The sequence below is a fragment of the Lacerta agilis genome, chromosome 2 (assembly GCF_009819535.1).
Source record: "Lacerta agilis isolate rLacAgi1 chromosome 2, rLacAgi1.pri, whole genome shotgun sequence".
Classification (NCBI taxonomy): domain Eukaryota; kingdom Metazoa; phylum Chordata; class Lepidosauria; order Squamata; family Lacertidae; genus Lacerta; species Lacerta agilis.
Genome location: NC_046313.1, coordinates 59,644,252 through 59,766,362, shown reverse-complemented (window position 1 = coordinate 59,766,362; position 122,111 = coordinate 59,644,252). Strand labels below are relative to the sequence as shown.

Here is a 122,111-nt window from a genome sequence, read left to right as displayed (position 1 = left end):
GGCTCATTTACACATTCCTTACTACCGTGAATTATCACTCTTTCGTCTGCTCAAGTTCTTCCCCATGAGAATGAGTATCTTAAATGCCTTTATCACTCGTCTGTCCAATTTTGTAGTACATTAGCATCTTGGGCATACAAGCACTCAAATGTGCTTATACATTAATAATTAACATATTATTTCCAAGTGCTCAAATTGCTTATTTCAGTTATCCTTACATGATTGCTGTAAGGCACTTGGGTTAAGGATGAGAGATTATGTAATGCTTCCTAGTCAGTTTGTAACAAGTAATATTTGAACTAGGAATGGTATAGCTAGCTGCCGGCAGTGACTTGCCACTTGCTACTGACATTACTTAGTGATGGTTAAATTGCTATAAGACTGCCCCTTTTTACAGCCAGTGGTTGCTGCCATGTAATGTTTAAAATGACCCATACTGCAAGTACCTGTGCTTAAATTGCCACCTATCATAATTTAAAAAAAAATGCTATACAAAGAGCCAGTTGGAATCTTGGTTATTATCAGACTAATATTATTTGGGCACCACACCTAGAAATTATAACCTATAGTTGCCATTTTAGGAAAAGCATATTTCCTTGTAGACTCATGGAATGTCTTATGAGATGATGTCTGGTGTGAGATACAAATTCCTCCATCTGAAAACAATGCAAGAGCCACCTAGATTAGGCCAGTGGCCCTTCTAGTCGAGCAACCTGCTCTCAAAATGCCTGGGGAAAGCCTGCAAGCAGAATATGAGAACTCTGCCCATCTGCAGGTACGATTTTATAGTGGCTCCAGTACAGAGCAGTTGGGATGCCTCTAGGTTCTATCTTGTTCCCCTGTACTGCTTTAACACATAAAACTGTTGAGAGGACTCATCCGGAGGTTTGAGCTAAACTCTCATCAGTGTTGTTACAGATTCCTGGGAGCTTGGGTTAAAGTACTGATAGGCAGGCTAACCTTGTTTTTCGGACCAGGGCACCACCTAGGTAGGAGATAAGCTGTTAAGAGCTGGCTGATGATGGCCAGTCACCAACCTATCAATAGGGTAAAGCCTGTGTGAGAAAGGAGGGGAGGACTCTCATCCAACTGTCTGTGCCAGTGGGCAGAGAAAGAAAACGTTTGGGGTTTCAGCCTGGATGTAGACGGGAGGAAAGGTTTGAAAAGAAGGGGAGAAGGGAGAGCAGAACTCTTGGTGGGCTGACTGGGACAAGCTGGAAAAGAGACACAGATGGCTGTTTGGCTACCTTTGAATCCAATGCTGCAAGCTCCTCTTGAGATGTGAATGCTGGAGATCCCTCCACTGTATATATGTGTAAATGGAACACTTAATCATAAAGACACTACAGTCTCCGCTGTACCTCATGCCAAAGAAAAAAATCCCTGGGTAAGTGCCAAGACCTCTGGACTGGACTGCTCAGAGTTTGGGGTGACCTGTAATAGGATGCAGATGACTGGTCTGGAGGGTAGGATTTGAACCCATGGCTACAAGAAAGGAGATTCCGACTAATCAGGAAAAGCTTTCTGACAGTAAAACAGTGGAACTGTCTCCCTTGGGTGGACTCTCCTTCATTGGATGTTTTTAAGCAGATGTTGGATGGCCATGTGCCATAAATGCTTTAGTTGAGATTCCTGCATTGCAGGGGGTTGGACTAGATGACCCTTGGGGTCCCTTCCAACGCTACGATTCTATGACACAGCTGTACCTCACGTATCGCTTCTACTCACTGGCCTGTGAGGGGCTGTGAACTGAGCACTTTCCCGCTAGGCATTTCCTAAACACCACGGAGGGGGGTTGGACTAGATGACCCTCGTTGTTGTTGTTGTTGTTGTTCAGTCGTTCAGTCGTGTCCGACTCTTCGTGACCCCATGGACCAGAGCACGCCAGGCACGCCTATCCTTCACTGCCTCTCGCAGTTTGGCCAAACTCATGTTAGTAGCTTCAAGAACACTGTCCAACCATCTCATCCTCTGTCGTCCCCTTCTCCTTGTGCCCTCCATCTTTCCCAACATCAGGGTCTTTTCTAGGGATTCTTCTCTTCTCATGAGGTGGCCAAAGTACTGGAGCCTCAACTTCAGGATCTGTCCTTCTAGTGAGTACTCAGGGCTGATTTCTTTGAGAATGGATAGGTTTGATCTTCTTGCAGTCCACGGGACTCTCAAGAGTCTCCTCCAGCACCATAATTCAAAAGCATCAATTCTACGGCGATCAGCCTTCTTTATGGTCCAGCTCTCACTTCCGTACATTACTACTGGGAAAACCATAGCTTTAACTATACGGACTTTTGTCGGCAAGGTGATGTCTTTGCTTTTTAAGATGCTGTCTAGGTTTGTCATTGCTTTTCTCCCAAGAAGCAGGCGTCTTCTGATTTCGTGACTGCTGTCACCATCTGCAGTGATCATGGAACCCAAGAAAGTGAAATCTCTCACTGCCTCCATTTCTTCCCCTTCTATTTGCCAGGAGGTGATGGGACCAGTGGCCATGATCTTAGTTTTTTTGATGTTGAGCTTCAGACCATATTTTGCGCTCTCTTCTTTCACCCTCATTAAAAGGTTCTTCAATTCTTCCTCACTTTCTGCCATCAAGGTAGTATCATCAGCATATCTGAGGTTGTTGATATTTTTTCCGGCAATCTTAATTCCGGTTGGGGATTCATCCAGTCCAGCCTTTCGCATGATGTATTCTGCATATAAGTTAAATAAGCAGGGAGACAATATACAGCCTTGTCGTACTCCTTTCCCAATTTTGAACCAATCAGTTGTTCCATATCCAGTTCTAACTGTAGCTTCTTGTCCCACATAGAGATTTCTCAGGAGGCAAATGAGGTGATCCGGCACTCCCATTTCTTTAAGAACTTGCCATAGTTTGCTGTGGTCGACACAGTCAAATGCTTTTGCATAATCAATGAAGCAGAAGTAGATGTTTTTCTGGAACTCTCTGGCTTTCTCCATAATCCAGCGCATGTTTGCAATTTGGTCTCTGGTTCCTCTGCCCCTTCGAAATCCAGCTTGCACTTCTGGGAGTTCTCGGTCCACATACTGCTTAAGCCTGCCTTGTAGAATTTTAAGCATAACCTTGCTAGCGTGTGAAATGAGTGCAATTGTGCGGTAGTTGGAGCATTCTTTGGCACTGCCCTCGTGGTCCTCGTGACCCTCGTGGTCTCTTCCAACTCCACGATTTTATCACCTATGGCTTCCAGGCAGGCTGCAATCCTGCGAGAACAGGAGCAGGATACCTGTAACCTCCCAATACAGCTGAACTCCCTGGACACCGGCCATGCTGCCTTGGGTTGATGGGAGCAAGAGGTCCCCCCCCCCCAAAAAAAAGTCACCTTCCCCGGTCTGGAGGGCCGCCGGTTCCCCATTGCAGAGGTGGGGCGGGAGGCGCAGCCACTCTACCCGTCTCTATCTCTATGGCGAGGTTACTTGAGGAGCGCTTCCGGCGTGCCGACAGTCTACTTCCGGGCGCCCCTGTTCGGCGTGCCAAGATGGCGACGTCTCTGGGATCCAACACGTATAATCGGCAGAACTGGGAGGATGCGGTAAATACCCCCCGGGGCCGGGTGGTTTCCTCGGGTACCGGGGCGGGGCGGAGAGGGGTGAGGGGGTGAGCTACTCGGGGCTCTTCAGTCTCCTTCGGGCCAGGGATCCGCTGCCGCCCGCTAGCCCGCCCAGTGAGGCGGCTGGGTTCCTGCTTCCTGCCGGGTCAAGGGAGTTCTGGAAGTGGGTAGCGTGTGGAAACGGGCAGGAGCGCCAGAGATCGAGAAGCCTCGTGCTAACCACCGAAGTCGATCCGATTTCCCACCTTGCAAAAGAGACGCTTTTTGGGGGGGGGATCTAGCTTAGCGAAGCTATTGAGGTGTTAACTGTCGCTGCACAACTGGGCGTGTGGGCTGTTCGCCTAATATGCCGAAGTGCAGTTCGTAGGATGTATTTAACTGCATGCTTTAAACGTGAGAGTTCACTGCTGTGTTTTGTGCGTGCATGTTCTTTCTCTCACGGGCTGTAGAAACCAGGAGATTTGAGTTGCACTCAGTTTTTTGCTATTGTGACACAGCACTTAAAAATAAAGCTGACACGGTACACATAAGTAGCATCCAGCCCCAGAAGTGCCCTTGACACTGAATGCTTTACATGAGATCCATTTACTGATATTAGGAATGTCTGAGGTGTTCGTTCTCACATTCAGTTTGAAACATCCTGTTTATAGACTTGTGTTCAGGGTTGGTGAAATGTGCTTTCAGTGAAATTATTTTCTTTTCTTCTGTGTAGGATTTCCCCATTTTGTGCCAGACATGTCTTGGAGAAAACCCCTATATTCGAATGGTATGTGTTTATTGTAGGCTATTACTAAAGATCAGCAGAATGAAACAAAGATAAGAGGATATTAACTTGCAGGGAACTTCCAATTCTGACTTCATTGTTATAAAGTATGTACTCTTTATGTGATGGATTTTGCTTCTAAGAAAATATGTTTTAGATTAAGGTATTGATCTTGTGTATTCACTTGCAAGAACAAGCAGTGTGTTATAGTTTCCTTGGTAGAAGGTTATACAAAATATATTGAGATGAATATCTTAGTAGGTATTTAGATCACTTGTTTGTGATTGGAAATTAAGCATTTGTAAATCCTTTTAAAATCAGTTTGACTGAACATAGTGATGTGCCTCCATTTGTGTTTGCAGGCTCTCCATAAGAATTGTTTTTCTCTGAAGTTATTCTTCACTAATGCTCAAATTTACACTCTGGTGTACATACACAGCTGCTATGTAACCAGCCATTCCCACAAAGATTCAATGGAAGAAACATTTCACTTTTGTGTATTAAAAACTACTTCTTACATTGAATCCCTGGCAGGCAGTATCCTTTATGCTTGGAAGGGAGATCAAGATAACATTTCTTATAGAAATATGATTTTCAATCTCTTTAGAAAGAGATGTGAGGTCAGAGGTTTTTGCATATTCTTATCAGAGTGTGAATTCTCTTATGTTCCCTAGGACAGTCTGAGCAGATAAAGTAATGTTCAGTACAGTTAACATATATTGTGGAGATAATTTGTAGGAGTTGACAAGGTATACTGGATTTCAAAAGGTATATAATCTTGGGATACAGTTATTTTTTCTAACATGTATTTTCCTTTATTTTAGACCAAAGAGAAATATGGAAAAGAATGCAAGGTATGTTTGTCATTCAAAAGAGAGCATGTTACGTGACATAATTTTAAAGGGTGGTTGTATTACTGGTAGAAATATTTCCTGACAATTTAGTGTCACAGCAATAAAGGATAAGCATTAAATCTTACTCATGCAACTTAGTTTAGTTCAATTCACTTCAGTGGTGTCAATATGACATGTATACAACAGTGTTGCTAGATCTACACAGCAAAAGATCTCATTCATTTCCATAATGGAATAATGGAGAACAGCAAAGATAGCATTGCCTAAAAAGGACTAAACACACTGCAATCAGTTCCCATCCTTGTTGAGTCTTCCAATAATTACTTCCCTTGTTTTGAGTTTATGTAGTGTTGATAACTGAAAGTGCACCAGTCATGTGTTCTTCTATAGTTAGATAGGCTGGTACACATTAATGCAATCTTGTCTCAGATCTGTGCTAGGCCATTCACAGTATTTCGTTGGTGCCCGGGTGTACGGATGCGCTTTAAGAAGACAGAAGTGTGCCAAACATGCAGCAAGCTGAAAAATGTTTGTCAGACCTGCCTTCTTGACCTGGAATATGGTGTGTATCATTTTACTGTACTGTGCAAATACAAAATTAACACATTGTTGCCAAGTATAGAATGTTGTTGTTGTTAAAATTTTATATCCCATCCTTCATTTCAAAGGATCCTAGAATGGTGAGTGATACAAAATTTAAACATCTAAAATCAGTTTCAGTACAGATACAGATTGTATATGGATTCCTCTTCCACATTTGGGCCTGCATGCATTAGGTGATGAATGGCACATACTGGTGCTATTCCCTCTGCTTGGAGAGTCTGAATTTAGCATCATCTTTCCACAGCTAGGCAATCATTGCTGACATTTTTAATAGTGGAGATGAAGTTTAAATTGTCTCCTGCAGTACGTGCTCAGCCTGCTTCTCTTAAGGAAAATAACTGGACAGGGGTCCATGGTTTTAGTCCACGATCTACTTTCAAATTTTCTCAAACTATTTGCTTAAATACTTTGCTTATAATGTTTGTGGTAATTATTGTTTTGCTTTTATATTAATTTTCTGTTTCCCCATTAAATATTAGGTTTGCCTATTCAGGTTCGAGATGCTGGACTCTCACTTAAAGATGATATGCCCAAGTCGGATGTTAACAAAGAGTATTACACCCAAAATATGGAAAGAGAGGTGAAGTAATGTTTCTTGTGTAATTAGTGCTGTTAAAGTAAATTAACCAGATCACTAAGACATGTATTTTCCACCTGGTTTTATTGTGTACATCCCTGTTTCTGTGCTTTTGTAGATCATGAACTCTGATGGCACCCGACCTGTTGGTGCTTTAGGAAAGGCAACATCCACCAGTGACATGTTGCTCAAACTGGCTCGGACCACACCTTACTATAAACGCAACCGTCCACATATCTGTTCATTCTGGGTGAAAGGAGAGTGTAAAAGAGGAGAGGAATGTCCCTACAGGTATAATTGTGGTGAAAAAGTAAACTTTATTGAGAAAGCAGATGCCTGAGTAATTAAAAGATTAGAGGAGACAGGCGAAATTGGCACTTAACAACAAATGTCATGAGATACTGTTCTTGAATCCTTAGACATGAGAAACCTACAGATCCAGATGATCCCCTTGCTGATCAGAATATCAAAGATCGTTACTATGGAATTAATGATCCTGTGGCTGACAAGCTCCTCAAACGAGCTTCCACAATGCCTCGTTTGGACCCACCTGATGACAAGACAATTACAACGCTGTATGTAGGTGGACTGGGTGACACCATCACTGAGACTGACCTTAGGTAAGTGCATTTTTTAATCTACTTCATAAGGTATGGCTTGGCAGTGTTGATTTCGTGTCTTTTGGTATGTCTGCACAATAAGCTTTGAGGTTGTGGAGTGTATTAGATTTTAAACACCTTAGGCTTCTGAATGTGAAACAGCATTTCTTTATTGGAATATGTTTCCTCCTCAGGAATCACTTCTATCAGTTTGGTGAGATCCGGACAATAACTGTTGTGCAGAGGCAACAGTGTGCATTTATCCAGTTTGCTACACGACAAGCTGCAGAAGTGGCAGCAGAGAAGTCCTTCAACAAGCTCATTGTCAATGGCCGCAGGCTTAATGTGAAATGGGGCAGGTGAGTGATAAGGAAACCAAGTGATGGCGACATGTATTTTTCTTTCAGGGATTCTTCCTTGACAGAGTTTCTGCAGTTAGCTGAGAGAACCATCTTGCTTATTCTCCAAGCTGAACTTGTGCAGCTTCTCATAGAGCTATGGCCATTCTAAGAGAGCCACCCGGTTCTCTTCCTATCTATATTGGGGAGCATTACCAAGTATATTTTGAAAATGGGTTGATATATGCAGCTATTGAAGTATGGCACTGGCTGTGCTTTTTAAAAAAATAAAATAAAACATTTTTAAAAATTTGTTTTTGTTAATATAGTCTTACAATTTTTAAAATCTTGAAGTCCAGCACACTTGACCATAGTTCAAATGCTTTGATTGGGTTTCAGGTCTCAAGCAGCCAGAGGAAAAGAAAAGGAAAGAGAAGGAATCACAGAATCTGGTATAAAACTGGAGCCAGTGCCAGGATTACCTGGAGGTAAGGAAAGTGCTCCTTGTTCAGAAACATGGGTTTTCTGGCATTCTAGACAAGGTGAATTGCAGAAAAATTTCTTTTCTTGTTCTATTTATTTGGAAAACAGGTGCAATAAACATTTTTTATTCTGAGAGGTTAAGGAGGTCTCATTTTGAAGTTGGCATAGCTAGGCACTGTCTGATTTAGGACTAGAGAAGGAAACAATGCTTACAAGAGAGTCTGTGAATATGTTTATTAGTATCAGAAGGGAGGGAGGTAAAAGGTAAAGGTAAAGGACCCCTAGACAGAAGGGAGTTGTACTTTAAGGCAGAAATGAGGAACCTGTGGTCTTCCAAATGTTGTTGGGCTCTAGCACCCATCAGCCCCAGCCATCACAGCTAGTGGGGCAAGGATGATGGGAGTTGTAGTCCAAGAACATTTAGTGCCTTGCAGATTTCGCCTTTCTGCTTTAAAGGTTGGGTGGTTAAGCTTATTTGAAACCTAATAATACAGGCCTTGGCAGGATGAGGCATTTGATTTAGAGTCAGGTGACTGAATCTATACAAACAATAATAGACATTGAGAAAATGGACAGCAGTAGTGCTCCATGGACTTGGGTTGCTCTCGTCTGCTGAAAAAGGTTTACCTCAAGGCTTTTGTGTCCCCACAGCTCTTCCACCTCCTCCTGCAGCAGAAGAGGAGGCAGCCTCTGCAAACTACTTCAATCTACCTCCCAGTGGCCCTCCAGCTGTGGTGAACATTGCCCTGCCACCCCCGCCTGGCATTGCTCCACCACCACCCCCAGGTAATTTTCCTTTGTTTTCTGGGGGAAATATGTAGCAGAATGTCTTGTCTTTGCATCTATGGGTCTACTTTCTATTGGTTAGTTAATCTCTAGGATGATGAACATATTTTATTGGCATTCGCTTTTAAGGGAAGGCTAGTTGAGTGTGTTTGCTTCTTTAATCATCCCGCTCAACTTTATCAAGGCATTTAGCAGCAGAGAAGCGATTGCTTGTGAAGCAACATTGTGCGAAATGTAATTATGGGGTCAGACTATTTTTCTATGGAAGATTTGCAGCCCAGTCTTGTGCTTGATTGCTAGAAAACAGCCCACAAAGTGCCATGTGGCTTACCCAAGCAAGAGGGATAAAAAAATGATAACTTGCTTTAAAAAATAAAAAAGAAAGAAAAGAAAGAAATTGTGTTAAAGACAACAAAATCAAGGTATCTGACATTAAATAAAGGCGTATGTCAGGTGCTGGTCACAAATTCAGAGAATTTTCTCTTACCTATAAAAGCTTTGATCAAGTGTCAGAAGATTGTCTGTCCTCTTTTCTGCAGGTTTTGGGCCACATATGTTTCATGCGATGGGTCCGCCACCTCCTTTCATGAGAGCTCCGGGTCCTATCCATTATCCTTCTCAAGATCCACAGAGAATGGGTGCCCATGCCGGGAAGCACAACAGCCCCTAACATCGCAAGATCATTCTCATTGTTTATATTTTTTTTCTTCTTCGTTGTTTTTTTACAGAACTTTGCGTTGGTAGCATACCACATTCAGTTACAATGTGCAGGAAACAAAATATCTCTCCTTCATAGTCACACGGTCCTGGTTCAGTCCAGCTGTGTTACACATACAAAAAACCAGATCACTTGTATAACCAAAGAACTTGATACAAGTATTTTGAGGAAACAGTGGCTTTTTTTAATGACCTAGAGGAATTTTAATTATAGTAGAACTATAAATCCCATCAGCGTTTTCAATTTTGGATACTTTCAAATAAACTAGTCCTTTGGCAACGAAACAAGACACCCTCCTTTAAGACAGTTTGGTAATCCCCAGTGTATTTGGTAATACAGTGGAAACTACCCAACATTGTTCAGAATGGCCTGGAAAGCCCTTCAGCAGTAATCTGTTTGAATGTCAAATTACTGTGTTGCCATTAAAACTAGATTCAAGTTTCTCCTGGCGCTGAGCTGGAATGGAAAGATACAGGGCGGCCATAGACTATAATGAGGGGCATACGGATGCTGTGCCACTTCCTATTCAACGCCGTTTCTCGTCATTCATGATTCTGTCTGTGATGCATGCTACCAAAATGTTGAGGCAGCAGCATTGCATGCTTGTTAAACCTCTGTTAAAGGGGTGGTAACTCTTTTGAGTTGTGACTTATGTGGCCTTCATGTCCCATTTGCTACTGAAACTAGTCTGGTTTATTTCCTAACGCAACACTTGATTACTGATGGCTCTTTTAGATATGTGTTTTCAGTATTTACCCTGTACCATCTGTTTTTCTGCATCAAGTCTGTCATGTGTCCTAGTAAAGAGAATCATATTTTTACCTATGTCCAAGTCTTATTACATTGTGTGCATTTTTTTTTTTTAAAAAAAGAAAATACAGCACTCTGCAGGTTCACTCAGTGATATCTGGAATTTGCTTCCAGAGGCAGTTGTGTAAAAGAAATGGATTTGACATTGCTTAGTGTTTGCCCCATTTACTAAAAAGATGGAATATCAAAGTGACTGATGAACACTTGCACAAATGCATTTTGATTTTTAAGGCCCCCACACTGCTGTGAAACTGCAGGTGGTATGCTATTTATCGAAAGTGCCCAAGTCCTTATTGAAGCAATTTGAAGGCTTTAACAAATTCTAAAATGACATCAGAGATTAATCTCAAATATTTAAGTGTTTTACCAAATAACCAAGCAACAAGCTTTTTAAAATATAGTTCATTTTATTTCCCCACATATTTCCAAATGTAAACATCACTTCCAGTTCAATTAATTTAGAACTATTCCTTCACTGACAAGGATTTTGTAACAAATAATAGTCTTATATTTCTACCTGTTTAACTGCCCATATGTTGTGTTATGGGAGCTGGAATGGAAAGTCTACCCTTGATGTTCGGAATAGCTGTTGAAGTGCCCCCTATGGTAGGAATTAGCTTTTAAGTTCCCTTTTAAAGAGTCCCTCTGACAGCTAATGTTCTTAATATTACACTTATTTTACATGTTGTAGCCTCCCAATCACTAACAAAAATCTAAGAAAAACTGCCTAGTTTAATAGCCACATAAATACCAATAATTTAATATAGCCATAAAAATTACACAGGAGTTCCACAAAGCTGAATACACAAAATAATAATAATAATAATAATAATAATAATAATAATAATAAATAATTGCAGCAGTTATAAATTAATGAAAGTAGGTATTTAAATGAAAACTCTCCTATTACTGCTGGTATGTTCTTGTCTATTCCAAGATCTGGAATATGTAGATCTGCTTTATAAAATGCCTGTAACAATACAAGCAGAGTAGAAAACCCAGGACAGTGTGATCAGACCAATGGCGCCCACTCGCGGTCCGTTTTGGGAACTGTATTAGTAACAAACAGGTCAGTTAAGTGGCAATCCTTTTTCCTGTTTTAATTTCAGTCCCTTTTTCCTGTTTTATTTCTAGTTTGTGGGTAAGGAGATCTTAAGTTGCAATCCCAGAATGCTGTTTACATGCGATTTCCATTGAAATGGCAAGCATGAATTTACTGCCCTGCTTCTCCCCCTCCTCGAGTCCATTTCCCACTAATTTCTCTAATCCTTAAGTTCAAATTTAAATATTTTATATTAATGGGCTTCTTAGGCTTCATATATCCTGCTACATATTTAATGAGGCTAAATAGTGAGAACAAAACTGTGTTGCTTTCCGCATGAGCTAATGGAAAGAGCTCTTCCCATCAGATGGCAGAGTTGCTCTCTCAGCACGGCTTACTAGTTCATTAGCACCATGGTGATATTGTATTTAGGTTCCATAGCTAATGGCCTTAATATGACTCATCCCTCCCTGTTCTAAAGCTAGACGTTGGGTCTTGTCTCAAATGCAAAAAACAACAACACCAAACCTATCCACAAATAGCTTCTAGGACAAGAGAAAAATGAAGTTAGAAGACAGCTTTCAAATCTTTATTGCTATTTTGTTGTTGTTCAGTCGTTCAGTCGTGTCCGACTCTTCGTGACCCCATGGACCAGAGCACGCCAGGCACGCCTATCCTTCACTGCCTCTCGCAGTTTGGCCAAACTCATGTTAGTAGCTTCGAGAACACTGTCCAACCATCTCATCCTCTGTCGTCCCCTTCTCCTTGTGCCCTCCATCTTATTGCTATTACCTAGATATTAATGTGATTTTTATTGTTACAGCATCATACTTTGATGGCATCCTGTAGAAAATTTTGGGGTGGTATTTGACAAAAACTTGGTACCCAGAATTGTTTTTCTCTTTAGACCAAAGGAAATATAACTTATCTGAACTTGAATGTAGCTTCATGCTTCTCAGAAGGAAATAGGTTCACTTTCCTGAACAAACTAGGTTCCTTTTGAGAGTTAAGCAGCAACCTGACATCTTGGCTTTTGCAGTTCTGGGCTTGGTAGAAGGCCTCACTTCACTGCAGGATCCTTTCAAAAACATAAGAAATCCCAATATGAAGTGGGTTGCAGGCTGTGCTTGTACAGTCAAATTGTACAGTAAAAGCCCTAGGCAGGAGCTTGTGAAGGATGCATGTAATAGTAACAAGCATAACCTACTATTCCAACTTTGCCTTGTGTGCGAGTAGGGTATCCTATGCTAGAGAGGCTCCCTTTTAGCAGGTGTGTACAGTCATGGAAAAGACAAAGTGCACCCCCTTTGAATTATGGGGTTTTACATATCAGGACATAATAGCAATCATTTGTCCCTTAACTGGTCTTAAAATTACCGGTAGGAAAATGCAACCTCAGATGCACAACAACACATGACATATCGTGCCATGATTTATTTAACAGAAATAAAGTCAAGATGGAGAAATCGTGTGGAAAAAAACTAAGTCCACCCTTACTGCTTCCATAAGAATTAAGAAGCTAAGTAGCAGACAGGGGCTGCTAATCAAATGTCATTGCTTAATTGATCATCAGCATGTGTGCCCACCTCTATAAAAGCTGAATTTTTAGCAGTTTGCTGGTCTGGAACATTCAGGTGTGTTTTAACACAATGTCAAGGAGGAAAGAGCGATCCTCAATGAACTGAAGCAGTGTTGTAAAGAAGAATGGGCCAAAATTCCTCCACAATGATGTGAGAAAGATAAAGTCCTACAGAAAACAATTGCTTCGTGTTATTGCTGCTAAAGGCACTTCTACGAGCTACTGAAGCACAAGGTGTACTTAGTTTTTAACATGGCTTTTCCATTTTGGCTTTATTTCTGTTAAATAAATCATGACATAGTGCAATATGTCACGTGGTGTTGTTCGTCTGAGGTTGTATTTACCAAGTTTTAAGACCTCCTAAGGAACAGATGATTGTTGTTATGTCTTCATGTGTAAAACCACAGAATTCAAAGAGGGTGCTTGCTTGCTTGCTTTTTCCCATGACTGCATTAGTAAACTAGGAGGCTAGCGTGCATTGGCATTGGAAGAAGTCAGGCAGCAGCGTTATAGCAAGTTACAGATCTTCAGATTCTGGCATCGCCTGTATCCATCCCCGAGGTGCTCTGTTGAAGCTGGGCCTGTTTAACATGAGTTCCAAGCTGCTCATGTCTGTCTGGGCTTCATTCATCTCATACCCAAGGATCACATCATTCAGTAATGGTCCGCCAAATGGGGTTGGGGTCCTGCAGGTACAAAAAGAGAAGGCTGTAGTGTGTTTGCAAACCAAGCACACATTCAGTCTCAAGTGGGGAAGAGATTGGTCCACCGTGGTCATGTATTAAATTTATTCTCCACCCTTTGCCAGCAGGTCCCAGGGTGGGTTAACAGCCATTTAAAATCCAGAAATTAAAAACAAGTTAAAGCAAATTACATTCTGAAGAATAGTGTGGGTCCTGACGATCTGTAGTGGTCATTGCGACAGTCTATTTTAAAAGTGGGTTGAAAATAGACGTTTCCCATTATCTGCTGCACTAGTCTGCTCTCAGCAGTTTCAGCTACATTGTTGTTGCTAATTGAATTTATATACTGCCCTATACCCGGAGGTCTCAAGGCGCTTCACAGAACACAATCAAGATATAAAACCACAAAATATATAATCGAAATAAAAACAACAATCCAATAACCCCCACAAAAAACCTCACATTTTAAAAGGGTGTAGGATGTCAGTCAAATCAACCAAAGGCCTGGTTAAAATGAACATTTTTGTCTGGCGCCTAAAGGTGTATAATGAAGGCGCTAGCCGAACCTCTCTGGGGGGAGCATTCCACAGACAGGGAGCCACTGCAGAAAAGGCCCATTCTTGTGTTGCCACCCTCCGAACCTCTTGAGGAGGAGGCACACGAAGAAGGGCCTCAGAAAATGATTTTTAATTATGTTTTATGATGTTTTTACTTGCACCTACAGAATTCACCGCTGGCATGCTTCATTCAGGTTTTCCCTTGATGTTCTTCTAGTGCACACACAATTCCTATAAATATTTGAGTTGCCTCACACTTGTGAAATGTATGCATGTATTTATTTTACAATGTGTATTTTGTGGGGGGTGGACTGCAAATGGCTTCAGTTCTCTGCTGCTTTGCACAGCTGGTCAGTGTCCGTTTACAAAATAGTAATAGTGTTGTTGCTCTGCAGAACTTTGGTCCTATGGTGAAAATCTAATTGCGCTTGAAAGTAGCTATGTCTGTTCTTGGTGTAGCAAGAAGCATGTAACATGGAATTATATCTCAAAAGCAGCACCTGGAAGGCAGATGTGCTGGGGGGTTTCATGTAGAATTTTAAGATGTTAAAGACTAGCATTTTTTCAAGTGTATTATGCAAACAAAAAAGTTGTGTAAAACTCGGAGCCAGTTTATTTATTTTCACTTGCAACAGGGCAGTAAAAACTGAAAATGTGGGTGTATCTGAGAAAATAAATCAGTGTTGTTGGCACTGAAATGAAAGTAATTTTCAAGTCAAAAGGTTCTAACTTGGAATGCTAAAGAGAAGCTTAACCAGAAGAAAATATTTTCCCCAGTATATATTTTTTTTCCAAAGACCCATCTTGGCACCTGGGCTGCTTTTGAAGACAGCCTTGACATAGTACCCTATGGTGCACTGCCCACTACGCTGATCCCAATTGCAGCCTTCACTTCATTTACCTATCAATAGGCAGTCATTTTTATTTCCCATAATACTTCCTGATGTAGCATTCCTCCAGCGCAATGTGGGAAATTAAAACGAGTGCAGGCTGCTCCTGCCAGTAGAGAAGCCTACATACCAAATGCTGAAGCTATGTCTTCTTGGTCCCCTAATGGCCATGGTGGTTTTTGTTTTACAATACATAATTATTTTCTTTTAAAATAAAATTTATTTCCTTTCAGTCAGGTTATTTGCCTTGAAACATTTTTCCCCTTTGAATTGTGTTGTGGCAAGTCACAATCGCTGAAACATTAAAATGAAGGCGTGGTAAGCATTGAATTAAATTGGAATACAGTGCTACTAAGTGTTCATTTAAAACATCAGAGAGAGGAAGAAACCAGGCAGCTATGTCTGTTTAGCATATATGAATGTATTACTGCTACAGGGCCTGAAATAAACGGAAACATGAGCAGTAACCAAAACTAAAAGGGTAAGTCTTTGGAACAGTTCCCCAGTCCAACATATGTTAAAGATATTGAGATGCAGGAAGATTCTGTTTTTAAAAAAAGACGTTGCAAGACAGTAATGGGAGCAGGGCTGGCCCGAGACATTTTGGCACCTGAAGGCGAAGCACAGAATGGTGCCTCCCTCCCTGCCAGGGTAGAAGGGGTACGTGAAGATCTACATCAGGAACTAGAGGAGGAATAAATATCTACACCTGTCAGGAGTGCGTGCAGGAGCCAGGCCCTGTGACTGGTAGGGCCTCGCAGGACTGGGGCCTTCCTGAGTTTGGTCTGGAAGGGCAAGGTGGGGCCGCACAGGTGAGGCTTGACAGAAGACTCGTAGCACCTGGTGGCAAGGGCCGGGAGGGGTATATAAGACCACCATTTCCCTCTGGCTCTTTGCCACAGCAACACGCTACCCACCTAGCTGTGCTTTGGCTTCCTGACTCCTGGTTTCCTGACCCTCAGACTCTTGGCTTCCTGACTCTTAGTTTCCTGATTCGTGGACTCTTGGCTTCCTGACCCCTGGACTGCTGATTCCTGCTGATTCCGACCGCTCCCTTGGTCCTGGCGTACCAAGCCGGGACTCCGACTGCCTGTAACCTGGACTGTGACATCACCTTGCCTCTGGGGTGGGCCGGCCCTCAATGGGAGTGACTAGTTGGGCATGGTTTCGGCAATAATTTTTTAGATGTGAAGAGGCTATGAATTACGTATGCTTTAGCAACATACACTGCAGATGGAGTTTTGAAAGTTGTCATTTAGCAGCTGATGAAGGCAAAAATATGACTGGATCGTATGGATCTCTGAGATTAAAGCTGGTGACTGTTTTCATTTGCAAAGCTGTGCTGCTGAGGGTGGTGGGTGGAATAGGATGCGGCAGAGGTTTCTTGGTTTATGCCAGGGGCAAGGTCATCAGGGGGAGCTGTTGACAAGGTGACAGCAGCAGTATTTCTAGTGCTGGTAGCCAGGGTAAGGGTCTGGATGGGACAGATTGTGGTCAGGGAAGGAATGAAGTAGGTCAGCCAAAGATCCGCTGGGCTAGCAGCTGAAGGAGGAGCCCAGTGTCACCTACTCTGTTGCACTAGCTTGGAGCTAGCACAAGAAATATAAAGACAAATACCCCCTCTTTTCTGCCCTGGCTTACAGGTGGGGAGCCTACGCCAATCCATTCCTGTCCAACGAATCCTTGGTCAGGAATTAGGATTGCTTTATAGAATCAAGTTGGCTGCACTGTTAAAAACCGGGAAGTCTAACTTGCAAATTAATGCCTTATGAGTTGTGGAAAATTTTCTGCCATGAACGTGATAGGTTTCCTTTAATTTCTGTTGCCAATGTGGCTACCATATTAAGGTGAATGGGTTAAAACTGTGCTATCAAATCAGAGTATTTCCCCTTGACCTAACTGCATTGCCCTCTTAAATCTTTTCTTATAATATATACCCCTGTAAGTGAAAGACTGCAGTCAGCTAGTGCAGCTTTATAAAGAAAAGTGCCACTGTTCAAGTACGCGTGGAAGCTACACTTTCAGTGCCAGGAGTTAGGGGTGGTTGAAGCATTAAATCTTTATTAATTCATACATGAAATAAGAAGAAGAAGAGAAGAGTTTGGATTTGATATCCTGCTTTATCACTACCCGAAGGAGTTTCAAAGCGGCTAACATTCTCCTTTCGCTTCCTCCCCCACAACAAACACTCTGAGGTGAGTGGGGCTGAGAGACTTCAGAGAAGTGTGACTAGCCCAAGGTCACCTAGCAGCTGCATGTGGAAAAGTGGAGACGCAAACCCAGTTCACCAGATTACAAGTCTACCACTCTTAACCACTACACCACACTGGCTCATAAACTTTTAGATAATGATGTACGGGTTGAAATTGAGCTCCACAACAGATTTCACACCTCTCCAAATGCCAGAACACAGTTCTCGGCAATTTAAGCATATCAAAATATAGATGTACATATGCACTTTGAGAAAGAAATACATATTTAGATACATAATTAAAATAACCTTTTCAGGGTTGTCATTTTATCATTTGCAGATTAATGCAGAAAGGAAACAGAACTCTTGGTTAGAAGCATGTGAGAGTGGCATGGGGTGTAAACAGAATTCTCACTTGATTCCTCTTCTCCAGTTCCAGTGACACAATGATGTAGGAGATTTACAATTTCAAGGTTCTGTTACTAGCAGTTGGGAACAAATTCATAAATGGGCCCCAAGTCCTAAAGCATTATTTTTTTTAATACTTACTATGTATCCCTGCAGAATGGGACTTCTGGAAAAAAACACTTGCAAGAAGAAGGATGCAAATGCGTTAATAGCTCCACCCACATACCCTCCAGCTAAGTCCTGGAAGTGATACCAGACTCCAGAGCAAAGGCCTACCTAGGGCAAGGTGAGGGAATCTAGCCCTCCAGAGGATGCTGGACTACAACTCCTATCATTCCTAACCGTCGGACATGCTGGCTGGGGCTGACAGGATGTGAAGTTCAGCAACATCTGGAGGGCCACAGGTTCCCCATCCCTAGTTGATGGGAATGGGGGCAGGGTCATGCACTTTTCTTAAAAGCTGGTTTATGATTATCTGAAGTGTGTGCTAGATTTTCTGGGGCCATCTCCTAACATTTTCATACCATAAGCCAGGAGGAACTGAAAGTATTAACTTGTGGAAATTTCCCACAAGGTAATGAATGGCAAAGCAGTGGCTCATGCAAGCATGTCTTCTACGCAATTGCTGTTACTTTAACAGTCCTATATTAACTACTGCTAGCAAGCCAAGAGGCTGGAATGGTTGCCTGCCTAACAGAAGAACATCTTGAGATGCCAGCAGTGCTGCAGCTAGGGATGCAATTTGAGGCCAAAGCCTGTGGCCCTGGAGCACTCCTAAATAACCCCCAGAGAGTGGCAGCAACAAAAGATCTTGCATCAGCCTCTTGGCTGGAACAGGCATGCCTCCAGTCACCACAGCATCCTTTATTTTGTTTTTAATTCTAGTCAGCAGGAGGCAGGAATGTTCATGGCTGCAGGTGCTCGTTTTATTATTTTAAACTTAAAAAATATATTATCCCTTTTCTCCCACAAGGAAACGGTGCTTATTCCCAAATGAATGGGAGGAATTCAATCTTGTGCTAAGGGAATTGTTCCACCAGGGCAAGCATTTTGGCTTGACAGACAGAACAATCACCCCTCTATTCCCCCTGCACACAGTTCTACAGGTTCTTCTGACACACACTCCCGAACTAATTTCAGGGGTTGTTTGTTGTGGGGCAGGGGAAGCCCCATTGCACAGCCAGCCGTGAATGCTGATTAAAGTATATGCCGAACATCCCAGCTCAAAATTCCACACGGAAATTGAATGAGGCCTTACCTATTGAAGCTCCTGACGTCAAAACTATTCACTTTTCTGGGAGGTTCAGGCAAACGAGTCTCATGGTCTAACTGGTAGTCCTCACTGCTAAGGAACTCCCGCCAGGGGGACTGGTAGCCTTTGGGGATGGCTGTCCTGTTGAACTTCTCTGGTGGTACGCCACTTAAAGGTCCAGAATAGCCTGTGGTTCAGAATGTCACATTCAGTGAAAACATCTTAAGTACGATGGCAGAGAAACCTAAGTATCTGATTTCACAGTTCTTGTTCCTAGCAGAAACTAGAACAGATGATGTGAAAGAGCATGGCTGTTTCCAGATTTTGGAGGCATTCAACAATATGGCCCTCCTGTCCTTAGTAGAGGATCTGCATGGCATCTAGAAGGCTCCATGATCAATCACAGCATCTTCAAGTAGAGCTAGGAGAAACCTCTGCGGGAAACCCTGGAGAGCTGCTGCCACTCAGTGTACAGAGCTAGCACTGGCTCAGTAGAAGGCAGCTTCTTCTCCGTGCTTTGGCATGTCCTGTCCTGCTTTTTGCAGATGTGCAGTCCACACACACACACACACACACACACACACACACACAAGCAGCACTGGCTCCCTCCCCAATCATTTTGACAAACTGGGTGGCTGCATCAAAGGCCAGTTGCCATCCTTAACAAAGAAGCTCCCTCTTCCTTCCCCTGCCTTTCTGTATTTAATGAAGGACACCAGCTAGTCTCTGATGCAGCTGTCCTCTGCATCAGTGTGCTTAGAGGGAATGGGAATTGAGATGTCTCGTCAGACGTCTCAAGGAACGTTGCTGGTGAAGTGAAGTTCCCAAAAATACAACTAACCTGGAAGTTGTAAACTAAATCTTGACTCCCCCTGCGGTCGGGTACAAATGGCACCTGCTGATGCTAAGGGAGATTAACAACAAAACAAAACTATAGCTAGTGTCAAGGGCTCCAGGGAATGTTTGAGATAGCACTCGAGTGGGGCTTAACCTGACAGCAACTAGGATCCTTCCAACGACTGCTGTTACCATTATTTGGACATTTATTGACATTAATTAAATTTAGGAAGCTGCCATGGTCCACCTAGCTCAGTATTGTCCCCACAGTCTCTCCAAGGTTTCATACAGGGATTTCTTCCATCCCGTTTCCAAATTCTGGGATTGAACCTGGGACCTCAAAGCAGGCGCTCCACCAGCCCCCCGTTGAACTGCCCACTTGCACTCTTGCTTTTGTGCTGAATAAGTCGTTCTGGTCCCAGTGGTGCTGTGCCTGGATCATACCTGGAGCGATGGCATTGGGATTCAGGGCTTTGCTCATCCGCAAGACTTTGTTTGTTTTCTTCGGTACTTTGGGAGGTGACGCCTTTCCTGAGGCGGCTTCGTGAAGTCCAGCCTGGTAGTTCTCCTTCCCTTCGGCATTATGGATAGACTAGCAGACAAAGGGAAACAGGCATAGGCTGCAAGATGTTTTCTGTCGTCAGAAAGGTCTCCTCAGCATGCTGTCAAGACTTAGGTGGGCCTGGAACTTCAGGCAGAAGCAGAATGATAAAAGGGGAGTGAAGAAGGCCAGCCAGGCCCTTGGTTGGATGAGCTTTTTTAAATTCACCATTGAGGAAAATAATTTTGACTTTGCTTGAAGCAAATCGAACACATCTTCCAGCTGCTTCTGTGATTGGACCGCAGTCCAAAACTACAGCTTTATATTGGTTTCAGAGTACAGAGCTTCCCCCAAAGACTCTTGGTGGGCTGAGGCTTCTTTGTTAGAAAGCCCTATCCTACCCCTCACAGAACTCAGTTCTCAGAATTCCTTGGGAAGAGGCAATGATAATTATACCAGTTGGTCCGTAGTGTAGGTTCCCTCTCTCAGAAGAAAGGTACCAATGAATTTCACTTTTCAAGCTGAGCAAGATATTGAAACCCGATCAGCAAGCTCTGAGAGCTAAGCTTCCATCACATGCTACATTTTACCTTCACTTGCAGGACAAATTACAGAAGCTTAAATGACAGGACATGCAGATCAGGTACGTATTTGGGTGCATGCATGAAGACAGTTACACTGCCCCCACTGAAATATTAACTTGGAATGGTCAGTGAGTCTGCTCCCTATCAAGGAAATGGGTCACTATGAGAAAGAAGTCCAATGACATACCTTCAGGGTGAATCTGCCTCAGTGTGTCACTTTTTGGCTTCTCCAGGTCTCACGATGGACCCTAAACTCTAGCCTAAGCAAGTGCGACCCTCCCCATGCAGCAGTCATGCAGACTACCTGTCCTGACATGCCAACTCCATTGTAATCTGCGTGTGAGCCTCCTCCTCCTCCAGAAGCATTTGAGATCTTGCAAAGAGAGAAAGGAAAAGAATATCAATACATGACATGGGCAAGGGCCATGGAGAAGCCATAAGGCTGAGAGAATGCAGACACTAGTAGATTAAAGCTAAATATGACCTCCTGTTGGAATTGGCAGTCCTGAAGCTTATTCTGCAATGGTTCATAATTTTGCCTTTGCATTGTATGCCCATTCCCATAGCAAATATGGCGGCCTCAACTGTGAACCTAAGAAGATGGGGGGGGGGGAGAAGTGGTTTGTCAAATGCATACTATATGAAAGAGGAATTAATAATCATGAGCCAGGTGATTTAACTTAAAAAGACTGCCAGAGAATATATGTATGGACTCCAGTTAAATACTGGGATGACCAGATTTGCTCCAGCTACTCACAGACAGAGGTGTTAACAGTTAAATTGCTTTAGGAATGGGTTGAAGAAAAGCTGTCAAAGTAATTTTCTGTCAGATGTAGTTATTTGGCCTTAAGGTAGTAGCAGCTATATAAATGAAGAAGATCACAGGCCCACCACCCAACTGATGGTGCCTGTATAATTGGAAAATGGGGACTTTTTCCAATGTGAATGCATTCAGCTCTAAGTCTCTGATACTGACTTTTGGTGAGCAAAAGAGACTGCAAAGCATGGCACCGACTCCTCAAGCAGGGGTGGATAAGTGCCAGTTCAGGGGCCTGATCTCTTAAACACTCAGTTTGGGCTGTGGCAGCAGCAGCAGCAAAATGAGGGGGGGTGAAAGGGAGAGAAATACACAACGCTGTTGTGGGCAGTGCCCCATGATCTAGCAGGGATGTAATTTGTCCCCTCCCTGGACATCAGATCCATCATTTGGTGAGCAGGCAGGGAGCAATAAAGCCCCACTCCTCAACTGATCCACAACTGAGAAAGCGAGGAGGGAACTGTGTGTCTGCCTGCCTCTATTATATGTATGTGCTGTGTGTGTGCATGTGAGAGAACGACATGCCAGGACATGTGACCCTTGGAGGACTGACCAAGAGTGACTGTGGCCCAAATAAGTCAGGCACCCTCGTTCTGGAAGATTCATGTCACAGCACAACAGCTGGTTGTATCCAATGCTGGTCCTACTCAGAGTGAACCCACTGACGTCAATAGATATGACTATCTTGGGTTCATTAATTCTAATGGAACTGCTGTGAGCAGCACGCAGCTGCATACAGCCCATTGATTCATTTTATTAGCCCTTTGAATAGCATCTGAACAGAGATGTCGGTAATTGTTTAGACCAGGAGTGGCATTGCTGACCAAGGAGAGGGCCAGAGGTGCCTGCCTGCCTGCCAGATGATCTTGTCCATGCATTGAGTGCATGACCACCATGCCAAATCTTGCATGCCTTGTGAAGCTCAAAGGACAGACGATGATCTGAGAGCAGAAGCGGCTTGACATCTTGTTCTGTCTGTCACCAGGAGGAGCAGACATGCCTTGGCATCTTTTCTCAAGGCACCTTCTAATAGCTCCTAGGTGTTTAGTTGTTAAAGCCTTTCCTCCTAAACGGTTTAGGATAAGGCTTTTTGGAAGACCGCCTTCTCCCACGCTGCACCTCCACTGAGACTTTGCTTCATGTCGTGTTGCTGCAACCCTTACTGGCATTTTTGGCACATGTTTTGTTTCCTCTTATCCTTGGTTTGGTTTCTCTCCCCTCCTTTTGTGGCTTTATGATCTGGCTGCCAATGCTTAGTCCTTGCTTGTTTTTACACTATTATTGGCTGTTGCTTTTAATCAGCAGTAGACAACCTCTGGTCCATGGGCCTCATTAAGCCTGGCAGGGGTTCCAGTTTGGCCCATGAGGCTGTTTCCCCCAAGCTACGCCCACCTGCCCCAAACACTGTCAAGTATAATCTCAGGGTGGGGAAGGTGACGGCTCTGATTGGCAGCCCCTAAAAGCCTCTTGCAAGCAGCTGATGAGTGGTGCCTGCAAAACTTTGTGCCTGGGCCAGAGCAAGCCGTTATCTGATTGGCGGTGCTTGCAGAGGCCCAGGCCCACCTGATATTGCCACGCCAACACGTGAAGTGCTTTTCCTGTGTATGGGTGCTTGCAAAGCCCTGTTCCTCTGCCGATGCCGTTTGATTTCAAACTGTGTGGGCAAAGGAAAATGCTTCTCAGAGCTGATGGCTGGATCCAGCTCCCTGACCTTGCTTTTAATTGATGTTCCATGGACTATCTTGGGAAATGCTAGTGGGGCAGAAAAGTAGTGTGCAGATATTTCAATGAATAAAAATAAACAGGTGGGAAATAGAAGGGAGGATGGCATGGAGGCCGTGGATGAAGATGGAGCATAGCACATCCACTACACTTGAAGCCAAGCAACAGGATTAAAGAGGCCTGCCATTCCCCTACCCATCTCAGCAACCTAACTGGGAAGGATTCGCTTTCTCATTCTTAGGCAGTCGGGGATCCATGGTTGAGAAACAAGAGTCCATTTGGTCAGCACTGCTGCCTCCCTTGCTGCACCTGTTGCTGTGGACCGACAGGCTGTTCTCACAGAGCTTCCTGCCTCTTCCCTCAGGACGGAAACACAACTCACAATTCTGTAGCCCGAAGGATGCTCCAGCACAAAGTTCTGCACTCTCCTCTGCCTCTTCTGGTACAGCCTGGAGCCCTTGTTGATTGGCAGGGAGAGCTCCTCCACCATCAGATCCTGAGGGATGCTCACCTTCTTTCCTAAATCGAGCTCCACCAGAGCTGAGAAAAACAGGCATACGTCACATGGAGGCAGCGGAAATGAAAGCCTTTAATTTACGAAACGCTGGTTGTAAATTAATTAAAGGTGCCCTAATGTGAGGCGGGGAAGTGAGGGAGCTCATGCTGGAGGGGAGAGGGGGAAGGAGGTGTTGGGGGGCAAATCTGCACCTGCCCTGCCCACTCCCCTCACCTGCCCCCAACAGCTTGCTCCCCTCAGGTGTGATGGAGAGCACTTGTCCTATCGCCAGTATTGAAGTCTGGTCAGCTTCAGTCTATGGAATGGGGGTACCATTTTGTCCTTCACCTCAGATGAGAAGAGCCATCTAAGCCCCACTTAGGGGAGGCTATGGGGGGGGGGAGTTGGACTGAGTGGAGGCATCTCCAGCTGAGCTAGCCTCCCACTGCCCATGGAAGGACACAAGAACTAAAAAAAAAACCTCCCGGCAACTGGACATGCTGACAGGAAGGAAGCCTCTTGGTGGTATCCCTACTGACAAAAAAGCACTTAAACTGGTTGTTCTTTGGGTGGGTGAGAGGTATGAACCGGCCTGGGATCTGCTGGAGCCATAGCCAGTCTCATTGCCCTTTGTGTGACATTGGGCTTAACCTGGAAAAAATCATGGAGCCAGCCTGGAGCGGATGGAGTGATCCAGCCCTATTGTCCTGTTCCTGCCGCTACAGCCACCATGAGCTGCTGGCTATCAATGCAGTGGTGGATCCACCTCTCCTTAAGGCCCCACTGGCAAGGGGGCAGGGGGCAGTCTGCTTGGGACTGCAGCCTTTGCCTTTGTGAGCTTGAGGCTGTAAAGGTCAGAAACCTTTGAAGACGATGGCAATGGAGGACGGCTTACCTTCTCCATCTGTGAGCTCCCCCATAATGGTATGGACCCGTGTCTTCGGCTCTCTGCTGTGATCTGAATGAATGAGGGGGAACATTTTCTCAACTGCAAAGGAAAGCAAGAGTTTATCAGTCTCCACACAAGCTTCATGAACATTTAGAGGGGGATCTGAAATTTCGGTGTCACACGTTAATGAAGCTCTTCACACACATCTCTTGTGTGTGTTGTTGTTTCTACATAGTATTGCCTAACAACTGGCCCTACTTGGGATGTTTGTCTTTGTAAATTTGCTCTTTGCTCTGAATTTGAAAATGCTGGAAATATTGCCACTGTCCTGGACATGAGGCCAAATATATTTGTGCGATAACAACAAATGTGCTAGTGGATGAGACTAAACTGGCTTTCTAGGTTATAGAAATGAGCAGCTAGTCATTTGGAGGACTAAACAATTTAAGTTCTTTCTGCCATTCTAAGCTGTTGCGACAGTGGAATGGGCTTGCCTTAGAAGGTGGTAGACGCTCCTCCATTGGAAGTTTTAAAACAGAGTTTGGATGGTCATCTGTCATGGATGCTTTAGCTGTGATTCCTGCATTGGAGGGGGTTAGACTTGATGACCCTTGGGGGTTCCTTCCAACTCTACGATTTTATGATTCTATTATATTTCATCCCTTTTTAGAAACAGCCCATTCATTTGGCTTGCTCTCTCCATACTTTGAATCTTAATCCAGTTATGAAGCATTCAAAGCCACAGAAACAACTGAACTTTGCTCTTGGAGGTGGGGACCTAGTTGTCTGCAGGGGACTTGTCCCCCTTCCTTTCTCTTGTATCCATTGAAGAAGGGCTGTGGCTCAGTGTTAGAGCATCTGCTTTGCATGCAGAAGGTCCCAGGTTCAACCCCTGGCATTGCCAGGTAGGGCTGGCCATGTCCCCTGTCTGTAATCCTGGGGAGCCAGGGCCAGCCAGTGTGGACTATATGGAGCTAAATAGATCAATGACCTGGCTCAGGAGCATAGGAATCTGTGTTCTGCTATCTCCTTTGTGACCCAAACAGATCTCGTCTCTCTAACAGTTTGGGGACAGGTTGGGGTACATTTGTAACAATGTGAATGCTAAAATAAGCTCGGTACACAAGGTCCTCTTCTGAAACCTCTCGGTTCCAGAACCAAACAGTAATTAATGGTTATATTCATTTGGTCTGTATCGTTATGCAGAATTATTCTCACTTAGACAATAAAAGGAGCCTTGCTTTTAATGCCCTTGGGTTGTAAACAAATGAACTTGAGGATAATAATAATAATAATAATAATAATAATAATAATAATAAAGCTTGAGCTCAAGCTGTTTGAATGGAACACATTGCAGTGAGCAAAGTTCAGCTTCTCTTCACTACATAGTTCATGTAGGGCTGTGTGTTCCTCCTCCGTGCCGCTAAAGAGACTTCCCTATATCAGCAGCAACTATTTTAAGTTACTGACCTGGGAGGATTGGGAGATGTAACCCTGATCCTTGGCCCATGAAGGATGGAAGCAGGCAGGCAGGCATGGATTTCTGACATGATGATCTCATGGGAGTTGGAGGTGGACGAAAGTACTTAGCCCTGAGATTTCAAGGGGCCTAATAGTGCTAGGGGTTAAGCCGTGCATGTACACAACCATCAGGTCTCCAACATCATAAACAACCTTGGTTTTATGGGCAATGGGGTGTCAATCCTAAACCCACTTACCTGGGTATAAGCCCCATGGAATTCAATGCAACTTACTATTGACAAAGTTAGGACTGTGTTGCTTAAGGCACCGTCCATAATACACCCACTTCAGCTGGCATCATTTTGCAAGCATGCCACTGGCATAAACGGATATGCTCTGGAGGGTGGGGGGTGGCATTCCTGTCATTGCAGCATGGCTGAAAAAAATTGCTTGTAGATTATCTCCAAACCTGGCCTCTCGGATACTGAGTTTGTGCCATGTGTATTCACTAGGCAATGAGTCAGAATTCAGGATGGAAATGCAATTGCCATCACTGCCGGTTGCAGAATCATGCTCTCATTTCCTTATTACTGCTTCCCGAAATCCTTCCACCATTAGCTCTCTTATCCTTCAATCCATCTAGCAGGTCTGAAATGTTAACATGACTCACACATCTACTATGTATTTTTTTTTTTAAATTCTCCATCTATTTTCTATGCGTTTGGTCACCTCTTACAATATTATAACCATACTTCACCTGATGGAGGCTGAGATCAAGGAGGAGTGTTTTTTTTTTTTTTTGTCTACGTTTTGACACAATTGGATCCCATCTTGATCAAGATGGTGGAATTAGCCTTTCAAAACCGCACAGATTTTTTTCAGTTTCTTAGAATTCTCAAGCAGCGCCAGATATGAGGCGACTAGTCTGATATAAGCAACCTGGACTTTGGGAAGTTGGCAGGATAGAAATGTAAGAAAACACAGACATACTCCTGCCTTTTCTACTGTCCTTCTCAATTTATCTCCTCCTACTCTTTACCTTTCATGAGCCTTGGAGTCAACCCAAACAGAAGAGTTTGTTAATTAATCAAGCAACATTGCAATCCTGAACATGTCTGTTCACATAACAAAGTCCTACTGAATGCTATGGGGCCAACTCCCTGGTAAGCAACCATAGGATTACAGCCTACAATGCCAGCAAGGTGTTCAGACTACCGTAATTTTGCATTGACCTGCCACCCAGCTATCACTTAGACACATTGGCCATTTCTTCAGTCTTGAACGTGGCCTGTATCTAAAAACGTGATGTGGAATCCATAAACGATGGTAGTAGGAAATTGAACTTTGTGGTCACACCCTCCCTTATTTGAGAAATGCTTAGACAATGTTGGCTGGGTGAGAGAACTTACTCCCCCCCCCTTGCTAGTTCTAAGCTTTGGCATATATAATATCCCTCTTTCTTGTCCTGTTTCAGGCCAAGCCTCTGGCTGCAGGCTGGAGCAAGTCACATTACGTCCCATAATTCAAGAACCGGAATTGTTTGGCAAATTTAAATGGCTTTACCTCCCAATAGGAAGCCTTTTAACCATCCTATGTTACTTACTGCCACAGGACAGTCCAAAGAGAGAGACACCGTGACATCTGCAGAGAGCATTAGAAACTGGAAAGCTAATTATCGCTTAGCCAACAGAGCTAATGTTACAGAGGCAAGGGCTATGTATTGCATGGTCTGACAAGATTGCCAGCTTGGATTGAGAGCACATTTCCCTGCTTTTGCTCTGTGGGGGCATTCAGCATTCTTCCATTGCAATTTTGTGTTGGACAGGGTCTCATAGAGCAAATGGTTAGTCCTGATCATAGTCTTATGATTTCCTGTGCCAGAAGCCATTTTCCTTTATGGACTGAGCAAACACCCATCAACTCATGTTCTGGGGCTAAGTGCTAATATTTGCCCTATGGACATTAAGCTGGGCTGCCTAGCCGTTGCAAAGAGTGTTTCCTATATGGTTACACTGAACAGCCACCAAGTCTCTATTTCCCCTTCTTCTGCCCTCCTGTCTAAGTGACCTCGCAGTAATGATGCCATATCTAGCATGCTCCCTAGCATGGGTTATCAGCCACCCATTTTGTGCCCCAGTTGTATCAGAGAAACATCACATGGCACTATAAAACAGATATAACAGATATTTCATGCAGTAGGGATGGATTTGCCATCATGTACATGCTCTCTGCTGCTTTCCCACATCAACAGCTGCTGGAACATCTCCTGCTTATCAAAGCTCCAAGTTTGCATTTTAAAAGGGGGGAGGGGAATGTCCCAAGTTTCAACTCTAATAAGGATCTTTCTGTGTGTAGTCTTGATCCTCAATAATATACGTATTATGCAAGCCACTAGAAGACATTGTCCAGATTACCAACATTTTTCCTCTGATTTTTCCTCACAGCAGCCTCTCCCTTCTATCCAACTACCCCTTGAGTCCAGAGAAGATATTCCCCCATACCTGCTTGAGCCCTTCCTCAGACCGTAAAGCCCTGTGGTGAAGTCCTGAGATGGCAGACACTTCCCAGGTGAGGATTAGAGCCCAGTTTGAGTTTCCTCGACCCCTTTTCTCGCCCAAGAGCTTTACAGCTGTCCCAGGTCTTGCCCCCTTGTGTCTTTTTCGATCTCCTTGCTGCCGAGATGCCAAGACCCTAATCCTTGTTACATCAGACATTTATTTCTGGCTGAGAAGAGGGGCGTGGTCTGAGCAGAGTCTTGGCGAGCTGAGCTGGTGGCAAATGTTGAAAGCTAGGAGTTCTTTCTTTCTGTTTTCCAATGTATTTCTTACCGATTAAAAAAATAATTGTGTGGCGTGAGCAAGCTTTTATTCTGAAAGTATGGCACAGAGATAAAAGTTTGAGAACCGCTGATTAAAATACTCCCCCCCCCCTTGCTATTTAGGATGACTTGAAACATAATGAGCTGTAAGTTGAAAAATACAATAGTAGAACAATTTAGGGACTAGCTTATAACCATGCATCCTATGTTTGTTTAGTGGTTCTCAGCCTCTCTCCCCACTCCCAGGTGAACCAAATGAAAATTGCTGGTGTTCTTGTAAAATAAATCGAGAGCAGGGTCAGTGCAGATGATCTCAACTGTAAAGGTAAAGGACCCCTGGACGGTTAAATCCAGTCAAAGGCGACTATGGGGTTGCGGTGCTCATCTCGCTTCAGGCCGAGGGAGCTGGCGTTTGTCCACAGACAGCTCTCCGGGTCATGTGGCCAGCATGGCTAAACTGCTTCTGGCACAACAGAACACCGTGATGGAAACCAGAGTGCATGGAAACACCGTTTACCTTCCCACTGTAGCGGTTCCTATTTATCTACTTGCACTGGTGTGCTTTCGAATGGCTAGGTTGGCAGGAGCTGGGACAGAGCAATAGGAAATCATCCCATAACACGGATTTGAACCACTGGCCTTCCGATCAGCAGACTCAAGAGGCTCAGTGGTTTAGACCACAGTGCCACCCGTGTCCCTCTCAACTGTACAGCACCGTGTCCACCTGAATGGAGCTCGCAGACCACCAGAGCACCAGCGCTCTACAGACTATCCTTTGAGAAATTCTGCACACATATAACAGTGCTCCAGAACACTTAAAAAGAAAAACACAAAGGATTTCTGAAGGGGGAATTTAGACCAGATTGTATCCCCAAGCTGTTTTCATCCTGTAGGGCTCTGGGTGTGTTTTTACTTATTAAAAAATGATGTTGGTGCACAGTTACATGCCTTAGATGTGTTATTAGGCCCATAATCATAATCAAGGTAGGATTTATTTATAAAATTATTGATAGGCTGCCTTTTTCAGCACAGCCCATCTGTGGGTTGCTTACCTCATGTAAAAAAAACCCCAACAAGAATCCAAAAACTATTTCAATAGCAACGGTGCAAGAAATTTAACACAGGCCATTTAGAATAAATAAAGCAGCAAAAGAGGAAAGGAGAGAGTGTCTCTCTCTCTCTGCTCTGCGTCCCAAGATAATCAGCCAGGTTTTTCAGACAACCACTTGGCACACCCTTTGTAAATGATTTGAGTTTGTTTAGTACACAATAGACCCATTGAACATTCTGCTATCAAACACAATTTAATACATGTTCCAGAAAGAAGTCTACTTCTGTCCTGAACATGTGTATTAAATTGTATTTAATATCAGAGCACTCAGTGGGGCTATTGTGTTATAAATGAGATGGCAAACAAATATGACACAGGGTGTGCCAAATGCTTGTCCTAAATGCCAGCTTGACACCCCACCTCGTGGGGTGAGAAGAATGCAAAATACAGGGCACCTCCCTGGATAACAAGAATGGAAAGTTGGTGTGAACTTTCGGGACAACAGCCTATGTTCAAATGTGAAAGCCCTGCTGGAGTCCCTTGTTTCCAAGTGGCCCAGCAAATATGTAAAAAAACAAATAAAAATGCAGTACAATATTTCCCTTGAGCACTGTGATACTGGAGTGAAAGCTGGTGGACAGCATTTTACATATCTCATGTTCAAACCCAACTTTAACCACTGAACCCATTTTGAAGAGGGGAAGGATATAAGCAAAACCCGCGTGTTGTTGCCATCTTGTGGTCCTTCTTCACCACTGCATTCTCAGAAGCTTCCAATTGCATCCTTTAATTGGTATACTTAAACGTTAAATCGTTTTCTCACACAGCTTAGTCTGAAATGAAAAGGGTTCCGCTCCTTAAATGTCATCCCCTGCCCCCTCCCATTACTGAATTACTGGGGGAAGAAGCAGAGGATGCAGTATCACAGCCCCCCCCCCCTTAGTAATTGTTTTAAATGGCTCAGATTATGGGTTTGGGAATTTCATCCTTCCATCGCCACCACATACACACAATAATTTTCACACTGTAATGATGACTCAGGACTGCGATGGGGTGTGCAAGGTGGAAATTGTTTCATTTATCTATTCATTTTCATCTTAAAGCCGCAATTTCTTTCATTTTCACTTAGTTGAAAATTAATCCACCCACTTTGGTTTTCAGCCTCTTTCTTTTTAAATCTTTCATTCATTTCATTTTTTCTTTGCATTGCACTTGCCTCATTTTTCATTCATTATTGGCTCATTCATTTTCAGCTTCCATATATATGCACCAAATCAAAGGGAAATCCACATAGCTATACTCCGAAAGTAACCTCAGTGTTTTCTATCCAATGATATGGAGCTTTCAGGTGTTCTGCTATTCACTCAAGGCATCAGACCCTTCAAACTTGTGTCTATCTTTTATTTTATTCTGTGAGCCACCCTGAGATCTTATGATGAGGGGCAGGACATATAAATTTAATTAATAATAATAAGAACTTCATACAGATTGATAAAAAGGGCTCCCCATTGAAGAGTCCATTGATCTTTCCATTGTTTTGGGAGGCAGATCCAGCTGTATTTCTCCTGCTTTTAATGTCTGTGTTTTACAGCATATTTGCATGATATTTTCAAGTATTCTACTACTCCTCTAAAGCATCAGACCTCTCAAGTTCCAGATAGATAGAACAATGAATCCCCATTTCATAGACAGGAAGCCAGAGTGTCATGGGCTAAGTAGCCAGACCAGGTTCTTGGCTTGGAACCTGATGTTGAACCTGAGGCTGGCAGACAGGCAGGAGTCCACCGAACCAGGTTTCACAGTATCAGGGTTGCAGAGCTGGAGCCAAGACCTTCATAGAAGTGTGCCTTGTTTAGTACCTCACCAGTCCCGAAGCACAGGGAGCATGCCAGGCAGGAGGTCATGGAATGCAGGAAAGGAGCCTGTCAGAGGGCTGGCCCTTTAAGAAATTCTTCTGCAAAAGGGGGCGGAGCCTATGAGAGGCAAACAGGGGAGGCTGAGGCACAAAGGGTTTCAGTTCACATCCAGCTCTCCTCAGAGCAAGTTGCTGACCCGCCTTGCTCAGAGTAAGCCACCATCACTCGAAGAGGTGCCCTGAGGCTGGGGCAGTGCATGTAGCAGCAATACCGCCTCATATTCCTACTCCACAATTTCAGAAAACCCTTTGACCATCGATCTCTCTCTCCTTTGCAGGATGAAATTAGGCTTTGCTTGCTAGAGGGCAAAACAACAACAACAAAACAACAAAAACAACAACAACAACAACAACAACAACAGGCAGAGCAGCTTGTGTTCAATGTAGTGATAAGGCGAATGTTATGTCAACACACAGATTTCTCTTTGTGCAGCAGCAGGTTCTCTCCCTATGTGAACTCACAATCTGTTCTTGGGGTTCCCCAATCACCCTGGAAAAGATTTTGGGGTGAAACGAGTGTGAGGCAGGGAGGAGGGTGCAAATCATGTCCTGTTAGTGCTAATCCTCACACCAGTGCAAGAATTTATGCCGCCCAGTCTCCATATCCTACTGAGAATGAAGTGTAGCAATTCAAGGATGTGTTTCTCAGCCTCAGAATTCAAACTCTGGTTTTAACCTGAACAGAGACTGCCCACCCCCATGTGTCTCAGTGGATGCTTTGATGCCTGCTGTTGGCGAAACGATCTCTGCATCAGGTTCAGAAGTAAGGGCACAAAGAGAAGTGGTTTTTTGGTGACCGCTTCTTTCCGCTCAGCTGACTTGCCAAAGTTTGAGCCTGAACGCCTTTCGGAAAGGTTACTGCAGCAGAGGTTACTGTTTGCACCGGGACTTTAAATCAGAAAAGGGTGCGGCAGTTTCATTGATATTTTAACACAAGGCTTATTTTGCCTTGCCAGGGGGAGCAGGAGCAATTGCTTTTGTTACCTTTGGGATGGAAAGGACCATGAAGCTAAATAAACACATTGGATTAAGAAGAAACACAAACACTCTTATTTCAACAGAGTCTCTCCCCCACCCCGGCCCCAATGACTGACCTCAGCAAGCTATGTTCCTACTGTTTCCCAGCACTATTATTTTTTATTTCCAGCAGCCATTTTTGTTGTCAGGTGATTGTCACCAGAGGCATTAAGATCATTCCCCTAGGGCAGTATGCAGCTAAACAGATACAGTGTGCTTTGAGCAATGACTTTTAGCTGTGCAGTGAAACGGCTCTGCCCTCTCCTCTCCCTGCGCACCACCTAAACCTGTTCTGGAGGGTTGCGGGGGAACCTGGAGCATATTGGGGGGGCATGGGGGAGGAGAAGGGGACTTCAGTGGAACTTCAGTTGGATACTGCCCCTTCCCAGTAAAAGATTATTTCTGAGATTCTAAGGCCCTTTTCCGTGTGCCCCCTCCTCGAGAGGTTCGGAGGGTGGCAACATGAGAATGGGCCTTTTCTGCAGTGGCTCCCCATCTGTGGAATGCTCCCCCCAGGGAGGTTCGTTATACACCTTTAGGTGTCAGGCAAAAACGTTCCTTTTTAACCAGGCCTTTGGTTGATCTGATTTACATCCTAGGCCCTTTTAAAATGGGGTTGTTGGTTTTTTGGGAGGGGGCTATTGGGTTGTTGTTATTTTTATTTCGTATTTTGTGGTTTTATATCTTGATTTTATTCTGTGAACTGCCCTGAGACCCCCGGGGATAGGGCAGTATATAAATTTTAACAAGAACAACTACTACTACTACTACTACTTTCATTTATCACTACATTTATGACTACAACTGTATCCCACCTTTCCTCCGAGTTTGAGATGGAGCTTGAAGGGGGCACACACAGTCCTCCCCCCCCTTTCCATTTTATCATCACAACCCAGAAAAGTAGGTTACGGTAGGATGAGAGATAGTAACTCACCCGAGGTCACTCCGTGAGCTTCATGGCAGAGTGAATATTTGAACCCTGGTCTTCCGGGTCCTAGCTGAATAACCCCTACACCATGTTAAGTGTCTATGGAAGTGAACCCATGGAGACTGCATGTAAGCATGACACACACACACACACACACACACACACACACAGAGAGAGAGAGAGAGAGAGAGAGAGAGAGAGAGAGAGGCCTCTTTTCTTGTGGCTAATAGTTTGGTTCCCAAATAACACGAGATGACCAGGCCGCGTGGGCTAATGTATTTATTTTGGAGTCGTGTTATACAGAGGCATGATGCAGTGCTAATGCAAAGAGCATCTGGTGAAGAGACAGCAAGCCCAGTGTGTTCTTGGTTATAGAATTTCAGAACAAAGACGTCCCACAAGCCCAAAAGTCATGAGTCGCCCAAGAGTCCCCCTAAGTGAGACACTTGCAATATTTAATTAACAACATCTTTTCTCCTTCAGCAATTCCTCTGTGTTCCTCTTGAATTGAGCTGCCAGCTCCAACCATGGCAGTGCGTTGCAGTTGGGATAGTAACACATCCTTCCTCTTGCTCTTTGTTTTCTGGGAAAGATGCCCAGGGAAACAGCAATACTAATAGAAACTACACATCTGCTTTGCATGCAAAAGCTCTTGTGAGCTGGGAATCAATTTTGCTCATAAGACCTTTGGCATATATCCCTATCTGGGACCTTTCAAGGACAGGGAGGTCAAGGCTTCTGCTGTGAATCTGAGTCCAGGTGTTTGCAAGGAGACCTGACCGCTGATTTATAAGCATGGGATTTAAATTTAGGCTCGATGCTTAACTGCCCCATTGAGTTCAATGGGGCTTACTTCTGAGCAGCTGTGCAAAGGTTTGTGCTGTTCAACGTTGTGCATATTGTCCCTGATTCATCTTGCTTTGCAACTTACATGAGGGCAGGTTTATGTGAAACAGTGCATGCTTGGTTACTGATCCCTAATGGAAAATAAACATAGAGAAATTGTTTTTTATATATAACAGATCATCAAAACCGTTTCTTTGCATTGAGTGAGCAAGTAGGAAATGGTTAGCTGTGCACATTCTCTTGCAGAGTGGATATCATACATTGTTCCAGAAGTCATTGCTACTATTTACATGCAGTATCTGTATACATTGGTGTGTCGGGGGGGGGGCGGAATTCATTGTCACTATTTTGGAAACAAAAAACTTTTTACAAGGCTTTTAAAAAGCCCATTAGGAAAAATGGTATCCCTTCGTCGATTAATCATTGTGGTTTGGTTTGCAAAAGCAGGGTACAAATTATCATTTCTCTTCAAAGGAAATCAATCTTCAGATTGATTTAGTAGGATTATCTTAATTCTAAGAAGAAGAATGCTACTGAATTTGAGTCCCTGAAGCTTGATAATACAACTTAAGACTTCATAGTTTATTATCACACTCAAGGGAGGTTGGATCAATGCAGTCACACTAGATGAGACACCTCCAAATTTGCACCCATGAGGGCTACCTGCAGACATCCAGCCCGCAAACATAACAACACAGGGCCTCCTCAGCAACGAGAAGCATCTCACACACATGGTAAAGGGGGAGAAGGCAGAGCCTGTGAAACCAGGGACAAGAGGGACAAGCAGATACTTTTAAACCTCCTCCTCTACCCTAGTAGAGCTTTAGTTTTTCTTAAACTCCCTCAGTTTTTCTTTAAATGCAACATCACTAAGCAGTTCTTCAAAAATTGCTTGGAAGAGGGCTTAGACTGGAGATGGAGTTTTAAAAGTCTGTACCAGGAACCAAGGATAGAATAAGTTTATTCTTTCAAATATAACTTTGCTTTCTTTTCCTTTTCCTTTTTTAAAAAACCCCTCTCTTGGGGAAAGCAAGAGGTTTCTTGTCCTCTCAGGAAGTTCAGGGATATGCTATTACTGATACATTCTGCATCTCATGTTTTCAATTTTCCTTATCTTAGCAGTGTGTTCTAGAGGCTGCCCGCATGGCTCAGGGAACAACAAGGAGCCCTTTAGAGATTCATGACATCTTTCAGCACCTTCTCCTACATCAGTGCCTCCCTCCCACACACTCAACGACATGCAACGCTTCCACCTGCTAACTAACCAAGACCTTCTTCCCGGAAGATCCGAGGCTGAGCTTTCTCTCTGCCACAGTGGTCTCTTTGTCAAAAGCTCAATCAACCGGTGTTGCTTTTACACTCAACTTTCCCTTAGACACATTTTCTCTCTCTCTACCATGCTCCCGGGATGAGTGAAAAATCTCATAGTTGATCCCACAGGCCTGTAGAGGGCACCAGCAACCTTTCCTTGTCCCCCCCAGTCCCTGCCCTCACTTTGCTGCTGCTTTTGCAAAGGACAAGTTGACTGCCTAGGAGAGAGAGGAGAGAGGAGAGAGAGAGAGAGAGAGCTAGCTAGCTATCTGAGAACGGTACCTGATGTACCCATGAGTTCCCTGCTTGTGGACTGAAATTTATCGCTTAGGCCTGTCAGTCACAACAGAGGGCCTCAGTGTGGGAGCCTATGTGTGATATGCTCTTTTCCCTTGCCATTCCTCCGGTGAAACCGGAGCAGCAGCAGCAGCAAGTATCTGCTTGACCTCCAAGCCTGAGGGGCCAAGCAGCTGCAGGGAAGAAGCAAACATTTTGTAGCACTGGGTGTTCTTACACCTCTCCATGCTGAGTCAGGGAGGCAGAAACTCAGGTCCTCGTGGCAGCAGAATCTCTGTTTTTGGCTTCCCTGAGCCCCTGCTGTTGCTGACTACAGCAAGCAGTGGCATAAGGGCTCCAATGTTGGGTTGACAAGTTGCTTGAAATAAGTGTCGGGGGCAATGGAGAGAAATGGGTTAAGGCAGATATGTCCAGGTCCTCTTCCCTGAAAACAATCAGATTCCATTGGTGGATCCCCTTATAATAAGTCTGGGAACACTATGTAAGAGCATTAGAAGAGCTCTGCTGAGTCTGGCCAGTGGCCCATCTACTCCAGCTTCCAACAGTGGAGGTAGAACAAAACTATTGTGGCCAGTAGCTACTGATAGCCCTTGGTGGATGGAAGCAGTCCAATAATTCTTCGTGGCCATATATACACAGGGCTTGCGATCTCCACATGCCTCCAATGGTGCCTGCTTGAATCACCTGATGGTCTACCCTACCTGCTTCTCCTTGTCCCCACAAATGGGAACCTTTGACTGCCATGAGTCTGCGCTGCCAGAGCAGCAGAATGGCGACAGTACGTCCATGCCACGTGACAAAGCTGGGCTGGCTTGCTCAGCCACATTTCCAAGCAACCCACCGCTTGAAGTGTCCCCTGCCTGCTCTCCCCCATCACGAGCCATGCATGATCAGAAGAAACAAAGACTAGCTTAATCGTTCTGGCACCCTTTGAATTAACACCTAAGGCATGCTCCTGTCTTTAAAGGTTACTGGGATAAAAATAGAGGATGTCTGCAGAATCAAGGGCAAGTGGGGCAAACATCTGATACGGCCCTGCCCATGCCAGTCAGAGTATCGCCTACATGGCAGCGTGTTACACAGGGAAATGGGCTGGACATGGGTGGCCAGATTTGAAAGGGAGCTTCTCTGGGTAGCAAAAAATAGAAAAGTCCGTTTATCAGGTCCTTGATGGTGGTGGCCAGTGGAAAGGACGCAGCAAAGAAGCAAAGTCCAGTCAGCAATTCTAGTCCCAAGCAACCTCCTTTTGACCTTTCCATCACCCAGGAGGCACTCCTGACTTGGGCCAACAAGGCCCACTCGCCATTTATTTATGGTTATTCAGGTAATAAGCCGTGCCACCTTATGGCAAGTGGTTTGGGAACACGAGCCCATTGGCAAGGCCCACTTCTGCTGTATCCAGCCTCTTTTCTAGGGGAGCCTAACTGAAGGAGTCTCTTTCTCTTGAGTCGTCATCCTTGCACAGTCTATGCAGTCTTTAAAATGGGCCTCAACTTACTGATATTGCTGTCATGAGAAATATAACTGATTTGGGAGTCAGTTGGCTGTCCGTCTTGCAAGTCCTAGGTCAGCCCTGCCTCTCTTCCAACCCCTTCAGGAGATCTGCAGTCTTACCGGAGTCATACTTTGCACTACTCAGAGTGTCTCAGGCCTCCCACAGGAAATACCCTCCAGGCACACAGATCCTCATCAGAACAACCTTTATAGCAAATGCTTAGGGCCCCCGCCCCCCAACAAAGAGGGTGTATGCCAGGGGACCAACTTAGGGCGCATTAACCTTGATATAGTATTGCTGAAGAAAAGTGGTCTTCATCATGCTCTCTTGTAACGCTTGGCTAATAATTATTTTTCTGTAGGAAATGTTCCAGCCATTTATAGATTTTGGGACCTAGATAACTTTCTGGACATTGGCTGCAGGGATGTCATTTTTACGTTGAGTGTTTCGCCTCTGGCTTCTGGACCTGAGCAGCCACTCCACCTGTGTTGTGGTGGAATATCTACACCTCCACCCCAGGATACAGGATTGCTTGGGTCATATCCCCAGTGTGGATTTCCAGCACCCTAGAGAGAAGAACTCTACGAGGCTAACTTCTTTGGATACACAGGGCTTGTGTAAGCCAGGCCTTCTCTTGGAGCTAAAGCTACATTGCACAGATCAGCCACCAGGGGTAACTGCTGGGTGGGATTCTTGGCCATGCCTCACCTTCATGTTCAGCCCCCTGGTGTGAGGGCAGACTAGCGGACACCGTCAGAATAGAGGGGGAAAGCCAATAACAGCTATCATATGGAAGCAAACAAAGCTGTTGGCAGGCCTCTCCTGTTCTCTCGTGTTGACAGTCTGCCGGGGATTATGCTGCAGGCTGTGTGTGTACAATTGTCCTCATCCCACAGGATGTTACTGTGTGACAACAAAAGCAGCCAAAGCCTCATTAGACTCCCCTGAGCGAGGAAGTCACTAGTGGCTCCAGTCTAGCAGAGACAGATGAATGCCAAAAAAGCAGGCAAATGCTGTGAGGATGGAGCCCATGGAGATCTAGATTGTTGGTGTTTCCCTCGGTTGAGAGCACCTCTGATCTGAAAGGTCTTCCCCACAAACAAATGGGCTCTGATCCATTCTTCTAAACCCCCAGAAAGGAGCAGGCTTGTTAGGAAGGGGTTACATCTGTGCAGGCCCAGCTCCTTCCTCCTGATGCTTAATGAGATGGGTAGGATTAAGTGGCTGTAGTAGGACTGCATAATATTTTGGCAACAGGCAACTTTGCAAGTCGTTTCTCCTTCTCATCTGCTATCCTAGGTTTAGGAGGTACAGGGGGCTTCTTGCAGGGAGGCTTCCCCGCTTCAGCCTCAGGCTTCCATTCCAGCCCCGGGGACAAATGTTGAAGCTGCGGATGCTGGGCGACTTGATCCCAGAGTCTTCCGAGTCGAGGGATATGTCTGAGTTGGTGGGTGACAGGGAGGTGAAGCGCTTCAGCGGAGAACGGACTCCCTACCATGGGAGACTGCAAAGGGCTTTTGATGGTGGGTGAGCAGGTGCCCACATTCTTAGGGCTGGGACAAGATGATTTCCTGGTTTGTGCTTCCGGGGGTGTGAAGATCCTGTGACTCTCCACGATGGAGGGTTTCGGAGACTGGGCCACAGAATGGGTGCCCTGCTGTTCTCATGCCATTGTTGGATGCTGCTGCGTGGCAGAGGGATGCCCCAGTGCTGGCAGGCATGGTGAAATACTTGTTCCCATTCATCCGCACTGCTTTGGGAGACTGCAGTGGGCTCTTGTAGGTCGGAGACTGGCTGCCTAGCAACCTGGGACTGTTGTTTGAAGACGCACTGGCATGCGGCGGTGCAGTGGAGACAGGGAGAGAGACACGCCTGTATCCGTCCGCCCTCGTTGGCCTGGGAGATGGCAGTGGGCTTGGGGAATGGTTGCCCACACTCTTAGGACTTCCACCTGAGGGAGTGGCAGGAGGAGTGAAGGGCCTGAAGCTCTCTATGGCCACAGCTTTGGGAGAAGAGCTCTTCCTCTTGGCAGCGTTGATGATGTTTCTGGCCAGCAGCACCTGCATTTGCCGGCTGGACTTGGGGTCGGCCTCCTGCCGAAATGGGGACACAGATCTTTCGCTCCAGGATGGAGACATGGGTGGAGGAGGCGGGGTCATGACACTGGCTACTCGAAAGGCCTCTATAAGCCCTTCCTCAGGCTCTGGAGTTTGGGCTGGGCTCACCCAGCCGTCTAAACTGCTAGGTGGTCTGCGAAGCAGCCGGGGAGTCCAAGTCGGGGAAGCAGGGAGGGACATCTTTCTTTCCTGTAAGGGGACAAGAGATGAGGTCAGTGTCCTGCCCCTTGACATCCTTCAAGCTAAAGTTTATCAATGGAAGGCTGGTCTGAAAGATGAAGTATGGGTCCAGAGAGCAGGACCTCTGAAATTCCTTTCCCAGCTGTATTATTTTCTCAATGGGTGACCTTGGACAAGGCACATGATCTCACGGAATTACCGTTTCTCAATTAGTTCAGTGAATAGAAATATAATGCTGGACATCACTGTAAGAGGGACGGGTTCATATGTGAGAACTAATCAGAAAAACCTTGAAAAACGGAAGGGGATAGAGAGAGAGAGAAATTCCAATGAGAAAATGGACACACAGCTTTCAGCCAGACACAGGCAAGTTCCTAGTACCAAACACTGTGGCTTCTAGAACCAATGACAGTGGCACACCCTGTATGGCTTTTCACTTGGTACTATCTCCCACCCAAGCATTTATACTGCTAGCATAGGTTTGGGGAGGGGAATGGCAAGAAAGAAAGCAAGGCATGGGTCTGCAGCGGAATGCAACTTCAAACCTTTCTTTGCTATCTGATGGCTTAACTAGTGGAATATGTGCTTGTTTTCAAATTCATCATTTCCCTTTAAGCTGGGGTCTTAGGTGGCTAACACACAAACGACATAGGCACACTCAATTTTCTCTATCACATGGACAACAACTTGGAGTGTTCACGCTTGGAGAGCCAGTGTGGTGTAGTGGTTAAGAGCGGTAGACTCACTAATCTGATGAACTGGGTTGCCTCTCCACTCCTCCACATGCAGCTGCTGGGTGATCAAAAAACTGGAAGTGAGTGTTTCTGGTTTTCGAACGTTCTTCTGGAAGCCGAACGTCCTGATGGAGCTTCTGCGGCATCTGATTGGCTGCAGGAGTTTCCTGAAGCCAATCAAAAGGCATGCTTTGGTTTTCTCTAATGTTTCGGAAGTCGAAACAGACTTCCAGAATGGATTCTGTTCAACTTCAAGGTATGACTGTTTTACTGTATTAAGCAATGGTTTTGCCAGAACCCATTTAAATAAATAAAACAAATCTGTACTATTTGTGGTTGAGCCAACCATTTCTGCTACAGGCATTTGCACCAAAAGTGGGGACGCCGCCAGACTTAGACCTTACCAAGAATCTGGATGTTATGAGACAACTCAAGTTTCCCAAAACAAGCACAGGCAGGGATATCTCAGATCCCTTCTCTCCCAGCTGTCCCAGTAAAGAGGTAGGGAACTGCAAGAAGGGTTTGGTGAATGGGCAGATGTGGCTGGAACCTACCTGGAACAAAAGTCCCACACTCTAGAGAAGAAGCAATGCAGAAGCATCCATGCTCTGACATGCAGGCCAGGGTTGCAGCCCTCAGTTACAAGGAGCAGCAATTACTTTTTCATAAAAGACCCAGGTATCCTCTGTTTCTGACATCTCAGCAGAATTGAGCTGTGCATTTTTGGACACTTGAAGAATGCATCTCTCTCTCTCCCCGTCCCAGAATGCAAGCTCTAAGAGCTGGTAATGCATGCTATTTCTGTCACGTGTGTCTCCACACTGCCTTTCTGATTTGCACTCAGGTCTCTATGTTGGATCAGGCACCTAGATGGTTTAAATGAAGTAGTTCCTCTACACTGAGGGCATAACATGTTGCATGACCCCTCACCACTTAGATCACTGCATGTGGCAAATCTCCATTCAACTGCTGGTGCACAGCAGGCAGATAAGCCACCCAGCAAGTTGTACTACGTGCTGTGTTCAAAGCATGAAGAAGCTGCCACATAGAATCTCTTTAAGCCAGTGTACCATGTAGACTGATTCTCTGGTAGCGATGGATGGATTTGTCCACCTGGGTTCTCCGCTTCATGTTTTTCCAATCTTAAGTTCAGTTCTCCAAATAAACATTTGAAAATTTGTCAGAATTTTGTGTGAATTTTTTCTAATAAACATGTTTGTTTGTAGATTTGATGGGATGCGGTTGGCGCTGTGGGTTAAACCACAGAGCCTAGGGCTTGCTGATCAGAAGGTTGGCGGTTTAAATCCCCGCGACGGAGTTCGAAAGCACCTCAAAGTGCAAGTAGATAAATAGGTACTGCTCCAGTGGGAATGTAAACAGCGTTTCTGTGTGCTGCTCTGGTTCACCAGAAGTGGCTTAGTCATGCTGGCCACATGACCCGGAAGCTGTACGCCGGCTCTCTTGGCCAGTAACACGAGATGAGCGCCGCAACCCCAGAGTCAGACACGACTGGACCTAATGGTCAGGGGTCCCTTTACCTTTACCTTTACAGATTTGGCCCACGTACCTATTTTTTGCAAGCAATCTTCCTCAATATTATCCATGCTGTTTTCACCGATATATGCACTTCTATGCACACTTTCCCTTAATAAATGCAATTTTGTAAACATGGGTTGGAATAGTGTGAATTTTGAAGGGTAGCTTTGCTACGGTTCTCATATTGCTTTGGAAAATGAGAAGTAGGTAGGTTCATCTTTAAATGTGAACTGAATCAAATTTCTCTCATCCCAACTCTCTTATCCCATTAGAACCATGTGAGAAATGGCTTCCCACATGGTTCTAATGCATCATGCTGAGCAAGAGTGGGCATATTTCACACTTGCAGAATGTACTTTGCTTTTCCCTAGAACAGGGATGTCCAACTCCCAATAGACTGCAATCTACTCACAGTATTAAAAAAAAAACAACTGGCAGTGATCTACCCATTGTCGTTGGACGGGCCAAAGTTGTTGAGCTTTTTTTTGGGAAATGCAAAGAGGAAGGAGATTGCTGAGAGGGCAGAGATCTACCAGGATCTAGCAGGAACACCCCACGATCTACCAGTAGATCGTGATCTACCTGTTGGACATGCTTGCCCTAGAATACGGAGGTCCTCAAACCAGAGCCAGGTACAAAATTGTGAATTGAGGGTGGAGCAAAATAAAAAATTCCAGCTTGTGGGCAATGAGCAATGAGCCATACACTGAGGCAACCTTCAGACACTAGTATAGCCTGCCCAGATATGCCGCCTTCCAGGAGTTTTTGGACTACAAGTCCCATCAAACCCCTGTCAGCATGGCTGTGCTTGCTGGGGCTGATGAGAGTTGTAGTCCCAAACAGAGACTGTGGCAGAGACTGTGTTAGGACAAACCTGCATCTGAGTTACTACGATTTAGGAATTCTAGCAGAAAACTTTGCAGCTGGTCAACAGAGCTGCATAAAGATCTGATCAAAGACAGCGAGTGAATGCTCATATTTTATAAGTGAGGAACACTGAGAGATAAGCGACTGGCAGGAGGCCAATCAAGGCAGAATTGCTGTTGTTCCTTTTGCCTAGGTTCAAACTCATGTGCTACATGTTATAAAAAGAAAGGCTGGGATGTTAAGCATGGGTTTTGAGGGTCCTCTGTTCACTACTGTACAATCTGACCTGCTGGCAAGCTGGTCAGGAGTAGCCATTGAACTCAGAGCATAATTGCTCCAGATACTGCTAGGGGTACTAGTGCTGCTGACCCAGCTTAGCGTATGAACCCAGATCGGGAGAAGTGAAATTCATTAACGAGTCTGTTGTTCCTCTCATTAATGCAGAAGAATGGCAAGTGGTTCTTTGTTGTTGCTTTTAAAAAAGAAACTAACACAAAAACCAAGGTGCTGGTACTCAGATCTTGATAAAAGTTCTGTGGGTACCAGCACAAAATGGTTGCCATGGGCAGCAAAAGGTGGGAGTACTTTGTACCAATGAGTACTGTCACAAAACAAGCACTGCAAACAGCACTTGCTGTTTTTGGGCAACTAGCTATAGAATAAGCAGTATAAGGCCATGGTGGATCTGAAGTGGGGTGGTGCTGAGTCCGACACCAGTTGTGTGATCCCTTCAATGACTGATGTCATGGTTATTGAGACATTATACTGGGTCAGATCACTGATCCAAATGGCTCATATTGTCTACATTGACTGCCAAAGGCTTTCTAGGGTTCCAGACAGAGGTCCTTCCCAGCCCTGCTTAGAGTGGCAAGGGATTCAATCTGTGAACTTCTGCATTCAAAGCATGTGTCCTAGCTACTGATCTATGACCCTGCCAGCCTATAGAAACACTCCAAACTATAAGAAAGGTGCTTCAGGTGTTTATGTGATTTTCCAAGTCATATCAGCAGTTGGGCAACAAGCATTACAAAGAAAAGTAGAATCTCCCTCTCCCTCTCTTTCTCTCTCCCTTTCTTTGTTCTTCCTATCCAGCTGTAGGATTCCACTGCATGAACCTCTTTCATTTCCTCAGTGTGTTCCCCGTGCTACCAACCATTTCACTGTCTGCCGCTAGCGGAAATGCTGACACATGAAAATAAGCGGTTTGCTTACATTTCTGTGCCAAGGATTACAGAGGTTTAGTTCATGCTCTGCATCCCACCCATAACTAAATCACAGCAGAAACTATTGGAAAGAGTGCTTAAATTTCCTTTGCTTCCAGTACCCTATTGTCTATGGAGGCTCTGTTCCCTCTCCACTGTCGCTATGATGTTTCAGCAAAGGGAAGGGGCTCTAGACGCGGCCAAACAGAGGAAGTTTAGACATGAAGCATCTGCCAAACCAAAAGCATTTCGCAAACACCTCCCACTGTGCAAGAAGACCCGTAACAGTGGCCCAAGGGGTCACAAAGATGGCACCCATGAACAACCATGTCCTTTAAAGGTATAGCATGTATACAGCCTCATTTTCACATATTTCCAAATCTTACAATTCAGTTCTCCAGGTTTCCATGTCAGTTTTGCGATTTAAAAAAAATCCTCATGTAAATTCATCAAGAGTATTTCTCCCAGTATATTAAAAAAGGGGTTGTTTTTTTGCCAGAGTACAGATTTTGGCAAAACCATTTCCCCCAATGTAATACTTTTAAATGTTATCATTACTAATAATATAAAAGGTAAGGGGAAAAGGACCGCTGGACGTTTAAGTCCATGTATTTTTATGCACACTTTAATCTAGCAGTCACATTTTTTGGAGGGGGGGTTACACATTACGGTACTTGGCTGAAAAACCCCATTACAAAATTTGGAGGAACGGCAGATTTTGAAGATTGGTTGTATTTCGGTACCGTTTTGAAAAGTTGTGGAAAGAAGATAGGCTCACCTCTCAATGGGAACTGAATCAACCCCACCCCCACCCCATATCCCTAATCTAGGCAACAAGTAGCCCTTGTCAATACCATTCAAGGCCACACTCCAGCTGGGCAAAAACCCTGGAGGGGAGTGTGGAGCAGGACTGTGACTTGGGAGGAGGCATGGCATGGGGCTGTACCCAAGAGTGTAGGGAGTGCTTACGAAGCTGCATTTGCTTCCTGGACCTCAGGTTCCCCACTTCTGACCTAGTTAGTTCTCCCTAATACTACCATTGCCATCACTGCCACTGCTTTGGGGGAAAGCAGGTGGAGGAGAGGAAAAGCTTTTGATCATTCACTTTGTGTGGTGATGGCAAAAGTGGTAGCAGTGCTGAACAGGACTCTTTTGTTGCGTTTGTTTACCTTGGAGGCCGGGCACTGTGTGGTTTCAGTACAGAAACTTCATCCAGCCATATTTATTTTTAATGGGAGTGCTGAATCTCAGCAGGGCTACTCCCATTTCTCTGCAGCGACACCCTGCCATCTTGCAAACCCTCTGTCTTTTGTTTTGGTTTTGTAATCCGTTCTTTTTGACGTTGTGCATTCCCTCTTACCTGTGCTGGAATGCACAGACAAACTTTCTTTTTTTAAAAAAAGGGGGGCCAACAGGGGGCAAGTCTATCCTGCCCCATCTGCTCTATTATGTGCAGCTGGGATGTCAGGCCTTTGTGGTTGTAGGTGTACACCAGGCAAAGGCTAAAATGCGGTTGGAACACAATACTTCAGAAGAAAAGGCTCGGTGCAATGCGAGCTTATGCATTTTTTTTAATGCTATGTAAAAATGTAGAGTGGTTTTCGGTAAAAATAAAACCCACTTCCCTAAGTAGATGTGTTAGCCTAGTGAAACAGAAACCTGCTCCTAGTTTTTGCTCTAGCCTAACTCAGGCATCTTGCAATCTTATCCTAGAAGTTTCCATTACACTTTAAAAACGCAACTGCTCAGCAGCAAAGGGAAGGCACTGCACTGAGGAATGTTTCCTTACTGCTTTGTTTCAACAGGGCGTTGCCTTCGATGGCCTTTTGTTACAAGGCAGACTTTGGTCACTCTCCCATCCCTTCCTCAGGAAGAGACTGTGAAGAACCCCTCCAGATTTATGCTGCTGGAATCTCACCCAGGTGCCCCAGTAGCAAGAAGCTCAGGTTCTGAGCTTCCTGTCATTGCTGCACTGGCCAGCAACTTTGGAGGCAATATAACTGCAAATTACATATTTCCCCAGGGCTACATGACAGAAGAAGATCCTATAAGCATGACCTATTTATATGGCCACCTCTAGCACTGTAATAAAGAACTGTTAACCACCCACTGGCATCATGAATGAAGGCAGCCCTGTGGTGGGTGGGTATGGATGAATCTATTTTGATTCCTCTCAGTTTCCAATTTTAAGTTCACTTCTCCACAATTATAAGCTCAGTTCTGCATTAATAAAATTTTTAAAAGTCCTCATGAAAACCCACCAGCATTTTAAGCATCCATTTCTCCTAATATAGGAATTTATGAATGCAGGTTTGTCTTAATATAATGCATTTTTGTATGTTACCCTCACTAACACATGCATTTTTATTCACGCTTTCCCATAATGCTTGCACATGTTGTTGTAACTGCATTGCAAAATTCAAGAAGTGCAAACTCGGAAGCATATTTTGATTCTCGTGTTGTTCTGGGATGTGCAAATTAGGTGCGTTTGCATAAAATTGTGAACCAGACCAAAATTCCCCCTCACCTTCTCTAATGATGGGTAACATCCTGTGGTGAATTTAGCATTGCTCCTGCAAATGTCTGGCTTTCTCCAGACTTGACCAGAAAGTAAAAGAAAACAACAACAACCAAAAACTCCTGTGCTGTATGGAACCATTTAAAATGCCTTTACAGGGAATATTGTTTGTGTCACACACTGCAGTCTTTTATTTCTTCATTGCTAGACTATGAGAAATCTAAAATGTGCACACCTGAACACCTGCAAATGGGAAGTGCCAAGTTTTGTTTTCCTCTTCTGAAGAGGCTGCAACACTTAAAAGACAGCAGAGCTTAGCAATGGTTTGGTCTCCTCTGACAGGGCATGTGTTTTCATTTTATTGAAATGCAGTCGGGATGGAGATGAAGAGGGCCTTACTTGCCCCTCATCAGATCAATACAACTTCCATGCAATTTCATTTAATGGTGTTTTATGGTTTATCATTGAACACCTCCCTGGAATTTTATGATGTGGCAGTGCAGAAATACTTTTCTAAATAAACTCAATTGTCAACATTGGTGGAACCGGCTAGAGATTTGCACAAGTATGTGTGAAGGCTTCCATCTTAACTAACTTCCCAAGGATTTTGTCAGACATTTCTGAAGGAAATGGTAAAAAAGACTGCTATACCTCTTCTACACTGCATATATCTGTGGCCATAAACAGCAGCAGCCTAAGCTTGCACTCTATGTTGGACATGTAACTTCAGAGTTGATGGCAGAAGCCTTTGCTCTATAAATACCCAGCTATCCCATAGCACTTATCCTGTAATTTTCCTGCCATCCCTGTAACTATCCCATCTTTTCCATCCTATGTATACTGCTCCTCCGCAGGCATTTGCCCTATAAATTCACTAGAATTACAGAGCTTCTCCACATGTTCTCCTACTAGGGACATGGCCTACAATTGCCAGCTAGTGAGCTCTGCTGGAATGTAGCCTACAGCAAGTGGCACACTCGTCTCTAGGGCTGAATCCAGATTTTAGTCCTGCTTCGAGGAGACCCCTTGAAATCAATGGACTTAAAAAATTAGCTACTGATTTCAATGGGCCCACTCTTAGCATGACTGAGTCTGGAGCCAAACCCAGGTATCAAGCTTGTAATGTTCTGTTGATAGGAATTTTCACTTGTACGAAGCTTTGATGCACGGTACTAATTTTGGCCAGGGGTGAAGATGTGGAACTGAACGAACACGGTCATGTGGAATTTGCATTTAGCGCTACCAACCAACGGAGGTTGTTGGCTCATGAGTCTTGATTGGTAATTCTACCTGGAAATGCTTAATTTTTTAACTCCCTTCAGTTATGTCCTCACAGAAGGATTTGTCTGGCAGCCTTGTGAGATCACAAAGAAAAGACAGAGATGTAGAGAGAGACAGAGAGAGACAGAGAGAGAACTAGATTGTGTCCTTTCGTGGCAATGGGTTGAGTAAACACACTGCATCTACCTTTTTAATTTATTTGAGCTGGTTGATCCAAACTGTCATGGGATTGAGGAGAGACTGACTATAAAGTACTACACACTAGATTTAATGGAGGTTTGATTGCTCAACATGAGCACCTGGTTTTATGGAGCTTGTCTATTCCCAAAGGGCAGTCTGTAGTCAGCTTCCTTCAAGAGACACTTCTTAATGCCCAAAATTAATGAACGAATGAAATCCACTTGTACGTTCTGTATGCAGGACTTTACCGGCCTCCCAGTTTTGCAACTAATGCATGGCTCCTCGTGGTCTTAATGCCACCCCAGGTTGTCAACTGTATTATGCAGTGCTTGGTGTGTCTCTTTTGAAAGAAAATGACAGGTGCTTGATTACTCTGCGCAATACCAGACCATAGACCCCCCTAGACGATGCTATGCTGGAAGACCTGCATAGCTAACTTCAAAGTCTGCGTGGAAGTACAACACTGCAGGCCACTAGCCTTTGAGGGGGGTTTCCTACTATCCAAATCCCAGGAGAAATAAACCACCTGGAGAACTTCAGTTATTGGGAAGTACAGAAATGCAGTAAGTACCCAAACTTCTTTTTGACCAGTGTGTCGGTGGTGTTGTCAGCCCCAAATACTCAGTACTCTTAATCAGATCCATGGGAGGTAATGAAAGAGCAGTAAAATTAAAAGAGATACTTTTGAGGTTTGCTTTATTTGCCTTCTGGTCTTTTCAGAGCACATTCTATGCTTCCTCTGCCCTCGTCCAACAGCCACGAGGGCCAGAAACATATTTGTTAACAGAAGATACTGCATCATGGGATCATCTCCCTTACACCCCTGATTTCTGTTAGTATTTGCTAGTGTGGGCAATCTTGCCTCTGCTGTGGGGCAACTACAGAGTCACTTTGAGAAATGCTACTGATATTCAATCTTCACAATCATCCTATCATCTGTTGTACAAAACTTCACTATGATATTCACCCAGGGCTAAACAGTAGCACTGAGCTATATGTTATCCCTGTGCCACAGTTGCTTAGAAGCCTGCTTTTGCCAACTTTAATAAGAACATTATCCTAAATATGTCTGGGTACAGATTTCTTTGTGTAACATAATAGCAGCACACCTGCAGAAACCTATTCGGCCACCAAAGGAACAATTTCAAGTGTGTCTTTAGCCTAGACCCTTCATGATGGGTGGGGTGGGGTGGCAATTGTGTGGCTTTCCAGATCAGCAAAACAGGGTACTGTAAGTTCATCAGCATTACTGTGCATTGCAAATGGGGTGCTTAGAGGCTATTTGCATCTTCACTTCACCCTGAAGTGATTCGCAGTGTTGTTGTCTAAAGGAGACAATGAAAGAAAAGTAGAGAGTGGGGAAATATACAAAGCAGAAAACATATCGGAGGCAGAAACAGTATCAGTGGAAGTGTCATTGTCCGAAATCAAAGACGTTCGAGTGGGGAAAAGGGGCACATGCCTTTTGGCGTCAGCAGAGAGCAGAGGTTGCAAGCAGGTCATGCTAAGTCTCCGGATGCATAGAGAACAGAGAAACAAAAGTCTTGCAGAGCAAGGAAGAAATTCAGAAGGCAAGGCGGAGAGATGAAGCCAGAGATTTGATGCTCCATAAAGTTTCTGGGCAGCAGAAGAAAGAAGGCACCAGACGCTCCTCCTGTTTCAGTCAAGCTTCTGCTAACAATCTTCTAGGACTCCTATCCTTGGACTACTTTTATGCTCCTACTGTGCACTGCATTCACACACTCTTTAGCTCCCTTTGGAACTTAAATCTGCACAAATGTATGGTTCCAATTGCACAAGTTCTGCTAGGACAGCCAAGGCATCCCAGGATTATGTTAGACTAGGCTTCCACCACAGACCTTGGCCGCAGAAATGCCTGAGGGGAGCACCTGTCTGCTCACTTGAGCTCAGTTTCCTTAGTGTAAACGTTGTCTGGCCCATTGGAGTTTGAGATATGGCTATATTGTATGCAAATCCTATTGGATTTGTAACCTGCAAGCTGTCTTCGTTTTGCTTTTTTGCCCCCCCCCCTCTTTTTTTTTGCACACCACCAATCAGCAGCTAACGATGACACTGGCCATTTTCCCAAACCCATGTACAGATACCATTACTTGTAGTAAAAAGGTCTCCACACCTGAGGCTCAATTCCAGCATTCTTGGTGGAATAAGAAGGCCTTGGAGCTTGGAAGACTCCTTTTGCTCTCGGTGACAAAATTCTCGAAGGGTATTCAAAAGGTGGCTCCTGCGATGCTTCCATGCTTGTTTGGACATTCTGAGGGGCAAGCGCAGTCCCGGGTGATGGGGCGAAAGGAGCAGGATATGGTCTGCCCTGGCTGAACTGGGCAAGTGGATGAAAAACAGGAGAAGGAGGCAAGGGAGATGTTGGGCAAGAGGCCTGTCTCATATACATGGACTCAGCAACCACAGGCTTGGGCGGCGGTGCCCCTTTTGGTAAGGACCTCACGGGGTCTTTGGCTGGGGAAAGGATGAACAAGGACGACTGAAGCTGGTAAGGCTGCTGCTTGGAGATCTCCAGCTCCTTTTTGGAATCTCACTCTCCGACATGTTGCTGTTGTACAAAGGCAGAGGAGGAGCTTTGGGAGATCTGGCTGGACTTTTGGGAGGGGCCTGGAATGTGACTGGGGAGAGATGAGTTCTGAAGCGTATTTCCAGGAGGGAGGGAGGGACATGGTAGGGGAAGGTGACCTGCCTATGTCTGGGTGCGGTGGAGACTCAATGACATACTTCTGCATCCTCGACTGCCTTCTGGCAAATAGTTCTGCCCCCTTTCCTCTCGCCTCAGATAGGCTTTGGTTGGATTTGATCATCGGCTTGGGTTGTATTCTTGGTGACCTTAAACACGAAGACCACTCTGGGGCTTATCTGCAGGAGCCTGGGCTGGTCCTTCTATTGATCTGTTTTCGGGCAGAAAGTTAGAGGCCTCCGCGCCCAGAGCAAATGGCTCCTCTTCCAGACTGGATGCTCCTCCTTGTCCTCTCCCCTTTTTCCTGTTATCTGCTCTCTGGACTAAATTCAAGAGATCTGGATTAGGAGCCACTTTGGGCTTCTCAACAAAGGTGAACATGGACTTCTTTGTTGCTCTGCGGGCTACAGACTCCTCCAGAAGGCCTGTTTTGGTTGCTGGTGACTCCCTATCCTCTCCTCCAGGAAGAGGTCCTGGTCTGCTGTTTACATAAGTAGCCTCATGGGGAACAGGAGCTTTCTGTTCTTCAGTAGGATACAGCGCTGAGTAGGCCGGAGGTGACCTGACCCTAGTTACTGGCGGAGGGCTGGAAACCGTCTCTGCATAAGTGGGTGGAGGAGGAAACTCAGCCACAGGACTCTTCTCTGTTGGCGCCTGAGCTGCAGCCAGCAGTCGAGTCCCAAATGGTCTTGCAGTTCGGTTCTTCACAGGCAACGGTTTAGACAAAGTCAGGCGTACTTCACAGTACTGCTATTAGTGTGTGTCACGGTCTCGCTGGGCTGCGTGTCGGTAGCTAGCATGGGTTTCTCTTCCTCAGCAGCAGGCAAACCATCCTGTCCTCAATGATTGGTACATCCGGCTCCTTGCTGAGAATCTCTCCGTTCTCCTTCCTGTCAATCACTGGTTCACTCATTGCTTGTCAAGAAAAATATGTTTTCCTGATCAACAACAGGTGCATAAGGTGCCTTGTCAGGGATGTTGTTGTTGTTATTCTTGCTGTCAATATTTGGCAAATTATGGTTCTTTATCGAGAACATGTTTTCCCTGTCTGCATGCAGTATGCATGGCACCTGTTCAAGATGGTGCTGTTATTCTCCCTGTCAGCGGACAGCATCAAAAACAGGCAGTATTTTTTTCCATATTGTCAACAACTGGCACTTGCTCAGTAACTAGTGCCTTTTCAAACTCGTTGGCGATAAGTTCATGCATTCCATTGGTGGAGGCTGTCCCCGTAGTTTCCTTCAGGTACACGCTGAGAGGGATTTGCTCAAAGTCTTCAGCCGGGGATTTCCTCAGAGGACAACGTGGTGTGGATTGTGGAAATGGCCTCCTCACTTCTTATTTTATGCCTTTGAGAGCCCTGTGTGTTATCTAGAGTCTGCTCCAGAGCCAGGCTTTTTTCGTATTTTTCCATGCTGCCTTTTTGCCCCCGCAACTCAGAGTTCTTGGCGCAGGATAATCCTTCCGATGCTCCGATGTCTATTGAGGCCTGCTTCAAATGAGACTCTTTCCCCATATCTTGGGCTGCTTTGGTGCTTATGAGTAGCTCTGGGGATGCGTTCGGCCCCTGCTTGCTTCGCGCTTGTTGTCTTGGGGGCTTCTAAGGTAAAAGCATTCACCCGCTGCTTGCGCCGGTGAAACAGAAGGACCCCTTTGGAGTTGGAGCTGGGTGGGGTTGTCAGCTGAGCAGCAATTCTCTGGCTCCTGGCTTTCGCTTCCTTCAGCTCTTCTTCAGAAAGGCTGGCACTTCTCAAAACGTCTGAGGAAGAGAAAGAATACAGAGGACAGTGTTAACTTCAAGAATCAAAAAGTCCCAGAAAACACACACACACTACACATCTACCCAACTGGAAATATGATTAATTTAAACTAAAACTTGTTGGTCATAACTCAGAAAAAACACCTGTACCTGCATGTAAAGCATATACTGAAGCAGTAACTCAAAGCCAAACAAAATCACAAGCCCACAGAGGTAAATAGTTGTCAAGGCTTTTTAAAAAAGATGCTAATGTATTTCAGCAGACACACTGCCATTGATACTAAGTTGTAATCATAACATAGAATTAAAAAGTGACCTACTAGTCACAGTTGGCCGAAAAGAATATGGTTGTCATTGTTTTAAATGCCAGTAATAGCTGCATAATTATTGATATTATTAATAAATAATAATAATAATAATAATATAATAATAATAAAATAAATTTATTTATACCCCGCCCTTCCCAGCCAAAAACCGGGCTCAGGGCAGCTAACACTAATTAAAATCACAACAAAAACATAAAAACAATCAATTTAAAATACAGATTAAAATACAAATTCAAAATTCAAAATTAAAACTGCAGTCTCATTTTCAAATAGCCCACCAATAAAAGAATGAAGCATAAGTATCAAACAGAAACCAACCCAAAGGCCAGGTGGAACAGCTCCGTCTTGCAGGCCCTGCGGAAAGATGCCAAATCCCGCAGGGCCCTGGTCTCTTGTGATAGACTGTTCCACCAAGTCGGGGCCAATACTGAGAAAGCCCTGGCCCTAGTTGAGGCCAACCTAGCATCTTTGTTGCTCGGGACCTCCAAAAGATTATTATTTGAGGACCTTAAGTTCCTACACGGGACATACCAGGAGAGGCGGTCCCTTAGGTACGAGGGTCCTAAGCCTCATAGGGCTTTAAAGGTCAAAACCAGCACCTTAAACCTGACTCTGTACTCCACCGGGAGCCAGTGCAGCTGGTAGAGCACTGGATGAATGTGGTCCCACGGCAAAGACCCGGTAAGGAGCCTCGCCGCGGCATTCTGCACCCGCTAGAGTTTCTGGGTCAGCTTCAGGGGCAGCCCCGCGTAGAGCGAGTTACAATAATCAAGTCTGGAGGTGACCGTCGCATGGATCACTGTGGCCAGATCACAGCAAGAGAGGTAGGGGACAGCAGTACTCTGTTGTACGCTCTGAATACCAGTTGCTGGGGGACAACAGCAAGATTCGTTGCACTAGGGCAATAGAGTGCTTATAACTCACTTTAATTGCTCTAGCCTAAATTTCTGGTATGCACTTGAATCCCATAAAATACTGGCAGCCTGGAGGCAGCCTTTTTCATTCCTGAAGAACGATTGCTAGTTATGCTGCAGGGGGCAAAAAATAAAATAAAAAATGTTCAGAATACAGAAGCCCTGTCCCCTATCCATGAATGCAGAAATACTGGGTTTTGATTATGCTGTTCAGAATACTGTAGACTTCACCAAGACCCACTGTGTCAAAGGGCAGGAAATGCTGGGGTGTTTTTCAAGTGCATTTCAGATCACACTGTATCATTGTTTAGAAATTTTGGGGACTGGGTTTCTAAATGGGTTAGAGAAGGAATAATGAAAGCAACAAGCAGCAGCAGCAGCAAGAGCAACAATAACAGTCCACATTGTTTTTCTTCCACTTTTCAGAAGAAAATTCAGCTTAAGCACTTTGTGAATGTTTTATTTATTCCTACTATACATCATGTGCCCAGCCTTATACATTGTATAAGCATAAAAAAAAACTGTCTTATAAATATATCAGATATAGAGCAAGGGTCCACAGGACAGGATACATATGATTTTCAGGTAAATGCCAACCAAAGTAAATTGAAGCTATTCTGCCCTTTCCTATCAATGCGGTTTAATGTAATTAAAGCAGACATACAACAGAGTGGGCAGTCATCACATTATTTGTTAGGGCTTGGAAGTTAATCATTGATTGCAAGAATTGGGAACTATCTCCCCATCCCAACCTTGCATACAATTTTTTCACTCTCCTTAGTGAATGATGTGGACCTTCCCTCACACCTCAAGTTTCCTACTCACAGGACCATTGCATATGTGTATAACTGCCTGCCAGCAAAGACATTCTAATGTTTTTCTTTTCTTTTCTTTTCTTTTTCAACAGAAAAACCCCAGGCATTCTACTCTCTTTATTTTCAAGATCAATTTTTGCAAGAAAACGCAAGGAAAAAAGTCACTGGGTGATTGCGTCCCTGTTTTGTACGCAGCTTTGCTTTGTGATTGTAAATGACTGCATGCAGAAGGAATTTATTGAAAGACTTCAAATGGTTTCAGGTTGCAGTTCATTTGGTTTCAAACACCCTGTACAAACATGCTCCAAGCAGGAAGCTGGCCAGCTCGAAACTGTCTCACAGATCTCCCCTTTTCTACAGTGGCTTGGCTAAGCACAAGCTAAGCGCCTGGTTATCAAAAAAATTAGAAAAATAAACAATTGTCTCTGAACACTGCTGGAGGCTCACCTCTTGCACAGCAGATGCACAGTGCCGGCCTAATAATTTTGTTTGAACCTAAACACAAGATGGCAGCGTCCGATAATAAATTTGCATCATTTGGGGCCTTTCATATGACTCCTAACAAATCAGGGATTCAAGCTAATTAGCCAATGGCTTCCTAGAATACAGCCCACTTAGCATCTCATAAAAGCGTGAAATATAGGCCACTTGGGTTCCTCCTAACTCACCTTAACTGTCATGGGGAGGTGGGGAGCTGCCAGCTTTTAAAAACTGTCTGGCCATGGGTCACGGCAAAAGTGGCTATTAGCAACGTTCCAGAAAGGATGTGGAAGGACACAGAATGCATTTTCTCTGGGTGAGCCATTTCCTATGAGCAACTTTTCTGAAACTCCCATGATTTCATACATCTGGCAAGAGGAAACATCAGAGACAAAGGGCAGTTATAAAAAGTTTACAGGCCAACTGCTGACATTCCTTCTGAGGACGGTGGCACGAGGGAGAAGCAGGATGGCTTGCCCAGGCAAATGATTCTCCCAGTTCCCCTTTAGGCTTTCTGGATCACAGCTGGGGTCAGAATCATGCTACTTGTTGGCGACTTTGCTGTTTCTAGTGAGGGTCCTGTGAGGTTTCTTTGAACAGAAGATGACATATTCAATTATTTCCTATTAGATTTGACACTATATGAGGGAATCGATGTTAAAACCTGCCTTCCACAAATAGGCTGCATAAACACCGTACCTTTCAAGCACATTTAAAGGACACAGATCACAGAGTTGGAAGGGACCACAAGGATCATCTAATCCAAGAAGGGACCACGAGGATGATCTAGTTGGGAATCTTTTGCCCAACATGGGGCTTGAACCCACGACCCTGAGATTAAGAGTTTCATGCTCAACTTCCCCCAGAGAATCCTGGGGACTGTAGTTGGTTAAGGGTGCTGAAAACTGTCGGTCTGTGAGGGGGAAACTACAGTTTCCAGGATTCTTTGGGGGGAAGTCATATCCTTTAACTTTATGGTGTGTATGCACCCTATATCAGATTATCCTGACTGCAGCAAGTGTTGCTCATGGAGAAGTAACACTTTTGTTACTAGGGACACCAGCTCCTTGCTTCATAAGGAATATGATGAGAACGGGGGACCCTAGCACAGACACAGGACAGAGAGTGACTTACACACACAAACATATACCGTATATACGTGAGTATAAGCCGACGCAAATATAAGCCGAGGCACCTAATTTGACCACAAAAAACTGGGAAAACTTATTGACTTAAGTATAAGCCGAGGGTGGGAAATGCAGCAGCTACTGGTAAATTTCAAAAATAAAAATAAATACCAATAAAAGGCTTGGAAAGAAAGGGTCTCTTACAGGGAGGGCTCAGGGGGTAAGGGGGCATATTGTGGGTACATTTCAGGGGGCAAGGGGAATATTCTGGAATGGATTAAGGGGGAAGGGGGCAGATTCTGGGAAGGTTTCAGGGTGGGTGGGGCATATTTAGGGAGGGCATGAGAGGCAAGGGGGCATATTCTGGGAAAGTTTCAGGGTGGGCAGTTTCTAGGGTGGGCAGAGCTGGGATGGGCAGGGGTTAAGAGGGAAGGCTTGGAAAGAAAGGGTCTCTTTACAGGGAGGGCTCAGGGGGAGGGGGCATATTCAGGGAGGAATTAAGGGGGGAGATTCTGGAATGGATTAAGGGGGAAGGGGGCTGATTCTGGGAAGGTTTCAGGGTGGGTGGGGCATATTTAGGGAGGGCATGAGAGGCAAGGGGGCATATTCTGGGAAAGTTTCAGGGTGGGCAGTTTCTAGGGTGGGCAGAGCTGGGATGGGGGCAGTTTCTAGGGTGGGCAGAGCTGGGATGGGCAGGGGTTAAGAGGGAAGGCTTGGAAAGAAAGGGTCTCTTTACAGGGAGGGCTCAGGGGAGGGGGCATATTCAGGGAGGAATTAAGGGAGCAGATTTGGGAAGGTTTCAGGGGTGGGTAGTTTCAGGGTGGGCAGTTTCTATGGCGGACTGAGCTGGGATGGGATGGGGGCAAAAGCAACAGGCTCTCTGGGGCTGAGCCGGCTGGCACGCCTGCTCGATACTTGTCCTGCTCCCGCTGCCCCCGTCGCTACCTCTGTTCCCCTTCGGGGAGAAGGGACGGGAGGAGGAGGAGGAGGCGATCCTCGCACAGAGCAGGCACAGGACGAGGGATCAGAGAGCAGGCACAGATGGGGGATCGGCAGGGCAGGGGAGACAAGCAGCAAGAAAGGATCCCTTTCTTGCCGCTTGTCCCTTTGCAGCCGCCCGCTTCACCTGAGTATAAGCCGAGGGCGGCTTTTTCAGCCCAAAAAATGGGCTGAAAAAGTCGGCTTATACTCACGTATATGCGGTACCCTAAAAAATGAAAGGAGGGAGAAGAGGGGGAAGGGTGAATATAGAGGATAGGAAGCAGAGGATAGGAAAGAAGACTCAAAGGACCACTGAAGGAAAGAAAAAGAAGAAAGAAAGCCAGGGCATTGTGTCTCTCTTTCAGGTGCCCCAAGGGTCACATAATATCTTGGAACTTGCATCTCAAAGTCTTGGGTTCTGTGACTGATGTCTACCCTCAAAGTTCATAGCTGGAGGTGAGCAAAGTCAGTGCCTGGCAATGGTTGCTGCCCAATTTTACTATATCCTGAATCATTGATTGCAGGGTGAGAATGATGATTAATTTCACTTATGAATTGCTTTCTATGAAGCATCTCAGAGTGATTTCACAATACAATAAAAGCACATATAAACAACTGTATCTATTTAAAAAGCTATTTTGTATATACACCAGCCCCCTCAAACCAAGCAAAACGTTGGCAAATAGAAATGTGAAACTGTGATAGGAGAGTGGAATTTTTGTGCTCTCATAAAAGGCTGACATTTTCTCTCATTATTTAGCATTCTCATAATACAAATAAGGCTTAAATGCGTTCTTTGGGAAACCCAGCCAGATGGGCGGGGTATAAATTATTATTATTATTATTATTATTATTATTATTATTATATTATTTCCAAAGAGAGGAAAAAACTTCCATGCAACAATTCATGCAGACTTCGCAGATCCCAAAAGATTCAACTATTGTTGTTAAGTTCAGGGGTTTAAGCAGGAGAGGATTAATAATGGGGTAACAAGAGCCACTTCAGTTGGACAAAACTTCTGGGCAGGTCTGCCTATACCAGGGGTTGGCAAGGCTTACCGGGCATGGGCCGGATCACTCCCGCGGAGATCCTCCGTGGGCCGGACTGGCACAGCGCTGGAAATCACATCTGAGCATGTCCGCGGTGCTGAAAATCGCTTCTGCGCATGCCCAGACGCCGGAAATTGCACCTGTGCAGAAACGATTTTCGAGGTCTGGGCATGTGCAGAAGCGATTTCTGGAGCCGCAGAAGAGAGTCGCCGCGCCGTGTTGCGCTGGTTTAGTGCAGCGCACAGGGACTTGCTGAGCAGGCAGCTCAGTTCAGGGTGGCTCATGGGCCAGTTAAGTGACCCTCATGGGCCGCTTCCGGCCCATGGGCCTTAGGTTGCCAACCTCTGGTCTATACCTTCCTTTTGTTGAGGAGATTTCTAACTAAGTGGCCAGGAGATGATCTCTCTCAGTTCCTAAGGAGACGTTCCTAAGCTGGACGTTTCTGGATGTTTAGTGCCATGCCTTGCACGCTTCCCATTTAAGGATGATGCCAGGAAGATATGAGTGAAAAGAAACAAAACAAGCTGCAGTTTTAGCACCATACTAGATGTGACACTAAAGATGTAATTAGAAAGCCTGTCATTGTCAGGTTTTTTAAAAAGTTAATAGCATATGTAGGGAGAGGGGGAGGGATTTTCATATGGACTGAGGGGGTTAAATCATTTCATTTGCTACCTCTTTCCCAGAGCAGTAAGCTGTAAACCATGTGTGTAGTGGTTAGAGTGTTAGACTAACACCTGGGAGACCAGGGTTCAAATCCCCACTTAGCCATGAAGATCATTGGCTCACCGTGGGCTAATCCCCACAGAATTATTATGGCCACTTTGAGCTCCTTTGAGGGAAAGTGGAATATAAATATAAATAAACAAACCACAAGAGTGGGTTTGACCACCCCCACTCTCACTTGCAAACCCTTGTGTGTGCGCACACACCCTGAGGGAATCACAGCATGATGTGTTTGTTTTATTTATTTTCTCTTTTTGACACCACCGCCAAAATTGTTGGGATTACGGAGGGGGAAAGTTTACTTGGAAGCTGGATCAGGCCCTTGGACTGAGGGTTAGCCACCCCTGTTCTGTGGAAACGAAACTCAGATAAGCATTGCCCCTGGAACTTCCACAACCATACGCCTTTAACACAAACCTTCAAGCAGTCTTTATATATAAGGGCATAAGGGCAGATCTACACCATATATTTAAAAAACACCCGCTTCCCCCAGAGAATCATGGGAACTATAGTTTCTCCCCCTCAGGGAGCTACAATTCCCAGCATCCTTAACAAACTACTGCTCCCAGGATTCTTTGGGGTAAGTCAGGTGCACTGGGTGTGCTTTAAATGTGTGGTGTGGATCTGCCCTAATGACAACTTTAAGCATGGGAAGCTTACTGCATGGATAGCATTTGTGTACAGGAAAAGTGAGTGCACGGCAGACATGGTGTGGTCATGTGTTTAGGTTTCCAAAAGAATATGGAAAACATATTCCTTCCTGACCCCTCTCCTTATTGCTCCCATAGGAGATGCTCACATTAAACACTGGCTGGTTTAGAACCAACCAACAGGAAATCCCACTTCATGCAGCAGAAAGAGACACAATCACAGGAAACAATTGACTCCTGACAGCAAGGCAGAACTAATACAAAATGTATTGATTGGTTTATATGTTTGTAGTCCACCCTTCCATCTAATAGATCCCCATGGTGGCTAACACCAACTGCAAATCAAATAGAACCTCTTAGAAAACAGAATTAACAAATGACAAAAAGAAATAGCAGGCAACCGACACCAATAGTGGAATATTGATCCTGCATCTTGCAAACTAAATAGAAATGTTAGCAAGAGCAGTGGTCCTCATCTCTCCCGTTCTCTTCTAGCCAATCTAGTAATATTAAGCAGGTGCTCTGAAACTTTTCAGGTCTGACTGCTTCAAGATCTGTCCAAGGAGATTGCTTGGGAAGGAAGCTTGCTATGCCACACATCTCAAGAGAAAAGCACGGGAGAGAAGGAGTCTGAGTAAGTCAACGGTGGGCAAGGCAAAACCAGGCAGCTCAACTACCCCAGATACTGGTCAGACCCCATCCTTGGCCAGGTCATAGAACAGGGGTAGTCAACATGGCGCCTTTCAGATGTTGTTGGACTACAACTCTCATCAGCCCTACCCAACATGGCCAATGGTCAGGGATGATGGGAGTTGTAGTCCAGCAATGTTGACTACCCCCAACACACCCTGAACTTCTCACTGCAAAAAAATTTCTGATAGGATGAAAGGTACCAGGAATAAAGAGAATTCTTCTGTCCCATTATCCGTACCCAGTAGGTTTTCCCACCACAGAAGGCTCGAGCCAAGTTGGGGTTCCAAGAGAACTCTGTTCACTTCTATGAGAAAGCACTCCCTCCAATGTGAATGTTACATGCTAATTTCACTGGCATCTATCTGTGACCTCATAGTCTTTTATAATTTCAGCCTCTGGTATAATAATAATAATAATAATAATAATAATATAATAATAATAATATAATTTATTTATTTATTTATACCCCGCCCATCTGGCCGGGTTTCCCCAGCCACTCTGGGCGGCTTCCAACAGAATGTTAAAATACAATAAGGGAACCACTGGGGATTTGATAATATTACAGTGCCAAGATCATTCAGGATTTTTTTTTACAGAAAACTATGATCAGAACTGGGTCTTCTAGCCTATGGAACCATTTCCCTATCACCTTACCACTGGCATAGCTGGGCTGTGTCAACAGGCACCAGCTCCATTTTCATTTGCCCAGGCATGAAGTTAGAAATTGCTCTACACAATACAAAACAGGGAGGTGGTGGGGAGAAGCCAGGCTAAGCTATGTTGAAGTGCAAGTTAACAAACTGTTAGTTACTACTAGGGAGAAAATAATACACAGATTAGATAATGTTGTAGGCTGAACATGGCTTTTTCTTTTCTCCTCTTGACAAGATAAAGCTGTATAGATTCACAGATATTTTGGGATCTGCAGCGATAAAAGAACTGCAGGTGTGTCTACAAAGGAAGACTAAAGCAGCTATACCTCTTGCTTGCACCATGCACATGCTGTTTCTTAGCCGTTCCCTGAAGCCAGAGGTCTGACAACTCTTAATTTTACACAAGTCATTTGAGAACAAAGCCCGGCTTCTCCATTGTCCATCTAGCTGTCACCATTGCTACATGTACTCACAGATTATGCATTGGGAAAGATAATAACCCACAGCCTTTGATGCTTGCGCGATGAGAGATATTCTTGGGAATTTAAAATATTTCCATCTCCTTCCCTTTTCTTTTGACCTGCAGTTTGCCAAATCCATTCATGACAGGTTTTAACAGCATTTGCCTCCAACAAGTGAGTTTATTCAAAAGTAAAACCTCAAAGGAGGAGGAGAAAATTGCCAAAAGGTGGCCAGGGAGGCTGTGGGGGACCATTAGTAAATAACCAAGAGTTCCACAGAACTATACGCTGTAAGGGCACTTACTAAATTTAGAGGGTGAGAAAGGGGTGTCATAAAAAGACATTCTTTTCAAAAGGAAGGTTCACAGGCACGAATAAATAGAACAAAAATTTGCATAAATTGGGCATGCCTCCTATGAGGTGGCTTGATACCCAAAGACATGAAGGAGATCATTCAAAAGACTAAATCATATGCAGGTTTCACCAACAGGAGATTACAAAGATCTTGTGGTAGTAGTAGGCCTTGGCAGCTGCCCAATGATTCCTTCTCCTGACACACCCTTGAAAAGTAATGTGAAAGTTTACCTTTCCTGCCTTGCCAGAGCACCATGGCTAAATCAAGGAGAGAACAGGATGGTTGTGGATTAAGAGAAATAAAGGCTTGAAATGAGCAAGTCAGGAAAGAATGATAGCGAGACCTGATGAAGCCCAGTAAAGGTAAAGGTACCCCTGACCGTAAGGTCCAGTCATGGAGGACTCTGGAGTTGCGTGCTCATCTCACTCTATAGGCTGAGGGAGCCGGCGTTTGTCCACAGACAGCTTCCGGGTCATGTGGTCAGCATATCTAAGCCGCTTCTGGCGAACCAGAGCAGCGCACAGAAACGCCGTTTACCTTCCCGCTGGAGTGGTACCTATTTATCTACTTGCATTTTGACGTGCTTTCGAACTGCTAGGTGGGCAGGAGCAGGGACTGAACAACGGGAGCTCACCCCATCGCGGCGATTCGAACCGCCAACCTTCCAATCGGCAAGCCCAAGAGTTTCTGTGGTTTGGACCACAGCACCACCTGCATTCCTTTTCCCTGGTGGGAAACCACAAATCTGAAGGGTGGGAGGAATGTGGCCCCCCAGGTCTCTCTATACAGCCCTTGGGACTCTGACCCAGGCCCCCTGGCCACCTAAGCTACACCTTTCACAAGATTACTGCATGTCCTCCTCAAGCACTTTTGTCTGGCTAGAATTTGTCCTTGAACTATGGCAATGCCTCTTGCTTGCCAGGATGGAAAGATGCATTTCTTCCTGGATAGCTCAGTTGGTAGAGCATGAGACTCTTAATCTCGGGGTCATGGGTTCGAGCCACACGCTGGGCAAAAGATTCTTGCATGGCAGTGGGTGGACTAGAGGAGACCCCCTGGTCCCTTCCAACTCTACCATTCTGATTCTATGTGTGTGAGTGTATGTGGCAATGTGTCTCTCAGACTGAGAAACATTCCCCATCCCAATCCATGTTGGGGTCATGCTATTTAAATTAGCTCTTGTGATAGGTAGGTATCTGGAGATGAAAACTGGAGACCAGGAGAGTAGATTGTTTTTGTTTTGTCCTGGGAAGGGGAAGTTAGTTGCTGGAGGAATTTGTACACATCCTCTGCAACTCCACCTCCTTGCATCAGTATTTGAGGACTCAGGACAATCTCAATTAAGTTAGCATTGTTTAAATTATGTGTTGTTGCTTAAAAATGTCATGGTGGTAGGGATGGGGAGGTGGGGGAAGGAAGGAAGGAAGGAAGGAAGGGTAGGACATTCTACAAAGCTGCCAGGTATGCTGTGGGTTGTTACTGCCACCGATTCCACCCACTCGGAGCTTGTCTAACTTTTATTCATTTAATATGTTTTTCATTTTCTTGCCTTCTGTGCTGCTTGGAATCTTTCCAGGGTATTTTAAGCAGTGGTTCAACCCCTTCAATGTACCAGCAGCAGAGATATGGAATTACTAATTCAAAGCTCTTCAGTGAGATGGAGGTAAGGGGAAGAAAGAAAGATTTATTTAAGGGAAAGCCTATATTGAGCTGTAAATTTCCTCCCAGACATTCTTTCTCTTCCAGGACACCCTCCAGCAGAATATAAAGTCACCAACACATCACAAAAAGTTTCACAGGAGGTTCCAGTGCGAAGCCACAGAGTTGCAGCAAATTTGACAGTGTGAAACTTGGGCTCAGCACAAGCGGAGAAGACTAGCTGTCTAACTGAGAGGCAGAGAGTCCTCTAGTCCAATTCCCTGCCCGTGCTGGCAACTTGCCACTACAGCATCCCTGACAGGCTCCTGCTGAGGTGGAGTGCGCATGATGTGACACTAGTAAAAAGTGATCAGAGATCCATAACTGCTTCCTGGGGCCGGTATTTCTCAAACATCACCTTGGAAAAATAATCTCACTATTGTTTTTTAAAAAAGTCATTGCTGTGGTGATGTCTTGGTGGTTTTGAGGGAGGGAAAGAGGGAAGAAGAGGTGGTGGCATAGAAACTGGTGACATCGTCCCAATGGTTTGCAGTTGCTGAGAATATTGAGAATGAAAGTAAGATGAAATGGTCAACAATGGCATTTCAGGCCACATCAGAGAGATGGATCATCATAGCACTCTGGGGACCTCTGCTCTGAGTCCGACCCAAACCTTTATTAAATTAGCTATTAGATTCATGACATACCCACCAGCAATCCTGGATGGCAACTGACCTTCACTGCCATGCCTCCTGCTTTCTAGCACCATGCTCTGAGCTGCAGGGGGGACAGGACACGGACCAGCTGTGAAGCTTCCTCCCTTGGGATTTCTATGTAAATCTCATCTATGGCTCCTTTCCAAAGACTCTTTCCTGTTTGATCAGTCATTCCACCGTCATAGACTTCCTCTTGTCCTCACTTACACGCAGTGCAGATAAGGGGATGACGACAATGTAGCTGGGAGACCCAGTTCCATGTTAAGAACAGCAAATGTGCTATTCACCCGCACTGAGAACAGTGAAGGTGCTTCTGGGTATTAAGAAGAAGAAGAATCTGAAGTCAGTTTGATGAACCATCATGATACCAGCCTGCAGTTCAAAATCCCACATTGCAATGATGATGGTAATAGCATTGATGTTACTGTTTCAGAGCGCTAAACCTGGCTGGTTCCAGAATGTTGCAATTTTGTGAGTGCAATTCAGTCACACACTGGCAGATTCGGGTTGTGCAATTAAAGTGGATTTGGTGTTCTTGTGCAACAAACCTACTATTAAATAAACAAACAAATTGGACCTTCTGTGGTAGGGAAAGTAATGGAAGATGCACTGGAAAGTGTGGGATCAACGTAGCTGGGCGCAATGTCAAACAAATCAGAGCAAAAGCTCAGAGAATAGCAGGCATCATACAAGTTTCCCACAAAATTTGTGCAGGGAGCCTGACACTTCCTTGCAAGAAGCCACTCCATCAGAAGAAGTTGTCCTCATTGGACAGCAACTGTAGTGTGTGTCTCATTTGCACACTTCTTATGGGAACATGGCTCCATACCCACCATACATTCAAGAACTGACTTCCCCCATCATGGAAACTGTAGTTTGTCCCTCAAAGAACTTTGTGAAGGGTGCTGTGAAGGAGCAAACTACAGTTCCCAGGGTTCTTTGCGGGGGAAGCCAGGTGCTTTTAAATTCATGGTAGGTTCATTCATCCAGCCACAATGAACTGCAGGCAAGTCTTAGCCTTGATGTTTTCCCACCTGAAGCAAAAACTCAAAATGGCTCCCTCCTGTTCTTTTTAAGCGACACACAGAAAGGAAGGCCAGAGGCAAGAAAATAGAAGCACCCCCTGTGGAATACGCTGCCTGAAGCAACAGCTTCTTGGGACTGTCATTTTGTGGTAGAGCTGTCTGAGCTGGAGTTACATATTTCATGCCTTGTGAAGTTATTCAAATAAGTACATTAAGTGAATCAGGTCACCCAAGAGGGTTTACACCATCTGTATCATTAAGACGACCCAGTTCACAATTTTCAAGCTACTTGTCAGCATTCCAGGAGATTGTTATAGTGTTCCTCACCTTGCCATTGTAATGTTTCAGTATAGCATTTCATAGCTCTGTAGTGTTACCTTTTCAAAAAACAACAAAAACACAACACAACACCCTGAATTCTTTTTCTATTATCTTCTCTTTTCACAGATGCATTGTGACATGTAATGCAACTTTAATACTATCACCGCAGTGTCCGTTATGTTACTTTAAGACCCTTTATACAACTCAGTCAGTTTTTAAGTGGCAATTTGCATATCTCTTTCTCATGGCATATTGTCTTGATGAACCTGAAGGGCGACAAACTGTATACTCTTAAAGTAGTCATCTTACTTTGTCCTGATGCTTCCAGTGACCACAGGAAGCATCAGGGCAAAGTAAGATGACTAACTTCACAGAGAGAGGATCAGTGAATGCCAGAAGCCAGACCTATGTCAGCAAGGCCCAGAAATGGCTGTGCCTGGGCAAACTGGGAGCATGCTGGGGAGGACCAGGGAACAGCTTGCATCTCCTTTATTTCCCTCGCATGTAAGGATGGGTGAATCTACGCAATTTCAGTTCCTTTCACTTTCTCATTTTTTCCAGTCTTCAATTTGGACTTCCACATCAGTTTGCATATTTATTTCTTTATTTAAAAAAGAAGTCCTCATGAAAATTCACCAGGGAATGTCTTCGAATATATGACGTTTGTAAGTGAGTTTGCCTAATACATTCATTTTTGCAAAGGCCACTCCTCCTAATATAGCACATTTTGGTATGTTATTGTCACAAATGCATACATTTTATGCACTTTCCCCTAGCTTATGCATTTTTGTACATATCCCTTGGCTGTAGACCTGCATTGCAAAATCTGGAAAAGTGCAAATTTTGAAGGGTGGCTGTATTTCGGTGTGTGCATTCTTTCGGAACGTGAGAATCAGGTCGGCTCACCTTTAAATGCGAACATAATTGAATTTATCCCATATCCCTTCCCTCATTGTTGCCAATGGGAGAGAACATTATACAGTATATGGGCATTCTGCAAGCCTTTGTTTCTCCCTCACCCTCCACCTCCAACCCAGTTTTAGGACTGCAGCCTCAGTCTGCAGTATTCTAAAACAGTTACCTTCAGCTTGATAATAATTTTGTACATGAAATTGTGGGTGTTAAAACACAGCTATATTTAGCTTCTATGTGCTTATAAACTTGCTTGTAGTACATTATTATTTTGCCATCACATTTTCAAATTAGGAATTTCAGCATCCACAAAGACCAAAAATATATAAGAGACAGAGAGCTGGCAGGGGTAGCTGGCAGCGGGACAGCAGGAACCCCAGGTTTTGAATTAGATTGAAAACAAAAAATAAAACAAATAAATAATGACCTGTATTTCCTTTATGTCCCGCCGCCCACCCCAAGGGTTTTCTTCTTAGATAAAGTAATTGTGGGTCGGCAGGAGAGGAACTGTTATACCCTTTCATTTAAGGAATTTATCCGATCAAAAGCACCCCTCCCCTAAGCTGCTTTTCTCTCTAATAGATGATGATGATGATGATTACAGAGAGTTCTTGGGATAACTTGGGTCAGAGTGATGAGAGGACAAACAGCTGAGAATGAAAAGGTTAAACAACCCTTCCTGCCCCCTCTTGCTGCTTCTTTGCTTAACCTGAAGCCACACAGATACAGTTTATAGTCCTTGGGAACAACTATCACCCAACACAGACCAGGTTGTGCCTTAAAATCAAAGGCTGAGCATGCAGCCCATTCCTATTGAAATATATAAACTTGTCGGGCAATGTATCACAAATGCGGGGGGAGGAATATGTCAAGTCAATAGTGGAGTATTCCAGGTACTATTACATATTGGTGACCATTCATACTGCATGTTTATACCAAGCCAGTGCATGATAACTGCATGAACAACAATGAGAGAAGGGAAGTGCCGCCTCAACCCACCATATCTTCTTGAAGGAGGAGCGAAAAGAGGGAGAGGAGCAAAGGAAAGGAAGTCAAGGTAAGAGCACGGCACTCACAGGACAGGAATGTGTTAAGTGTGCTTCCTGCGAACCATTCGTATCCTATGTGCTTTTGTCACAAGCCATTTTTATGCAAGGAGGAAACCCCCCCCACACACACACACCTGAACTCTAGCATAAAGGGCAGCTTCTTTCAGAGACAGACTTCAGTTTTTCCATGGCAAAAGGGAAATCGGTGGAAACAAATAATGGAAATATACCGGTACATGTAGCAATGAACTTGACTTAGAATGTGTTGTCTTCCCCACCGCCACATCACCACATTGTGTCATAGGATGCCAGCATCACCAGAGACTGAACTTTTGCATTGGTGTCAACAGACTGGCTCTCTATATGTTCACCTTCACAGACATTAAGCTGCCACAGGATACATTAAAATTAATTGTTTTTTTTATAACCCACCTTTTTTAAAAAGAAAAAAAGAAAATATCCCCCCCCCAAGGCAGCTAAGAAATATTGTTTGAATAGCAGAGCAATCCAAATCCACCTCCTTTACTTGAGGGGGATTAGATTAGGCAGAGTCAGCCTGCAGTCTGGCTCTCTTGGCTCAGCTGATCTCCCACTGTCCGCCAATGATGGAACAACATGAGCACCACTCTGTTGGTGCCAACCTCCCTCTTCCCAGCACTGAATGGGCAGACAGACAAGAGGCCCACCGGTGGGATCCCTGCTGTGGAAAGCCAGAGGGTAGCCCTGACATAGGGTATTCGAAGGGCAGAGCTGAGATAGCTTGGGATCTGCTGGATCTCGAGTTGATCCCACTGCCTTTGTGGGAGCTGTCTCAGTGATTGGTCCCAGACAGTGTGGATCTTGCTGACCTGCACTTTGTACTATGGCTACAGGGCAGGAGGGAGTTTCGATTGCACCCTAAAACATTTACTATATATAATATTTCAAAATATATAATAAAAATGCCTGTACAGAAGAATCGTGCAGAAACAGCAGGGCTTTCATACAGGGTTCCGTACCACGTCAAACACTCAGTGGAAGAAGTCATGTATTTGCGGTGTAGGAGGTGGTCAGCAATGATAGGGTCAGGTGGATCCAGGTCATTTCAGATATCCTGCCATGACTGGAAAAACCTATGTTGTGTATTCGTCTGCCATACATCACATGGACCTTTGAAGATTATTTAAGTATTCAGGTAGGTATATATAGATGGTCTCAGATTTTTTAAGGTTTTAAAGATCAAGACCAGCAGATTGAATTGGGCCAGAAAGCAAACTGGTAACCAGTGAACCAAATAATGGCTGTAGCTTCCATCTAGTCCTGCTGTTACATAAATAAATAGAAATAGGATGCATTTGTTGGATACTAGAAGATAGCCAGTGTAGTTGCTGCCTATGACTTCTGAAATACAGAGTTTCCCCATCTATGAATAAGAACAGACCAGGGCTAGCTTTTTTTTGCTTAACCCTGCATGCACACATTGCTGCACATCCTATGGATCATTAAACCAAATATGAATGTGCCCACACAATACAGTCAACACTACAATTTATAGCATTTTGCTGTAAACGCTTTCTCGTCTTTCGCCAGAGAATCTTTCCACCATGTCCCGTCTTAGAGACAGTTGCCTCCTCAGAAAGCAACATTTTTTTATCTCCTAGATTACTGAAGTCTTAAGAGCTTGCTTACTTAAGTTTCTCAGTGCTTACTTCCCAGTAAGTATGTTTAGGGTTAACAATTTAGGAGAACAGCGTCTTATACCAAAGAAAATCCCTCCAAGGAAGCCCTGTGTCTGAGCATAAGCCACCGCTATATTGTAGATGCAGGTGCATTGCACACCCTACACCATATACTGCCTCCAGAAGCACTCACTCACACAGCATTCCACATTTTCTGTTGATTTTACATGTTTATTTGAACTTTTGTGGCTTTTCAAAAATGTCAAGCTGGCTATGTAGCAACTGAAAGTTCCTTTCCTTTTACTACTAAGTGAATATGTATCGTTTTGGGGGGATTAAAATGCTCTTTATCACGGGAAGGTCTATTTATTTCAATTTACTATTTCCTGCAACACAGACAAATGAACAAAATTGTATTCCAATAATAATAATAATAATAATAATAATTGCTTTTTAAAAAATTAAATGGATATCTCTGAAATTTTGCAGAAGTGATGGCAAAGAGCCACTCCATTGGTTTACTGGACCAGGAATGCTCCTTGCTTAGGAGCATTCCTTCACCTTCTGACTGCAATGGTAAATTATGACTTAGCTGTAGCCTAGTAATCTGGTCCCTTTTAGAAGCAGTCAACAGAGACTCAGCAGTGCCTGCCTGTGCATTCTTAAGGCGGTGGTGTCATGCCGGCACGTGGACAGGCACTGCTTTTATTTTGCTTCTTCGGACATTTGCATTCCACCTTCATTTTCTGATAAAATGTCTGATGTGGCTTTCACAAAAATTGCCATCGTCATCCTCATTAATGATTTATAGATTTATACAGTGCTTTTTCCCAAGAAAAATAGGTGCCGGTACTTGCCATGAAGTTGTTACAGTAAGGGCCACACTTTTAACAACAGAAAAGAGGTGCCAGTATTATGTACCTTTGCGTACCCCGGGGAGGCACTGGATTTATATATCCAAATAAATAAATTGGACGCGGGTGGCGTTGTGGTCTAAACCACAGAGACTTGGGCTTGCCAATCAGAAGGTTGGCAGTTCGAATCGCCGTGACAGGGTGAGCTCCCATTTTTTGGTCTCAGCTCCTGCCCACTTAGCAGTTCGGAAGCTCATCAAAGTGCAAGTAGATAAATAGGTACTGCTCCAGCGGGAAGGTAAACAGCATTTCTGTGCACTGCTCTGGTTCGCCAGAAGCAGCTTAGCCATGCTGGCCACATGACCCGGAAGCTGTACGCCGGCTCCCTTGGCCAATAAAGCGAGATGAGCGCCGCAACCCCAGAGTTGTCCGCAACTGGACCTAACGGTCAGGGGTCCCTTTACCCTTTACCTTTAAATTTTACATAGAGACTTATATAGAGACAAAATAGACTTTAATATTATTCAAAGCAAACAAAATGAACACAATGTCAGAACAAGGAAGACAAGATAGATAAACATCAGACAGCCATGGATAATAAAATCAAGGTGAAAAGCCTGGCAAAACAGCCTTTTTTGTCTCTGGGCAGTGACATATATAATCAAGATGAGTGCTGAACAGATTGTGTGTGCATGTGTGTGAAAGGTGTGTGTGTGTGTGTGCATGTGTGTATGTGGTCTTTGCACAGCAACAGACTCACAGCATTTCTATCAAGAACAGTACTTCAGATAGTGGCCAAGAAGTAGAAAAGGTATCTGAGTGGATGGAGAGGCTCGTCAGGGAAGATGGGAAGTCCTAAGCCAATGAAGATGGTATAAAAGATGATTAACATGCTCCAAACCCTCATTTCTGGTCAAAAGTAACTTTAGCCAAAACTTTTGTACCAGCTTTTCAAAGGCAGTCCTATGTAGAGCATCTTGCAGCAATCCAGCCATTATGTAACCAACAGCGGGCATGTTTGTAAAACCATCAAGCTTGTCTTGCCTACTTTAAATGCTTTAGTTATAAGCCCTTTAAATGTGTTTTGGGTGAGGTGGAGATGGTTAGGACCTGGCATAGTCTGCTATGATTTAGGGAGCATGTGCAAAACATGGTCACACTCTGCTCATGTTCCTGTCCCCCCAATGTCTGTCCACCAAGTTCCATTTGGATAATGCATTGTCCACCACAAACATTTCATTTCGTCCACAGCGCAATGGGAACTTTTGGGCAGCATGCAACAACACACCACTCATTCACATTAAACCATCATTTGTTTTAAACAATGGTTTAATGTGATGTGCGAACCAAGCCTACGAGTCCCAAAAAATGTTGTATTACCAACAAATGTTAGAAACCAGGGCATAGGTTCAAAATTTTAAACTGTTTCATCAAGAATGTGGGGGATATTTGTAACATGGACAAAATCTTCTTGCCCCCCTCCCCCCGAAGGTGCTTTTCGTGAGGAAAAAGCAGCCACCAATGCTTCTTTGCATTTAAAATGACTTATCTGTTGCCACATTAGGGAAGAATCTGTTAAAGAAGCTAAGATCAGGTGTCAAAAGTGTGGGTTGCTGGCTACAGAGGGATATAAGAGTGTGAATGCTCATATGTAAAACAACAGGTCTAGACCCAACACAGCAAAGAGAATCAAGTACTGTACAAAATATTCTGTTCTTTTCAATCTTAAGTAACATTGCAGTTCTCTTTTCCTTGGCAACAGCACAGAGAGAAAAGTTTCCTCAGTTGGCCAGAGAGACTGACCCCGCCTGGAGAAGAGCCAGAGCAGGCCTGAGTTTCATCCTCCAGTGGGTCACCCTTTCAAGTGTTTATCTTCCTAGAATGTGGAAGAAATATGGCTGCAGGATGCTGGTGGGACTATTAAAAAACAAACCGCAGGGGCCAGATGATTATGAATTTCAGGCTTAGAAGCTGAAACACTCTGGACACACATCCAATATTTTCCCCCTGTAGTGTTGAAGGCTGCTTGGGGAAGAAAAACGAAGCTCTTGCACGAACTGTTTCTGAATACTATTATTTATGCTTCTATAATATCTTTTCTGTGTATAGAGTGCCTCATAATTCTTCTTATAACCATCCGTGAGGCAGGTTAGGCTGTGACCTATCCAAGGCCACCCTGTGAGCTTCATGGATAAGTCAGGAATTAAACCCAGCACTCTCAGGCCACTGCACCACGATGTCCCAAGAGGGCCCTTCAGAGTGGGTTTGAAGGACACCACTATTAAATACAGAATTATAGCTTGGTCAGGTCATTTGCCAACCTCAGAAATCTACCTGGCTCCATTTCGGCTGATCCTACATTGAACACATACCTGTTGAAACACATCCAGGACACAAGCATTGTCATTTTTATCAGCGTTATACAGAAACATTCCCCAAACCATGTACCTAATAGAACACCCTGCCACTAGAGATTCAGCGGGTGTCCTTTGTGCCAACTTTTAAACTCCCGCTGAAAACTTTTCTGTTCCATCAAACCTATGCCAGCTGTTAAGAGGTTGCATTTGTTGGATACTAGAGGATAACCAGTGTGGTCACTGCCTATGGCTTCTGAAATACAGAGTTTCCCCATCTATGAATAAGAACAGACTAGGGCTAGCTTTTTTGCTTAAGCCTGAATGTGACACACATTGCTGCACATCCTATGGATCATTAAACCAAATATGAATGTGCCCACACAATACAGTCAACACTACAGTTTATAGCACTTTGCTGTAAACCTTTTCTCTTCTTTCACCAGAGAGTCTTTCCACCATGTCCCATCTTAGAGACAGCTGCCTCCTCAGAAAGCAACATTTCTGATCTCCTAAATTACTGAAGTCTAAGAGCTTTGCAGCTCATTCTGAAATATGCTCACTTAATTTCATCAGCGCTTACTTCCCAGTAAGTACAGTACCTTTAGGGTTAACAATTTAGGAGAACAGCGCCTTATATCCAAGAAAATCCCTCCAAGGTCTAATTTCTTTTTGCCTTTAACTTGTTGTAATACTATTGTTTGGTTTTGTGGTTTTATATTGTCACATACTTCTTTACTACCCTACACATCTCTGCTCTAGCATCAGGCTCTTATTTTTCAAGAACTTGTGTCCTGTCAACAGCCAAGCTCAACGAAGTGCTCTTCGCCTGCTCATCCACTTTGCCCTTTTCTCATACCTCAGAGTCTAAAATTGGAATGTGGCATTTTAACTTGTCTTAACATTCCTATCCCAGAGGAGAGGGGTTCCCCGCCTCACAGACCCCACTTCCCCTCAGGAGACGCTAACTGGTCTTCTGCCTGCTACAGGCAGAGCGCTCCAAATGACCCCAATGTAATTTTATTCTTCATTGTTACGCTTCATTAAGGTCTCTTTTGCCCCAGTGACCTGTCTTGCAGGATTCTCCCATCTGCTTTTCACATCCTACTTACTCCATTTGCCTGACTTACTGTCCCAGCGAATGAGCTCTTAATCCCTCGCTTGCTATCTCTGACAGGTTGGGAGCATCTTGGAGGCTTTAGGTTTCTCTCACCTTCTCTCACCTCTTCAGGCTTAGCCCAGAATCAAGGAAGTGTAAAATAAATAAATAAAAATCCAGGTGTTCAGAAACAGAGAGGGAAAAGGAATGGTGTGTGAGCCCCATTCACTTCTGGATTTTTGTTTGTTTGTTTGTTTTAATGCATATATTTCTGATTAAAAAAGAAAAGGGGCTCACACGCATCACAGCCACAATCCAACATATAATCAGTTGACAGGCTTCTAAGAAGTAGCTTGGATCCTCAGAGTTTGGCTTATTCAGTCTGCGCCACAAATAAAGAAACCCAAATTATTTCCAAAGAGTACCTGCATTGTACAAATATAAGTACAACCTTCCGTAAAAGCATTAGTAAATGCTAAAACATCCCTTCAAAAACAAAAAAAAAACAACCCAGACTTTTTCAAATTCCTACAGGTGAAATATAACTTCTAATGCCAGTGGGCAAGAGCAGGAAGAGTCTCGTTTACAGGAAAATTACTTCTGGTTCCCAAGTGTGCTTCAATATGCAAGACAAAGCTAACTGAGATGGTATTATAAGTCTGCTCACCCTTTCTGGTGAGGCGGCATTGCGGGGCGGCAGAGGCTTCTCTGTGGCCCCAACGAGGGAATCGTTTCATTGGAGTCCCATTTGGATAGGAGGCGTGAGCCACCTAAGCCCATGCCTCCTATCAGAAGCCGGATCCTGGCCAGCATCCTGGATTGGCAAATGGGGATGCAGGCTAGGACATGGGCTGGGCTGGGGGGCGGAGTCGACAGAGCAGGAAGGCTTCCCTCAGGTCCACTCCCTGGCCATTTAAGCAGCCTTCACCTGGGGCCCTACCTGCTTTTCCCTCGTTGGGTTCCCTATTTGATATAAGTCTTAGGAACCCCCCACCTGCATTGACCTACGCGTCACTTCCGGTGGGCAAGCCAGAAGTATTTTGATTGCCCCATGCCCATGCCAAACTTCTCTTTCATCTGTATTCAATAAGGTTATGGCCTGTTTCAATTCAACCCAGCCTATGTGGTGCTTTATTTGTCTGCGGCTTGTGGACTACGGAGCATAATGTCTGGACCCGCAACTCCACTGGCCCAGGGAAAGAATTATTATAACGTTATTTGGGTCTTTTTCTTTGCAGCAGTGGCCTGGCTAGAGGAACAGTGCTGCCTTCCGGGCATTCACTGAGACAAAGACGAAGCGGAGTAGGTGGTGGCAAGGCCACCCCTGCCAACTCTGACCTCACCACTGCCTCATTCCACTCCGTCTAGGAATAGCAGAGAAAATTGATTCAGTTCCAAGGGAAAGGTGAACCTACCAAATCCACCCTTTCTGAAACATAGCCATCTTTTGAAATTTGCACTTCTCCAAATTTTGTAGTGCGGCTCTCCAGCCAAGTAATGTACACAAAAGTGCATATAGTAGGAGAAAGTGTGCCTAAAAATGCATATACATGTATTTTTTTGGAACACACACACACACATACCTGCATACGCATTTTTATGTGCACTTTCTCCTACAGTATATATTCTTCTACTGTGTACACACACACACACACACACACACACACACACAGCATTACATATGGGGAAGTTGTTTTGCCAAAATGTGTATATAAAGAAAAATTCTATACAAAAATGTATATATTAGGAGAAATTTGCACTAAACTGCTAAGGAATTTTCAGGTGGTTGTTGTTGTTTTTTTTAAAGCAGATTGATGTGGAAATTTAGAGAGATGAACTGGGGAATGGAAAAATGAAAAACTAGAAGAAACCAAAATTGGCAGATTCACCCATTTCTGTCCCAAGACATCCAGGAGAGCACCACTGCTGCTCAGACAACCTCTCCAATCACACACTGCTGCTGTTACTTGTGCTGTAGGACTCTCTGGTACAAGACTCTCACAGGGTGTATTCTTTATCTTCAGCTCTGCATTCTGTTATCGAATCTTAAGGCCAGATAAGCTAAGAAAATACAGCTGATGGGCCTCCTACCCGGCCTCAAACCCACTCCGTCCCTTTTATGCCCTCGAACCTCCTCCCTCGTGTCAATAGCATCACGGCCTTTGGCAGAGCACTCATCTTATTATGAACCTCAGGTATTCATTGAAAGAGCTGGAGCACAGGTTATGCTTGCCTCTGGGCAGAGTGTGGAAATTCGTAATATGGTGGTGCCCAGCCCATGCAGCAGACATTTCCAAATGCAAGGAGGGATTGGGGGGGGGGGGTTCCACAGCTCCGGTAAACAGGTGAAGGGCTCAACAACAGTGTGAACAGATGCCTTGCTAGAATTCTCCTATTTGCAGATAATTCCCAAGCATGAGTCCATCGAGTGCGAATGAGCAGCTTAGGTGCAGGGGAGGTGCTTGCTAAAGTGTCTGCGGCAGGGAAGAGTTCTTTGGCTGAAAGGTGCATAGTAAAATGAGAGATCTGCCTGTGTTCACGTAGGAGAGGAGAAAACAACAGAACCTTTGCCTGCTGCTCTTAGGTCTCATCAGTGTTTTTTACTCGGGTACGCAGTCCTGGTAACTCTCTCTCTCTCTCAGTTAAAAAGTGTGGCAATTACTATAACAACTTCATGGTGAGTACGAGCACCTATTTTTCTAGGGGGGAAACCACTAGGTCTCGTGATGTGGCACTCAGGTCCCATAGCCGTTTGGTGGGCTGCTGTGAGAACAGGATACTGGGCTAGAAAGGCAATTGGCCTTATGCAACAGGCTCTCTTTATGTTTTCTGTTTCAGCTTATATGGATGCAAATCAGGGGGTGGAGCTGCTACTATTGGCCCTTCATCCCTTTTCCAGTTCTGAATACAACTCTCATTAAAAAAGAGAGTTGTCAACAGAAGCCTAAGGTGTCATTTAATCCACTCTCACGCTGAGCTGGACTTGCCAGCAGGGTTGTCAGCTGTCCTGATTGTCACTCCATTATTCTGAATTTTTAAAAATATCATCCCTCTTCAGGGCAGTGGAGTCTCTTGTGCAGATTATTACCGAAAATATACTCAATTTTGTGAGAGCATGCTGCTTGCTATACAATACGCTTGAGCTACTAACACGGACCAGCTGGCACATTCTTTCCCCTGGGATAGATAGGGATGCTGCTTACATCACATTTTAAATTGTGCTGATATCATCAGGCATGGAAGCAGCTACAAATTCTCCAGTCTACTGAGTTCCTAACCACAGTCCCCATCACTCGAACTGCCCCTCTCCCTGCTTCCATTGGGACTGGAAGTGAATTCCAGAGGGCAAAGAAGAGGACAGGCAGAAGCAGGGTGAGAACATGAAGAGGCTCCTTGGCTCTGCGCACTCAGGTGCAGAAAGATGTAGCAGCTAGAATTTCCTGTATCAAGTTCAACAGAACTGCTTTTCAAGGGACGAAATCCAGCTCTGGATCTGAATCTGATTTCATATTCCAGGGACAGAGCCTGTGATAAAGAGAAGTGCCTAAGCAATAAGTCATTTGATTTCTACAAATCTATGAAATGCTGGCAAATCTGAAGGGCGCAAGAGAAGAAAAGAGGATAGGAAAGGCAATCTGTTCCAACAAGGATGTGAGAAAGATATTGCTTGTTGTTGGTTTCTTTAGTTTTTAAAAAGTGAGTCTCATTTGACCACCACCTGTTGGCCTTGTGAAGCAGTTCAATGCTATATTGTACAGTGGGGAATACACCTATCATTTCGGACTGAGGGAAGCAAAATAAAGGCTCATTTTGCATCAACTATTCATAAATGCTTGTGTCCCCTTAAAAATAAGCCTATATTGTATGAAGGCTAAACCTCCACACATGATGTAAAATACAATGCAGAAATGACAGGCATTTACGGCGAAATTGCTATAGTGATTTGGACTGCTGATATTATGTTTACGTGTGCCGCCTATTATGTGAAACCTCTTAATGGAGAAGCAAGTTATGTTTTCCCACAGTGAATAATGCCACACACACACACACACACTATTGTTAAGTTTCTTATTGAGGGTGAAGAGGAGTGACACAGATTTTCAATAAGGCTACTTTGAAGGTAATCCATGCAGTGAGGTGGGGAAATGGCTCTGCTCTGTTGCCACTGAAGGTAGAAAATAAGGCGAAGGATTTCAGACCTAGACAGAATATTTGTAAGCTTCATTGGAGGCATCACAAACATTGCCAGAGTCTGTAGAATATGGCTGCAATGAACCCAAAAGTGTTTGTGACCTTCCACCTTGGCTTTCTTAGAGCTGTGGGCACTTGTGAAAGAAAAGTTTCAGGGGCAATGAGCATCCCAGAGATTGCCCTTTATCAGTAGCAACTCTGAGGGTAGAGGTATACTGCAATTTAACAGCCATGACATAGACTAAAGCAGAGGGGGCCAAGTGGGTGTGACCAGAGTGGAAAATTAATACCGTCTAAATTCATTTTTAATTAAATGCTGAATACACAGAATATGTTAACTCTCTCCCTTCACCCCCTTCCCAACATTCATCGCATTAACGATCCCTTCCCTTCATTAATCCCAAACTCATGTTAAATTCTTTCCACCCAAAGCCAGTCCATTCCCTTCCTTAATCCTCCCAAACTCATTCTATTTGCTTTTGCTTTTTAAAACTTATTTTATTTAATGTATTTATGATGATGATGATGATGCTATCTATCCCAAGTGATAGCCATTCCTTTCCCTATTTCCTACCAGTTATTTTATTTTACTTTTTTATAATAAAAAATGATACTGTATTTAGTTTAACTGATTTTCCTAATTAATATTATTTTTTTCAAAGTTCCTCCTCCCTCATCCTAAATTCCCCTAAATGGAAAGGTGGTGAGTGGTTTGGTTTTTATGAATGCATGCATGTATGCACCAATCAATCAATCAATCAATCAATATTTAACTTGTCACAGAAACGTGGGTGGGGGACACACCCAAAACCTCTTGGAGGGCTATATATGACCCATGGGCTAAGGGTTAGCAACTCCTCCTCTGAAAGAATCCTTGGAATCATAGTTTATCAACAGTGTTGAGGGTTTTCTCTATCCTCTTAAACAGATTTTCCCTATCCTCTTTTGCACCTACAGTTCCCAGGTTGCCTGTGGGAGGGGATAACTGCTAGATCCGTTTAAGGCTGCAATCCTGTCCATATTTACTCACTGGAGCACTGCAACTGAGCACAACAGAAATAACTTCAGAGGAAAAAAACGCATAGGATCAAGGCAGATGCAGGAATGTTTTGGTCACTAAAATTTAGTGCACTCTAGAGCTTTATGGCAAGAGTAGAGTCAACCTGTTTCTAAAAGGAGAGCCCTACAGCCCTAACCATGTCAACTCAGCTATAAATTCTACTGAATTGAAGGAGGCTTACTTCCAGGTTATTGGGGTTAGGATTGGAGCCTTAGTTATCAAGTCAGTGATAGGGCATGGAAAGAAGGAGCACCCTGAGAGTTCGCCATAGGATTATTTAGCAGCCAGGGTTACGCAGAGTCAGGAAAGTACTGCCTCTCAGTACCCTGAAAAAAGAAATTATGGTGACTAAGTGGCTAAGCATAAAATCAACAAAAGAAAGTAAAAGAGAGAATGAAAGAGATAAGGGGAATAATGGAACAGACCTTCTGAACAATTGCCAGGATTGGGAGGGGAAGATGTTGACATCACAGCGTATTTGTCCACACTAACCGCAAAAAGGTTAGTACCTTCTGAATAATGTACCAAGAGACCTGAAAGCGGGGCAATAATCAGCGCCAGTAAACAGACTGTGGCAGAACCCTCAAGGTCTTCATGCTATTTCTATTGGTAAATCATGCCAAAACAAGCTGCTGCAGACTTACCCAGAGTGCTTTGCTGCTGTTTACTTTTCTACTGTGGTGGCCAAATCCACACAAACAACCCAATCTCATCCCCCCCCTCCAAACTTTAATTCTCCCTTCCCTGCCCCAGTCTATGCGCTATGCTTGAACAGAGAATTGGAACATAATGGCAGAGGGGGACACACACATTGCTTCCAATGTCTGTGTGCTTTCTGCCCCCCGTGCCCCTCCAATGGATCGAAAGTTGTAATGGCTGAAGATGGCGGGCCTCACTTCTAAGTAAATATCCTTAGGGTTGCACTGTCAGTGATTTAATATGCATCCATACCGAGTGAGTCTGAAACCATCCACTCAACAAACTGGTCACAAGTGTGTCGAGCCACTCTATCAAATCCACCTGATACTTTTAAATATATAAGCCAATGCAACCCATTGTGGATTAAAAAGTGTTAAGTTGAAAAACAAGCAGAAAATTAGTTGCCTGCACAGCCTCTCTGGTGGTACATCGAGAGAGCGTTCAGTAAAAATGCTGACAGGCCCAGAGCTGTTTGAGAGCCACTGGAATTTATTCCTGCGCATTTGTCACTTGACAAGCTCCCTGGGTTTCTAAATGTCATGGTCATGACTTCTAGTAACATCCCTGAAACTCAAAGCTTCACACTTTCTTTCCACGCTGTCAAAGTCAAACCGTTACATGGCAAGGACTTCCACTCCTTTCTTCAGAAGCTGAGTGCCAAAGATAAGGGAGAGTGTTGGTGTAAATAAATAAAAAAATTCTAGGATGGGGAGGAATGTAAAAAAAAAAAATCATTACACTTGACCTCCTGAATTAAGAATGTAAGAAGTGACTTGCTTGACCAAACTGAAGGCCTGTCTAGTCCAGCATCCTCTTCTCAAAGTGCCAATAGGAAGCAAGCGAACAGGACCTGACTGCAACAACACTTAGGTTGGACTAGTATCAGGGGCTGGACTGAGGAGGAATGGTGGGGGGTGCCCCCCTTCTCCTGAACCTTCCTGAGAACAGGAGGATAGTATAGATTTAGAACAGTGGTTTGCAGAAGGGCATAGTTCAGAGGCTGCAGAGGGCAGAAGCTGGGAAATATTGGGAGAGGAACAGCAGGAAGAAGCAGCAGCACCAGGGGAGGGACAGCTGACAGACTTAGTGTCCTTGGAAAGTGTGGTGTAGTGGTTAAGAGCAGTAGACTCGTAATCTGGTGAACCGGGTTCTTGTCTCCGCTCCTCCACATGCAGCTGCTGGGTGACCTTGGGCTAATCACACTTCTCTGAAGTCTCTCAGCCCCACTCACCTCACAGAGTGTTTGTTGTGGGCAGAGCCGTCTTAAGGGGATCTGCCGCCCTGGCGCGGCTATCCCTCCGGCGCCCCCGCCATGCCGCCTCTCCGCCGCCTCCCTCCCGCGCTTGCCGCCCCTTGGGAGGGGGGTGGGCGAGCGGGGGATGAGGGGCGTGGCGCTGGAGCGGCGCGGGGCTCTGCGCGCCCTTCCAGCGCTTCCGGGACGGGAGGCGAGGTCGGCCGGCTCGCGCTCCCGCGCACATCCGGATGGCGCAGCGCAGCCGGACGGCGTGGCTGGGCAGCTTGTGCTCCATCGGGTGGGCGGCCGGCTGCGCGCGGAGCGCGAGCTGCCCGGCTGTGCCGCGCCACCCGGCTGCGCGCGGGAGCGCGAGCCGGCCGCCCTCGCCTCCCGTCCCGGAAGCGCTGGAAGGGCGCGCAGAGCTGTGCTCCTGTGCTCTGCTGGGCAGCCAGAGGGCGTGGCGTGGCCGGCCAGCTCCCTTGCCGGGAGTCAGAGGGCGCTGCCGGCAGGCGCTGCCAGCGGGGCTGGAGGACGGAGGCGCCCTCCAGGCCATTGCGCCCTGGCGCGCCGCGCCACCAGCCCCAATGGATGAGACGGCTCTGGTTGTGGGGGAGGAAGGGAAAGGAGAATGTTAGCCGCTCTGAGACTCCTTCGGGTAGTGAAAAGCGGGATATCAAATCCAAACTCCTCCTCCTCCTCCTCCTCTTCTTCTTCTTCCTGACCCCCCATCCCCTCCCAGAACCAGGCAGGCATTGGGGGGTATTAGAACAGAAAGTTCAGAAGCAGAAAGCTCAGATTAGCTGGCGCAGGAGTGACATCTAATAGGGGAGACGTAGGGGCTGGGACTTTACTTGCAGCAACACCATGATAGAGAGAGAGACCACATTCCTTTGTCTCTCATTGTAATTATTGAATAAACTAATTGGTAAGAACTCTTCTTCTTTTTTATCTGCTTCTTTGCTGCCACCATAGGGTGATCCGATTCCCCGAAGGTTGATAACTAGATGACCCTCAGGGTCAGTTCCAACTCTGTAATTATATGATACTATGATTCTGGTTCCCTGTAACTCGTATATAAAGGAGTACTGCCTCTGACAGTGCAGGCAGAACAGCAAAGATACAGCACATCTGAACTCAGAGCTGATTATCCTATATTATCTAGTGCGCCCACCAAAAACAACTAATGGACTTGGCCAGCTGCAGCAATGCCCTAGTGCCAGCCTGACATATTTTTGTATTCAAAAGGGGGAAGTCCACCTCTCTGGGTTGGTATTTATCCCTTTAATGCTACTGGAAGGGGTTGCTCAAAGTATTTGCATAAGGCCCTTGATCAGAAATTGAGTCCAGGGTGATTCACAGTAATACAATGATTACACATACAGAGTTAGGAGTGGTAAAATGCCCCATCTGGAATTTGCTGCCTTTGGAAGGTCTACTTCATACTACTTCATGCATCATTCAAGTTTTGTTTTGGGAGTTCTCCTCTGATTTGTACAGCCAATAACTTTTTTTCCCGGGAACAACTGATTCCGTTAGTGCTATGTTATTCCTATAATACTCCTATAACGGCAATGTGATTGCTGCATGAATGTGAGAAGAATTGCAGTGAGTGTGCGTATAGTGAGGGTTTTTCAAACAAAGGAAACCAACCATGGGTTAGATCCAATTGTGGGAGCCTGCTTGCACAATAGAAATCTGCTTCTGCAAAGGACTTCTGCATTACCTTCTCCCCCGACTCCCCAGAACCAGCTACAGAATGTCTCCCAAACATCCACAGCAGATTTGGGGTATGTGCAGGGGTCATGGAATCATAGACTCATAGAGCTAGAAGGGACCCCAAGAGTCATCTAGTCCAAGCCCCTGCAATGCAGGTTTGGGGTAGGGCAGGAAGGAGAAGCACTGTTGCATGAGCAGACACCCACTCACACTACACTGAATCTCACACTCTGGCAGGGGCATAGCAAGGGGGGGCATAGGGGGTGGGTTGCCCCATGTTCCACAATGGAGGGCGTGACAAATTATCAAGGAACAATTACTGCCCTACTAGGGAGGTTCATTAAAAACTTTTTTTAAAATGCCTGCTCCAAAGGTCTTATCTTACTATACTAGGGATTATATAGCTATATATGAAATTTCATGCATATCGGTTAATATCTTGACCCTCCTCCACCAAAATAGCTGTTCACTTGGCTGTTTTCCTATGTCACGAAGGCTGAAATTTCAGTTCAGTGGCGCACTTACTGTTCCCAACCCTAACCCTGTGGAAAGCCATCTAATTAGACTTTAATTTGATTTTGAGATGTTTTTAGGAGGTATTTTAATTATTGTTTGATTTTATACCAGTGTTATATATCTGATGTTAGCCACCCTGAGCCCGACTTTGGCCGGGGAGGGTGGGATATAAATAAACATTTTTTATTATTATTACTTGTTAATATTACTTTGTAAGAAAATACGAAATAACGTAAAACCATTTTTGCAGCAGGGGGAAATCAATGGGGGGGGGGGTTGACAAGAAATTTTCCGCACCCCGTACCACCTGACCTTCCTACGCCTCTGCCCTCTGGAGTAAAATGATTTAGGGAGGCTGAACGGCTGCATATTGGGCTAACACTTGCACAGCCTGATCCTAAAGATGCTAACTTGGAAATGGGGATTTGCATCCATGGAAGCATAGGACTCCAGCCTTGAATGACCAACAGGAGCATGAAAATGGTTGGTAATTAGATCTCTCTCTGTCACTTATTTCCTCACCTGGTAAAATATCTAAAACTGCATCCTTGAAAAACCATGTACCACTAAGGTCACTGACCCAGCTCCTAAAAAACTAAAGGCAATTAGAATTTCACCCAGTTATTGGATACATTACTGCACCATCATTAATCCCAAAGACAATTGTTAAACAGTCACAGGGTTTATTTTTAAAAGAAGTCCTTCAGCTTTAATGTTTATCAGCTAACTCAAAAACAAAATATTGGCTGCAGTTTTTATCTGCTTTGTTGCTATAAGTGTTTTATTTGTTCTTTTTTATTCTTTGAGGGATTTTAATAGCTAGCTAGAAACAGACAATGAGAGGTACCAGATAGTTCATAGTGGTTGGCTATACTGTACATTTCTCATCAAAGCTTTTTACCCTCCTTCACATAGTATGAGAAAGAACTGCTCAGGTGCCCAGAGGATCTACAGACCTCCAAATAACCCATGAGCTACATGGAATCAAAATGAAGCATATCATTTCAAAAAATGCTTTTCGAAAATCCTGTTTTAAGCTCCCCAGCTACTCTCAGAAATCAGAGATTAAAGAATGCAGAGGCACTGTCTGATGGACTCAAGGAAATTTAGCACCATCCAGATGTATCCACATGTTCAGAAGGAGGAGAGAGGCACATTCTCACTTAATATACTGGGCCCATCATCAAGCAAAGAGCTGAAGTCCATAGGTCTAAGCGCACTTATTCTTCCTGTTGGATTCTGGCCCCCTTGTTTTCATTCCAGGATATTGTGAGGGTTAAAAGAAAATGAGGTGGAGCTGGCAGGGTTATTGTCTCCCCCTCATTCTAACAATGTTTTCTACTAAGCCTTTGGTAAAAGGTACTCACCACCAGACAATGCCAGGCAAGATTATTGTCTGGATTCCATTCCGGTAGCAACATGACTGTATCTGGTGTGAGTTACAGCTTTGTTCAGGCTAGGTCTATTATGTTAGGAATGTTATCCAGTGTGGCTGAACGAGCTTATGGTAGGGGTGGATTGAGTCAGCTGAGCAATCCCTTTGCAGGTGAGACTTTCTTCCTTTCTTTGCTTCATGGGCAGTGGCATGCCTACAAGCAATGACCCCAAGACCTACAGTGTGTGTGTGTGTGTGTGTGTGTGTGTGCGCGTGTGTGCGCACACACACACACACACACACACGTGCGTGCATGTGCACAAACAAACACACATATATTCATCCCATGTAGTGATTTAAGATAAATAATTTAAATACATAATGTAGCATCCTATATATAACCAGAGAAGGAAAACACTGCATTTTCCTTCAAATGCTTCAAGTTTTGGACAATAAAGAAATAAAGACAGGTTTCTTGGCAAGACAACTGACTGGCTCTTTGCCTTAGCAACAGCTGTGTGGGATATCCCCCCCCCAATTCCCCATGTAAGGCAACATACGCATTTGCTTGTCCGCCTATGAAATTTCAGACTTTTGCTCCCACACATCAAAGCTCTGCATAACACAGGGCTTGCAGATCCATCTGGTCCAAGTGAAACAGGAACCCTGATTCCTCTGAGGATGTTGCACACTCATTGACCCTGGTGGGAAGACTTTTCCCTTGATGTGCATTGACTTGTGATGGAGGAGGTATTCAGAGAACTTGTATCATTGTGTAAAGCTCCCAAAAAGTAGCCCTTGCATTGCAATGCTCCTCCTGTGAGGGTGTGGGAGACAGAACGGTGGGGGCAAAGAACTGCTTCTTTTACATAGCAGGTGAGCCTTAGCAGGTATAAGCACTGCCACACCTGCCAGCAGCTCAGCAATGACCCAAGGCCTACACACACAAACATAAATGGCCCAAGGTAGAAATAAATAGTGCCCTGTAAGGCCAGGAAAGGAAAATGCTGCCCTTCCTTCCTTCCTCTCTCTCACTCTCACTCTCTCTGTGCAACATCTGCATGTAGCTGATATATGAGAGCTACTAAGCAGCAATCTAGAGAACCCACAGTTACTTTTATCAATTGCAATGTTAATAGAGTGGAAGTAATTGCTACCCCTGCCCTTTCCGCTTTGCTACTTCTTGGTGGCATCCCTTCCCATACTGTCCCGTCTGCTCAAATGAGTAGCACTCAACTTTATCCTAGAGCAGTTAGCAGCATAACAGCTGCAATGTCTACTGCTGCATCTGCTGGAAAACATACCTTTATCAACAGTGAAAGGTAGGTTCACCAGCTTGCAGCCTGGCAACACTGGCTGATGTACAGATGAAATATAGTGCCTCACTCTTATAACTAGTACAGAAGAACCTCAAAAACGAATGGTCTCTAAATATTGCCGGTAGGTATCACATTCCAAGTAAATGATGGCGGCTGCCGAAAACTGGGGCAGATCCTTTTGGAAATTATTCGAAATATATATTGTAAGCATATTAAAAAGTTAACAGTAACAGAGCAACACAATGGATGTGAACTTCTGCAGATTACACTAAAACACAAGTGATGTCCTAAGGTTTTTCAACCTCCCAGCACTAGGAAATACCACCACAACCTGTGATTTTGAACCTATTTTTTAATGGCATGCAGTGAACAGTAAACAACGAAAGTCAGAGAAGCCTTTGCCAACCCCAGCAGCTGTAATCCAACAATGACTGGAGGGCACCAGGTTGGTGAAGCCTGGGTTAGAGGGCAGTTATTTTAGGGTGCTTCTGCTTGGGACCTGCTGCCATCTTATTGTTCTCAAAGCACAACCCTGCAGCCAGCACATCTCACAGCATCACAGGTCCAGGTAACAAAGCCTAGTCTGAATTCCTTTCAAATTGAAGAAGTGTGACTTGCTCTCATCTGTTCATTCTTAAAGGAGTAGAACGGACGTCTCCACTAGACCATGAGATCAGAAGATGGTATCGTCGGTTGGAAACAGCCTGGTGATACAGATACCTATCTGGCAAAGGTTGAACTTAAGTTTGTCATTTCCTAAGAATCTGCAAAAACCACAAAAAACTTCCTCCCAGAGCATTCTGTTCCAAATAAAGAGTTCCAAGGAAGTCATAAACTTCCATAGCTTCTCTCATCAAAAAGCTACTGTTATTCAGATAAATGTTCTTACGAAATGTTGCTCTGCTTGAAAGCTCTTTAAAGACAGTTGCCTTATCCCTTGTGGAATATCCAAGAAGCAATGGAACCTGTGGAGCTATTATCTCTGAAAGCAAATTTTCCCCAACACACCATATTGGAGGCTGGGGCAGGACTCAACTAAACAGTTGTGCTAGTGGGAGCCAGCACAATGAATCCTGCTTCTCCCTCTCCTTATCCAAATCAGCTGGGGGGAGGGGTGTCAGGAGAATCCCCAGAACAGTGCATGGAGGGGCAGATGAAGAGAATGGAGATTGTTCCATCTGGCAATCAGGAATGTTTGCTTTGGAAGGATCATAATAGTGCAACACTGAATTCTTCCTGGGGAATGGTTTGTACCATCTCCACCACTGAAAAAGCAGCACATGGATAAAAACCATTCACAGACCCTGTCAGCCAGGACTTTTTACTTGTGATGAAAATACACACTCGAGTGAAGCCATAACTGCAATAAAATTTGCCAGTGGATTGTGCCTGGCCTGACACCTAGTGAGAGGATCAACAAAAAGAGTCCATTTGACATACAGCAACACAAACCATAGATGATGAGCAAAGAATCTGAAAGGGTATAGATAATCACCGACAACTATCCTAGGCACTATGTGGGAGATGGCATTTGTTTTCCAAGGCACTGAAACTCACACATGGCGCCACCACAAAACCAGCCCAAGACAACTATCATTTGCGCAATACACAGGTAGTCTAGGCTGACTTCATGATGACTCCTTTGCAATCACAGGGTGACCCTTTTGCCCTGAGTAGTCACTCGGCATTTTTCCAGTGCCAGAGCAGATCTGTCGTTACTGAGAGAGTAGCCCTGGGCTAATTTTGTCATGTCTGAATATGAGTTTAAAGGAATGCCAGATCCCAATGACTGGAGAATTTTAGAAAACTGAACTCATCAGCATTTGAAGCTGCTCAAAAAGCTGAAACCTGTACCCACCAAGAATCATCCTAGTTTTGCAAAAAATAAAAATAAAAAATAAATCCCTCCATCGATTTCTATTTAGTTCTCATTTTTGTAAATCATGCATTACACCTGCCAATTTTTTGCCCTACTAGGGCACTTGTTGGATGCAATTCAGCAGATTCACCGCTGCTTCCACTGTGGTCTTGCCTGTGTGGCATACTCTGGTTGAATTGCTAAAGTCAAGCTGGGCTGGCCCTACCATTGAGCAAAGTGAGACAGTCACCTTAGGCTAAGGTTACCAGATTTTTTTTCAATGAAGTTTTTTCAACTTCAATGGATTTTGTATGGGGACTGATTTGTAAATCTGGGGACTGTCTCCGGGAAACGGGGACGTCTGGTAACCTTACCTTAGGCAGCTGATTTGGGGGATCATTCGTGAAAGGGCAGCACATTGCTAGCTATTCAGTTATTGAAACATTACTGACATGGAAAGGATATGTTTTCTGGGTTTTTTTCTGCCCCGGGTGGCAAAATAACTTGTGTGGCCTTGGGTACCATGTATCTTGACTTATGGGTGCAGCATTTCCTACTTCACTCAAGAAAGAAAGCTGCTGGGCTCACACTTAGGGATATTAGTCCTACTAGTTGGCTGTAGCAAAATGCCCACTCCAAAACCATAGAATCCAGTGGCACCTTAAAGACTAATGACTAGCACATTTATTGTGTCATAAACATCCACAGGTACTCATTGTAGCTGCAAGTATGAGTGTTCAACCTGCTCATTGCTCAGGGATGATACTGAGCACTCACATAATCCTTTGCACAAACATCCTTCCAGCTTCCAAATTCTAGAAAGCTATCTTCTAAATTCCTGTCACTCAAGGCCTGACTGGACAGTGCAGGTGGAAGCTTGAATCAATGTGATGGGTGAGACATTTGATTGTTCAGGCAGTTTTGAGACCCCCCGAGTATTATTAAAATTCCTCAGAAAAAGGACATTGGGGTTTTTTTTACCATAGCACAAAGCAGTGGTTTCTAAACTGTGTTCGGAGGAATCACAGTCATCCTTGGTTGCTTATGAGAGGTTGCTCAATAAGAAGGCCCACAGCGCAGTGGCAGAGCATCTGTCTTGCATGCAGATGTTCCCGGGTTCAATTCCTGGTACAGCCAGTTAGGGCTGAGATTGACCCATGGCCTGAAATCCAGGACACCCACTGCCAGTCAATGTAGACAATTCTGAGTTAGATGGAGCAATTAGTCTGAGAGTTTAAGGCAGTTTCTCATGTCCCTACATTCCTAAGGAGGCCAAGTTGACCAATGGCGATCTTTTCCTGTATTTCACAATCACAGCAACAGTACTGGGTACATTCTAAAGTATGTTCTGAGTACTGTACATGCAGGGCTTCATGCAGATTGGCCTAAGTGATGTGGAGGATATATTTTTGAATCAGGGCAAAAAAACCAACACACATTGATGACACCCAGTGGCCTGTTCAGTGCTCCTTACAGCATGCACCAGACTCTTCTCTAACACAGAGGGGTCCCCTGTGCAGACATTTGGGGTTTTCTCATCTCAGAAAGTCCATTTTTAAACAGTTCTTTTTTAAATGTAGAAAGTTCGTAAATTACTGGCAAATAGAAAAGCAAGGTGACTTGCCCAGCGTTGTGTGGCAGCCTAGTGGGAGGGACAGCTACAGCAACTAAACTTTCTGTGGCTTTGTGCAAGGTCTTGCCAACATCTCTGAAGAGGTTTCATCTGATTTAGCATTAGCAGAAGAATTGTTGGCTAGACACAGGGAAAGAGACACCATAGAGGTGGCTCAGAAGTATTCTTCTCCTTGGGAATTTTTAGTGCGGTGACTAGAGTGATAGACTAGGACCAACCATGATGCTCACCTTGGGCCAGTCACCAACCCTCCCCATCTGTTGTGAAGATAAAATGGAGAAGGGAAAAGCCATCTATGTCACCTTGAACTCCTTGGAGGAAAGGTGGGGGATATACGTATGTAATAAATAAATGAGTAAAGTGACAGGTACCTTAAGTAGTTTCAAAATATGCATGGTGGATCTGGATCCCTGAAAAGCTTTGGCTGCAACCCAGGCTCTGAGCAAAGGACGACATGGCTGTGAATAGATTCACCCCCCAGAAGTGCTCTCCGGTTGGCAGATTATTTTTACTGACTTATAATTTCTATTTATACTCCCTTCTTTCTGCCTGTTGGGTTTCAAGGTGATAATAGGTGGAAGGGCAAAACTAACCCTGAACGACAGGCTGAGCTGAGAGCGGAGAGTGAATAACATGATGCAAGACTTGATGACCAAAATATGGAAGATGTTCAGCTCCATCACATCCCCCAGGATTCCCTTCATTGTTCTCCTCCCACCTCTGCTTTCAGGCACCACAATCTACAAATTTGCAAGTCAACCCATTCCTTTTAGACCACCACATGAAGAAGGTCTGCAGAGGCTAGAGGCCAAATATATAATTAAAGGCTGTGTCTACACTCCCACCACACAACATTAGCCACAGTCCATGTCTAGCCTGCCATTTCTTATGAAATAGTGCATTTTGATGCATTTCCTCTCAAAACCAGCCTCAATCCAAATTGAGAAAAAGAAGGACCCAAGTGCATTTTAAGTCCAAGCAGCCAATGAGACCCAAGCGCCTTTGGAATGAGGTCATCCCTACAACATGGAAGTTCCCAGTGCTTTCTCTGTTAGTGCAAATCCCGAAGGTGTGAAAAGAACTACCTGGAATAGAGGTACTGGGAAAGGGCCTTTTCCCTCCATCCATCCCTCCCAAATGGCATTTCCAACACCTGCTGCTGCTGACCATTGCAATTCCTCTATTCTGCCATGCCAGCTACTGGTGACACCAGCAAGGCTGCGGGCATCATCGTTGTCCTGCACGGGGGAATCAGATTCCCCAAATCGATGCATTGGGGGGGGGGATGTGGACGTGCAGTAAACCCCCTCAACCCACAGAAAGTGCAAACGCTGGGAAAGATGCCGAGGGAATAGCAACAGCAACCTCAGTCAGGTCCTTCATCCTGCGAGTGTAATTATATACTGATCGATGCCTTATATACCAGAGGTATAAGGTCTTACGGATGGGGGAGACCCTTAAGGGACGCTTCCCCTCCAACAGCGCCTGTCCTTAGACTTCTCCAACACCGCCATCACCACCTAATATACGACCCGACGCGCGTGGCAGTTCTTCCCGAGGGAAAACAACCCCCAAGAGTTTGCTGAGGTCGCAGCAGGAGGCGATCGGACCCCTCTCCGCCAACAGCTGGAGGAAACCCTCAGGAAAAGTTAGGCTGCAGTAGCAGGACTCCGATGGACTTCTTGCAGGGGAGCGAGCGAGCGGGGAGACGCCAACACCGCAAGCCGGCCAAAGAAGTGACATCAGCTGCCCCTCGACTCGCCCTCCGCCAGCAACCAAACAAGCGCACCGGGTGGGGATCCGAGGAGGTTTCGCTTGTGGGCGTGGGGGGGGGAGGGTAGGGGAACCGACGGAAAGAGGTTTTACCTGGGGCCTCGTGGGGCAGGTCGCCTTGGCACGCCCCTCGCCTCCCAGCCCAGCGGCTAGTAGCCACCCATCCGGCCCTCCTTTCAGCTCGCCCGCTGCTCGGAACGAGAGCCCATCCGGCGGGAGGCGAGGAGGGCAGATGCAGCTTTCACTTTCCTTTCTGCCCGCCGCTCCCCCGCATCCCCTCCGCGTTCCACGCTCCCGCCTCTTACCTCCGCTCTGCACCCCGCGACTCCCCGCTTTGCTTCTCGCCCGGCTCCTCGCTCTCCTCCAGGCGCCTCCCCCGCCAGCCTCTCTCTCCCGCTGCCGGGTTTTGGTTTTTTGTGTTTTTTTTTTGCACAGCAGCTCTGTGTTTGTTTGTCTGCTGGCGGCGGTGGCGGCGGCGGCTCCCTGGGCTCGTCCGAAAGGGAGATCGGGTGACCCGGCTTTTCGCAGCAACAACTGGCCGTGTCTGTCAAAAGGGAAAAGGGGTGGAGTGGGGGAGAAGCCGCCGCCGCCACCCCAACCCCCTTCTCGGACTCCCCACGGCGAGCAAGGATGGGCCAGCCGGGGACTTGACTTTGCCCCACACGCCCTGGCTGCGTGTGCAGCGGCGGCAGCCAGAGAGCCGAAGGGAGTGCGCTGAGTGAGCTCAGCCCGGCTGACTCACTGGGACTCGCAAGCTTAGCGCCTGCCGAGGTGCTCTCGGTTTTTATTTATTTATTTCAACGCTCGATCCCTCCTTCCCACCCCCGATCGCCACGCGCACTTCTTTTTTCTTTTTCTTTTTAACTCATCACACAAATTTCTCCCCATCAGATATATAGCCCTTTTGGTTTCCTGCAGCATTATCCGCCCCCTTGCTTTAAAAAAAACAAAACCAACTTGTCAGTTTCCTAAAAGGTGAACAGGAGTCGTACCTAATAGTAGCAAACGCAGTTTACGCGTTGTGCAAGCGGCGCAGAGATCAAAACAGTCGCTCCTCCACTCTGTCCTCTGGGCGGCTGATGGAAATGCAGGCACGCCCCTCCTCGATCCGAAGCTGATCTCAGTGTATATACTGTACATAGATGCCAGGAGGAGGGGACCAGAGGGCAGCTGGAAATGGCCCTCGGCCTCAGTTTCATGCAGGTGACAAGGTGGGAGGAAAATGTGGGAGAAGGGGGGGGGGTGCCCTGCCCACTATAGGCTTGTAGCCCCCAATTAGGGATTCCAACTTGAATAAAACATTGGGAGGAGGGCCAGTAACACACATACACCCCGTGCATAATCGACCACAATTATGCACATGTGGTGCATGCACAATGCCCATCAACTTCGGAGGGGGCAGCCCCCTCAAATATTTTATGGGGGGGCAAAGGGATCTCAGCCCCTAGGAGTTGGCTCCAATGTCCCCAACAGGTTACGGAGGCAATGTGACCTTCTATATTTCTATTAATATGTTCTGCATCCTCAATGAATGAATGAACAGAAGTCCCACAGATGAGGAGTCCCAGGTGAGGAATGATTTGCACTGTGCTGGCCTCTACTGAGAGGTACCACCATTCATGCCCCATGTTTTGGGAGGATAAGGGGCAAAGGCTCATATCTGATACTGCAAGCTCTGCTGACACAAGGGGCTTCCATGCAGACAGTGAAGCACCCTGTTCCTCACCTGGGCCCTCCAGCTCCCCACACACCCTCAACATCAGCTTGGTGATGGGGTGTGTGTGCTTTGGAACAGATTTCGGGGGATGCAGGGGGAGGAGATGACATATCAGAGACAACTAAAAATGGCTCCTTTTCAGATTTTTCAAGAAACTATGCTGTTTAGGTCCGCCTGTGTACCTAATTGCAGAGTTCACACTACTGTGGCAGTAACTCAGTCTTTGGGAGCACACATGCGCCTTATTCTGAGGCAGAAATGTAGAAATGTCCCAGCTGCAGACATCCCTGGTACTGGGATATTTTAATGTGCATGAAATTGTAGCTTTCCCCAGCCGTTTTAAGGGTATATTTCAAGAATCTTTTTTAGAGTGAATTCTGAAACCAAATACAGTGGTACCTCGAGTTACAAATGCCTCAGGTTACAAACACTTCAGGTTACAAACTCTGCTGACCTGCAAGAGCTACCTCAGTTGAGAACTTTGCCCCAGGATGAGAACAGAAATTGTGTGCCAGTGGCGCAGCGGCAGCAAGAGACCCCATTAACAAAAGCACGCCTCTAGTTAAGAACAGTTTCAGGTTAAGAACGGACCTCTGGAACGAATTAAGTTCGTAACGAGAGGTACCACTATACGTTTAAATGCACCTGTCTTTTGTGGGAATACGTTTTAAGGTGCTCCTGCACCTGTTTGCTTTATGTTTTCTTTAAGGTAACCTTCCGCACATCGCAAGGAAGGTAAAGGATCCAGCAGAAGGTTTGCTGCCTGGATCCCTCCGCGCTGGGGGCAAAGCACGCCAATTTAGCCAATGTAACGGTCAGTTAAAGGTTTCCCGCCCAGAAACTAGCCTAGAAACAACATTGTGATTGGTTCATGTTAATGTTGTGATGATGTTTAACTTCCTAATAAATAGCCTCTGCTCTCTGTAGCGCGTGTGGAGAACGCGCGAGACAAGCCAGAGAGAACATCAGTGCGAGACAAGCCAGAGAGAAACCGAAAGAGAAACCAAGCCGCACAGAGCAGTTGAGAGCTTCTTCACCATTGACTGCAGTCTCTTAGTCTTTATTTCTTTTATTTCAAAAACGTCTATTTGGCCTTCTAAGTTTTGGCCACTACTTAGCTTAGCCTATCTTTCCTATCTGGAAACCTCCGGAATCTCCGGAACCTTCAGAAACCTTCAGTAACCTCCAGAACTCACGACAACTACCTTCAGATCATAGCCAGCGGACCCTTTCACGACGCAGTAGGAGCAGGAACTCCGGGATTACTGGTCATCCCATCTGCTGGCTATCCCCACAGTCTTTGCCTTCCTATACCAGCCTTCCCCAAGTCAAAGATGAACTGTGAACATCTTTCTAATATAATGCAGGTGGTACCTTCAGTTCATGTTCAGTCTGTCTACTACCCCCCTCCTTTTTTACTAGAACCTTAAGATCCGTCAACTGGAACCAAGGGCAAAAAACAATCACTATGACTCCCATCAGCTCCAGCCAGCTGTGGTGTCAGGGGCTGATGGAAGTTGTAGTCCAAAACCTCTGCAGTACACCAGGTGAGCGAAGGTCACCTTGATGTCTTCTCTACCTCTGGATCTTTCCCTTTCTCCCCACTTGCATTGTCCACTTGCATTGTCTTTCCTCTCATCCAGGCTATTAACTACTGTACTTCCCTGCTGGTCTTTGCATTGTTATCTCTTCCCTTTCCAGAGTCTCTCTGTTCTGTGGTACATCTGTGGGGAATGCACAGTAAATCAGTGCAACCTGGAGAGCCCGGCCACAGTAATTCATGCGCCAGTAACCTCAAAACTAGATCACTGCAGGTGCTTTATCCTTGCGCCTAGTCCAGAAAGCTCCAGCTGCTGCAAAATGTTGTGGCTAGACTTGATGGGAACAGACTACTGAACCGCCAGCACATAACTTTGGTGCTTAAAGGCTTGCACTGGCTGCCCATGTGCTACCAGGTGAAGTGCAAGGCTCTTGTATTAATTTACAAGGCATTTAGTAACTTGGTTCCATGGTACCTTAAGGAATGCTTGATGCCTTAGATCCCTGCCCAATCACTGAGGTCTTTATGATCTCCCCATGGCTTGGATGCATGACTTGCGTCCAACCAGAGCCAGTATTGTGGGCCCAGTTCTGTGCAACTCCCTTCGGACAGACTCCCTCCCTATCAGTTGTCAAGGAAATAAACAACTATCTGACTTTTAGAAGACATCTGAAGGCAGTCCTGTTTAGGGAAGTTTTTAATGTTTGATGGTTTATTGTGCTTTTAATTCTGTTGGGAGCCTCCCAGAGTGGTTGGGGAGGCCCGGCCAGATGGGTGGGGTATAAATAATAAATAATAAATAAATTATTGCTATTATTATCAAATTTCAGGCAACCGGTGAAGAGCTTTCAGCAGCCCTTTTAAGCGAGGCCTTCTGACTTTTTAATTTTAACGGATTTTATCCTTTGTAACATTTTTTGTAACTTCATTGTACACCACTTAGAAACTATGGCGTTAGGTGGTATAGGAATTGTTGGAACAAGTAAATAAATAAACCCATAGATTCAAGTAGTGCAGACACTGCCTCCGAGGCAAGAAGACCCTTATCACCAATATGGTTACTCAATGCGCAACAGCGAGGGCCCATTCACAGAATAGTTTGGTGCACAGAGGCTTCCTGAAACCTGTCAAGCAAAAGCAGATTACAAAAGTGGCAGCTGTACATGAGGAAGGGCTGTAGCTCAGTGGTAGCAGAGAATCTAGTTTACATGCAGGAGGTCCCTGGTTCAATCCCTGGCATCTCCAGGTAAGGCTGGGAGAAACCCTAGTCTAAAATCCCAGACAGTCATGCCAATCATTGTAGGCAAGACTGTGTTAGATAGGCCTTTCAATTATAATACTGGCTAGCTTTATGACTGCCGAATGTCAAAACAGCAAAGGCGCCAGATAAGCTGTCGCTAATAAGCTATATCTTTCAAGTTGTCCCTATAAAACATTACAAAACTAATCAGTCATGTTTTAAAGTCCAAGCATCTCCAATCACTGGCCAGTTTTGAGAACTCTAGATGAAACAGTTTAAAGTTTATCATTAACAATGTTGGCAGAGCAAACCTTATACTTCGGGGCAAAGCACCACATATGTCTAATTTCTATATATAGTGGTACATCATATCTTTGGTTTATGTAGCAGCTCTGCTATTTAATTTTCATTTTAAAAAAGGATCCAGGGACAATTGTTTTTCACTTTGGAAAATAGACTGCATTTCCATCATATCTGCCAACCTGGACTCTTAAAAGTAACCCAACAATTCCTGGAAATGGTTTGTTGGTAGGCATCACAGCATATGAATGGCCATGCTGGATTAGCTAAAAGGTCCACCCATCTCAGCATTCTGAGCTAAGGGCAGCTTTCCAAGATGCCACCTGTTTCGTCAGTTTCTAATCCTACCGGTAATTGGTTCCCATGAGACTCAGCAAGTCTAATCATGGGAATCCCAAAGCAAGGTTTTTAGACAAACATCCACAGATAAAAATATATGTGGCTTTATAGGGATGAAAGATTATTATGTGAGATTCTAAGACAAACAACCATATCGTCCCCTAGACCGTGACATTATGCTGCTGTTTTACCCTGCACAGAGCATGCTAGCATCAAAACCTGGGGCAAGAGATCCTACATACTATGGAAGAGAATAACTGAAGGATAGAGTTTTCATGGGCACCCTTGGCTAGGTGTAAAGTGCAGTCAGGGCTGGCCCACCTGGACTGAGGTAGCTGCCTCAGGTGGCAGAATCCCATGGGCCATTGCCCTTGCAGGCACCCTGCCTTCCCTTGCTGCCACCCTGGAGAAGCAAGGCTCACATTAATCCCTCAGTTTTTAAATGTACGGTAACCACATTTAGAAAAATTATATACATGCACATGAGAACACGCTCTCTGCATAATGAATGGCACCTAACACGTTATATGCCTTTTTCAGTTGCTTTGCTGGGGCAGAAATCTGCTGTTATCGTGGACCAGGCGGTCAGGCCCTTCCTATATTCTCCTAGCACAAAAGGTGGCGGAATGTAATAAAAATTAATCATTAAAGTAATCGAGAAATAAAAGTCAAAGGAAACTCAGATCCAACTGAGCTGATCTCTGTCAACCACTAATCAGGTGAGTGCAGTACTGGCTAAATAATTCCCATCTCCACACACACATTAAAAGCTGTTCTGATCTGAACCTTTTTTGTGTGCGTCATACTGGAAGCTACTTCCAGCTAATCTTGCATCCTAGGAAAGTTATGATCACCATCTCAGCCTCATAATGGCCAAACAAGCAGCTACTTGCCTTACCCACAAGAAAGAGTGAGGTTGTCCCCACCCCCACCCCCAAAAGTGATTAGCTTGCTGCTCTAGGCAGTGTGGCAAGAACACCCACATGAGAAGGAGAGCAGGGGTGAAGAGCCTCATCGTGACGGAAAAACACTGAATGATACTCACAGGAGTGGGCGAGTCCTGGCTGCTAAACCATAACATGCAGTGTGATTCAGTAGAAGCAGCGCTGAATCTTATGGGATTTATGGGCAAGTAACTGAGCACAGGGCTGCACCATCAGTGACCACATGGAACGTCTAGTGTTTTCCTTTCTTCCCCACGACAAGAAAAAAGTAGGGCCACACTTACTTGCTTTCCTAGGTTCAGCCACAGGAGAAATAAGGACTCGCTTCACTTTCACCACTTTCCATTCTTGACTTGGATCGCCGCTTTTGCTAAACCCAGACTGAAGCAAGTCCAAAGCTGGCCTTGGAGAGTCTCTCGTTGTGGAGCATCCACCCCCTGATATCAGCCCGCTGCCATCTCCCTTGAACGGTAGCATATCTCCACTGGCTTTCCAAGATTCCTGCAAGAAACTCTTTCTTGCTGACTCTTTCATCTCTTGCTCTTCTGGCTCTGCTGGGAGATTCTTCCCAGCTGGGAGACACCTTTGACTGCTTTCTCTCTCCTTTCCTTGCAGGCCTTCCAAGCAGCCATATCCATCAACCAAGTCAGGCTTGGGTTTCTTAAAACTGTATGGATTTTGCTTTGCTTTGCTGGTCCCAGCACAGCTGGATTGAGGTTGGAGACAAGGTTGCCGTAAGGTTGCCTCTAGCATTTTGTCCCTTTCTGCGCTCTTACTGGGAAGGGTTCAGACAGTGCTTCATTGACTAGCCTTTGATTCCTTCTAAGGGAAGAAAGATAAACCTCTACAATTTTGAACACTTGTCCAGGAAAGAAGGTTGAGTAAATAATTGCCAGGATGCTTTAATGCACTAATCTTTGCCCCAGCCTGAACAAGAAGATATTGAATGCAGGAGCAGAGAATAGGATACCAAGTGCGGGTGTTGCATTTCTTCTTTTCAAAGAGGAATTGCAGACCTTTTGCTGTGAATCATTCTCTGGGAATCAAGCTGATCTTTCTGATGCTTCTTTATGGCCTTTAGCTCCTCAAGATGATCAAAGTGGAGCATCTTATGGAATTCTCCTTGTCTATTGCGGGCATTCAGAGCAAACAAATCTGAAAGGAAAGAAATGCACAACATTTAATTTTTAAGCTTTGTCTCTTGCAGGAAAGCATGTATCTCCAGCTTTTCCATAGGCTACTTATCTAACAGTGTGGCTATACTGTTATATTTTAAATAACAAAGGGTGCCTTTGCACTAGTGAAAGCATTTCCACACGTGCAAGGCAGGGCAGTTGTCCCCTTCTCACTTTTCTTACTGAGTCATCCCTGTAGTGCTGAAATGACTACATCCCTTAACTGTCATCCAAGAAATGGTTAATCTTGCTTCTTCTCAAAGATATGTGCTTCATTCATTTTTGGCTTTGTGTTTTTTGTTTTTTTTTTAAGACGAAGTGATGATAAAACACCCAAAGGGGCTTCTTTGATGACTCAAGTTTGCTGAAAAATTCCATACATTCTGGGATGGCAGTCTTAATCTTCCTGACCTGGGAGTTCACTCTGTTTCTTCATCAAGAGTCACATCACCAGACTAATATTCAAAGAGGTCCCAGACAGAAAAGAATCTGCCGGGTACAAGAGAAGAGATGTGGTAAGCACAGGCAGGTGTACAAAACTCTTCCTAGCTAGGGCTCGTGCTGCATATCTCTTCCCTTTCTTCCATCTCTGATTTTCAGTTATAAACAAAGATAGATACAATAAACTCCTGCTATAAGCAAAGACAAAACAAAGGAACATTTAAAAAAATAATAATCCCACTCTAACTGATCCCAGCTATATTGTCTAAAGCCAGTGGGTGGTATTGCCCCCCCCCGGGGGGGAGGAATGGGATTACCTAGGACAGGCATAGGCAACCTTCGGCTCTCCAGATGTTTCGGACTACAATTCCCATCATCCCTGACCACTGGTCCTGTTAGCTAGGGATCATGGGAGTTGTAGGCCAAAACATCGGGAGAGCCGAAGGTTGCCTATGCCTGACCTAGGAAGATGCAAAGAGGCATGAGGGTGGCGGGGGGGGGGGGTGTCAGGAGATGTGTAAATAAAAGCTGGCATCATTCAATCAAGTTCATCATTTTTGTTGAATTAATGAAACTAAATAATTTTAATTGGCTTCTGACTAAACATACCATTGTAACTGTTTTGAATCTTATTTTATTCCTTCCAAACATCTGTTCTGAATAATGCTTTTATGGTATAAGGTCAGGAATGCCAGCTTGGCCCCACGACTGTGGGCGCCCGGGGCCATGGATACCACACAGTGTGCATGGCCCTGGCACTGACATTTGTGGGTGCCCGGCCCCTTCATGAGGAATTTTGTGGGTGCTTGGGCACCCAGGGAGCCAGCACCTATGGGTAGGGGTAAAGTAGGGGGAACTAGGGACGAGTTTATGGAACCAAGTGGGTGGAGGCTCCAAAAAAGTTTGGGAACTGCTAGTCTCTATGGCAGAGCTCTCCTCATTCTACTGTGTCCCACAGAACTTCGCCCACCAGGTATATATATCTGCTTGTGACTTAAAGCCTGCAGCATCTGTTGGCTTGAGGAGCGGCAGGCATCAGTTTCAAGCAGCAGGCTGGAACTCCCCCATGAAAAAACCGCCCTCCCGCCATGCTCCTCAGATAGGAATGGCTCTGTTTCAAGAGGCTTGCTGGGGAGAATCTACTGATGAGTGAGTAACAAACACACACACACACACACACTGTTTGAAATGGAGCAGGCAGATGGGAGTGCTTACTCACAAGTAATTTGTCTGATGTTCTTTTGCAAGTGTGAGCTGGACACCCACTGAAGAAGAAGAGGAAGAGGCGGCAGTGTTGGGAAAGCTTATCTGTCTTTCCCTAACAAGGAACCTCCCAGTGTAAAACCAATTTAAAGGGCCAGTTTCCTCCGCATTAACCTGCCTGATTAGTGCCTTATCAGCTTCAGAGGTCTTGTTCCATGTGTCAACCGCCTCCAGCCCTGCCTGCTGCTATCTGCTTTAATGACAGGAGAGACAGGTAGCCATGCAACTTATTCCCAAGGGAGAGTCCTCTGAGTCTTTATTTCCTTTTAGATACCACTTTCTTTATTTGCACAGAGCTTTCTGTCCTGTGTTTCTTTAAAACCAACTGCTCAGGTTTGGGTATTTTTACCATGGTGAATTTCATTGTATTTTGATGTTCTTTGTTTGCCATAGCTAAAGAATAGCAAATGGGTATTTCAAACAAACAAACAACAGGTTAAACCAAGCAATTTACAGGGATGGTGAAGAAATTTGATTCAGCTTGCATTTAAAGGAGAACTTGCTCAGTTTGCACTTTTTGAAACAATGGGCAAACTGAAATTTTGCAATCTTACAAAATTCATGCTTTTGCAAATTTCTCCAACCAAGTAAAAAAAAGAAAATTCCTTACAGTAGCACCTTAGAGACCAACTAAGTTTGTTCTTGGTATGAGCTTTCATGTGCATGCACACAAAAGCTCATACCAACTTAGTTGGTCTCTAAGGTGCTACTGTAAGGAATTTTTTTTATTTTTTATTTTGTTTTGACTATGGCAGATCAACACGGCTACCTACCTGTAACTCCAACCAAGAAGAAGAAGAAGAAGAAGAAGAAGAAGAAGAAGAAGAGGAGGAGGAGGAGGAGTTTGTATTTGATATCCCGCTTTATCACTACCCAAAGTAGTCTCAAAGCGGCTAATATTCTCCTTTCTCTTCCTCCCCCACAACAAACATTCTGTGAGGTGAGTGGGGCTGAGAGACTTCAGAGAAGTGTGACTAGCCCAAGGTCACCCAGCAGATGCATGTGGAGGAGCGGAGACGCGAACCCTGTTCCCCAGATTACAAGTCTACCACTCTTAACCACTACACCACACTGGCTAAGGTGTACAAAAATGTATGTACTAGTGTAAAGTGTGCATATGAATGCATATATTACTGAAAATAACACAAAAACGCTTTGCAAAAAAAATTGTATATTGGGAAAATACACACAATTTGGGAAAATTTTACATAGAGCAAAAATGTGTATATTAGGAAAATTTCCATTAAAATACTGGTGTATTTTCAGGAGAGCTTTTTTTTTGAAAAAAGAACAACCTCCCACCCAAACAGATTAACTTAATAAATGAAGTTAAGATTGGAAAAGTGAGTAACTGAGAAAAACCAAAATTGACATGTTTGCCCATCCTGATATGCAAACAAACTTCAATGGTTGCTTCAAAAGTGGTCCATAAGGCATTGTGCTGTGTACAGCAGACACAAAACAAGGAGCTCTGAAACAAAACACTCTAGTCAAAGACCCCAAGCCACATAGTAGTAGTAGTAGTAGTAGTAGTAGAATACAGCTGATTTTATTGGGATGCAAGGTCCCAAGCTTTCTGCATATGAGTGCAGAGAGGGTAGACGTCTATCGGGGTAGGGAACTTTTTCTGGTCAGTGAGCCAGATAGTTATCACACCAGCCCCTGGCAGGCCAAATTTACAGGTGGGTGGGTGTGCCCATATGTCAATCACCTGACATCATAGTGACACCAGGTGATATTGTGCTTTGAAGGCCTCTTGTTGTTTTCCCCCCAAAAAATTTAATTGATTTTATAAAACAAACATACAACACATACAACAAAAATTACATTACAACAAACTACAGTACAAAAGAAAAATTAATACAGACAGTTAATTAAATCTATCTAATCCTCTTTTATAACATTGTAAATTGACTCCTCTCCGCCTGCTTTCATTATAAATCATCTTTAGTAATTTCTTTACCTTTTTATAATCTATCGTTAATATAAAAAAATCAACTTTCACTTTATTTTTAACTCCTTAACACTACTTCATCTATTACTACTTCTTATCTAACTTCAATATCTGCTGCCTCTCAATTTCTTTCTGGTTGTTTTAAATGCAAATCTTAGTATAATTCTTTAAATATAATTTAAATCTACTCCAATCTTTCTCCACTGTGTCATCCCTCTGGTCTCAGAGTTTCCTGGTCAGTTCAGCAAGCTCCATATAGTCCATCATTTTCATCTGCCTGAAGGCCTGTTTGTTGGTACTTTAAAGCACTGTGCTGGCTATCTGAAAGCCCTTTGCACGGCTGATTGCCAAGGGCTTTCAACCCAGCCTGCTTGTTTAAACCCTCAAGGTTTAAGAAAGCCTGAAAGGAACAACTGATATTTCCTCCTCATGCTGTAAGATCATTATGGACTGATTCACACATGCAATGGAGTATAGTATGTCAGAGCTTTGCTCTGTGTATTCCATCACCAGGCCCTTGCAGAGCCAGGCAGAGGCCCGGGCCAGGTAGATAATGTGGCCCTTTAAAAAAAAAATTCAAGGCTTGAACCATATCTGCATATAAAGACAAAATGGAAAATATAGATATATAATAGAGCTTTTAAAAATACATAGGGAAAAGGATTATTTTAAGTATTTACATTTAAATAATGGTGAGCGATTGTGAATATGCTGACCGAGGCCCCCTTTGGAATCGGAGGCCCGGGCCAAGTGGCCCATATGACACCCCCCTCTGTTTGGGCCTGTCCATCACACAGAACTTTGACCAAAATAAAAGTAGTTATGCCACATCAGCCTTAGGTATATATTGCGCTGTGCTGCATGGCATACAGTGCCATTGGTACAAACACTAATGTCCCCCAGAAGCACAAATAGAGAGCTTATTCTGGATGTGATGGCTGAAGCCATTATGAACGTCAATGTGTTTTAATAGCAGCTTTAAAGAAGTGAATTGGATTAGGGCCAATGGCAAAAGTGGTGAAGGGGGAGGGTTGGATTTTCCCTCTGACTAGGCTGCTCTGATCTACGTATACATCTTCACCTGCACATTCCATTTTAGCGTGGGAAAAAGATGTCACCAGTGTTAGTGGCAAGGAAAAAGCTAGGTATAAAAGGAGACCTCCTGGGTGTCAAGATCCAAGTTTGGGGAAAGTACTCTTTGGTGAGAGAACCCTAGCAGAGATTTAAATTAAATATATATAGTATAGTAAAGCATGGATATATAGGCTGTTAGACCTTTAAAATATGTGCCCTTGTGAGTTCCAAAAGTATCCATTTGAAAAGTTTCTTTCCAATGTTTCCCTCTTCCCCCAGCATAGAAAAACGATCACACATTTGTTAAATTAAAAAACGGTTAACTTACAAACTCTTCAAAGGTCAGGTTCCTGTGATTTTCCGTACATCAGTTGGAAATGTTGCACAAGCAGTAAAACTTGGCTTAGTTACAGTACTGAAAGTTCTTAAGTTATTGGTATATGAACTCAAGATTGCCTTGTTAGAGCCATGCTCTTCATACACTGAGCATCCCTGGTAGACTGGAAGGGAACAAAGCTTGTCTCTAGTCCCTCCCAAAACGAGCTAAGCTTGGCAGGACAGCTTACACTATGGTCTTAGCCTCTTCTTGCATTAATTAGATGTAGGCATGTTGGTTATATGAGATGGGTAATCCTACAAGAAGAGAATGCATTAATTTTGTGCATTATGTCATATTTACTTAGGCCCTGGTAGGCATCTGGAAAGTCCTGATAGGTATTAGGTAGGCATCTAAAGGCTATGTTTAGATATCTAAATGTGGCTTACATTTCAATGGGTGTGAACATCCAGCCATCTCTATTGAATTTACTAGAACCAGATTTGGAAGTCTGCATGTGTACTAGGGCTGGGGGATATCAACTTTTCAACATCACAGTGTATCACCAGCCAAACACCACAGTTTGGCGACATACTGCGTTGTTGAAAAAACAAGATGCATTGACCGCTGCCCACAGGATACCGGGTGAAACTGCCCCAGCTCTCACCTCGAGAGCTGAAGCGGTTTCACCTAGGCTTGTGGGCTGGGACAATGCAGCTTGTTTGCGCCACTCAGCTGGGGGGAGGAAACACCCCCCCCAGCTGAGAAAGCCTCTGTGCTCTCACTACTCGCAAGTGAGTGGAGCATCAGCGGTCCCAGGGGCGTAGCAAGCCTCTGCGCTGCTGGGGGCAGCGGGGGCGCAGAGGCACCCCCATGGGGGAGGGGCACGACACGTGCATCATGAGGTCGTCGTGACGTCACGACGCACGTGGATGCTGCTGAAAGGGGGAATTTCCCTCTTTCCGCAGCCTTTTTCAGCGGGGGGGCAGGCCAGCGAGGAGGGGCGTCACGCTTGTCACTGGCATGACACCCCCTCCTCGCTGGCCCACCCCCCGCTGAAAAAAACCACTGGCCCGCCCTCCTTGCAGAAAAAAGCAGCGGAAAGGGGGGAAAGAGCAGAGCGGCGCTTGAATGCACCTGCTCTGCTTCCCTTCCCCCCCTCCCAGCGGTTTTTTTTTTTTGGCGAGGGGTGGGCAAGCGAGGAGGGGGTGTCATGCCAGTGACAAGCATGACACTCCCTCCTCACTGGCCCACCTCCCACTGAAAAATAGCCTCTGGAAGGGGAAAAAGGTGACATGCCCCAGTTCGGGGCCCGCCCAGCGGGGCGGGGTGGGGGGCCCGGCCAAAGTGTCACCCCCCTTCCCCTGGAACTCGGGGTGGCCCGCCCCTGCCCCCCTTGCTACGCCCCTGAGCGGTCCTTTAACTACTCACTGTGGGGAGCAGCAACCGCACTCCCCTCAGCTGAGCAGCTTCACATAGCCCCCACCCGTATGAGGGCAGAGTGGGATGGCAGTTTCACTCAGCAATATATTGCTGGTGAAACCGCCGCCCCTTCTGAGTCCCTCTGCTAGCAGCGCCCATGGGAGGAAGGAACTCTTGAGTGAAGTTGACTTCGCAGTTTGCTCCTCATATCGGTCCTGGGCAAAATATCAATATATCACCCAGACCTAATGTGTAAAATTTGCACCCTGCAATTTCTAGTCTTCTAGAAGTTAAGCATAGAACCTACCCTGTAAGATTCTGTATGCTTCCAATACCATACAGCATGACCTCTGAAACCAGGAACTGCCAGCTTTTTGATAATTTAACAGTAATGCAGTAATTTCTTTTCAGAGAACAGTAGGGGGGAAAGAGCTGTATCAAGCTCTCCCCATGATATAGGTTGTTGCATACTCGTTTTGCATTTTATGTGATGAAAGGAATGAATACGCCCCCTTCCAAAAGGAATACTAAAGTTAACTTTCCACCTCCTACACAAATATGTTTTGGCAGGCATGGCTCTCTTCAGCACTGTCAAACTGAGGAGAAAAGGGGCTGTGAAAAAGCTTCTTACTCAGCTACCCCCATCTGGTGGGGAAGGTGAGTGCTCCAGCAGCCTAATTCCCCATAAATATTGCAACCCCCCAAATGGGCAGGATAATCCCATAATATGCCTTAGGCAAACTCAGTGTTTCGGCAACCGAGTATTATTCATGCTGCGCAAGTTCATGCAGAGTTTGGTTTCAAAAGCAAGTTTCTATTATTGGCCTCAAAGGTAGGTAAAAGCGTGTGAGCAATGTCCGGGGAAATATCAGAAGCTCTGGGAGGAAGGATGTTTGTGAAGGGGTGGAGTAGTCAAGGGTGAAGTTTTACTGCTCTGTGTAGCTTCTTGTCCTTCCTCAAGACTGGCGTCACCATCATACACATAGGATGCAAATATATCAAAGCTAGTATGTTTGTGTGATGTGTGTACAATATTCAGCCTTTCTTGACACTGAATCTGGAGTGTGTGTGAGTGAGTGAACAAACATACCCACAAAGAATCTGGATCATCTTGATACAGAGTTCTGATATTTTTAGTGCAGGCTGCTGTACCAAGCCCTGCTTTAAGGTTAATGAAAATGACCACACAATATGATAATCCTTAACATTTGTTTCCTACTCAATAGAGCTGTAAATAAACATTACATAATCAGTGTTAGCAGCAGCTCAGTAAGGGACCTCTAGCAACAGGAATGGTATGTTGCCTCTGTTTTTAAGTTTCTGTGGTCCCTTTCACAGGAGAGATCCCAAATAGTGGGTGTATGTCCCGTCTTCCGATCCCACTAACTGTTTATTATGTACTATTATAGTCCATCTACAGTCTGGATATCTGCTGAAACTGTAATTTCTAACTGTGTTAACCATGTAGTTCACCAGTTTTCATTGTGACGACAGTGAAAATGATTCCCTCTCTCAACCAGAACCTCTTTGTTGGAAATTGCAATCCCAACCCTCAGGTCATTCTCAGCTGGTTGGTCAAGACCCGTCAATGAGTCATGGGAGTCTTGCAGGTTACCAGGAACGGATGAGGCATCAAGGATCACAAGGTCAAGGAGTGGTCTGACCAACAAGAGCATCAGTTTGGCCCCTAACAAACCTGAAAAGTTATTGGTGGGACCTAGAAGCCTATCCTGTGATACTTTGGGCATCAGCAGGATCTTTCTCAGGGGAAACTTCTGGAATATGAGATGGGAGTCATTTGAATTCTCCAGGGACCACTTCTGAAATCTCTCATTGGAAATACTATGCCATGCCATGGGGGGGGGGAAGCTCGCAGATGTGCATAAAGTGACCAGGTAGCTGAAATGGATCCCTTTTTGAGCTTCAAAGCAAAAATACATATAAGAGGCTGCATGAAATGGGATAAGGCAGCCTTGGGGGAAAAGAAGTTCTTGGGACCCAACCAGACCAGAAAACAGAGATCCATGAATGGGTTTTCTAAATTTTGGCAAATGGTAGCTGTACAGGGATGGGTGGGATCCATATCAGGACTGAAGTGCTGGTGGCAGGGATTAACCCTTCTTTCCATGCCATTTTCCAAGTGAAAATGCCCTCTCCAGTTGCTCTTAGTCCCATTAGGAAAAGAAAAACATGTATTAATAAGTCATACATGTAAGTTTGGTGAGTAGGCAAGATTTTCATCATGGAAACGGTACAGGAGAGGGATGAACAAAACAGTCTTCCCATTTCTCCATGTTATTTGTGAATGACAAAACTGAGGGAACCATTTCATCAAATATTCTCCTCAGGACATTAGACTTTCACATCAATTGGGGATGGGTGGCAAAATAAAATATAGCAGAGGGCATTTGACAGCCTCATTGAGTGCTAGAAGTCACTTCAAAGAGCAGCTGGTCAATTCAGAGGTCAGGAGAGTGAAATGCTACCTAAGCCTTGTGATGCAATCGTTGATACTCAAGATGCCATTCCAGGTATAGCTCTGGATAAGATCTGATGCACAGCCAGAGCTGACAAGGCAGCCCTACGTATTTTGCTTGCCATCTGTTGCAGTCTAATATTGCTCTATCAGTGAACTGGCATAAAGGGTCCCTCTGAGCTTCTTTGCAATATTTCTCTTGCACCCTTTTCTTATGGGGAGAACTTCCAACAACATTGTACTGGGGGACAAATAATGGATGGAGCCACTAGAAGAGGGATGAGGAACTTGTGGTCCTGCAGATGTTGTTGGACTTTAACTCCCCCCTATCAATCCCATTCTGCATAGCCAATGGTCAGGAACTATGGGATTTGTAGCCTGGCAACATCTGAAGGGCCAACATTTCCCCACCCCTATACTAAAATATAAACATGCTGGGTGCTAATACAGTAGGGCTGAACCAATATATAAAATATTCTGACAAATTTTTGAAAAAATAAATTGAAGTTCAGTATTCTTGAGTTTCCGTGTGCTGCTCTGGTTCACCAGAAGCAGCTTAGTCATACTGGCCACATGACCCGGAAACTGTACTCCAGCTCCCTCGGCCAGTAACGCGAGATGAGCGCCGCAACCCCAGAGTCGGACACGACTGGACCTAATGGTCAGGGGTCCCTTTACCTTTACCTTTATTCTTGAGTTGTTGAAGAATTTAGTCTCTCCTATGGAGACTTTTCTGTGCAATTGCCTCCCCAGTTTCCCTATTCATCAATTTTGGGTGCAGCTGTGGATCCAGTTTTCATACCATTCAATATTCCTTTAATGTTCTTAAAGGAAGCAAGGGGCTAAACTCGTCTTTCTTTCAGTCCTCCTGTCTTAACCTATTTCTTCTTTCATCCTCCGGTACGAATTTGCAATAGCATTTCATTCGACATTGAGCAAGCCAAAATTTATTCGAAAACAATATTCTGAAGAAAAGCTGTCCAATAATTCATCTACCCACCCTCCCCAAATATGAGGCAAAATCTTGCTGTGCTTCCTGGACCTCCAACAGGGATGTTCTACATTGTGCAGAACTGTGTTGATGCTTGTTTTTTTTTTTAAAAAAAAAAACAAAACAAAACATTCCAGCCATTTATTTATTACCTTTTATAAAAGGATACCATATTCCAGATGCCTGTCCATAATCTAGCCTTTAAAAAAATAAAAATTCTGACTCTGATTTGTTTACTGCTCCTGCTTTCCTTTGCTTCTGCGTGGTGCTAGCCAAGCAGCAGAGGAGTTGAGGCTTTCCGGGTGGAGACAGTGTGGGATGGGGCAAAGGGTGCCCCATAAAAGAAAACTAATGGGATGGAGATGATGTCTGGCTTGTGTTGCATTAGCCCCAAGATGCACTGGATTTCATTAAGCCTGTATGCTTATCCAGTAATGTGATCTGAGGAAGCACTCAGTGTTGCTTTTAAAACTTGGACAAAGAAAGAGTAGAAGAGAGGAGGTGGTTTTAAAACAAAACCTCCCTTTCCTGTGCCTTTTACAGTCTCTTACTGCCTCGCTCCAGGTGCTTTCGTAGTGAACTAGAGACTCCTGCTCTCTCGCACAGCCTGCTTTTGCTCCCTTTCTCTTCCCCTCCCACTCCTTTTCGACCATCCTTGACCATCTTGTACCTTCCCATAAAAAAAACCACAGGATGCATTTGAAAGTCTGGAACATCAAGACAAACTCTAGGTGGAGGAGGGAATGAGACATCAAGACCTTTCCCCACTCCCACTCACCCTTCACCCACCCACATCCATTCATCACGCACAGACTCCCTGAGTGGAGAAGCTGGCCTGAGCCCAGTTCTTCCTTGGCCTGTTCTCAACAGCAACAGCTTCAGAAATGAATAGGCTAGCAAGTAAGTGTGGGTGGAGAGTTCCCATGCATCACTGAGACTATGACAATTTTGTTGGGAGGGGGTGAGGAAGAGATGGGGAGCCGGGACTATTTATCCAGACCCAACTCTTCCCAAACTAAACAGGAGAAGGAAGTGAGGAATGCTGCTCTGTCCCAAACCAGAAGTTGTCCCAAGCATCAGCAACAAGGACCACCATGGAACTGATGGAGTGATAGCTCTGCTCCTGCTTCCTGCACCAAGTCCCTGGTTCTTTGATGGATGGAACTTTGAAAACATTATGTGAGGAATTCAATCCATCTGCTTCTCTGCTGGAACCATCTCCCCTCTCCTCCCCCACCATGTGCTCTTCTGGAGGTTCTCCTGACACACACACAACCCAAAGCTAATTGGGGGAGGCATGGGAGGAGGAAAAGCTCCATTGTAGAAATCTTTGTATGGGCTTCTGCGAGCAGGACCAACTAGGTAAATCTGGCTCATTGCTCTCATCCCCATAACCCTGGATCTGCCTTTGGATGGGGAAGGAGGGACATTGCTCCTCCCATCACTGATGCTTGGTTCACTTGATGCAAACTCCCACTAAATGATGCTCTTTACTTTCTTCATTGAAATTGGTGGCCATATGGGAGGCAATACATAGGTGCCTTCAGAGTTGGGAGGCCTAGTTGCACAGACAAACCAAGTTGCCCCTCAAACCAAGCCTCAGTCCAAGACTCTGGCATAGAGGTTGCAGCCTCTGAGCTAAATACCACTAAGGGACCAGCACTGTTGCCCCCAAAGTCTCACACTCCACAAAGTCCAGTCACCACTGTGGACAATGTTCCTAGTGAGAGATAGAAGAAAGGCAATGGAAAGCTAGATTTAAGGTAAGATAGGAACCCCTTTATGGATTGCCAATCCTCGGTAAGGGGGGAGGGGGTGGAGGTTGGAAAGAGTGTCCTGCCAAGGACTATATAAGGGCATTTCTTTGAGAATGTGCTACACTCAGTGGCCTGTCCATCACTGTGAAAGACCCCTTGCTCCCCAGGTTTGCTTGCTTGGTTCATTCCTGATCTGCCCAACTGCTTGGGGTGGACTCAACATGTCTGCTTGCAGCTGCTCTCTCCTCCTATGCTAGATTTGCCACATCTGCTTGTTCACCTTCCCAGTTGGCTGTGAGATCAGCCTCACCAAGACCAGATAGGCTTGGCAAATTGGTGGTGGTGGTATAGACTGTTTGGACCGGATACATATTTTATACATAAAATCATGCAATCGTATTATCACAAAGTAGCTAGAACAGAATCATAAGCATTAGAATCACCCCTCCTCTTATTGCTAGTCACCGTCAGCAAGTTTAGAAAATAAAAAGTGTTGCATCCTCTCCATACAAATCACCAGCCAAATTCAGAACTGCATGCCAATATTATATGTGCACAGGGGTAGAGACCCCCTCAGTTCATTTCCTTCTTTCTCACAGTACCTGCTATTTTTGCAAGTGTAACAGACAGACTCAAAACAATGAGATCCTGTCTGGCCACAGAATATAAGGAAAAGCCATAGTGCTAGTCATATCCCTTGCAGCACTGATACATTTAGATTCGTGCGGTGGGTGGGTGGGGAATTAGTATGATGAATCAACATGGATAATCCCTACCCATGTTGGTCTGGCTGCTGGGGAGGTTTTTGGACTGAATTAACCTTGGTTGCTTTGGTGGACAACGTACACCAGGAGCTGGGGGAATGCAACACATGGGTTCTCCAGGACCTTTCAGCAGTTTGTTATGCTACATACCATGGTATTTGGTCTGAGAATTAGGTACAGCACAGTTTGATGGTTCTGCTCCTATCTGGAAGGCAGGTGATAAACAATGGTCTGGTGCAGTTGTTGTTTGTTTGTTTGTTTGTTTAGCTTTATTGGTTCTTCACAATTCTGTTACAAAGTGCTACAAAGTTTATTCCCACACCACCACATATTGTTTAATATCCATATGAAACTGCTAGATACAGGGATTTGGGCTCAAGTGTCACTAGAACTCTATTTCGGCTTTTCATCTAATCCAGATGTGGCAGTGGATGTCCTGGACAGATGCCTGGAGTTATAATGGACTGGATTGGGATTAACAAAATGAAAGTCAATCCAGAGAAGCTGGAGGTACTGTTTGTGGCCAGTTTGTTCTACGATCAGTAGGTCCACACTATACCTTTAAGGTGCATCCAATGTACATTGAAAGCACATGACTTCCCTCCAAGAATTCTAGGAACTGTTGTTTGCTCCTCACAGAGCTAGACTTCCTAGCACAGTCCCCAGAATTCTTTGTGCTTTAATGTATGTTGGGTGCTCTTTAAATATGTAGATCTGCCCCATGGAGATTCTTTGTGCTATATAGCTCCACATGGCCTAGAACCAGAGTTTCTGGAAAACTACCTTCCCACACGAACAAATCCATCATTCAAGACCCTGCTCTGGGTGTCTTCAAAGGTGGTGATGACACCTGAACTGTACAACATCCTCCCCAAAACATATTTACTTGGCATTCAGTCTTTTATCCTTTAGGCACCAAGTGGAAACTGTTCCATTTTGTTCAGCCTTTTGCCGAGTAATATGATGTACTGTACTTTATTGCTGTGACTAATCATAAATCAGCGTGTGCTTTTAGTCATTTTAAAATAGACCTTTTAATTATTTAATTGTATGTTGAACTGTAAACTGCCTTGAAGAATGTGTGATGGAAAGCTGGGATATAAATGTTTAAAATACTCTTTTAAAAAAACACAAAAAACAACCTGCTTAGATAAAAGTTATCATGAATAGGGGAAATACAACCTCATTCCAACCTCTGTGCACCCTGGTCTACATGTGTAGTCACCGCACACGTGCTCCAGCCAATGCATGGGGGTTGGGCACAAAAAGAGGGCTAAGTCATATTCATACCACATATCTAAAGCAGCGTAATACCACTTTAAATAATGATGGATTCCCCTAAAGAATCCTGGGAGTTGCAACTTGTTAAGTTTTCTGAGACTTGTTAGGAGACTCCTATTCCCACTTCCCAGTGAAAAGGGATTGATTGTTAAGCCACTCTCAGAATCGTAGCTCTGACTGTTTCAAGTGGTATCATAGTGCTTTAAATGTATGGTGCAAAAATGTGGCCAAGAGTCACATTTCCTCCTACGGATGAACAGATGTGCAGGCTTGCGTCTCACTCTCTCTATTCCTGTGTATCTCTGTGCAGCTGATAACATTCAATGAGTTCAAATGTCTAGATCCATTTCCCCACAAACACTCGATGTGAATTAGAAATGCACACAGCAAAGGCATGTGCAAGGCAGCACAAATAGCTTCAGTCAATCATTTCATGCCTACACTTTGTGTTTTCTTCCTTTTCTTCCTTTCCACTACCCATCCTCAACTTCTTCAGAGCCACAGAGCAGCACAGGCTCCCGTATATAGGCATAATTGCTCTGTCAGCATGGAGAGAATCAGACCAAGACAAGGAGAATAGCCACTTCTTAGAAATGCAGGAATAGTAAGGGGTCTACAGTTTGAGAGCAGAGCTTGTCTTGTGGCCAAAACACAACAGGGGTCCAGCACAGGCTCTTAAGGGCATAGCTACAATGTGTTACCTGAGTGACTCCATTAGGAAATTGCCTGCTGCATTCAACACAAACTTCTGAAATTCATCCAGGGCATCCCCATGTAGCACTTGCTACCATTGTCCAGCTGGCTGATGGCACTGGGAGCCACTATAGTGGGGTGAATTTGGGCTGGAGACACTTGCTTTCAAACAGTTGGTAACATCTTTGCTTACTTCGCTGGGCAACCTTGGGCAAATCGCTCTCTCTTGGCCTAACCAACCTCTGAAGGTCGTTGGAAGGATTGAACAGCCACTGTAGTGGAAAGAGTGCTAGACCAATGTCAGGGGGCTGCAGGTTCAAAACCTTGTTTAGGGATAATGACCCTATACATGACATGCGTAGGGTCAGGGCGACCTTGAGTCAGTTACCTTTTGTCAGCCTAACCTACATTGCAGGGTTGAGGGAACCTACTTCACAAGTAAGAATAAAGGGGTGAGGGGTTTCATATTATACCACCTTGAGTCCCAAGAGAAGGGATAGGATAAAAATCTGCTTTGAACAGAAAGTGATAGTCCTGTGTAGGCTGCCCCCTGCTCTCCTTTGAAGAAAATGGGGGCAGGCCCTCCAAGTGTCCCTATTTTCCAGGGACGTCCGTGATTTAGAGAAGCCATCCCAGTTTCTGATTTGATTCCATAATGTCCCACTTTTCCTTAGGATGTCCCTATTTTCATTGGAGAAATGTTGGAGGCTATGGAGTTATCTGACCCCTGAGCCGTCTAATGGCAATCCTGTATAGGGAAGGTTTTTCTATGTTTAATGTTTTATTATGTTTTTATATATGTTGAAATCTTCCCAGAATGACTAGGGCATAGGGCAACCCAGTAAGATTATGGAATGGGACGTCCCTATTTTCATAGGAGAAATGTTGGAGGGGGTGGTAGGGCGCAGTTGTGCTAAATAAATAATTGGATTTATATTAAGACAGGGGCAGGATATACAAGTGTCAAAATAAATATAATGCATTTATAGAGAGAATTGCTTGGAGTGGGTGGGAGACAGCCGTGGCTGGGGAGCTGGAATTACACAGCTGTAAGAGGAAAATTAGATTGCGCAAAGAATTTACAGCCTTTGAGGCAAAAGTGGGGAAAGGAGAGAGGAAGTTGAACACAGGCATGCAGAATAGAGGACTATAAGGACCCTTTGGCTTCCTTACCATTCTAGCAGTAGAAACCATATAGCCTGAATCTGAGGGTGTCTGTCTCCAAAGCTCACTAGGGATTGGAGAGGGGGGAAGAGAAATTTGGTCCAGTTCACATTTTAATGCAAATCTATCAAACTCCCACTTCACCCCCAAAAATGTGAAGACTCAAACGCAACCATCCTTTGAGATCCACACTATTTGCAATTTTATGATCCAGTCCCCCAACCATAAAATGTGGGCAAAAGAAAAAAAAAGAATCAATATGGAGAAACTGTACAAACAGAGGAAATTGCTTGCAAAAATGCATCCTGGTGAGAAAAAGCACTTGCAAAAACATGCATATTAGGAGCAATGCACATTAAAATGCTGGTGAATATTTATGGTGTATTTATTTATTTTTTTGAATCACAATCTGTTATGGAAATGTGACAACTTGAATTTAAGATTAGAAAAATGAAAAACTGAGAGAAACTTCCATTTAGAAATTCACCCAGTCCTGTCTCCATTCCATTCCAGCCCATGTCGCTCTTAACCCTGTTATTGTTAAATATACCACTTTTTATTCAAACTTTGGGTTGGTCTACACCTTTGAGAACACATTGTGATAAATTTGTGGTTGGACTTCCCTTTAGAAACTGTTGTCTTCCTTTAGATCACTGGTTCCCAAACCTTTCCCCCCTGAAAATTTCTGAGGGTCTTGGTGGACCATTTAATGCTTCTTCTGCATGTTATAATGCACTATGCTAGAGGTTGCATGATTCTAAATGGCATTTTAATTGCTTCTTTGATTTCTTATATTGCATTGTCTAATGCCATTGTATTATAATTTGCAATCCATAGATTCAAGTTGTAATACAATAGAATACAAGAAACAAAAGAAAAACAACAAAAATACAATTAAAAATCCAGTTGAGTATTTAATGCAGGCATGCCACAGACGATCTGAATGAAGCTTTCGCACCACTGGTGGTCCAAGAACCACAGTTTGGAAATCCTTGCTTTAGAATCACCAGTATCAAATGCATTGTTATGCAGTAATGGCAAGAGAAGGCAGGACCAAGGGACAGCAGAATATTCAGAATATGCCAGTCAGGTAGCATCTTTCTTTCCCCCCACTGTTATTTCCTTCCTGACATTTTTTGCTTACTCCCTTTACCCTCCTCTCCTCTTCCGTGCAGCTCTTCAACACTAACAGCAACGCCAACATGTTGACAGGACAGACAAGTCAAAGGACATTCTGTTGATTTAAGGGTGATCAGGAAGGCCTTTCATCACGATGGCAGATGTCAGCACCTTCAGCCATCCAAAAGGCAAAGGGAAGAAAGTCATGCTTTCCAGGCCCACACAGAAATTTGAGGACCTTTACTGCTAAAGTACCCCATGTCTGTGTCTGTATCTGTGTCTGCATGTGTGCATTTTAAAGAGAAGGAGCTCATCCAGATACCCGCTTGTCCCACTGCTTTCCACTGGGAAAATCTGATTTTTACCACAGAATCAGAGCCAGCGCTTTTTTTTTCCAGTCGGAACTCACCAGAACTCAGTTCTGGCACCTCTCAGGTGGGCACCATTGCCATTATAAGAGAACAAGGGAGACATTCATGGTGAGTTCCGGCATCTCTTTTCTAGAAAAATAGCACTGATCGGAGCAAACATCCATTGGGTTTTCAATGAATTGACGTTTGCTCCAATTCAGCGCTAAAAAGTGGGTTTAGCCCAGGGAAAATGGCGACGCAAATGGAAAACCATGCAGACCCATGCGTAGAAAGCAAGTGTGGATCACCCCAAGTTGAATGTAAAAGTTCAGGCTGCGACCCTACGCTCTTACCTGTAAGCCCCATTGAATAAAGTAAAGATGCATAGAATTCCACTGACTGGATGATTTTCACAACAACACAAAAATAGTCAATAAGTCATTACAATTTGCAAAGTCTGAGGGCCCAAATGAACATGATGGCCCCTCAAAGCTTCTTCTTTTAATTTAGCATGAGCAAAGGAGATTTTGTGCATAGTTGTGTTGAAGCTGAATTCATGCCTGCAGCTCACACACACACACACACACACACACTTCCATTCCATCAGGTAACGGAACCCAGCGAATGGTGCTGATTGGTTTCCCTCAAACCACGTGATGCTCCTGTACTTTATTCCACCATGCTTGCCTAATGAAAGGCTCATTGTTAAATAAGAACAGGATAGGGGTGAGATACGTGTCCATTTCTGGAGGTCCATATCTGCCCTTTTACTCTCAGATACCAAAGGGCAGACAGGTCAGTGTCTTTAAGCAGTCAGGACAGGCTTACTGACCCTAGGAAAGTACTCATGATCTAAATGAAGCTGCCTTGCTGAGAGAATTGGACAAATCGAACTGGAGTGGCAAGAAACACACAAGCCTGCGGAGAAGGAAATCTCCTCAACTCTTCCATTAATTGAGGTCTCTTGACCTGTACATGCCATTTGTGAAATATACCAAACATGTGATCACTGTTTGGCTTCATCATCCCCCATCCATTTCCAACCTACAGCCTTGAGTAAAGTTTGCCCTCCGGCCTCCGCTAGGCCCCCTTACCTGCAGCAGTAAAATGATGCGCTCCCCCCGGCTACCATGCCAGCCAGCAGATCCTGTCTTCTCCATCCACCTCAGCCTGCATCTCAAAGCAACTGGGTTTCTCCTCTTTCTCTCCCTCCCCTCCTAGTTGCCTGAGCAGGAACAGAGGAAGGAAGGGTGAAAGGGGGTGGGGGTGGGAAGGGGGAGGGAGGGAGGGAAGGGGAGCGTGGAGCTGAAACTTTAATAGCACAGAGCCCCTTTTGTTTCACAACATATGGTATATTTCGTACATACTGAAGACATTAGCCACCTATATTTTTTAAGAGCTCACTTCAAAAGTATACATGGAGCTCATGCCCGGCTCTCTGAAAACACACTCTGGGAAGGGTTGGGAGCTCCTCAAAATCCAAACAGGAAAAAAAGAAAGAAAAAGAGAAAGAGGAAAACAGTCCACACTGAGATGCTTTGAAAGCCAACACAGTTTCCCCCCTTTCTTTTTTTAATTCCAGGGATACATGTGCGCAGCTTTATATACAAGCCTTTGTGGACGATCTGTGTTAACCAAGTTTATTTATTGCTCATCTGGCTGAGGTCTCAGTCCAAGGCACATTTACACAAAAGGCAGGCGTGTTCTCTGTAGATTTTGGGGCATGGCTTGGTGCTGAAAGAGGACAGTCGTGTGTCCCCCTCCCCCGGTCTCTGCACTACTCCACACTTCATTAGCCCCACTGGAATTGACCCCACTCCAAACATTTGCACATCACTACCAAATCCTAATGAATGGGTAGCGGGGGCAGGGGGAAGAGGTGTCCAATGAATTTTGGAGCACATAAGCTCTAACCCGCATGGGACATGATGCAGTGGCAAAGATAAGAGACTCCACACATCTGGCAGTGGTTTCGAAATGCATAAATATTTATCTTGAGTCCCAAACCCTTACAAAGCCAAAGAAACCATTTGAAAGAGCCTAGTATAGAGCCAGCCACAAATGGTAATTTTTCACACAGCCCTTGTAAAAAAAAAAAAAAAAACCAAGAGAGAAAAGCACTTCAAGTAACAATGTTGTAAATGACCGAGACTAGGTTATTCTGAAATACTGTACAATATAAACGTTTTGGGTCTACAATAACATTGCCAGCATTTAAGATTCTGGTACCTGGGTGAGACCTCAGGGGTGAAGTCTAGGATCAAGGGACAGAATTTTGTGGCCAGACAGAGTCCAATGATAAAAGGATGTGAAAATACAATTTCTCTAAGTTTTTAAGCTGTTCCATGTGTTCACAAATCCCCTCCTAGCAAGGGATACATTCGCCCGTGATATCAGGCCAACCATTTATCCATTGAGGCTGTCAGTTTCTAATTCAAATGACAATCAGTGGCTTCGTGGCAGACAACTCAGAACCCATACAAAGCAGATTTTTCATGGAACTGAGCCAAGCTGCAGATTAGTGAATTCATGGCAGGGAACACAAAACTCACGCAAAAGGGGGGGGGGGGTCATATGAATCTTTGGCAGAGAAGTTGGGCCCCTGCTAGAGCCTGCAACAGAGTTGGTTACAGTGGTACCTCGGGTTACAAACACTTTGGGTTACAGACTCCGCTAACCCGGAAGCAGTACCTTGGGTTAAGAACTTTACCTCAGGATGAGAACAGAAATCGTGTGCCGGTGGTGCGGTGGCAGCAGGAGGCCCCATTAGCTAAAGTGGTACCTCAGGTTAAGAATGGTTTCAGGTTAAGAACAGACCTCCGGAACAAATTAAGTTCATAACCAGAGGTACTACTGTATTTCCATTACAGTTGCAAACTTCTTTTTTGACCTCTAGTTTGTGGCTATGTTGCCTCACATTTCTTTAATGCTAGTGTGACCTAGTAGGGTCTGCATGGAATTCGAATTCTGGAAAGTTGTGCCATTCAGACCTTCCAGGCTTTATCCTTCAACGAGCTTTGGAGGTAAATGCTATGCTCATGAAACCAGTTGCCACCTGATCCATATTCAAACATTTGGGTTAGGTCCACATTTTCTGATTTAAGCAGTGATCTTTGGATGAGCCTTTTCTACGCTTCTTATGAAAAATTAAGGGGCTTCTCAACTTGTAACTTCCTCTCAGTTTGTTTCGGTCACCCAAACACATCTCAAGGACAAATGCCACAAAACTGGTCTCCTTTTGCTAGGCATCATGTGGCATACCAGTCTCATTCCTGGGCATTTCACCAGCCTGCTTCTATCCAGTGTGACCAATAGGCTTTCTCTCCTATTGTCTTAGAAGATATGGCAGGGGAATAGACTGAAATGAAAAAGTTATTCTAATGCAGACATGAATTGGGGTAAAGGAGTGAGTGTTCCACAGCTAGAGACTGCGGCTAATTATGAGGCCCCATAAATCTGTCACTACAACTGCTGTCCACATGCTGTGCATGGGGTGAGGGCACATGGCAAATTGGTGCTTTGTCCAATGTTTATCCAGTTGCATACTCTGATTTGCAATTGTAAAAGCTGCCAGTAAAAAGGCTTTATGGTTCTTCAGTGCTCATAAAGTTGTAGTGCCATAGCAAGGGGGGGCGGTACTGATAACTATGAGGCAGCAAAGCAAATTTATTACAGATTTCGGTAAGTTAATATTACAGCACTGCTAGCTCTGAGCCTTGGATCATTGAGCAACCCCCACAAAAGAGACTAAAGAGACTTAATGGTATATGACGTGGGAAAGGCTGTCATTTGCTCTTCTCCTCGCACGTAGACTTTCATATTTTGCCTCCCAGGCTATTGCGAGGAGGCCATTGATTTGATATTTTCAACCTGCAGCGTATAGCTGAGATAAAACAAACAAGAACTTCTAGGGAATTAGTCCTGTGCAAACAATCTGGCCGCCATTAGCAGTCATCCTCTGAAACAGCATCTGCCCATAATAAAGAAAATGTTTTTGAAAAATAAACGAAATTAAGCTCTTCTAATCAGCCCCTTTTGGCTGTGGTTCTTTATCTTCCATTTGCAGCTGCAGTCACATCCAAACCATCCATTTAAAGTGCATAGTTTCCCCCAAATAAAACTGGGAATGTAGTTTGTTAAGGGTGATTGGAATTGTAGCATGGTGAGGGATAAGTCACAGTTCCCAGGATTCTTTGGGGGAAGCCATGTGCAAGCCAAATGTGCAAGCCATGGATGTGACAAGTGAAACAGGCCCATGAGACCACAACTATACCCACCAATATAGCACAGTGCAGAAAGGCTACCTTTGTTGGGGAGAGAGGTTTGGAAGAGAGAGTCTTGCTTTCTCATAGCAGTGTTAAGCACAGTGTTAAGCACATTAATATTTGGCTAGATTTACATCTGTCCTCATCCATCATTAAACACATGTTCCTCGTAAAAAATACTTAGGCTAGAATAAATCACAGGCACTTAGCTTGCAAATAAGTGAATATTTTACTCACAGAGTTTCCAGAAAATAACAGCAAGCAAGTCTTCATTTGCTCCCAGTAAAACAGAGATGAAAAAAGGGTTCTAAGCAACTTAAAAGTACTGTAATTGGTTTTCTTACAAAAAGGATTGTGCAGTCTTTGGGTTACCAAAGATACAGACTTTAAAATCTCTCTTTTGGAGAGATTCAGTTCACTTGGTTTTTCTTGTAGCTGTGGGCCATTGGTTGCATGGCTCCTTGCTTGTTCAAGGAAGCACAAAAAGAAAAGACTGAGAAGAAGGAGAGCAGAGGCTGCTGACAGCCTGCTAAGCCACACCCACTTACAATCTGAGCTCTGGGCTCAGGTTAATTCCTTCATGCATACAAGTGTAAGTCAGTAACTATTTTACTACAATCTTCACTTCCATTAAGAACCTAAGAAGGGTCCTGATGGATCATACTAAACACCTATCTAGTCCACCATTTTGTTCCCATAGTGGCCTACTGGATGCCTACGGGAAGCCAACAAACACATAAAAATGAGACATCCAACAGCCCTGTGCTTCTTCTCTTTTACTATATTTCTTTGCCATTGTTTAAATATATGATCAGGTCAACTCATTGGGCCATATTCCACTAAATCATTGTGCTAACAGAAGCCAATCCAAAGATTCCTGCTAGCACAATGGGACTTCCTCCCTTGCTCCTTGTGCATGCTATCCATGCCATCCCCAGATCTGCTCTAGATTGTTGGTGGAACCCCCAGAATAGTTTAAAGGAGTGCATGGGGAGAAGAGCTGGATATTATTCCATTACACAAGCAGAAATCCTTGCACTGATGAAACAATCTGCTCAACATAAAATTGAATCCCTACCAATCCTAGTGGGCACAGCTACTACTGAGTTTGCTCATCATTAGTCACGGGTGGAAATTATTGTGTGAGGCAGAAAAGAGTTTATTAGACTCTACAGATATGGCTGTTGACTACTTTCAGACCAAAGAGAAAGTAAATTCACCACAGATTTTGAAAGAGCAATTCCCAAGGCTAAATGAATAAATAAGAAGCTACAAGCACATTAGAAATATGGCTAGATGAACCTTGTTAGTCATGGAGGCTACTTGATGTTTAAAGTAGATGATGTCTGAAAATGTCATTATTACCCATCACTGAAGCTCCTTTAGTCTCTCCGTGTCTGAATCTTCTGATGAATTTTAATAACATTCCAGCTAATGCAAATACAACTCTTCAAATTTTCTCCAAATGTCTTGAGTGCTCATCATCTGTGCTCATGCCCTTGGCTTCTGGTTTCATTATGGTTTGCAAACAAATGTAAGAGCTGGGTGGTCCCCTACTCAAGTCTTATTCATACATGTTGCGCTGTGATCATGTAATTTTGGGAAGATTGGTTGCCTTTGATTATGAGAGCCTTGATCTTTAATCGTAAACATCGCTGCAGGCCTGAAATGTAGCAGATTGACAAGGTGGAAGTGGGGAGCTCCTAGCATTGGAATTGAATGTGTTGCAAGACGGAACCAAAAAAAAGTGCCATGGAACTGTTTTCAAAAAGCAACTGGAATGTAAAGTGGAAGTGTTTTTTCAAGTTGACAAAAGTACTCTGTTAAAAGGGATGACATTTGGCAGAAACAGCATTGTCCCATGTATTGCTTCCAGAGCATGCAATCCTTCTAAATCAGGGTGGGGAACCTGTGGACCTCCAGATGTTCCTGGACTTCAACTCCCATCAGCCCCTGTCAGCACACCCAATGGTCAGGGAGTAATGGGAGCTGTAGTTCAACAACATCTGGAGGGCCATAAGCTTCCCCAGCTCTGTTCAAAAGCAAAGCAGGTCTGCATCTGGTTAACATTTTTCATGGAAACCATGTACATATATAACTTGGCAAATGCCACAAACCACATAATAGTTAATGAGCAACATGCATCACTTCTCACTGATACAGATGTAGCCTGCCATGGCAACTGGTTCTTGTGGTTCTGGGAGTGTGAACCATGCCATACTAATGAAGGAACAAGCAGCTGTTAGCAGATCCTGCCTAATCCCTCTTTCTCCTGTTCTTTGTTGGGGCAGGAAGATGAAGTAGTACTCCACCCTATCCATCCAGATTAGGGCAACATACAGAGCCCATGGTGAAACTCATGGATCACATGGTTTGTTGATGGAAAGTGCTAAGGGGCAGCTTCCTTTCGCCACAGAACACTGGTGAAGGAGACTGAGCTTCTTGCCTCTGTAGATGTTCCAAAAGGGTTTGGGTTGATGGTGGTGCTGTGTACAGGGA

General features: G+C 44.7%; 4 protein-coding genes, 1 long non-coding RNA gene and 1 other non-coding gene across 6 annotated transcripts; 2 read left to right on the top strand and 4 right to left on the bottom strand.

Annotated features, from left to right (window-relative positions):
- Window positions 1-3,418: 3,418 nt before the first annotated feature.
- On the top strand, window positions 3,419-10,106 carry RBM22 (RNA binding motif protein 22). The gene is made up of 11 exons (XM_033140301.1): window positions 3,419-3,542; window positions 4,273-4,326; window positions 5,148-5,177; window positions 5,607-5,739; window positions 6,260-6,360; window positions 6,476-6,648; window positions 6,777-6,977; window positions 7,151-7,315; window positions 7,694-7,782; window positions 8,429-8,563; window positions 9,103-10,106. The coding sequence occupies exons 1-11, from the start codon at window positions 3,489-3,491 to the stop codon at window positions 9,231-9,233; spliced, it is 1,266 nt and encodes a 421-aa protein (XP_032996192.1). The 5' UTR covers window positions 3,419-3,488; the 3' UTR covers window positions 9,234-10,106.
- A 3,040-nt stretch (window positions 10,107-13,146) lies between these two features.
- MYOZ3 (myozenin 3) lies at window positions 13,147-28,735 on the bottom strand. Its single transcript, XM_033140300.1, has 7 exons — window positions 28,542-28,735; window positions 24,586-24,678; window positions 23,577-23,734; window positions 20,960-21,028; window positions 19,975-20,122; window positions 18,700-18,880; window positions 13,147-13,398 (listed from the first exon to the last, which is right to left on the bottom strand). Exons 2-7 carry the CDS (start codon window positions 24,668-24,670, stop codon window positions 13,230-13,232), a joined length of 810 nt encoding a protein of 269 aa, XP_032996191.1. The 5' UTR covers window positions 24,671-24,678; window positions 28,542-28,735; the 3' UTR covers window positions 13,147-13,229.
- TRNAA-UGC lies at window positions 25,414-25,483 on the top strand. Its single transcript has one exon. It is a non-coding gene; the product is annotated as a tRNA-Ala (tRNA).
- Window positions 28,736-37,779: 9,044 nt separating the features above from the next.
- LOC117042302 (synaptopodin-like) lies at window positions 37,780-51,950 on the bottom strand. Its single transcript, XM_033141849.1, is given in 6 exon segments — window positions 37,780-40,024; window positions 50,468-50,869; window positions 50,872-50,985; window positions 50,988-51,211; window positions 51,214-51,787; window positions 51,891-51,950. Coding segments are annotated over 6 exon segments (2,133 nt in total). The 3' UTR covers window positions 37,780-39,265.
- Window positions 51,787-94,383, bottom strand: LOC117042301. The gene is made up of 3 exons (XM_033141848.1): window positions 94,307-94,383; window positions 91,333-91,760; window positions 51,787-52,796 (listed from the first exon to the last, which is right to left on the bottom strand). The coding sequence occupies exons 1-3, from the start codon at window positions 94,381-94,383 to the stop codon at window positions 52,474-52,476; spliced, it is 828 nt and encodes a 275-aa protein (XP_032997739.1). The 3' UTR covers window positions 51,787-52,473.
- Window positions 94,384-97,380: 2,997 nt separating this feature from the next.
- Window positions 97,381-119,864, bottom strand: LOC117041461. The gene is made up of 3 exons (XR_004425975.1): window positions 119,850-119,864; window positions 116,442-116,572; window positions 97,381-98,262 (listed from the first exon to the last, which is right to left on the bottom strand). It is a non-coding gene; the product is annotated as an uncharacterized LOC117041461 (long non-coding RNA).
- Between the last annotated feature and the right edge of the window lie 2,247 nt (window positions 119,865-122,111).

Excerpts from the sequence above, each read along its gene's own strand:
- LOC117042301 (XM_033141848.1), bottom strand. The coding sequence starts at position 94,383 with ATGAGAGGAAAGACAATGCAAGTGGACAATGCAAGTGGGGAGAAAGGG. Across the intron at positions 91,761-94,306 it reads GAGGTAGAGAAGACATCAAG|CCGGGCTGAGCTCACTCAGC; the intron begins GTGACCTTCGCT and ends CCAGTGAGTCAG. Across the intron at positions 52,797-91,332 it reads TCGCGGGGTGCAGAGCGGAG|ACGTTTTGAGAAGTGCCAGC; the intron begins GTAAGAGGCGGG and ends TCTCTTCCTCAG.
- RBM22 (XM_033140301.1), top strand. The coding sequence starts at position 3,489 with ATGGCGACGTCTCTGGGATCCAACACGTATAATCGGCAGAACTGGGAG. Across the intron at positions 7,316-7,693 it reads CTTAATGTGAAATGGGGCAG|GTCTCAAGCAGCCAGAGGAA; the intron begins GTGAGTGATAAG and ends ATTGGGTTTCAG. Across the intron at positions 8,564-9,102 it reads TGCTCCACCACCACCCCCAG|GTTTTGGGCCACATATGTTT; the intron begins GTAATTTTCCTT and ends TCTTTTCTGCAG.
- MYOZ3 (XM_033140300.1), bottom strand. The coding sequence starts at position 24,670 with ATGTTCCCCCTCATTCATTCAGATCACAGCAGAGAGCCGAAGACACGG. Across the intron at positions 23,735-24,585 it reads GGAGCTCACAGATGGAGAAG|CTCTGGTGGAGCTCGATTTA; the intron begins GTAAGCCGTCCT and ends TGTTTTTCTCAG. Across the intron at positions 13,399-18,699 it reads GACGTCAGGAGCTTCAATAG|GACCCCAACCCCATTTGGCG; the intron begins GTAAGGCCTCAT and ends TTGTACCTGCAG.